Source organism: Castor canadensis, chromosome 14 (assembly GCF_047511655.1).
Source record: "Castor canadensis chromosome 14, mCasCan1.hap1v2, whole genome shotgun sequence".
In the NCBI taxonomy this organism is placed as follows: Eukaryota; Metazoa; Chordata; class Mammalia; order Rodentia; family Castoridae; genus Castor; species Castor canadensis.
Window position 1 is genome coordinate 31,327,946 of NC_133399.1, and position 144,179 is coordinate 31,472,124.

The following is a 144,179-nucleotide window of genomic DNA, read 5'->3' on the forward strand; positions in this document are numbered from 1 at the left end:
TTGTTGTGCTTTGATCCTACACAGATGGAATGCATGTCAATATTTTTTAATGTCTATCATTCTCTTCTATATTTCATCGTTCCTTAGTCTCTTCAAACAGGCCCACTATGAGAAACATCAGAACAAGGAAAAATATTGAAAACTCCAAGAGAGAAGAAGTCATAGACAAACCTAGAAACGTGTTAGAAAAAAATGCAGCATATTCAACAAATGATGCTGGGTGAACTGGATATCCATGATCAGAAGATTGAAACTATGCCTTGGCACTCTGAAAAACAAAGTAGTCAGACACCACTTTGATGCTGAGCTGACTGGAGGGCTGTCTCCAGAGGAGAGCAGCCCCAAATGTTCTTTGCTGTCATCTTTTCTTAAGCAAATTATTGGACTTTAACATCTCTTTGCAGAGCAGAAAGGCAAATTTAGTAACAAAGTGTTTTTCAGAAGTAAATACAGAAAAGATATTTGTAAGTACAAGAACATGTAGTTTCCTAAGAAACTTTCTATGTCATTTACTGGTAGACCACAGCTGGATAATAGTTCAGTGCCATTTATGGCATTGTGAGCAAAGTCTCAAGGGCAAGGAACTTGACTGACATTTCAGCTTTTCCTGTGAACCTTCCCCTGAGGCCTACAATTCCTCTAAACATACTCCAACATTTCCCTCCTTTTGTTGTGCTGAGTGGAAGCAGCAGGAAAGTATTCTTCACTGGAAAAATATGCAGCCATTGCCAACACTGCTTCAGACTGGTGAAAAAAAGAGAACAGAGAGACAATCAGTTTGACTATTAAGAGACAAAACACAACAACAATTATATCCATGCCAACCACTATCCAAGTTTGTACATTAAAGCCATTAAACCAATGTTGGGGCTGAAATAAATAATATTAGTGGTTTAATGTAGTTATGGTGGACTTTTTTTGTAATTTGTAAATTAGGCTCAGCAAGAACTGATGTAGGTGTTTAAGGGAAGACTATAAAGGTGTATTAAGCTTTTAAAATTGGACATGAATATCATTTCAGTTAATGCTACAATGATAGGGAAGGAATGTTACACAAAATGAGGAAAATCCAGCCTCACATGATAGTCTGGATCTAGTCCATAATGCTTGTTGATGTTCTCCTGACCAAAGAATAGCAGCCTCCAGGGCTTCCAGCCACGTTAGAATTTTTTGATCAATATGCACCTGTCCCTCCAATTCAAACGTAGTATTTTGCATGTATTGATTATTGTGATGTACCATTTATAAAGTTATAGATAATGAGGCCACAGCCATGGATGCAAGAGCAGTTACAGCAAGGATTGCAGCTGTGAGTAGTCCTATGAATCTTTTAGACTATTTATTCTGGTCTTCAAGAACAGTTACAAGTTGTTGCAACATTGATCCACCTTCCCATGGCCTACTCAGATTCACCAGAATACATGCTTGTGCACGTTGTCATGCCACAAACACAGGTGTCAAATTCTTTTCAGTTACATTTTGAGTGGTAAAGCAAGGGGTTAGCAAGTGACATTCTCCTGAAAAGTAAGGTTATGACTGTCAAGATTTGGGTGTTCTAATGTAAGTAAATATATATATATGAAAGAATGGTATAAATGACTATATCTTTGGTGAAATCTGTTAAATTTCAATTAAATCTTCCCCATGTGAAGGAGGCAGGTCCATGTCTGTAAATGCTCTTGATGAAGGGTAGCCCTCTTTTCCATGATGTTATTTTTATAGGAAAATATGCCCTGTTTCGTACTTAAGTCTTAGGAGAGAAAGCATCGGACCAGAGATATTGATAGGGTATAGATCAATTCCATGTTTTCCTTTCCCAGGTTTTATTGGCTCCCATAACCATAGCCCTAGAGCCCCCAGTTTTCTAGGTTAAGAGTGTGTGATAACCCAATGGTTGTATAATTGTGGATCTAAAAATGTCCCATGAAAAACCATCAAAGCCCCCTGTTTCCAACCAAGGTCAAGAACAAGCAGGTATGGCAGATTTTTGTTTCTTCAATCCTGCTTGCATCTCACCACCCACACCCACAGTCTGGATAAACATTTGATATTTAATGGCATCAACCCTAGAAACATTTTAGGAGTTTTCAGGACACTGTTCATGTACCATTATTTGTGTATGGGAATACAAGAGCTGCTGATTTTGGCTTTGGTATCAATGTCCTTATAAAAACAGAGAAATCCCTTTTAAAGGTAATGTTCAATTAATTTGTACCAAATGTGCAGGGTAAATGACACTTTGTTTCCTCAGGAGAAATAGGAATCTAGTGTCCTACATTAAAAGCTGTGTCATTAGAAGAGATGGGCAATCCAGAGTCCTCCAAAGAGACTAGGTCAAATATAAGGGGTCCAATAAATGGGCCCAATAATTATGTGCCTCACAGTTGCCTTGAATAAATAGAAAACACTACAAAAAATGATTAATACCTTTTAAGAATTTGCAGTTATACAAGATAAAAGTGCTATAAACATGTTTTCAGGAGTAACGGTATGCCCGTATTTTGGAGTACAGTCTCCACCTTAGAAGTAAGGCATTTAAAATCTCCCAGGATATATTATGTGCTGGGCATTACTTGCATGGCTCTTCTTAGCTGGTGGCAACCCTGTCAGCAAAGTCACTGCCATCTGGTGGAATGAGGTATCAGATTTTTCAGCCCCTCATGCCAACTCATGACAGGGTTTTGTCAGTCATGCAAGTATCCATAATGGACCTATTGAAGAAAGCACAGCAGTGCAGCCTCACCCACAAATTAGTAATGGAACAGGACCAACAGCCAAGTTGGATCTTATCCTGGGTCCTTTTACCATACCTTTGGTTTAGGAAAATAATCCTTTTGCAAAAATGCTTAATAAAAGCCAAAGAAACATTAGACTCTAATTGAAGATGATCCAAGGTGAATAATGCTTTATGTAATCTGTTCCTGGATGTGTCATTGTTCCCCCAACTTTTGTTTTAAAAGAGTTAATTTTAATAATCCATAGGCACATTCTACTATTGCTAGGCAGGAGAATTTTAAGGGATTCCTGTATAGTGTTTAATAACCCATTGTGAAAAGAATTCAGCAAGTGTACAAGATATATATGCAGCACATTATCTGTTTAATTTTTTTTGGTTTGTCCATTATGACAATGCATTATAATAAATGTTGAATAACATGGGAAGCCTTTTTATCATGTTATGCTGTTGCCCAAATAAAACCTGAGTAAGTATCCATGGTGATATAGATGCACTTGCCAAAGTCAATTGGAAGAAACCACTCTAGGGTTAACTCCTAGAGGATAATGATAGGGCGAGTGCTGCTGACAATAGAACAATATTTGGCCTGATTTATTAGAGTAATTGAAAACATTTTTGCCAAGGCCTTTGCACCCTAATGGGAAAGGGGTTGAGATTGTAAAGCAGAGGAAAAGGCTGATGCAATTAACAAGGAATCAGCATGATCATTTCTAGCTGTTAAAGGACCTGGGAGGCCAGAATGACTCCTCATGGAAGACAAAGAAAGGATCCTTTCAGTTATGTAATAAAGATTGAAGAGATAAAAACATATTAATTTTTTATGGGCTATTTTTCCACCCAAACTGGATATCCAGATATCCAATTAAGTTTGAGTGGGGGGATTTCAGCATCGGCCATTACCCTAAATTTGTTTGTATAGTAATATTTTATTGAGATAACAAGTCTCAGCCCCATAGGGACATGGGAAGATCAAGAACATATGGAACAATAAGTGCCACATATTTTTCCAAGTCACAGTCCCAGATAGGTCCCTTGCTTTAAAGAGAAAACCCTATATCACCTATTCCCATAACACCCTGTGTCTGCAATACCTTGTATTTTCTTTTAGTCAAGGGTTAATAGTTAAAGTGTGGGTATTATCTTGAATGGGCATGGCCCAAAAGGATGTTACCCTGGTACTATCAAAGCCTTTATCCCCCTCAAGGAATTTCCCCAGTTTTAGGTAACCAGCCTGGCAGCAGAAGCAGCTGAGCAAGATGAGTTCCAGCTGGAATAAGATAATTCATAGAAGTAACCATAATTTGAAGATTGCCTATATAATCTGAATCAATAATCCCTGGCAAGACAATAATACCTTGAGATATGAAACCTGATTGACCCAAGATGCGTCCTACCAAGCCAGAGGGCAAAGGCCCCACCACTGCCCTGGCAGGCGACCAAATTAAGCCCCACACTGCCATTGCTAACACTTAAGAGGTCTTGGATATGAAACTCTCATGGAATGGATTGTCTTTGAGTGAGGTATCCATTCCTCTGCATGGATGATCCATGTCTGAGGTTGACCCTTGGTTTTTATACTGGCATGAGGACCTATGCCCCTCTTCTTGTTTCCATGATTCTGGTTGCCCTATATGTCTACACTTGATCTTCACTGACTTAACGAATGAAATCCCCTTCTGCAGCAGGGGCATTTTTGTTTAGGTTTGGGCTGACTTTGGGTTTTGCATTCACTTTGAAAATGTCTTTCCTTACTACATTTAAAGCATTTTTGAGATTGAAAAGCAGTGGCGGATAGTATTGCTTTGTGAGATTAGGTCCCTAAGTTTTGACATGCGCTAATCATGTCAGCAATATTAGGGTTTTGATACTTAAGAGGGGCCATTTTACAATCTTCATTGGCATTTTCGTAAGTCAATTGAAGAGTAAGAACATTTTGTGCTTCCATGTTATCAATCTGTCTCATAACTGCATTCTGTAGTTTTTCAACAAATTGCATACAAGGTTCAGTGGCTCCCTACCTAATTGAAGCAAAGGTACCTTGAGGGGTCTGAGAATCTGGAATGCATGACCAGTCTCCCATTGCTGCCACAGCTTTGAGTAAAAGCTAGAGAATCCATAGTAATCAGTGCTTGAATTGTGAAATATGGGCCTTCCCCATAAGAATATCAATGCCAATTGGAACATTATTTCTAAGGCTTTCCATACTATAGTAGTGGCAATGTCTATATTTCTGTAGCCTCAAGGAATATTGAGCAGTAGATAGTACATTTTTAATAAGAGCTCTCCAGTTCCAATGAATCATATCACATTCTCCTTTACTGCCTTCAACAATGTCTTTTGTAAGGTACTACTAACTCCATTTTCTTTAATGCTTCAAGAACTTTGAATACAGAAAAAGAAAGAAGATCATGTGTTGGCAAATGAATGACCTTGTACTCTCATTAAAGGGAGCACAGCCATGACACCCTCTAATTCCTGTCCTTCTTTAACCATTACTTCTACCAGAGATAATGGCATTTCTTTGGGGAAGTCTATTGATATATTCTGGGCTTCAGGGTAAGAGGGCTTCACATAAGAGGGAGTCTTGAAGAAGGAAGTGTGGCAGATTAGCTGCTGGTGGCAGCCAGTATGTCCAGCCATTTTGGTGGGTTTTCCTATAAGGCTCAGATGGCCAAATGGCAGAGCTTTTAAATATGTAAATGATTAATCTTAAAGGTGCCTAAATCATTCCTCAGCTATCTATTTATATGTTCCCAATCCTTAATATCAAGGGATCCTTCTGCTGAGTACCATGGGCAGTGATGATACACTGTATTAAGAAAATCAATAAGCTCTCTTTCTGACACATTGCATCCAGCTGAACATAAAAGCATCCAAAATTGCTCTTTGTGTACTGTCTGAGTGATAATGTGAAGCACCCACAGTGAAAGGAAAAAAAACCAAAATAATGAAGCATCAGAGTGAAAGGGCAAAGCATTAGGATACTGAGAGTATGAGATTTCTTCCTTTAGTTCCTTTGCAGGAATCTATTACATGTACTTCTTAACTGGATGCGTGGATGTCCTTTCCCTTACCCAGGCTTGAGAAACTCTGGCATAGCTGACTGCTGTTGAAGCACCTCACACAGCGCACCATTTGCCTCTGTGTGCTGAAAAACAAAAGTACTCAGACACCAGTTTGATGCTGAGCAACCCGCAGGGCTGTCTCCAGAGGAGACCTGCTCAGAATCCTGGTTACAAATTATCTGACCTTAATATCTCTGCTTTCTATTTAAAAGGGCAGAAGGGCAAATGTAGTAACAATGGGTTTTTTAGAAGTAAATATACTGAAGATGTTTGTAAGTACAGTACAGGTAGTTTCTTGAGAAACTTCCAATGGTATTTACCAGTAGGCCATAGGGGAATAATACAGTGCCTTTTAGGACATTGTGTGACATTGTGTGTGAAGTCCCAAGGACAAGGAACTTGGCTGACTTTTCAGCTTTTCCTATGAAACTTCCCCTGAAGCTATACTTCCTCTAAACATATCCCAACAAAACTAGACCACTATTTTTCACCCTGTAAAAATGTATTCAAAATTAATGAAAGATTTCAGCATAAGACTGGAAACTTTGCAACTAATACTGGAAAACAATAAAAGATACAGGCAAAGTCAATCATTTTCTGAATAGCATTCCAATTGTTCAGGATAAAAGAGCAAAAATTGACTAATTGGATTATTTGAAACTAAAAATCTTCTGCACATACAAGGAAACAATTACCAGAATGAAGAGACATCCCACAAAAGGGAAGAAACTTTTTGCAAGCTATTCATCAGATTACTATCTCGAAAATACAAAGAGCTGAAAAAATTAAGTAACAAAAAAAACCCAATATTATTAAATGGGCAAATGAATTATATAGACAATTCTCAGAAGAAGTAATAAAAATGGCTAATAAATACAGAATGAAATTTTCAACATTCTTAGCTCCAAAGGAAATGAAAATCAAAATGACCCTGAGATCCCATCTCATCCCAGTTAGAATTGCTATCATCATAATAACAAACAACAACAAATGTTGGCTAGGATGTGAAGAAAGGGAATCCTCATATCCTGTTGTTGGGATTGCGAATTGGTGCAACCACTATGGAAATCAATATGGAAGTTCATTGCAATATTAAAAATAGACAAACATATTACCCTGTTATACCTATCTTGGGCATATATCTGAAGATGTGTAAGTCAACACACATGAGATACCTGCACATGCCTCTTTATTGTAGAACTATTCACTACACCCAAGTTATGGAATCAGTCTAGGTGCCCCAACAACTGATGAATGGAATATCAGAAGTTTTGTAAATGTCACAATGTACCCCCACCCAGCACAACAGAAATACCAAAAAAATGAAGGAAAAAGAGTGAAAATGTCATTTGCAGGAAAATAGATGAAACTGGAGATCATCATGTTGAGTGAGATAAACTTAAAACAAACCCAAAAAGTCCAAACAGGCAGGCACTTAATTGTGTGTATGTAATGAAGTAGATCTCATAGACAGAGAATAAAGTGATGACTATGAAAGACTGTGGAATGGAGTTTTACATAGATGTTGGACAAAAGGCACAAACTTTCAGTACTAAAATACCTATGAGAGATCTATTGTACATAATGATGCATAAAATTAATAACAATAAACCACTTACTTGAGAAAAAATGGAAGTACATCATACACAGTGGAAAAATATTTGCAAGTCACAAAGATGAAAAGGACCAATTGTCCAGACTATGTACAGAACTTTTACATGTCAAATAAAGTAAAATTGACTTACTTGGTAAAGGAACAAGGACGTGGTACATAATAATCTGGCAAGAAGCACCTGAAATTATGATATATATATATATATATATATATATATATATATATATATATATATATATATATATATATATATATATTTGATTACAAATATTCAAAAACTATATAAACCCATTTATCCTAGAAAAATTAAAGGACAAATTTGGTATAGATATAAGTATTCCATATTTCCCATGATAGAAAGAAGATTGGTATTATGAAGAGCAATTTATTCTGTGAACTTGTATAGGAGAGTATTCTCTGAATTAGGAAAACTTTAGCTGAGAATGGAAGGATGAGTTATTGCTAAATGAGGGGAAGTAAAGACAGCACCTGCTAGGATGAGAAAACAGAATGTATTGTTACCTTATCAGGTGATGAACTGGAGGATTTGGGACACCAATGGAATGGAAAACAGAGAATGAGGGGCAGGAGAGATAGTGTGTGAGGCCCATCATAGAGTTTCCTGTAATCACACCCTTTGTCCCTTTCACTTTGGTAAATCCACGTCCATTTACAGGCCTGAGGTTTTGATAGTTTTATCTTGTCATTTGTCCTTCCAGGGAAATACACGGTACTAGTCACATTGTAGTTATTAAACATATACAAATATTGGAAGTATAATAAATATCAAGACCAAAATGTTTACAAGAGAAAAATCATCCAACTTATCATGTTCATGTTTATATGCACAGAAATAAGTAGTGGATTTAAATTAAATGCATTCATAGCTATTTAAATCAATAACACATGATGAATAAGTAATGCCAATTCTAGGAATAGGACTCAGTTTAACTTAAAGATATTTCTTATCATATTTCCTCACAAAACCAGGTCAATAAGGAGAAATCATAGCCATAGATGCAATACATAAATTGCATTTGAGAAAAATTTAACAGCTGTTACCATTGTCACAGCCAGAGATGAGACTGTGGGTAAAAAAAGAAATGAAATACAATTTCCTAAGGCACTAAAGAATGATCGCTTCAAACCACATCAAGTAAGAAATGCTATATGAAAACACTAGAATATTTATCTTAAATACAAGCATATACCAAATCAATCTGCTTCAACTACAATCATTCACTACTTTTCTGCATTTAAAAAGGATTATAAATGTAGGAAAAAGAATTTGAACTAACTGTTGAATGTCGGAAATAAAAACATTATTTGGTAATGCTATTGTGAACATAAATGTGAAATTAAAACCACCCTGATACAGAAGTAACAAGGATTATGATAAATTGAAATTTGCCAATACAATTATTTAGTGAATATAGCAGAAAGATCCAGGGGAAAATGGACAATATGTTATGCATAATGGACCTTTAATGAGTAGTACATGAATAAATAAGTAAAAGTTTTAAAGGGTTGGGTATGTAGCTCAAGTGATAGATTACTTACCTAGTAAGCATGAGGACCTAGATTCAATCATCTATACCACATAAATAAATAAATAAATAAATACTTTCCTATTCTTTCTATTCTACATGAGGTAAAACCCAACACAGAAGCCCTATGTTCCCCTCCTCACTCCACCGGTCTTCATTGGAACACAACTCCTCTCTATGATCTGTTTTCATGGAGGATGAGATCAAACATGTAGAGTGAGGGGCACTAAAAGCATTACTAAATTTTCATCTGTGTCAAGGTTTAGATTGCCAGAGCTCTTCATTATTTAAATTGCTCTATTGTCTTTGCACTTTTCAAACAATTCACCTCTCTTGTGGTACAAATAAAAAAGCAAAGGGGAACGTTTTCAGATAATTTTCTGTTTATATAGGCCATAACCTGAGGAAATGGACTTATTTCCTTCAAGGAAAACCTTTTTTTCATGGTTTTATATTAAAAATAATAAGGTGTCCCCTGAGGAAAGGTTGATTTCAAGCAAAAAAACAACCCCAGGAAAAACTCCATTGTGACATGCCCCTTTTCACAAAATTTGGAGATTTTACAAACAATTTCAAATTTTGCGAAGTTATTTTGTTAAATAATTCATATTACTTTCCTTAATTTATTTATTGTTTAAATTTGTTTATGTATTTATTTAATTTGGCAGACAAAAGTGAATACTTCTTACATATAATAAGATTCTAAAGTACTTTACATTGTGTAATATTTATGGGAGCAATGTAAGTCTAATCTGAATTGTCACTATGAATCTCCCCCCAACATAATGAATCTATCCTAATAAAAACTTTATAACAATATTAACACATGTATCAACTAATGAGGTTTTTATTTCAGTACTTGGGATTAGATCCAGGACTTCTGACATACTAGGCAAGTGCTGTACTACTTGGTCTGTGCCCTCAACTCTTAATTTTTGAGAAAGTGTCTTACTACCTTTCTCCAAATTGATCTCTAACTATCCATCCTCATGCCTCCACCTGCCAAGTGGTTGGAATTATGGACATGAGCCACCATGCTTCATGAGGAGTTATTATTTTTTGGTGAGAATACTTGACATCAGCTCAAAATTTCTCAAGAAAACAATATATGGTCACTTAAAATAGTTACTATGTAATACGATCTCTTGAATTCATTCCTCCTTTCATACACTTAAATAAAGTTTTCTCCAACATCATCCTCCAAATGCCCCAGCAAAGGGAAACAACTTATCTGTCCTCAATTTCTTTAAACCAAGCTTTTTAAAATTTCTAAAATATCAATAAGATTGTGTGATAGTCATCTTATCATGCTTAGTTTATTTCAATTAATATAATGTTCTGCAGGTTCACGCAGATTATAAATGACAGAATTTCTTTTATAGATCCAAATAGAATTTCATTATATATGAATATACCACATTTTCTTTACCCACTTACATGTCTATGAACACATAGGTTGATGTTGTGTGTTGGTTATTGTAAAGACTAATTCAAAACAAAGGAGATGAGACAGATTTTCAATATCCTAATTTCACTTGAATATATGCCAGTAGTGGAATCACTAAGATTACATGGTAGTTTGATTTTTAAGTTTTAGAGGTATCAATATATTGTTTTATGACATTTTTCTCATGTACATTCTGATCACCATGTGAAAGTACTTCATTTTCTCCATATCCATCCAAACTGTTATCATTACCAGTGCATATTAATTGTACCCTTCCCAAGTAGTGATTCTTCATTCAGGTTATCTTTTTTAAAATTTACACATAAAGGAGAAAACATACAATGCATGGGTTTTTGTGCCTGTCTTATTTTTCTACACTTCTTTGTATAGCTTTTATTTCTTGTTTTTGCTTACTACTCTGCTAAGAGTTCAAGCACTATACTGCATAAGAGTGGAAAGAGGAGACACTCTTCTCTCATGCCCAACTTTAGAGGAAATCTGATTTTCCTTGTTAAATACAATGTTGGCAAAACTATTTTTCATACATACTTTTTATTATATTGAGATATGTTCCTTCTATTCCTAGTGTCTTTGAGAGTTTTATCAAAAGTGGATTATGAAGTTTTGTTAGTTATTATTTTTAGCATCTATTAAGGTAATTATGTCATTTTTGATTCTGATTCAATTTATGTGCTGTATTACACTTACTGATTTATCTATGATGGACCATCTTTGCATCCCTGGAATGAAATCAAATTGTTCATGTGATATTATCATTTTTAATGTTTTTGGAATTTTGCTTGGTAGTATTTTATTAAGAATTTTTTGCATCTAAGTTTATCAGGGATTTTGATTCATAGTTTCCTCTTTTTATTGTGTCACTATCCAATTTTCCATCAGGGTAATACTAGATTCATAGAATTGGTTTGGTAGCATTCTCTCCTTTTGTATTTTTTGGAAGAATTTGAAGAGCATTCGTTTTAGTTATTTAAAGGTCTGGTGCAATTAATCCATGAATCCTTCCAGTCTTTGGGTTTTCTTTGTTGGAAGATTCTATTATCAATTCCATCTCATGACTTGTTATACATTAGTTTAAGTGGCTCATTTACTGTAGGTTTGATTTTGGTAGGTCATATGCATCTAGAAATTTATGCATTTATTTTAGATTTTTCAATTTGTTGAAATATAAGTTTTCTTTTTTTTTTCTTATAATTTAAGTACTTTATTAATTTCTTAAAGTTACTGTTTTTCTTTTTTTTTCATTTTTCTTTTATTATTCATATGTGCATACAAGGATTGGTTCATTTCTCCCCACTGCCCCCACCCCCTCCTTACCACTCACTCCGCCCTCTCCCTCCCCCCCCAATACCCAGCAGAAACTAGAAATATAAGTTTTCAAAGTTATTCCTAGTGATTCTTAGATTTGACTGGTATCTATGATTATGTTACTTTTTCAACTCTAATTTTACTAATTTGGGTCTTGTATCATTCTTGCCTTTGAAACAAGTTTTGTCAGCCTTTTTTCTTTTAAAAGGAACCAATTCTTTGTTTCACTGGCTCTCTGTATTATTTTTGGTCCCATTTCATTAATAATCTCAGCCTGGTTATATTTATTTCCATCTACTAATTCTAGGCTTAGCTTGTTCTTGCTTTTTCAAGAACTTAGCGTGCATAATTAGGTTATATATTTGAAATTTCTCATTTTTAATGTAGGTACTCATAGCTACACACTTCCCTCTTACAACTGCCTTTGTAGAATCCCACAGGTTCTGGTATGTTCTACTTTTATTTTCATATGGTTCTACACTTTTTAAATTTTCTTCCTCAATTTCTTCTATAACCCACAGATTCTTCAATGTGTATTGTTGAATACTCCCATTTGTTTAATTTATGTAGTTTCTCTTGCTACTGATGTGTAATTTTATTACATATGTTATCACATGATTTAATAGTTTACTTAAATTTTTATATTTGGTTATGTTAGGGTCAGGGACAACAAATCAGAATGCTGCAAGAACACTCAACCAAAATGCTGGCTTCTAAAAACTAATTAGCATATGGATTGAGCAATGCCTTGTAGAGAATGGGTGAAAACCTCAGATCACCTCATTTCTCAGGCACTTTCTATTGTGACCCTTCCAACTTTGGGGGCTCTATTCTCCCACTTTATACTCTACTATTTCAATAAAATCTCCCACTTTACATTTTTAAAAATTGTGTTTGTTAAGGGTACTTTATAGCTTAAGATGTGATGTATTTTAGAGAGTTCCATTTGCTGCTGAGTAGAATGTTTACTTACTGTTGGTTGATGGAATATTGTATAGATGTCCATTTGATCTATGGTTCCAGTCAACTGATTCTCAAACAAAGCCAGAAAACCATAGATTTGGAATGGATTGCCTCTTCAACAAATAGTGACCTGAAGACTGGACTTCCACATGTAGAACATGTAAGCAAGATCACTGTTTCTCATCCTAAAACAATCAGCTGAATGTGGACCACATTTAAACCTAACCACTAATGCTCACTCTAAAATAACCAACTTAAAATGTACCAGTAACCATAATGTAGGACCTAAAACTGAAAGTACAAGAAGGAAGCCTACATAATCATTTGTATTAAGGAATTCATTCATAAATATTTCAGTATGACCCTTTGGAAGTATCACAAATATCTCATTTTTCCTATTGTGATATAATATCTTACCTCATATACAATGTTAAACTTCAAACAGATCTGGATGAAAATGTAGATAGATGTGCCAATATGGCAAAAAAAAATGATAGCTAGTCAATCATTCTAGGCCTAACACAGTCCTGACTGTGTTTTTGTACTTTGAACCAAAGGGGACCAGCTCAAAGTATGTAACTAGAGATGGGAAGGGAAGCTCGTGTTTCCATGTTGCTCTCTGTTCTGGGCTATTGGCCATCAACTTAAAGCATTGGCTTCTTCATTGGCTCATTTTAAATTTAGAACTCCTAGTTTTTCACAGATAAGAGAGTTTTTAAAAATTTGTCTTTGTTTTTTTTTCATTATATTGTTCACTTATGACTCTCAAACCTAGCTGCATTTGATTTTATTTCTTCTAAGAGGCACATGTGTAGATTTGAGCAGGCATCTCTTAACACTTAATCTAGTAAAGTCATTCTGGAGATGTGAATTTGTACTTCCCATAAAAGGTCCTTCCTGAGAAGCATTTAATCCAATCCCTCCATCTGTGCCTGTCACAATACTCCTATGGATTAGCTTTCTAGTTTTATTTTTAATGTTACTTCCACATGAAGCTTGTCCAATTTTCATATTAATGAGAATATTTACAAATGCATTCTCACTCAAATCTGCTAATGTTAATCTCATATTATCTTCTTTGAAAAATAAAATAATTTAGCTAATAAAAAATAAGAAAACCTAGGTTAAAAAATCTAATATATTGGCATAGAGGAAAGAAAAGCTAGAATTGAGAATCCAGGAAAGAAAAGCTAGAATTGAGAATTGAATTACATCAAATTTTAATGACTATCCACAGCATAGGAACCAATCAACATATTAAAGAATTAACTTACAGGATAGGACAAAATCTCTGTCAGTTCTTCATCTTACAAAGTACTAATTTCTGTAATATATAAAAAGTCAAAAGATAAGGATAATAAATAAAAATGGCAAATTATCTGAATAGATACTTCTCAAAAGATGATGCATACATCACAATGAAACCCATTTATAGTATTAATGTATGCTAATTCAAAAGCATAATGAAACTATTTTTAAAAAATGTAAGGAGTTATTCAGTGCCCATCACAGTTCCTGGAATGCATTCAGCAGTTAAAAATGTTTACTGAATAAAATCATATATTAAAAACAGATAATCTTATAAGTAAGAATTTTAGAAATATAATGAACATATTAAATAAATACAGCCAAAAAATTCCTACAAGCGTTTTCTATTTTCCATCTACTTTCCAGAGAAAATGACCAGTAAGAACCTTACGAGTGCCACATGAAACTTATTTATCATAAGGGATGAAGAGAGTATTTATGAAGGCCTTTCCTAAAAAAAGACCACTAAACTGAGAATTGAAGGACCATTAGTAGGACTCAGTCAACCATTTTCAGGCCTTTTTATTTCTCTATAAACCTAAATATCTTTCCCTGTAATGCCATTTACACAGACAGAATAAAAAAAACCTAGCACATTTCACTGACATGTGTCTTTTATTAATGGCCTGTTTCATAAAATCATCTAGTGAAATCTTTCAAAACACATTCAATATAAAGGAAAGTTGGACGCTGATCTATGTAACACATAATAATTAACTCAGTAATGTATGAATAGTGTGAATAGAACAGGCAAGATTATAAAATTCTTAGAAGAAAACTAAAATGTCTTCCTTACCTTAGGTTCTTTGAAATGATACCAAACACATAAGCAAGAAAATTAACAAATACATGTATTTTCTCAGGGTTTGAAAATCACAATTCCAACTTTCAGGATTAAGAAATTCACAATATTGGCCTTAGAGAGCACAGTGTCCATTTAGTTTTAACGTCAGTGATCCATGAAGGACAAGAGACTGCTCGGCTGAGGAGTTTTCCCAGGGCCCCCTTCACATCCTTGTTCCTTAGGCTGTAGATGAAGGGGTTCAGCATGGGGGTGACCACAGTGTACATCACTGAGGCAATTGTGTTTCTCTGGGAAGAATGGGTCACAGCAGAGCTGAGATAAACCCCAAATGCTGTTCCATAGAACAAGGAGACCACACTGAGGTGAGACCCACATGTGGAAAATGCTTTATACTTGCTCACAGTGGAGGACATCCTCAATAAGGAGGAGACAATTTGTGAGTAAGAGAAGAGGATTCCTGTGACAGAAAACACACCAAGCAGTGCAGTCACCACATTCAGAAATGCATTATTCAAAATGGAATCAGAGCTGGTCACTTTGAGAACCTGAGCCAATTCACAGAAGAAATGGGGGATTTCAGTGCCTATGGAGAAAATCAGTTGCTTTATCAGTAGAATATGAGTCAGGGAGATCCAAAACATTATGGTCAAAGGCACCAGAACTAAGAGGCCACAGACCCAGGAGTTCATGATGACTGTGTAGTTCAGGGGGTAACAGATGGCCACAAATCTGTCATAGGCCATCACAGTCAGTAGAAAATTATCCATTCCTAGAAAAACATTTAAAAAATATACCTGAGTAAGGCATTCTGTGTAGGAGATAACTTTGCTCTGTGCCAGAAGGTTCACCAACATCTTTGGAATTGTGGTAGAGGTTAAACAGATGTCAACAAATGACAGGTTACAGAGGAAGAAATACATGGCTGTGTGGAGGTGAGAGTCAGTGGTGGTGGCCAGGATGATAAGCAGGTTCCCAAGCACAGTGATCATATACATCGACAAGAACAGCACAAATAGAATGGGCTGCAATTCAGGATCATCTGAAAGACCCAGTAGAAGGAATTGTGATATTCTTGTTTGGTTCTCTATTTCCATATAGTTGGTGTATCTTCTAAGGGAAGGTAGTAAGAACAACATTCAATGACCAGTCCACCATATTCTTAGCTAGTTATCACTTTATGATGTCACCTGTGGCTGGATATCCTTCATCCTCTATTGATTCCTTTCAATGTTTCTCATTTACACATAGAAGTAGCAGTCCATTTCTCTTTCAAATACTAATTTTGACTTAATTTAATCACTAGAAATATCTCTCTTTTATCAACTGCCTAGCTTACATTCTCATTATTATTTTTTGAACATGTGCCATTTCTTTCTTTGAGTCACTCAAAATAATTCAAGGAAATTTATGTATTTTTCTCTTGTTATCAATACTTCCTTATGCTATACTTCGACAGTAGTAATTAAACATACATCTTTAATTGAAACCAACTTTATTATGTGACTTGAAACCTCATAGATATATGATAGATCTCTTTCAGTGAGGAAGCTACCTAAAGCTGTGGTATTTCTTACTACCTTATTTCTGAGTTTTAAAAATGCATTGCTGCTCAATAAGGATCTAAGTAAACATAGTATTCATTATTATTTAAAAACTCCTCCTTTATGATATTATAAATATATAATGTAAATATATACGATATATATAATTTAAATGGAAATTGTTATATTTATGATCCAGACTTTCCTGAGTAATGTTTTCTCCTACCCATACACCTTAATCTTTGTGACATTGGGAAAGTTATTTAAAGTCTCTTATCTGCAAGTATCTCACCTCTTCATCAGGAGCTTTAAGTATGCATTAAGACCAAATTTTATTTAGATAAAGTGATGTTCCTATTATTTCCTGTGACATATGTGGATTTCATAAATGTGAGATCTTTCTAAACAGCATCTTGCTACATAGTCCAGACTGGCCTCAAACTCACAATCCTCCTGCTTTAGCCTTCTGAGTGCTAGAATTATAGTTTGTCCCCAATGAACTCCTGTTCTTAACATCTCAACAAATCTGTTTGTCATTTGACAGTATCCCTCCCATAGTAGGGTGGCCAGCATGCTTGAAATTTTAACCACTGCAAAAACAACAGGTTGGTTTCCCAATTTGACCTCCATAGAGCATTTATAATTAATGACTATCCTGGTGGCTTCCTCTATCTGATAATGCCTGCTGAGTGAATACTTCCAAGAAGTTTAAAGAACATGTAAGGTAGAATAAGAGGAAACAAAAGCATACCACTATTTAAGTCAAATGGAAGGCATATATGATTGTTTGTGCTCATGTATCTCTGAAATATATTGTATTAAAACAACCAGATGGACTGCTTGTGCTTACCACAGACTGTGTTCTTACACTGACTGTATATAAAAAGGAGGCAAAGTACACCTACCCCATATGTACCTCAGCCCAGGCCCTATGCCTTGTCTGTATTGTGAATGGGGAGACATGGGTTGGGAGAAAAAAACAACCAGACTAAATTGTTAATATATGCAATTTATAGATTTGTGAAAAATACTCAAAATTAGGTAAATCTATTCATCCTAGAAAAAGAAAAGGGAAATGTAAGGTTGGAAAAATATCTACATTGCCCATTACAAAAAAGGTCAGTATTATGAATTCCTGGGGAAGGAAAATGAATTAAAGACAGAAAAATTCACTGAAGATTAATTTAGTCTGTGAAGGTGATTTGGAGAATATATTCTAAGAGAAATATTTGAGATCAGACATAAGATGGGTCATTGCTAATCACCCCCAAAGGTAAAGTAAACATTCTAGTATGACAGAACAAAATGTATAATTACCCTACTAGATAATGAGATGGTATTAATGAGGATTTTACAGGCCACTGTGATGCAGAACAAAGGACAAGAGACAGTAAGGACAAGTGTAAGGTTTACAGTAGAGCTTCCTTTATTCTTCCTTAATGTTCATTTTTCCACCAGGAAATTCATGTTTATTTATGGCTCTGAATGTGTGATTATTGTCTAATTACTTGTTTTTTAAGGGACTTAATACTGTACCTGTCATATTGTACTTTGCTTAATTAACAACATGAATGTTGGAAGGATAATAAATATTGAGACCCAAATATCCACTATAACACAAAAGAGAAATCTTCAAACTCACATGCGTTAATATAATTCAGAACTAAACATAGAAGTCAAATAAAATGCATTAATATGTATATAAAAATAATGAATGCTGTTCATCTACTAATAATTGTAGAAAAAGTATCTACTTTGAGACAGTATATATGCAAACATAATTCATCACAACATTAAGTCAATGAAGTAGACTCAGAAACATAAGCACTAGATATAAAATTCATTTGAAAAAATGTAACATCCAAAACTGTGGGTAACAGTCAGGAGTGAGATTTGTTAAATGAATAACACAAAGAGAAGACTAAGCCAATAAAATTGGTTGTTTAAAACCACACACAAGAGAAAATATTACATTAAACTGTTGCAGTATTTGTGTGAAATTAATGCACATGCAAATGTAGTCTCCTACAATTCAATCACTCAATATTTTCTGAATCTTTAAAGCCTTTGATAATATGAGAAAAGGAAATGGGGCCTATTATGAACATCAGAAAAGTAGTTTAATGATAAATGTATTGTTAAGATTAACATTAAATGATAACTACAACGACATAGAATTGTGAGAATTATCAGTAAATTAGAGTATAAAGCCAAGAGAATCAAAGTCAGCATACTTTAGAGATACTGGCAAACCCATGTTTATCACAGCACTGCTCACAATAGAATTAAGCAATCAGGTGAGGTGTGATCACTGGATAAGTACACAAAGAAAATGTGGTACAATGGAGTTTTACTCAGTCATTAATAATACTGAAACTATGGCATTTCCTGGATAATACATGGATCTGGAGATCATCTTAGTAAGTGAAATAAGACAGTCTCAAAAGAATCACATGTTTTTCTCTCACCTGTGGAAGCTAAGGGAAACCAAAGCAAAACAACCAAGGTTATGAAAGTAAATGTGGTCTCACCAGGAGATGGAAGTGAAAGAGAAAGAGGAGGAAGAAGGGGAGATAAGAAAGAGCAATAGAGGTGGTAAATGTGATCACTATACATTATATGCATTTGCAGAGGTATCATTATGAAACACTTTACCATGTACAGTTTAATATAAGCCATTAAAAAAGATGTCCAGACATAAAGCAAACAGAAATAATAATCAGTAAGTCAAATATGTCATTGAAAATAGGGAGTATAGCCAAATGATCCTATCAAATTTGGAACAAAAAACAGTTCCTTATGCATGGAATTTCAGTGATTGGTTATGAAAAAAATCTTCAGATTAAATAAACTTAACAGTGACCTCCAATTCATAGCTCAGAGTGCAGAAAAGTTGGAGATACTCCAATAACTTACTGGAAAAGAATTCAGATTTCCAAAGAGTTAGAGAAGGACTCAGAGAAATAGCTGAAAGAGACTGGACTGAAGGGAAAGTAAAGGGTCTTCAAAGCACAAGCACTATACCTACATAGACTAAATAAGTATAGAAACCTCCTTACACACTTTCTTTTCTCTTTTCCTTCTTAGTCCACCTGCCCTCACTGCAATACACCAACTCCTTAAAACATGTGTTAATGAATCCTGCTATTCTCCATGACCTGTCCCAGGAAGCCCACATGGGTTTTCTTAGAGTCTGAGAATAGAGAAGGATTTACCACATGTACTAGACACATTATTAAATGCTCTACCCTTTCTAGATTGCAACTCCCGAAGGTGCTCATTTGATATTCTAATTTTTCCACTTTTCATACAATCCAGCTCCCTTGGGGTACAAAGAAAATAGTAAAGTGGAAAATTTTATCTCAATTATATGTTACTGTAGGCAGTCATAGGGGAAATTGAGTTATTTCATCGAAGGAAAAACTTTTTTCTATGTTTGTTTTAAAAGTCAGGACAAGTCCCCTAAGGTAGAGTTAATTTCTACCATGAGCCAATCCCAGGAAACATCTCCTGTGATAACTCTCTTCTTAACAACCTTAAAATTACAGAAAGAGTTTTGAATTCACAATGTAATTGATGAAAAACTTCTTTCCTCTTAATTTTATTAATTTTTTTTCAGATTTACTTATCATTATATTAATATAAATTGACAGATTAAATCACAAATGTATTCTGTACACTATATCTAGAGTACATCACAGATGTATTCTGTACACTATATCTAGAATTGTTTAACATTGTGAATTGACTAATAAAATATTAACATGTACATTTCTTTATTAATTATCATTTCTGTGGTGAGAATATTTTCCATTAGGTCAACATTTTTCAGGAAAAACATATATCATCAATTATCATTAACTGTAGTTGCTGTACTGTAAAGTAGATCTCTTGAAAATATTTCTTTTTAAATAAGTTAAATTCTGAATGCTTTGACCAACATTTCCACCACACTTTCTCCCGGCTGTACCAGCCAGTAGTAACTACACTTTTCCTGTTTCTATGAGATCAGTTTTTCAACTCTACATATGTCAGATCATGTCATATTTATTTTAATCTACCTGGAACAGTTCAACTAATGAGATGTATTTCAGGTTCATCAATGTGATTGTAAATGACAGGAACTTTTTATGTGCCCTACTAGTATTTCATTGTATATATAACCTAGAATTCTTTACCCACTCATCTATTGATTGACACTTATTTTTGTTCCATAGCTTGGCTACTGTGAGTGCAGCTGTAAAATGTGGGAGAAAAGAATTCCTTTAAACATACTAATTTTATCTACCTGTTTACACACTAGTAGGATCAGAGGACCATATAATAATTCTACTTAACTTTTTAAGAAATCTTCATATTGTTTTCTATGTTGATTTTACTAATTTACATTCTTGCCACAAAGTGCAAGTGTTCCCTTTTCTTTATATTATTGTAAGAAATTATCCTTTATCATTTGATAACAATTATTCTAACAGATGTGAATTGTTATCTCATAGTATTTTTCATTTTAATTTACCTAATGACTAGGAATACACAGTAAATTTCATTTCAATTAAAGGACACAAACTAGCTGAATGTATTTTTTATAAACACAGGACCCAACAATGTGCTGTATACAAGAAACTCACCTCACTGGCAAGGACATACACAAACAGAAAACTAAAGGATAGAATGAAAGGTATTACACGCTGATGGAATCAGAAATCAAGCTAGAGTAGCTATACTAACATTCAATAATATAGACATCAAGACAAAATCAGAAAACACAAAATAAATATATAGATAGATCAAAAGGATTATAAAATCAAGAAGATATTAGAATTATCAATATATACACATTGAATATCAGATCAGGGAACACAAGAAAGCAATGCAATATGTCTCCTCTGAATGCTCACGGCTCTCAATCACTGAATGCAAACATGGCTGAAAGTGCCAGAAAGATTTCAAAATTCTACTTTGAAAAATTGTTAGTAAACCTTAAGAGCATTAATCAACAGATGAACAAAGTAAGTAACTCAATTAAGACCTGAATGAGAAAGTCAGCAGTAGATAGAAACTGAGCAAGGATATTGAGATTCAGAAAATAAACAAACAAATATTGGAAGTGAAAATCTCAATAAACTGAATAAAAGCACAGGAGAAGGCATCACCAATGCTACAATTGAGGGAAAAGAAATACTATCAGTAATATAAGGCAATGTTGAGGAAATATTGCATTCTGAGATCAATAATGAAAAAAAATAAACACAACTTTCAAGAACTCTGGGAAATGATAAAGACACCAAACATAAGAAACATGGCAGACATTTCAAGAAGTCAATTCAAATAATAAAGTTTAATTTACTTCCTTGGATTGAATTTCATACTTCAATAATCTAGGAAATATTCCATATTCTACAGAATATACACAATATCATGATAATAGGATTATGTCAAAATAGATTTTACAATATAAATACATATGAGCATAGTCAACATAACACCTTCATTGAGATATATGTTACTGTATTATATTTCACATTTTACATTATTATGTATCATATTTAATATGAAGACTTTTTGGAGTAATCACCAATCACACTGGTTATGACTACAGACTTCTACCTCTATCACAATTTATTCAATATTTCAGTTCTGCCACTCATAGAATTTCAAATGGAAAGTGAGCATGATTAATTATGTCTAATTGTCTATGCATGAGAAAGCTGCCTTGATCTGTGGAAATATCTTGATCTTTTGGCTTCTGTGGTAGGAGGCAGAAGGATAAAATATAATGGATCAGGGTTGAAAATAGAAAGTAAGTTGAAAACTGAGGAGCCAAAAAGATAATTTCCTACAATATTCCTTTATCTTCAGAATCACCAATATAAATGTTTTGTGATTGTTTGACTGAAGTTTGTCTCTCTCATTTGAGGTCTAAGTGGGCAATGACCCAGGCTATTTTGAATTATTATTGTACTCCTGTTGGCTATCAGAGTCTGGTAGGTAGCCAACCATAATTATTTTTAAATAAAAACATGAATGTTCTTCAAAAGTCCCTTGGTTCCCTTTAGAATAGGCTTAGTCTTTATCAAGACTAAGATACAAATCCAGGAAAGGAACTGGATACACAACAGGAACATTGACAAGAGGATGCAGGTAACAGTGATACAGACATCCACAGACAAAGTTGACCTTCAGATATTTATGAATGTGCATTGCAATGTATAGAAGTAAGATGGATACTTTGTTAGAAACTGTGAAGGCCTGCTGTGTTTCCCACTTGCACAGCTGTAGATCTTGCATATTTGATTATTACAGAAACAGACACCCAGGTGACTGGGAGAAAATGTTATTTAGTGATACAAGCAGACTTAACAGCCAGAGTAATGTCACAGTTTCCATATTCCACACTTGAATCTCACAGGAAACACAATCAAAACAATGGAATGTTCCTATATGTGTGGTGAGTTACATCCCACAGATGGATAAAAGGGAAAATTATTTTTCTCTTTTACCACAGGACTGTGACCATTGTCTCCTCTTCTTTTCAAAATAAGAGGAAACTTCTTTTGCTTAAAACAACAAAAATGATCTTGGACACTAATGTTACCATTTTAGCATAAAACATCTCTCCAAGAGAAGTCAAATCCCAACCTAAAGATGTCTCCAAATTCTGGATTCTTCCTTTTAGGCATCCAGAGGAGTTGCTCACCCAGTTTCCTTTTCACCTCAAGCTTAACTTAGAAAATGTCTTGGCACTAACCATTGGGATTTAGGGAGGTAAAATTTTTACTAGCCTTGTTATCAAAAGAATAAACTAATGACTAGAGATCAAATACTCATGTTACTTAAGATCTTTTTGAGTTCAGAGGACTATGGTACTGACTTGGTGGAACAACATGATCAGTGAGAGAGTGGTGTCCACAAGATTTCACGGATAATGCCTTGGCAGATTTGGCATCTTCTGTCTTGGGACATGTCTGACAGGCCAGCAGTATATCCAACAGCTACAGAAGGGAATTCCTGAAGAAAAGACATATGAGGAAGACCTTGGATCTTGGCAATATTGCTCCACAGAATAGCAGGGATCAAATCTCCAATGGGAACAACCATAGCTATGTAGGGCCTTAAAACACAAGGCCCTATTTTATCAAGAAGTAACAGCTGTAGAGTGAGGTTTCATAGGGGAATTTAGACTCTAAATGCTGAAAATGTGCTTGTTTGTTTCATTTCTAATATAATTGGATGCATGAATTTTTCAGTTAGGTTCCATCAGGCTAAACAGTCCACAGTGAGAAAAGTAACAACATAGGGGCCAACACACAGAGACCCTCTTTATTTCATCATATGACAAGAGTACATGTTTCTGGGAAAAGCAAAAGCAAGAATTATCTATATTTATTTCTTATAAGTGCCTGTATTTCTGGAAGCTCAAAGTCTTTACAAGAACATATAGACATCCAGGAAAGTTTTATTTCCTCACCATGGGATTATGCAAGGATTCTCTAATAGAACTTTCAGTTATGATTTTTGAACAATAGTATTTTTTTGGCAGCACTGGAGTTTGAACCAAGGGTCTCATGCTTTCTAGGCAGGGTCTACTGCTCAATCCACACCTCCAGCCTTACATAGGAGTCTTTAAAATGCTGTTTATTTTGTTGTTTGACCCAAAGATGCTTCTGTGCAAATTTTGTTTGACTTAAAATTTTCTCTGTATATAGACAACTGTAAACTAACTTGACTATAAACAGACTGCCACCTATTCTTGTACAAGTAGCTGAGTCTTAGCCAATCACAGTCAGCCAGTTGTTCAAACCACATTTGAGTAAGACAGAATCAAGCTGTACTCACTCATGTTGGCTCTGTATCTCAATTCCATTTTCTATAGTGAGGTATAGTCACCCACTTTCATCTAAATTACTGTCTGAGTCTAGAACCTCAAATAATGCGAGTAAAGAAAAGGCAAAACTAGATTTGTTGTAACTTTATATTTTAACAATCTGCATGGTCCAAGTTGTAAACATTAGACATGGAATTAATAAGCATTTGAAACAAGGTTATTATAAATGAGGATCTGAATTTTTAATTTGATTTTAATTTATAGAAAATAGTTACTTGCTCTTGGCTGCCATGTTGGATACCATGGAGGTTGACTCTGAGACAGTTTCAGTAATGATGAGAACAGCTGATTAAGAGACAACAGACCCAGACATGGTACACTAGCCAGCTGGTTTCACCTATAGCCTGTGGATCAGCTTCTGCCAGGTACTGATGAGACTCTTGCTGCTGCTGCTGCTGCTGCTGCTTGGGGTGTTTGTGGCTTGAGCCATTGCAGCTACCACCTCCTGGTTAGCTTGGGCCTAGTGGGGATCCATGGAAGATGACAGCTGAATCTCCCAAAGGAATTGAAGGCCTTCCTCACTCTGAACATTCCATTCTACCACAACCTGGTGATGAAACAGCTCCCTGAGGCAGACCCTGAGCTTGTGTTTTTGGGCCCATGCTAGCAAGTAGAGGGTCTACAGGGCATCCCACTCAGAGAAATGAGCCCTGAGGTCAATGAGCTGGTACACCAGCTCAGCTTCTACCACAAGGTGGCATGTGAAGCTTAGGTGTCTCAAGAGTACCTGTGTAGGCCCGCTAATCCTGGGCTTTGGATCATGTAGACATATAGACTGTTTGGGGGCTTCCTTCTACTCTCACATAAACTGTGATTGACACCTCCTTCTTCTCTATTTTCTTGCAGAGGACTTATGAGAATAACTATTATAGAAATTATGCAGAGAATCAAATACACATGCCAATATTATGACTTTTTCTTCTTTTCCATTTCCTTTTCTCTCACCCAAATATTTCCATGTGATTCTTCTCTCAGTACTCAATCCAAAAATACTCCACCATAACCAGTTGTGTTGTTCATTGGCTAAGAAGAAATTATTCCTTTATTTGAATTCTCTTCACAGAAACTCCACGCAGACTCTCCCCATTCAATGAGACACTGGAAGAGAAGAGCTCAGAGACAAGATGATATCATAGACAAAAATCAGAGAAGACATTTATTTTATCTACTTCTCTAAACAATTAAGTTTAGGGTCAAAGATGCAGTAAGACTAAGCAATGTGATGGACCTTTCTTGAATAATAATTTTCCTTTAATAAAAGTATTATAGTTTGAATTGGGTTTATATCCACCTACAGGTCCATTGTGATTGAGGGCTTGGTCTGAAGGTAATGGTATTGAGAAGTACTTTAAAAATCTTTGGGAGGTGAGGCCTATAGGGTCGTTATGATAATATCTTCCCAGGAACCCAGTTTCTCCAGTTTCTCTCTCTCTTTGACTTCTGGTGGTGCTTTTGGTTATACCTACCATCCAGACTGGAACCATCTTCAAAGACGGGCCCTTCATTTTTGGGAAGCTCTTAAACACACACACACACACACACACACACACACACATACATGCACACACAAACACACACACACACACTTCTCTGGCATGACATGCCATAGTTAAGAACTCAAGTGATGCCAGGAATGTGAACCTTCAAAACTATTAGCTGTCTCAGGTATTTTTATAGCAATGAAAAGATATTGGACAAAACAACCTGGTGATAGCCTTACCTCTCTTTGTCGTTACATATGTCTCCAGGTGCTGGCTTAACTATATGGTCTTGAGACTTTTGACTATTTGGTTGAGCTATTGATGTTAGACATAGAAGAGGAAACAAGACGCTGAACTAAGTGTCTTAATATTCCAGGAAGTATAAGGAATAGATAGAAGCAGGTCTTCCAAGAATATCTAGAAATCTTTGGAGAAAGTAAAGTAATAATTCACTGTCCTGGATATACATCTCTGGTTCTGGTTATGATTATCATGTCATAAAACAAATGCATTATACTCAAAGAAGTATGAGTTATGTCATTAATATAATTGAGTTTCATCATTTTAAAATCCTGTTAAGATTAAAATTTGAAAAATTAGGTCAATATTTCTAATAAATTCATTCAGACAATATAAGCTCTGTGATTACTACTAGTATTCTGCAAGTGGACAATGAAAATCTTAAGTTACTCATGGATGCAGTTCTACTATAGGAAAGGTTACTACTTCAAAGGAACATACCTACTATTAAGGATCTTATCTACTATTATTGACATAATAATAAATTATCTTTTAGGACTATGAGCCATATGTAAATCAGCATACATTTTGCTACGGGTTGAATATGTTCAGGTATTGCCAATGTGATAATAAGACATGTGGCATTTAAGAGATGAATAGGATATAAGGACTGCTGTTTCATGAATGAGATCAAGGCCTGTGTAAAAGAGGTTTGGTACAGTATTGGGTTCACTTTTCCTTATGCTTTTTGCCAAATGATGGCAAAACTTCCCTCATCCCCAGAGGATGCATCCCTCATGAAATCACCCAGTGCCTTAAACTTGGACTTCTCAGGCTCCAAAATAATAAAAAATAAATTTCTATTTTTATAAACTACTCACTCTCAAATATTTTGTTATACCAGCACTCATATGACAAAGACATATATATTTGTATGTATATATACATGCATGTACATATGTGAATTTGAATTACAGTACTCAAGAAACAATGGAAGGATCATCAATGAATAAGAAAGATCTCAGAATTACTTAGCATAATAGTAAAAAGCATTGCAGTAGATAAGCTTCCGACTTTGGATTTCAAGATATGTTAACAGCAAAGGTATTTACGTTATGTTACTTTAACAAAAAACACTAAGATGTTACAAACTTATTGAAACAAAACCTTCATTCTTCCCCATAAAAAGTGTCTTCCTATTAGGGAAACTGTATTTTGGAGTCCTCCATGTATTAGCTCAGCTTTCTAGACCATGTTAATCTTAGGATAGATCCATATCAATGCATACTTTCACAATGCCACAGGAAAAATAAACATTAAGAACATTGTGCCATCTCTTAAGTATTTTAGTCTAGAGGTTTCAAATCATGTCTACTCTTACTTTATTGCACTGATCAAAAGATTTTACTGCATTTAATTTTAAAAGAAAAAGGAAATACAATGATCTATGATGTCCAATTATAGAGGGTAACCAGAAATACTGTCAATATCCAGTAAAATTCACAACAGAGACATCCACATCAAAATTCATATTAAAGGCTGTTGAGTTTATTTGGTAAGAATATAAGCTCAAAAGTAAAGATCAGAGTTTGAATCCTGCTTTTTCCATTTGGTCCCAGTGTAACTTTTGAAACATGTTCTGTTTTGGGTTGTATGTGTGTGTGTGTGTGTGTGTGTGTGTGTGTGTGTGTGTGTGTGTGTATGTATGTTTCACATAGAGCCTCAATTTCCTCACCTCTGATGATAATAATTGCCACTTTGAAGTTGCATAATAATATAGTATACTAAAATATATAACATGGAGTAATTAGCATCTGATCAATACATAATACATACTAAAATGTCAATGATGTTTTAATATACATTTTAAGCATACTTTATGTAGTTTTTGAACACCATTAATGATATGCATACACATTTAAAGAACACAAACCCACTGGACATACATAGAAATAAATGAAATGAACAGTCCAGTTTAAGACGCCCCTGGCAACACCTGAGATAACAAGGCTATTGTAAATGCTTCAAGTCAAAGTTTAAATCTTACTAATGCTAATATAAGAAAGAGGATAAGAACATGATATTTGGACAGTTGATAAGGCAGAGATGCTATCAAAGAAATTAGTTGGAGATAAGTTTTTGAAAAGCGGAAAAAACTATGAGAGAAAAAAATCATAGTTCCTCCAGGATTAGGTAAAAGAATAAAATGGTTTGAGAGATTCAGAGGCAAGATTTTCAGAACGTTTTTCCATTGGAATACACAAACTAGTCCTAGGCCTAGTGGATACATCACAGACAAGAAGCCATTCTACTGAGGAGTCTTATCAAGGCCTCTTTCACATCCTTGTTCCTCATGCTGTAGATGAAGGGATTCAGCATGGGGGTGACAACAGTATACATGACAGAAGCTACAGAGACTTTCTGAGGTGAATGAGTGACTGCAGAAGTGAAGTGGACCCCAACACCAGTACCATAAAATAAGGAAACAACTGAGAGATGAGATCCACAGGTGGAAAATGCTTTTTGCTTTCCTCCCGATGAGGACATCTTCCTTATGGATGAGGCAATTCGTGAGTAAGAGAAAAGGATCCCAACAAGGGGAAAGACACCCAGCACACCAGTCATGACATAGATCAATGTGCTATTCAGGAAGGTATCAGAACAAGCCAAATTGAGAATCTGTGTCAGCTCGCAGAAAAAGTGTGGAATTTTAAGATCTTTACAGAAGGTCAGGTGCATCATCAGAGAAATATGGAGGAGAGATGTCATGACACCAATAAACCAGGTAATAAAAACCAGCAGGTCACAGACATGGGCATTCATGATGACCATGTAGTGCAAGGGGTGACAGATAGCCACAAACCGGTCATAGGCCATGACAGTTAGTAGTAGGGTGTCTAGGATAGGAAAAAGCATGGAAAAATATACCTGACTGAGGCAGTCCACATAGGAAATGGCTTTGTTCTCTTTCTGGATATTCACCAGCATCTTGGGGACAATAGTGGTGCTGAAACAAATGTCAACAAAGGACAGGTTGGAGAGGAAGAAGTACATGGGGGTGTGCAGGTGAGGGTCTGAGCTGATGGCCAGGATAATGAGCAGATTCCCAAGCATGGTAACTAGGTACATGGACAGGAATAAGCCAAAAAGGACAGGCTGCAATTCTGGGTCCTCTGACAGTCCAAGGAGGATGAATTCCAACACTCCTGTGTGATTTCCCACTTCCATGTACCTGATATGTAAACAAATGAAGAGATACAACAATCAGCATAAAACAAGCCTCTTACATGTAGTAGAAATGATCTCCATGCCTATCACTCAAGTTATGTTTGAAGTCAGTCATTTTGCCCAAAGTCAATCTCATTTCACTCAAAAATGGGATCCCAAAATATGGGGTCTCCTCATCCCAACTATTTGCTTATACATCAAATTTGTAATAGCCAAACCAAAGGGAATGCCAGAAAATTGATCTGATAATCCCGACTATATTAATCATGTACTTTTAAGAAACTTGTCAGATAGTCATCAGCCTTCAGTGCTGGGACAAATCAACAGCATGTTTTCTGATAGGATTCATGAAAAAGCCAAAAGATGCAGGACTTCAATCTAAAGTGAGTTGATTTTCATACAAATTAACAGATATTCCACATAATACATGACTTTTGTCCTTTAATGATGTCAATGCCATAAATATAAAGATATGCTAGAAGATTCTCCAGATGAAAAAAGGTTAAAAAAATATGTGAATCCAATGTAATGCACAACCTGGAGTTTCATTTGTAATGGATGACATTTTGGGGGATAGTAAAAAGGAGTTCGACAGAAAGGATAATCATATTATAATAATGCTAAATTCCTGATTATAATAATTGTACTGTCTTTAGATAAAACAATGTCTATATCTTGAATAACTTAAGACTTAGAAGCAAAATTGTAAAGCAACTTACACTCAAAGGGTTTTAAAAATAAGAAAGGGAGACAAAGGGAAGGAGGAGGAAGAAAAAGAGGGAGGAGGAGAAAGGTAAAAAGAGTTAATGAAAAAAGTGCATGCGGCAAAATGTTAACATTTGGTAAATGACATTTATACATATTTGTCTTGTAACTTTTCTGCAGATATTACAACAAAATAAGAAGTGAACAACATTTTCACTCAACGCTAAATAGTATAAGGTAGGGGGAAAACAAAGAAAAAAATTAATTCACAAGATATCAAAAAATCAAGTCATACCTTAATGAAAACATCCACCTAAGGACTATGGCAAACTGGGATTTCACATACATATTCATTCAAACCTCCATTCAGGAGAATTTGATATAAAATACTCTTGTATGAGTTGGGTTCTTGACCATAGGCAGAGGCAGCACTGAATATGCTTGGAAGGGGACTTCTTCTTAAGATTTTTTCACTTAATATTCATCAGGGAGATTGGTTTATGATTTTTTTCTTTGTATATACCTTTTCTAGGTTTGTGCAGTGGAAGCTTTATAAAATGAATTGGGGCTAGATGTTGGTGGTGACCCCTATAATCCTAGCTATTTGGGAGGCTAAGAGTGGGAAGATCTCAGTTTGAGGCCAGCCTGAGTAAATAGTGGGTGAGACCTCCATCCTCAAAACAATCAGAACAAAAATGTGACTCCAGTGATAGAGCACCTGCTTTACAAACACAAAGCCTTGAATTAGAAAAAAAAAAGAAGAAAAAACTGAGGAACTGAGGGATGGAAATATAGTTCACTACATATATACATATGAAAACAATGTAATGAAGCCTACCAAACACTGGAAAAGTGGGAAGGAGGCGAATGGAAATACAATGCAGGGGGTGAACTTGATCAATTTATACTACCTCTGTGTATAAAATTATCACAATGAAATCTTACATTATTAGTGTATGCAAATTCAAAAATAAAATAAAAACTTTGAAATTATTTGGGTGATAGATGAAGCCTTCCTCTCCCCAAACCATTTCTTGTGTTCATTCACCTTCTTCTGAGATACAGATGGGACCTCATTTGCCCCAATTATCCCAACCAGAGGAGGGGCTCCCTGTAAACTGAGAGTGGACTTATTGACAACAGGTACCTAGAATGAGGAGCTGTTTGATGTTGAAGAATAAATGCTCCCTCATTTCTCTTTCTCAGCCAAACCTGCTGGCATTTTCTTACTGAGCATGCCAAATTTCCTGGAGTTCACCAACAGGCAGCAGAGGAAACTGCTTTCTGCCAGCCCCTCTGGTGGAAGGTTGTTGCTTGGAAGGCCAGGGGCAATGGCCTCCTCCCACTTCCTGGCTTGTGCTGAACTGGTGGTGAGGTGAGCCTAGGCCATCTGGACTTGGCACAGCTGAGTGCCGCACCAGTTCCCTGTGTTCAAGATGTTGCAAAATGTTCCTCCCCAAGCTACCTGCGGAAGGAAATACAGCAGGGTCACTGGGGCTGGGACCAGAGGCTGCTGATCTAGGGAAAAGTATTTTAAAGCCTTCTCTGTTGTGTTGTAAGCAGTCTGGAAAACATCAGGATTCTCACAGAAATAATAAGCCTGTCATCAAAATAACAAAATGCAGCTGCAAAATGTGGTCCCCCAGATCAGGACCAGCTTACCAGAACCAGTAGAAATGTTCTGTTTGAAAAGGATGGGGACAGGGCAGATAGTCAGCTTCAGTAAGAAGTTGACTAGGTGCTAAGCAATCACAAATGTAGACTCAAGATAGACTAGTCAGACCTAAGACAGGTAGAGCCATGTATCATTCCTAGTTTGCAGCTATACTACCTCCTTTAGCTTTCTAAAGTCCCCTCCCACCTTAGGGAGCTTTTGCTGTCCTTTCAGTAAACTTTGCATTTGCTTTCTTCTTAACTCCTGGTCCAGCATTTTGACCATTCACTAGCACAGGGCACGAACTTGGAATCAAAAATCCAGGATCAATATGAGGGATTTGAGAGCTGCATGTGACTGAATTGCCACCTTTACAAGTGATCTCTACCAACATTCTGCCCCCAGGACAGTAACCAACCCTACAAAATCTGCAAGGTATTGATGAAGGCTCTCTGGAAATATCAGTTTGCATGGCCATTCTCACAGCTTGTTATGCTGTCAACCTGGGTCTACCAGAGTATCATAAGATAATTAAATAGTCTGGACATGGGTACCATTAAGAGGAGACGTGAAAACAATTACCATTGGCGTGCCTCAGAATGTTTGCAGGATTTTAACACTATGATCACCAACTGTTTTATATATAACAAGCCCACTGATAATCTTGTCTTAATCGCACAAACACTGAAAAAGATCTTCCTATAGAAAGTGGAAGCAATGCCACAAGAGGAGCAAGAAGTTGTGGTGACCATCCCTAAGTATAGCAATAAGAAGGAGACCACGTTGGCAGCACTCCAGGGCAGTATTACCAGTTTCCATCAGGTACCTTCTGTCCTTTCTGTGTCACACACAATTCTATATGCATCCTCACTGAGCTATCTACCACTGTCCTCAATATTCATCATCTGTCTCTCATTTCTTCTACCCTTCCCAAGTGCCTGAATTCCTTGCTGTCCTGCAGCAACCCCAGCTCAGCCCTTTGCCAAGAAAAAGGGCTTAAGCAAAAAGCAGATACTACCATCCCTATAACAATGGCCATCCTGGCTCCTAGTACCCTAGCTACACCTCCTGGAGGTCTTCAGCCAAAGGTAGCATGGCTCCAACCTGTTAGTAGAGTGTTTGCACAATCAAGATCCACTAAAGGACTTACCTGACTTTCATCAACAGCACCAAAGCTTGAAGAAAGGAAAGCTATAAAAACAGTTAAAACATTGCAATGATATTTTGAAGGAGTTACCGATGAAGAAGTGTCTGCCTATGTCTGGCCTGTCTAAACACCAGTTAATGCTTCTGCTCTTGGCCTGACAACTACAATGACCGCATTTACATCAGCATTTCAAGTAGAAAATGCAGAATTGAGATTATCAGGATACACAAGAGTTTGCTGCTGATATACAGCTTATGTTCTCCAAATTTTATTTTATTTATTTTATTTATTTTTATTTTTTATTTTATTTATTTATTTATTATTATTCATATGTGCATACAAGGCTTGGGTCATTTCTCCCCCCTGCCCCCACCACCTCCCTTACCAGCCACTCAGCCCCCTCCCTCTCCCCCCACCCCCTCAATACCCAGCAGAAACTATTTTGCCATTATTTCTAATTTTGTTGTAGAGAGAGTATAAGCAATAATAGGAAGGAACAAGGGTTTTTGCTGGTTGAGATAAAGATAGCTATACAGGGCATTGACTCACATTGATTTCCTGTGCATGTGTGTTACCTTCTAGGTTAATTCTTTTTGATCTAACCTTTTCTCTAGTTCCTGGTCCCCTTTTCCTATTGGTCTCAATTGCTTTTAAGGTATCTGCTTTAGTTTCTCTGCATTAAGGGCAACAAATGCTAGCTAGTTTTTTAGGTGTCTTACCTATCCTCACCCCTCCCTTGTGTGCTTTTGCTTTTATCATGTGCTCAAAGTCCAATCCCATTGTTGTGTTTGCCCTTGATCTAATGTCCACATATAAGGGAGAACATATGATTTTTGGTCTTTTGGGCCAGGCTAACCTCACTCAGAATGATGTTCTCCAATTCTATCCATTTACCAGCGAATGATAACATTTCGTTCTTCTTCACGGCTGCATAAAATTCCATTGTGTATAGATACCACATTTTCTTAATCCATTCGTCAGTGGTGGGGCATCTTGGCTGTTTCAATAACTTGGCTATTGTGAATAGTGTCACAATAAACATGGGTGTGCAGGTGCCTCTGGAGTAACCTGTGTCACAGTATTTTGGGTATATCCCCAAGAGTGGTATTGCTGGATCAAATGGTAGATCAATGTCTAGCTTTTTGAGTAGCCTCCAAATTTTTTTCCAGAGTGGTTGTACTAGTTTACATTCCCACCAACAGTGTAAGAGGATTCCTTTTTCCCAGCATCCTCGCCAACACCTGGTTTTGCTGATGATGGCTATTCTAACAGGGGTGAGGTGGAATCTTAGCGTGGTTTTGATTTGCATTTCCTTTATTGCTAGAGATGGTGAGCATTTTTTCATGTGTTTTTTGGCCATTTGAATTTCTTCTTTTGAGAAAGTTCTGTTTAGTTCACTTGCCTATTTCTTTATTGGTTCATTAGTTTTGGGAGAATTTAGTTTTTTAAGTTCCCTATATATTCTGGTTATCAGTCCTTTGTCTGATGTATAGCTGGCAAATATTTTCTCCCACTCTGTGGGTGTTCTCTTCATTTTAGAGACCATTTCTTTTGATGAATAGAAGCTTTTTGGTTTTATGAGGTCCCATTTATCTATGCTATCTCTTTCTCCCACTTTTATAAGTAAGACCATCCAGACCATAATGTTGTAGCTATAGCATGAAAGCTACAGGATGTCTTTGAGTTCTATTATGCCAACATGCCAGATAAACCACTGGAATCAAGGCCTTTACCAGTGTCCACTGCCTTGCCCCGTTGGCTGGCCAAATCATCTTCAGAGTCCTCTAGTGTGGAAAGTAGAGTGAGAGCTCCTCTGAGAAAGAGAGGAGGAAAATGGACATGATGATGAGGAAGAACAGAGTGAAAGTTCAGACTCAGAGGAAGAAAGTACTCATTGGTTGGCACAACTACAAAAACACATTTGGACAGTACATGAACAATTGGCTGCCCTGAACCAGGACCAAATATATAAGCTCAAATGGAAGACAGAGAAAAAATAAGAAATGGAAAGCAGAGATTGATTGAGAGCTACATTTGATGAAGATGAAAAGGGGCCTTAGCACCACACACAACTTAGCCCAAGAAGTCCAAGAAAGGAAGTGGCAGTGGGGGTCGTGGTGCTGTTACAATAGGCCCTGCTGGCTTTGGACCTTCTGGAGGAAGCCAACAAACTAGCCAAAAAGACCACAAAGATTATGGCAGCACTGTTCACAATAGCCAAACTGTAGAAACAACACAGATGCACTTCAACTGATGAATGGATTAAGAAACTGTGGCATACGTGTACAATAGAGTTTTACTTCGCCACAAGAAAGTATGAAATTACAAGGCTTGAAAGAAAATGAATGGGATTGTAAGACATCATTTTAAGTGAAGTAAGCCAAATTTAGAAAGACAAAGGCCACATATATTATCTCATACGTGGAATATAGATCCAAGAAAGAAACGTATACAGAAAAACAAACATAATCTTATAAACATCTGAAGGTAGAACATGTTGGCAATAGTGAAACTACACTATGGAACATGGGGGAGAGAGAGGGAAAATAAATGATAGTCAATAACACTGAAATACTTCACATCTGCACAGGTAGAGGTCATAACGCTATGCACTGAAAGCAGCCAAATGATGGGAGGTGGGAAGAAAGGGATAAGGGAGAGTAACAGAGGGGGTTGAACTGACCAAAGTAAAGAATATTCACAGTTGGAATGCCTTCAGAAACCAATTTTAATATTCACTTTTGAATTAGTAATGAAAGATAGGATAATAAAATAGGTGCAGTGGATTGTTATTTGTGGGAGGGGGAGGAGGGAAGAGATGGAGATGAAGGAATGTTTTTGATGGTCTTCATATACATAAAGGAATTAGAACAATAAACCTCTTATAATTACTTTAATTACAAGGGAGTAGGCAGTGAGGGGAGATGGAAGGGCTGATCTAAGCAAGGTACAGAGTAAGGCTACTCAGAATTGTCACAACCACACAACAAATCCACCCTGTACAATGAATATATATGCTAAATGAAATGAAAAAACGGGCCACAAAGTCAACTCTACCTTCCTTGTGATTCAGAGGAGGAAGAAGAGAATAGGTCTATCAGCTATTACGACAAGTTGCAGTTGATCCTGGATATTGATAACTCACCTGTGGAAAACTGGATCAAATTGTACAGATAATCCTAGTAGGGAACCCTCTTTATGTGACTCAAACCCAGAAGAAATTGAGATTGATTTTGAAACATACAAGCCATCCACATTTAGAGAGATTGAGCTCTCAGTCCTATACTGTCTACAAAAGGAACCCCCGAATCCCTAAACCAGTAAGAAACCTGTCAGGAAGACAAAAGAAAAATGTCAGGAAGACAAAGGAGGAACTCGCTTTGAACAAGAAGTATGGGAACCAGAAAATGCAGTTATAGGATGTCAGTTGTCAGGCCAATTCAACCAAAAAGTCCCCCAAGAAAGTAAGTGTGAAAACAGAGTCATCATCTGCACAGCAAGTACCCTCAGCACTTCCAGCTCCAGCTTAGATTTCAACTCCTCCTCTTCATCTTCCTCTTCTGCAGACATCAGCGATTTAGACTCAAGCTAAGGGGCTAGACCAGATGGGGTAGGAAAGCTCCACAGGACCAGATCCATATACACACTGGCTCATCCCTTCTATCCTTGCTGCTGTGACACTTTGTGTCACCCACTCTCCCCTTTCCCCACCCACTGAAGAAAAGCTGGCTCTGCAGAGGGGAAAAATGCAGAAGCATTTACTGAAGGAGGGATATGGACAAAATATGACTGAATTCCCAGCCCCATTGGGAATGACCACTTTGTCAAAGAGGACCAAATTAAGAATGATGGGGCTGGTGTACAGAGTAAAATGTGGGAGTGGACAAAGGTCCTGATACTAAGTTACTGGCAGCCATAGCTGCCTTGTTCACTTCTAAGGGCCCTGTTTTGAGGCTGGTGGTTTAATTTATTTAAGCTAAGTGAGGTTATGGATGGTTGGGCCATGGTCCCCTCACTCACCATGAGAAGGGAAGAATAAAGAGCTCTATTTCTTTAAATGTTGGCTTTTTTCCTACTGTTTTCCCTTTTTCCTTCCACTCACTCCATTTGGGGCCCTCAGAGTTTCAGTCATCTCCCTATTTGGTCCATGTGACTGTCATAGTCTCTGGATTCTAGCTTTTAAGTAGAGAAAATATTATTTTAAAATTTGGGGGGAAAACACGCCATGCTGGACCTGAAACTTATTTGTGAAAGGTTTTAAATTAGGGGTTTTTTTTTTAATTAATGTAAGGCTATTCAGATTTTCCATTTGATTTTGGGTTGGTTTTGGTAAATTGTATTGTTCTATAAACTTGTCCATTTCATACAAATTTGCAAATTTATTGGGATAAAGGTTGTCACGTGTTTGGTGATCTTTCAGAACATTTTGTGATTCCTTCACCAGTAGTTTACCAAATTTATTCATCTTTTAAGAATGACTTTTGTTTTTAAATTTCTTTGCAATTAATTTTATTTTCTAATTCTTTAATCTCTACTTTAAGCATGATCAGTTGCCTTCTGATTCTGTTTGAGTTAATTGACTCTCCTTTTTCTTAATTAATGAGATGGATGTTTAGTTTATTCATTTCCAAAACTCTCTTAATTTCTAAACTATGCATTTAAGGCTGACAAATTTCTTATCTATAATATTTTCTAAAGCTTTATCAAAAATTAAATAAATTGTTATTTTATTATAAAGCATACTTGAAGTATTTAAATAAATATTTTAGTCCATGGCAAAATATTAATATTTTCGATGTACACATAGTCCTAATAAGACATTAGATCAAGGGCAAACACAACAAGGGGATTGGACTATGAGCACATGATAAAAGCGAGAGCACACAAGGGAGGGGTGAGGATAGGTAAGACACCTAAAAAACTAGCTAGCATTTGTTGCCCTTAATGCAGAGAAACTAAAGCAGATACCTTAAAGCAACTGAGGCCAATAGGAAAAGGGGACCAGGAACTAGAGAAAAGGTTAGATCAAAAAGAATTAACCTAGAAGGTAACACCCACGCACAGGAAATCAATGTGAGTCAATGCCCTGTATAGCTATCCTTATCTCAACCAGCAAAAACCCTTGTCCTTTCCTGTTATTGCTTATACTCTCTCTACAACAAAATTAGAGATAAGGGCAAAAATAGTTTTTGCTGGGTATTGAGGGGGGGGAGCGGGAGGGGGTGGAGTGGGTGGTAAGGGAGGGGGTGGGGGCAGGGGGGAGAAATGAACCAAGCCTTGTATGCACATATGAATAATAAAAGAAAAATGAAAAAAAAAGACCAAAAATAAACAGTGACATCAATATAAAAGAGCAAAATAGTCTGAAGAGATTAAAAATGGTTAAATGACATGAGATAAGTTGATCCATAGGAACATTACTAATGATCATAGAAATTGAAACTGAATCAAAACAAATCTGCTTTTTTCAATAATTGAAATTCTATTTTAAAATATTACTATCTACTCATGGTGAGTGGCTTGCATTCAAGTGTTTGAACATTTTTTCTGGCATGTCCAAAGGTCTAAGTTTAATCCCAAGTAATGCTAAAAAGAAAAAAAATCTACGTTTGTGAGTGAGGATTGAAAAAAAATCTCATGTACTGTTACAGAAGATTCAATAACATAGGTATAGTGTAAATTATGTAAATCCCAAAGCAAAGTGTATTAAGCCATAACAACAAGAGCATATTTCTAAAATTAGGGAAAATAAAACATTTCTTCAGTTTTGATATAAAGAAGGAAGTGGGGAAAGAAGGAAGGACTGAAGAAGAAAAGATAATAGAAGAGGAATAGAAGGGGGAAAGGAGGAAGGAAGGAAGAGGAACACAGAAAGACAGTAACACACACTTGTAGAAATCAAACACTTGTAGAAAATGAGAGAAGAACCCTTATGACACATACAGGAAATTTTATAAATTAGCAGAAACTATTATCTACAAGCAGATGCTAAGATGCCAAACTCATAGGCACATTTTTCAAAGGAAGTATATCCTTCATTGTAGAGAACAGAATGTGCTCATAACTAGAAATTAACTTGGCAAAGAATTATCACTGGTGCTAACAATATCTCAAAAATTATACCCCTTTATAAAGACAAATCTATACTATAGGCATGAAGAAAACAATTAATGGTGACACACAAGAACCTGCAATGGTTGCTTCCTGCCAACTTGCTTGTCTCATCAAACTCCAAACTGGCCTTTTCTTCCTATTGTCCAACACTTTGACTTTTAGGAGTCCTAAACATGGTGTGTTTCTTCTCCAACCATGCCTATTCAAGTACAGTTTCCTTCCTGGGATTCTCCCCAAACACTTTATTTTCCTCTGTTAATTCCCATCCTTATATCTCACTTCTCCCAAGGAGCATTCTGCATCACCTGTTTACCAAATAAGTCCTCCCACTCCAAACCTCCATAGCCTATTCTATCTCTCTCTATTACATGAATCATATTTTTTTCATTTACTAAATTACTGTATCTTAGTAAAATACCTGCCCCTCATCCCTGAAACATAAACCATATAGGTTCACCCAGATTTTCTTTAAAAAGTGTTTGCTTTCTCTTTGATCCCCCATGTTTTATACTCAAACATCACATGAAGTTATATTAAGATTGAGAACAAAAAGAAATCACATTATATCACAAAAATAAGAAATGTACAAACTAATTTCACATTGATTATAGATGCAAAAATCTGAAAAGGTAGTAAAAGCTAGCTGTTTAATATCGCATTCCATGACTAATGTTTATCGTAAGAGCAAAACATACTAATTTTAGAAAGTTAGTTAATAAAACATATTCAAGGATAGACAAATGCACAAAAGTAGCAGTTTTAACATGAAATAAAATTCGTTTCATAAAATTTATAGGTAATTTGTGGGAAGAAACTAGAAAACACTTTAAGTTGTATAGAATAGAAGAATGCTGCTAAAAGGTGATTAAAAAAAGCTGTGTTGTTTTTATGATCTGTAGGCAGCATTGGATGGAACTGGACATTATCATATTGAACAAATAAGGAAGTTTGAGAAAGACTAATATCACATGTTTTCTCTCATATGCTGAATCTAGACAGAAACCCATACATCTGCATACATGAATGGGAGAGGGAAAGAGAATGAAAGGCTGAGTAGTAGAAAATGCATTATGTATATGTGTGAAGACAGCATAATGAAACCCATGAAAATCTGTTTAGAATAGGGGAGGAATGGGGAAAAGAAAGAGCCATGGAGGAGTTAATCTGATCAAAGGACACGGGACGTGTTTGTGGAAATTCCATGGTGAAACCCCTTTGTACAATTAACATACAATAATAAAAAAAGGTATGTTGGCACAAGAACTATCATAAAAACCTAAAAACAAAGCAAATAATAAAAGCAGAAAGGGAATGTAAGTTTGTTGTTATTATTATTATTGAATATCATGACTGATTATTCAAAAGAAATTCCATAAAGCAAGAAAAGCAAATGAGTTATAAGATAGAAATCAAAAACCACATTTAGCTGCTGGTATGATTATGATTTTTCCTGCTCAGAACACTAAAACAAAGTCAATTTAAACAAAATTAGACCTAATCAATGTCATCAGATTTCTTTGTTTTTTAAAGCCTGATATTAAACATTTATATCTTCTTACCTATTTCTAAATTTCAGAGTTCTCAGTCAAACTTGAAAACACTTTTAAACACGTCCTTGACAACCTCAATTATTATTGGTGACCTTGATGTACCTCTTGCCAATCTTGAGAAGGGCATATTTTTAAAAGTCACCTTTCATCAGATTTCTTATATATCTGCAAACAATCCTTAAAAAATGTAAGAGAAGAAAATGTTCATTCACAGTAACAATGACCATATACATAACTCATGGCACAAAGTGGGCATTCAGTAGATGTTTTTTGAATCAATAGGAGCATAAAATGTATAAAAACATTGATGATTGTGAATGGGATAGAAAAACAAGCACTTTGCTGGAACTGAGCTTTTCAACTTCAGCATGCATCAGAATTACTTACAAGGCTTAAGCCTGATTGACCCCATACTCATAGTTTATCACTCGGTCTTGGACTGAGCCTAATAGTTTGCATTTCTATGAAGGTGACACTATGCTGTTGCTATAGGAACTCCACTTTGAGAAGTACTATAATACGAGTGAAGAACAAGGAAGATGTTACCAGGTGGTTAGGGAGTGCCAATAACTGGTAGCATTGAGAAAAATCACTAATTTCCAAAATGAAGAGCCATTAGAGGGGAGGTGGTGACAGAAAATCGTTGTCATGGTACTTAAAAAGACATAAATAATCAGAGAAATAAACTCCAGACATGGGCAAAAACATATCATAGGAGATTATCAGTTACGCTAATTGCATGACTGTTTCTTCCCACAACACCTTTAAATCCTCCTTTTAGCATACAGTACTCACTAGAACAGTGTGATTACTACAGCTGGTATTTCATTAAATATATTTCTTAAGCCTCTTTCTGCTTTGTCAGATGACAAAGAAAAACTAACAGGGAACTGCAGAGAGACAGAGCCAATCATGAAGTTATCCTAACTCACATCTCCAAGAAGCACAAATGTGGTCTCCTTCTGGTCAGGCACCAATAAAGCACAAGCAAACAATATCTGAGAAATTTGTATGGTTTTGCAAGCCCTGGAGGGATGATTTCATACCATTCCTCATTAAATAAATTGTTTTTGTGATTAAGTACTCCCTAAGTCAGTTGTCTCCCTGGAGAGACAGAGCAAGTCACAGAAAGGAAATAATTTTGTTTTCAAGAAAGCAGTTTTGGAGCCAGAAGGTTTCCACCCACAAAGTGGCCCCTTCCTTCTTGGAAGAGTTTTGATAACTACTGGCTTGGCTTTGAGAGAAAAAAGATTCTCACTCAGGAAATCTGTTCCTGCTTCAAAAACCCATCTCCCTATAGCCACAGTACCTATCTCCAAATAACAAAGGAAAATAGAGATGCATCTCACAACATCTCTTGTGAGTGTACTGAAGACATGGTTGTAACAGGCTGTGAAGCCAGAGAAAGTCCTGTTTCAAAAGATGGAGTCAAGGATGCAAAATTATGATATACAGCAACAAAGAACAAAGAAGTTCTTGGGAAAGGAAGGGAGATTGGGTGAGATGATCTGTGGCTATCTGTAGGATAGGTATGTTCCACTCTAATGAAAATGATAGGGATCAGCACATAAATCACAGGATATAGCAGATTGCACAGGACCAAACTTTACTTACAAGTGGACATGATTGAAGCCTAGCCTCTTTTATCCTCTTGACTTACAATTTGGGGAAGCATCTATGTCCTCTATCTGTTTAATTTTAATTTTTATACAGCAAGAAAGTTCCAGTTGCTAACTCTTCATTCAAGCTAAGACTTGATAGTTCCCAATCAATTTTAAATACCTCCTTTTTATTGGCACACTCAAGAGCTTGTGATTTCTACACAGGCACCAACCGCTTCATCCATGCCTTTTTTGTGTTGATTATTTTTGAGATAGACTCTGCTTTTAGTCCTCAGGCCAGACTGGACAGTAATGCTCCTATTATTGCTTCCTTACATAGCTGGGATGGCAGGTGCATTCCACTGTGCCCAGCCATTGATTAAGGTCACTGTCTTGAAAACTTTTTCCATATACTGGCCTCAAACCACAAACCTCTTGATCTCAATCAACCTCCTGAGTATGTGGAATTACAGGATTGATCCATTGAGCCTGCAAAATACCTCAGTTTTGACACCAAATTAAATCATCACCCTACCTACCCAAGATCATGAAGGAGGAAGAACATAATAGAAATTCTGTACATAAGGACAGAATTTAGCACTGAATACCAGGGGTTCATGCCCATGATCCTAACTACTTGATAGACTGAGATCAGGGGGACTGTGATTTGAAGCCAGCCCAGGCAAATAGTTTTTGAGACCCCCATCTCCAAAATAATCAGAGCAAAATAAATTGGAGGAGTGGCTTAAGTCATGGTGTGCCTGCTTCACAAGTGTGATTCCATAAGATCAAACATCAATCCACAAAAAAGTAGGATTAATATTCCCCTTAACAAATATAAAAATAAAAAGTACAGAAGCAATAAATAACAAGAAAGCAAGATTATGAGTGCTTTTCTGTGGAAGGAAATAATACTTCTTTTGATGAGGAAACATAGATAATGAATAAGGAAAGTCAGAAGTATATACTGAATACTACACATAAACCTAGAGTTACTATGACCTAAGTGGTATCCTCAATAATATCGCTGATGAGAATGTAGCTCAATGGTTAATCATTTGCCTAGCATGTTCAAGGTCCTGGATTTGATCTCTAGGACTGTAAATTTCTTTAATATGATCAGAAGAATCCTGTAACTCCATTTAATCCATAATAAGAAAAACAATTCTATTAAAAATCAGACAGCCATATAGATAAATATAGACACATACACTGTGACTGCAAATTTAGAACTTCTTAATACCTAGGTTTTATTGCTAGGTATTAGCAATATTATAACCCATGAACCAAAGACAGCACAGGCAGGGGCATTAGGTAATCCATTTCACAATTTTCTGCAGGGTACCCTGTTCTTCAGGCTATAGATGAAAGGGTTCAGCATGGGAGTGATCATTGTGTAAATCAGTGAATTAGAGACAACACTCTCTCTGGATGAATTAGAGACAGAGTAATTTAAAGATAATCCAAGACCCATTCCATAAAATAAACAGACAGCACACAGGTGAGACCCACAGGTGGAGAAGGCTTTACATTTCCCACCTGATGAAGAGATTCTCAGAATGGAGGAAATTATTTTGTAGTAAGAGAAAAAGATCCCTGAGATAGGAAGAAAACCAGAGATGATGCCCACAAGAAATATGACTATATTATTAGTAGTGTCAGAACAGGCAAGTTTGAGAAGCTGAGGAACATCATGGAACAACTGAAGAATCTCAACTTCTGTGCAGAAATTAAGTTGTGATACTATTGAGCAGTACACACAGAGTCCAAAACACTAATGGAAAATGACACCAATACAGAGAAGACAAAAAGGTGGGTTTTCATGCTGACTGGGTAGTGTAAAGGGTGACAGATGGCTACCAACTGGGCATAGGCCATTACAGCCAGCAGTAGACCATACAAACATCCAAAACGGAAAAAGAATGACACCTGAGTTAAGCATCTAACATAGGAGATGGGTTGTTGTTTATCTGAATGTTCATCAGCATTTTGGGGATTGTACAACTGCTGAAGCCAATGTCAGTCAAGGAAAGGTTGGAAAGGTAGAAGTACATCAGGGTGTGGAGATGGAAGTCAGAAGTGACAGCAAGAATGATGAGCATATTTCCAAGCACTGTGACCAGCTACATGGTCAAGAACAATCTCAAAAGGATGGACTGCATTTCTGGATCATCTGGAAGTCCCATCAGGAAGAATTCCAGGGCACCTGTTAAATTTTGTGGGTCCATGTCGCTGAAACACATTTTGAAGAAGAGAAGATTGTCAGTATAAATGAAGCCATATTATTGCAATCAACTAAGAGTCTGTATGTTGAATTCAAGTAACTAGACAGCAACAGTCAACAACACACTTAAGAACTGCTGTAGTTTAGTTATGATTTACCAAAATGCTGTGTGTTGGGAACTTCATTTTCAGTTTGGTTATGTGGAATAATTAAGAAATGAAATGTAGAGGTGGGGCTTAGCTCAGTGGTAGAGCACAAACCTAACGTGTGTAAAGGCATGGGTTTAATCCCAAACTGAGAAAGAGAGAGAGAGAGAGAGAAAGAGAGAGAGAGAGAGAGAGAGAGAGAGAGAGAGAGAGAGAGAGAGAGAGAGAGACGGGGGAAAGGAAAGAGGGAGAGAAGAAAGAAGGGGAGAGAGAATCTAGTGGGAATTCTATAGGTCAATGAGGACGAACCCTATGAAGGATGTGGGACTCTAGCCCTTGAGTCTTTGTGTTCAAATTTATGATCAATTCCCCTTCATACACTTTCACTCCCGCCATTCACCATGGTAAACTAGCATGAGCCAATGCTAATTGTTTGGGTTTGTAGAATCCAAAATAGTGAGCTAAATTAACTTCTCTATAAAGTTGTCCTGCCTCAGGCATTCCATTACAGTGATAGAAGACAGACAATGCCAGGACTATGTTCCATTAGCAATGTTTCCCAGGTGAGGGAAACTCTTTAAACTCTTTCTTCATGGGTTTCTTGGTGATGTATTTGTTTCTATATGAATCCACGTTGGACACTCTAGTTTGAAGAACATTGGTGAAACAAAGACATTTTGAGATAATAAAGGTATAAATATAGTAAACCATCTGCACTCTACCTTTGATGGATGCATACTGAATAACAAACATGTTCTATCTCTTCTGAAGAAAAAAAGTAATCATTCTAGTTCAAAAACACCAAGAAGCAACAATATGTACTTTATCTTATCCAAAAACACTGGAAGAAAGTCTCTTGTATTATGTTGTGAGTACACACTCTAAAAGTGCTAAAACCACATTACCTGGATTCTGAATTTAAATCAAACATTGATAATCAAGTAGGATATGTATATTCCAAATTGTACATAGTTTTCATCATTTCTAGGTATAGAAATCGGTGTTTTCTCAAATGTGTGTATGTTAACTGATAAAGCCTGTACATACAATGTAACTGATAGCTATCACTATTTAACATTTGTAAGCTTGTGGTTTTGATAAATATGTAAATTTTATTAAACTTACAAAGTCATATGGTGCAGCTCTTCCTGAAGATAGTACTAATTTGCAAAGCACCAATGATTTTGCAACAATTACCTTTTAAATGTCACTCTATTGTTTTTTCCTTTTCCCAGTTATTTTTCCTTTTTTGTGGGTGAGGGGAATCATGCTGGAAATGGAACCCAGAGGCTGTTCATACTAGGCAAGTGCTCACATACTCAGTTAGGCAAGTGCTCAACCACTCAGCCCTATTCCACAGACTAGCAGAGAATGCCAGACAATCTCAAGGGAACATCTCATGTTCACATTCAGATTTTTCTGTTGTTGCTCTATGTTGTACATTGGTAAAAACTGCTTAAATATGTCTCTTACCCTAAATAAACATTTGTGAAGGGTGGATTTTTCATCAATCACAATCAAATGTGCCATTGAGGAATTTAAGACCATGGTGGTACCAAAGACATCTTGGGAAACTTTATTTGCCCTTCCTGTGATAGTATAAGATCTTTTCATCTCAATCCTTTCTCATTGCCTGAGTGCATTTCCCTAAGGTCAGCTACTAGAATTTAGACATTTTAGGTCTTCATTTTTTATGGCAGGTCAAAATATGGTTTCATACCACAGTAAAACCCAGTAATAGGTACTATTAATATGCATTAATAATAATTTTTAAATGATTAAGTTTGGGGAAGAATGGACAGAGAATAATACTACAAGCACATGAGTAGTTTGTTCATCTGTAAAGAGTATATTGATTGAACCTACTGATATTTAACAAAGTATATCACCCCAAAGTATGTCCATTTAGTAGAAGGATTTATGCTGAAGGCAATTAAGAAAAAGACATATAGCTAAAGACAATTAAGAAGAAACAGATATAAAAAGATGTTATCCTCCCTTTAATATTGAGTACAGAATCAAAAATGAGAGACAAGGCTGTAAAATAAGTACCATGTCAGGGGTGTACTATGCCAGGGGGTAGTGTGAATGGAGGGGATGAGGAAAAGTATGGTTGATGGGCTTCATATACATATAAGAACTTGAATAAGGAAACCTCTTGCAACTGCTTTAAGTGGGGTGAGGAGGGGATACTTGTAGGATATGGTGGGGGTAATCTAACCAATGTACAACATAAGCTTATTCAGAATTACCACAATAAACCCCCCTGTACAATGAATATATGCTAATAAAAATGAAAAAAAAACATTAATAAAAAGGTTATCCCTCTATTTTTCTAAAAGCAGGACATAAATCTGTAAAGTTTCCCTTTCCAGTTTCTACCAGGAAGGGCAGGAGGACTCAATAACTGAAGATAACTAGACAATTCTCAGCTAAGAGATACAGCAGAGGGATCCACAGAATTAACACACCTTGTTGAGACCCATTCTAAAAGACTCAGTCCCCCCATATATTCACTTCCCCCGAATTTGCTGTGGCTCATTGCTCAAAACCTTTTCAATTTTATATTTTGGTCTAGATTCTTTTCTAGTTTCATTTTTAAGATGTTATACAAACATAAGGCTTTTTTTCCTTAGTTTTTTGAGACAGGGTCTTGTTATGTAGCTGAGGCTTATTGTGAACTTGTGATCCTCCTGCCAAAGCATCTTGATTTCTGGGATTTTAGGTGTGCTACACCACAATTCACTCAGAATTCACACATATTGTAGATAAAACATGAAGAGTTTTTTTAATCCCTACATGATTTCCATTCCCTTGCACTTTATTTGATGCTAAACACTGTCATAATTTTAGCAATGGAGATTTCCTTCCAAAGTTTCCATAACACTAGAATTTATTTATGTCTGTGGGTAGTTTTATTTTCCATTACCAATATGCTATCATACCACATGTATTATTTTCTGAGAATCTCCTTTACACAATACTGCCTTTAAACCTTTCTGTGAATTACCTATGACTATTTCAAACACTTTAAATGATGCACATTATTACCTGATGAGTTAATTTTATTTTATACATCAATTTAGTATAGCACCACTCCCAAGAAAAGCTTCGTGCCTGTATATATTCATAAGTAAGGATCTCTATAAGGTATATTAATGAGACAAAGTGTGCCTTTTCAGTTGTAAACTTTGATACATTGCATTCTACTACTAATTTCTTGTATTTTTTTACCTAAGAGAAAAAACTCACATTTCCATGCACACAATATTATTATCAAGGTAAAGAATCAAAAATATCCTTGAAGGCTCTCAATCAGTGAACTTTCCATAGTAGACCTGCAGGGAAATACCCATCTTGCATACTAAATACAATACATAATGGGTTTTTTAATTACACACAGTGATTAGGAAATCCTACAATCAATAATATTCATAGGAATAACATTTATTGCACTTAATATAGGTTTGACACTAAATATTGTCATGTTACTTTCTTGGCAATATTGGGATTTGAACTCAGTACACTATGTATTCACTCTATCACTTGAGTCATGCCTCCAACCTTTTTTGCTTTATTTATTTTTCATATAGGGTCTTGTTTATGCCCAAGGATGGTTTTGGATCATGATCCTTCTACTCCTGTCTCCTCCATATTGGCGAATAGCAAGAAATGAAATTACTTATGTTAGGATGGTTTGTTGAGATAGGGTCTTGCTAACTTTTCATTAGGGGTAACCTTGAACTCTTATGCTGGTGACCTTTTCTGGCTATTCATTTTTGAGACATAATCTCACTATGTACCCTTGCTAGCCTGGAATGCACCAAGTAGCCCAGATTAGATTCAAACTTGTGATCTTCCTGCCTCAATCTACTGTGTGCCAGGATTATAGGTGTGTGCCACCAAATTTGGCATTTGCCATGTATTTAATGAGAATATGAATCACTCTTCTGTTTTGAAAATTAAGTCTCATTGAATTACCAAGTCTGGCCTTAGCTCCTGAACTAATGTAACTCTGCTGCTTCAGCTTACCACGTCTCTGAAACTAGAGGCATGTGTCATCTCACCTGGCCTGAATCTCTATAGAAGTTGTAGGCTTATTCATGACAGAATGGTATAATGATCTTGAATCACAAAGATTAGACAAATCATCATGTTCTAGGGTCCTTCTCATGGAGTGAGTGAAAATCATAAAATATGTGTAAGACCATTCATTCAACAAGATTCACTTTACTTTCTCTTTCTCAATCAATCTTTTAAAAATTTTATGACAATCTCCATATTTTTTATATCTGAATGTTGTAGGTTGCATTAAATGAACAAAGAAAAGTCTATGCCATAGGTATTAAGAACTTATAGGTGCAGAACTAGAAGGAATGAAATTACAAGTGGAAAAGCCCTTGGTGTGTAGATGCCATATTGCATGTCCTGTGGTCTTTGAAATAAAGAAAGAGATAATCAATATTTTGATTACCTATTTTTTCTATTTCCATTTTTTTAAAAACAGGGTTATAATACCTAAACATAGGCTGAACTGCAACTCACTAGGTTATTTAACCTGGTCTCAAACTTAAAATCCTCCTACCTTAGGTATCCAAATGCTCAGATAGCCAGCATACTCAACCACACTCAGCTTCTGCTCAATAACTCACAATGCTTTTCATTTTTAGCCTTCACTTAGCAAGTTAGGTACAGAATGTGGGAATCAGGAATAAATAAAAACTAATTATTTATCTTCAAGAATTAAGAAAATACATCTAGACTGAGTGTGATGATACATGTTAAAAATTACAGTACTTGGAAGGCCAAGGGAAGAGGATCTGTGTTCAAGGACAGCCTGGGCCACAAAATGATACCCTGCATCAAAAAAACCAGTGAACAAGTAAACAAACAAAAGACAACATAGGAATTTACTTCTCTAAGTACAAAAGTAATATGATCTGGGCTGAAAGTGTATCTCAGTGGTTGAACTCTTGCCTAGCATGCAAGCAGATATAGGTCAAATACCACATACTTCAAATAATACTTACAATCATGTTAATCATCACAAAAAAATTAGATGGACTTTCAGGAACCTAAAGTTTCAGATAACAAGATATTTTACTTAAAGGATATGTCACATAGCTTTGTTAATATTCTAATGTCAAAGTGCCTAAAATTTACTTTTCCCAAATACATAAAACTATCATGTGTTTCATCAGCTATTGTATACCACAATTTTCCATTCCTACTCAAATAGTTGTACCAATCAGATATATTGAAGAAGGCATTGATTCTAAGACATATTAAGTTTTTACAGTGTCACTCAGGTGTCACCAAAAATATATGATTCAAAATTAAATTTTTGCTTGAGAGGTCCAGGGAAAGAACTTGCTCACTACTTCTCTATGCTCCAGGGGGTTTACATACAAGGCTATAGGTAGATTCCAAATTTACTAAGGTATCCTTTATCTATTTCCTGTTTCCTGACTCAGAATGAAACCCAACACAATGACTTTATGTCTCTCTTAGACATAGACAGGGGATGAATTACAAGGGTAAAGGAGGCATTGGCAGCAGAGGCAAAATCAAGGAGCAAGGACAAGAAGCAGATGTTCCCTGAATTATCCCACATCAACACCTTCTGTGATTTCCACTCTTGTGATTCCAATCATTTTCCTCTAGGTGATGCAGCAAAACAAACCACTGCTCTCTACTGTGGTCCAGACAAACACAGAGAGAAAAGCACAGGAGTCACTACCTGGAGTAAAAGGGAAGAGAAAAGTGAGGTTGGGCTGGCAGGAAGGAAGACAGGTACCCTGGAGAGGACATTTCGATGACTATGTTAAAACCCAAACCCATCCCACAATACTCCAGGACATAAGAAAATTATTTTGCTCTTATCCTCAAGTAAAAATGATGGATGGTTTCCTTTTCTTTTTATACACAGGAGAGAGTGTAGTTATATAGATAAAACTAACAAACTGCATGCTCTAAGCCTAGAGCCTAGCATGTGGAATCCCTAGTTAAAGACTCTTGATATCATGGTTCTCTCATCATGATTATCATCATCACATCCATGATCATTTCAGGGGTTAGTGGATAGTTTACACTGACTTGCTTTCTGTTCTGGTGGGAGAGGTGCCTACATAACCTAGAACTAGTATAGGAAGAAAACTCATATTACATGAGAATTCTCATACCTGCACCATAGCTAGGAACATTATTTCATAGGTTTCTGAGATGAAATCTCATATACTGGTTTCCTCCCATTTGGTTTCCCCACAGCTACACTGCTGATGACAATGAAGAAGCATTGTTCCCCAGTCCCTCTTCATCCAGTGTCTCCCTTAACACTAACTGGGATGCACTGCATCTTTGCTGGGGCATGACCAAAGGAGACTGGACTACTGTTCCTTGTTTGCTTTTATATATGATGATGGTCCCAAGCTCTGTCCTCAGGACTGACAGAAGAACAGCATCAGATATGAGCTTCCTCATGTAGATGATGACTCTTGGAAGCAAAGATACAGGTAAAGATTCCACCATGCCAGACTGTCAAACCGTAAGTTTAGAAGGCAGTATGAGTATTTATAATTGTCTGACCTTGTAGCTCAATGCACAGAGCTGATAATTAGTCAAATTGCCCCATGTTATCTAAATCTCTATGGACTTGCTTATCATAAAGGAGAAAAGAAAAGAAGAGTAAATTACTAGGAAATGCCTTGCACTTCCTATCTCACGAGGAAGTCAAAATGTGGTCTTCTGACTTCCAAGTTGTAGACACTTATGTCAATTTCAATTAAAGAAAGCAATATGTTTCTGGAAGCATGGCTCAAGTGTAGAGGGCTTGTCTAACAAGTGCAAGGCCCTGAGTTCAAACCATCAAGTAAAAGCAATATGTGACTTGGATTTCTATAAGGCCACTGAATTTTTTATGTAATTTCTAGAGAATTAGGGCTTCTATGGGAAGAATCTGATACAGTTTCTTCTTTCTCAGTTATGATGTATGTCTCTAAGTAGAACTTCCGATTTTTCCTTCTTTAGCCCTGTTCTCAACTTTGTATTTCATGTACTGGAAATGAATGAGTTTCACTGTTTTAAAAAACATTGCAGGAAAAACAAGACACTGCAGGTTCTAGGTTTTCTGCCAAACTGATGTATGTTGGTTCAGTAGACAACTAATTGTTGTGACACCATTTTCTGAAAGTCGAGAGTTTCCTCAAATGTTTCAAGGGGATTTCACAGATACCTGCCTCCTAATGTACACCAGGTAGACTAGGTGATAGCTCAGTGTTAGAGTGCTTTCTTAGCATGTGGTAGGTCTCCAGTTCAATCCCCAGCATGGCAATAACACAAAAAATCTTCTTGTCTAAGAAAATGAAGACAAAGTTTGCAGTAGTCATCTCAATGAATCAGGGCAGGGGGAATGAAAGAGAGCAGTAGAGGGGCTCAATTCAAGTATGATATATGTGATTCGTTGTAAGAATCTTTGTAAATGCTATAATGTACCCCCACCAGCACAACAATAATAAAAATTTTAATTTTCATTCACTCATTCATTTGTACATTCATTCTAAGTATATATTAATTGTACAAAGAGGTATAAATGTGGTATTTTCATGCATACATATATGATATGTGATCAAATCACCACCTATTGTTCTTTCTTGCCTCCTCTGTACACTTTTTAAAGTAATTTTCATTGTGTAGTTTGTATCATGAATATCTCCCCAAAATTAATGTGTTCAAGACTTGATCTATGTCCTGTGACACTGTTATGAGGAGATGGAAACTAGAATGTGGGGCCTTGTTGAGGAATTTGTGTTGTATGTGGAGTGCTCTCAAGGTGAGGCAGGCTAACAATAGTTATTTGGGAGTCTGACCTGGCCAGCACCATTTAGCATGGCATTTCCCAACAAATTTCATGCTACGTTTTGCAGTTCCAATGCTATGTTTTGCAGTTATAACACTTTTTGCATTTATATACACTTGTATACATTGCTTGTACCATATTTACCCTCCTACCCTCATCCTCCCTACCACCAGTGTGAACACCCCCTCCCCAGGCAGAACATACTGCCCCCTCCTCTTCTCCAATTTTGTAGAAGAAAAAACATAAAAGATAATAAGAAAAACGTGGAGGTTATGCTACTTTGAGATAACGATAGCTACACAGGGAAATTCCTTGTATTGTTTCCCTGCATATATGTATTATAATCCCAATTGGTTCATCTCTACCAGTCCTCTGCACTTCTCCCTAACACCCTTCCCATTGTGGTCTTGGTAAGTTTAAGATTTCTATATTCATTCCTGTACAGTGAGCACATCAACCACATTCAAGATTTTTGTTTCCATACCTTGCTCTATCCCTCACATGTGTGGCCTCCCATCAGTGTGATCTGTATCCCATAATATTGCTGCATTTGTTTTAGGTCTATAATCTGCATATGAGGGAAACCATGCAACTTTTTGCCTTCTGAACCTGACTAACTTCACTTGAGATGATGTTCTCCAGTTACATCCATTTACCTGCGAATGAAAAAATTTCATTCTTTGTGACTGAGAAAAACCCCAATGTGTAAAAACACCACATTTTCTTAATCCATTCATCAGTAGTGAGGGATCTTCGCTGTTTCCACAGCTTAGCTCTTGTGCATAGTGCTGCACTAAACATGGATATTCAGGTTCCTTTGTATTAACCTGATGCACATTCCTTTGGCTATATCCTTGGGAGTGCTATTGCTGGATCATATGGTAGATGTATGTTTAGTTTTTTAAGGAGCCTCCATATTGTTTTCTTTAGAGGTGGTCCTAGCTTACATTCCCACCAACAGTGTATCAGGATTCCTTCTTCCCCACATCCTCTCCAACATTTATTGTAGGTGGTGAGCTTCACTATTCTAACTGGAGTGAGGTGGAATCTTAGTGTGGTTGTGATTTGCATTTCCTTTATGGCCACGGATGGTGAGCATTATTTCATGTGTTTTTTAGCCCATTTTATTAGGTCATTGAATTTTGGAGAGTTTAGTGTTTTGGGCTCTCTGTATATTCTGGTTATCAGTCCCTTGTCTGATATGTAGCTAGCAAAGATTTTTTCCCATTTTGTGGGTGGTTGCTTCAATTTAGAGACCATTTTTTTGTTGTGCAGAAACTTTTTAATTTCATGTAGTCCCTTTTGTCAATCTTATCTCTTAGTTGCTGAGCCGCTTGAGTTCTTCAGAGGAGATTCTTTCCTATGCCAATTGCTTCCAGTGTATTCCATGCTCTTTCCTGTACTAGCTTCAAGGTTTCAGGTCTTACATTAAGGTCCTTAATCCACTTTGAGTTGACACATGTACAGAGTGACAGGCACGGATATAGTTTGAGTTGTCTGCAGGCAGATATACAATTTTCCAAGTAGCATTTTTCAAAGAGTCTGTCTTTTCTACATCATATATTTTGGCATGTTTGTCAAAAATTCAGTAGGAGTAGCTGTGTGGATTCATATCCAGGCCCTCTATTCTGTTCCCTTGGTCTTCATATCAGATATTTTGCAAGCACCATGCTGTTTTTATTGCTATGGCTCTAGAGCATAGTTTGAAGTCAGGTATTATGATCCCTCCACATTATTCTTTTTTCTCAGTATTGCCTTGGCTATTTGCAATCTTTTGTGATTCCAAATGAACTTTAGGATTAATTTTTCAATCTCTATGATGAATCTCATTGGGCTTTGAGGGAAACTGCGTTGAACATGTAGATTGCTTTTGGTAGATTTGCTGTTTCTACTGTGTTTATTCTTCCCATCCATGAGCATGGGAGATTTTTCCACCTTCTGTAATCTTCTTCAAGTTCTTTCTTCAGTGGTTTACAGTTTTATTTGTAGAGGTCATTCACCTCCTTTGTCAAGTTTATTCCTAGGTATTTGATTATTTTAGGCTTTTATAAATGGAACTGTTTCCTATATAGTTTTTCAATCTGCTACTGATTTCTGTAAGTTGATTTTGTATTCTGCTACCTTGCAGAAGATGTTTATGTTGTCTAGAAGTCTTTGGGTGCAGTGTTTCAGGTCCTTTAGTTATAAGATCATGTGATCTGTGAATAGGAATATTTTGATTATTTCTTTACCTGTTTGTATTACTCCTATTTCTTCTTCCTGTCTTACTCCTCTGGCTAGGAATAGGAGTGGAGAGAGTAGGCATCCTTGTCTCGTTCCTGACATTAGGGGAAATTGTTTCAACTTTTTCCCATTTAAGCATGATGTTGGCTATAGGTTTGTCATATATAGCCTTTATTATATTTAAGTACATTTCTTCTGTTTCTAGTTTCATCAGAGCTTTTATCATTAAATTATATTAAATATTTGTGAAGGCTTTTTCTGCTTCTATTGAAATGATCAAGTGGTTTTTGCCTTTGCTTTTATTAATGTTCTGTATTACATTTAATGATTTGTGTATCTTGAACCATCCCTGCATGCTTGTGATGAAGCCAACATTGTGATGGTGCATAATCTTTTGATATATTGTTGGATTCTGTTTGCCATTATTTTACTGATTTTTGCATCAATGTTCATAACAGAGATTGGCCTATAGTTTTCATTTTTGGATTTGACATTGACCAGTTTTGGAATAAGTGTAACTCTGGCTTCATGAAATGAATTACACAGAGTTCCTTCTCTTTCTGTTTTTATTTCATATGTCTAAACTATAGCAGTGACAAATGGAACAATACTCAGATGTGATACATCAAAAAGAATAAAATCTATCGGAACTAAAAAATTAATGGGACCAAAGAGTCATGATTCCCATTATTGATTTTGTATTCTATTAGAGAGACCACAAAATGAGGCCCAGCTGCTGATATTAGGCTGTTTTGGAGAGGACCTTCCAAAACACCTTCTTGATCTCCTCATTCTTCAAACTATAGACAAAGGGGTTAAGCATGGATGTAACCATGGTGTACATCACTGAGGCTACCATAACATTCCTGTTGGCATGTGAGACAAGTTAACTGAAGTATGTCCCCAAGGCTGTTCCATAAAATATACACACAACTGACAAGTGAGGACCACAGGTAGAGAAGGCTTTGTATTTCCCACCTGATGATGGGAGTCTCAGAATAGAGGAAATGATTCTTATATAAGAATAAAGAATCCCTGAGACTGGAACTCCAGCAAAGATTGTACCAATAAGATAAATTAATATGTTATTTGTAGAGATATAATCACAGGCAACCTTAAGGAGTTGAGGTGGGTCACAATAGAAATTAGAAATTTCTGAGGGGGTAGGGGGGAGAGGGAGGGGGTGGAGTGGGTAGTAAGGGAGGGGGTGGGGGCAGGGGAGAGAAATGACCCAAGCCTTGTATGCACATATGAATAATAAAAAGAAAAAGAAAATCTTTATTAGAAAAAAAAAGTTCTGCACCCACAGAGTGGGAGAAAATATTTGCCAATTATACATCAGACAAAGGACTGATAACCAGAATATACAGGGAACTTAAAAAACTAAATTCTCCCAAAACTAATGAACCAATAAAGAAATGGGCATGTGAACTAAACAGAACTTTCTCAAAAGAAGAAATTCAAATGGCCAGAAAACACATGAAAAAATGCTCACCATCTCTAGCAATAAAGGAAATGCAAATTAAAACCACACTAAGATTCCACCTCACCCCTGTTAGAATAGCCATCATCAGCAACACCACCAACAACAGGTGTTGGCGAGGATGCGGGGAAAAAGGAACCCTCTTACACTGTTGGTGGGAATGTAGACTAGTACAACCACTCTGGAAAAAAATTTGGAGGCTACTTAAAAAGCTGGACATCGATCTACCATTTGATCCAGCAATACCACTCTTGGGGATATACCCAAAAGACTGTTACTCCAGAGGCACCTGCACATCCATGTTTATTGCGGCACTATTCACAATAGCCAAGTTATGGAAACAGCCAAGATGCCCCAGCACTGACGAATGGATTAAGAAAATGTGGTATCTATACACAATGGAATTTTATGCAGCCATGAAGAAGAACGAAATGTTATCATTCGCTGGTAAATGGATGGAATTGGAGAACATCATTCTGAGTGAGGTTAGCCTGGCCCAAAAGACCAAAAATCATATGTTCTCCCTCATATGTGGACATTAGATCAAGGGCAAACACAAGGGGATTGGACTATGAGCACATGATAAAAGCGAGAGCACACAAGGGAGGGGTGAGGATAGGTAAGACACCTAAAAAACTAGCTAGCATTTGTTGCCCTTAATGCAGAGAAACTAAAGCAGATACCTTAAAGCAACTGAGGCCAATAGGAAAAGGGGACCAGGAACTAGAGAAAAGGTTAGATCAAAAAGAATTAACCTAGAAGGTAACACCCACGCACAGGAAATCAATGTGAGTCAATGCCCTGTATAGCTATCCTTATCTCAACCAGCAAAACCCCTTGTTCCTTCCTATTATTGCTTATACTCTCTCTACAACAAAATTAGAGATAAGGGCAAAATAGTTTCTGCTGGGTATTGAGGGGGGGGAGTGGGAGGGGGTGGAGTGGGTGGTAAGGGAGGGGGTGGGGGTAGGGGGGAGAAATGAACCAAGCCTTGTATGCACATATGAATAATAAAAGAAAAAAGAAAAAAAAAGTTCTGTATCTGGGCAGAAGGTAAGTTGTGATACTATTAATCAATGCAGCTGGGAGTCCAAAAGGCTGATGGAAAATGAAACCAAGACCAACAAGCCACACAAGCGAGGGTTCATGATGACTGGGTAGTGTAATGGGTAACAAATGGCCACCAACCGGTCATAGGATGTTACAGAGAGCAGTAGACTGTCCAAACATCCAAAAAGGAAAAAAAAGAACACCTGAGTTAGGCAGCCTGCATAAGTGGTAGATTTCTTATGATTCTGGATATTCACCAGCATACTGGGGATTATACAACTGCTGAATCCAATGTCAGTCAAGGACATATTGAAAAGAAACAAGTACATGGGGTTGTGCAGGTGTAAGGCAGAACTAATAGCCAAGATCATGAGCAGATTGCCAAGCACTGTGACCACAACATAGACAAGAATAGTGCAAAGAAGGGTACTGCTGTTCTGGGTCATCAGAGAATCCCAAGAGTTGCAATTCTAAGATGTCTGTTAAATTTTGTGGTTCCATGTAGCTAGGACACCTTTTGGAAAAAGAAGAGAAATTTGAAATAAATGAAGCAGCCAGAGGCAACAAGCTATTTTGGATTTAAGCACCTCAAATAGGTTATCATACTTGAGCATTTCAATGGTTTGAATAGGGTTTAAATGTGTTCTGCAAAGGTTTATGTGTTGGGGGCTTTATCTTCTTTCTTATGATATAAATTATTTATGAAATGGAGTCTATGTCTGAGGTATAGCTCAGTGGAAGTTATCTTGTATAGCATGCCCGAGGCCCTGGGTTCTGTCCACAGGACTTTAAGAAGGAAGGGAGGTAACAAGGGTGGGAGGGAATGAGGGAGGGAGGGAGGGACAAGGAAGACTTTGACTGTCTCTCTAAATAGATCCCTCTGTGCTTCTGATAGCATCTTGTAGAACTTCAATGAAGGCAAACTCCTTTATACACGAGATAGTGGGGATATTATCAGCAGTCTGTGTGTGAGCCCCATCCACTACTAGCTCCATGCTGCCACAGGCCCCAGCATCATGATCCGGAACTTGGAGGGTGAGTTCACTGTAGATGAACTGAAGCAAGAAGTCAGTACTACCAGCAAGGCAGGGCCACCCCAAATGCACCTCTGTGGCTTGATGTGCTGATGACCAAACACTCTAGTTACACAGGTAACCTGGTGAGAATGTGTCAGCTGACCATTGGCACACACTAGAAATTTATGGCAGAGCTGTAGAAATTTTTTTTAAAAACTGACTTGCTGACAAAAATGAATTCTTATCAGACAAATGTTTCATGTCTTTTCATTATTTTGAACAGCAGCCTGTCTCTATAGAGATTAGTATCTACTAAAACACTTGGAAATCTGATGAATAGCATTTCAAATGTAACTAAAATATATATTGGACTTTCATGGGTTTCAGATTGGATAAATAAGTACAGTTTTGTTAAATGCAAAAAATCATAGAGTATCACTGATCCTGAAGGTAATTCTAATTTACCAGGCACCAATGTTTAAACAACAATTACTTGTAATGCTTCGTTCTTCCTACTTTTCATTTTTCTGACTGCTGTTTCTTTCTTCTTTTTTTTTTTTATCATGCTTGCGATAGAATCCAGGGCTTTTTGCAGGTTAACCAAGTGCTCATCCACTCACCTGCAACTCCAGGCCTGATGTGGTATTTTCTATCAATTCTACATTATCTCAAAAGAGCATCTGAGGTTGATACCACGTTTTGGTTTTTTGGTGTTGTTCTTTGTTGTTCATTGGTAAAACTATTTAAATATATCTTTAATCCTAAACATTTATGAACCATGGACTTTCCAGCAAATGCAAAGTCTTTTATGCACAGTTGATAAATTAAGGGCTAGGGTTGTTCAAAATCCTGCTGTGGAAGTTCTTTTCAACTCAATTTGTTCTCATTGCAGAATTGCATTTCCTTAAAGTCAGCTACTGGATTTTATGCACTTTCTGGTCATTATTTCTCTTGGAGGGTCAAAATATGATTTCATATGACAATGAAACCTATTCATAATGTACTATTAATAGTCAATAATAATTATAATTTTAAATTATTAAGTTTAGGGAAAAGTGCAAAGGGGAAAGGAAAGGGAAAAATAATACTGCAAACACATGAGTAATTTTCTCACATGCAAATAGATATTTTGAATAAATCTACCAAACAGTAACAAAATATGTCACATTTGGCATAAGGATTAATTGAACTAAGGGACATTGAGAAGAAACAGATGTAACAGAAATTTTCTGCCTTCAGTTTGTCTAAAAGCAGAATGTAAATTTGTAAAGGTTTCCCTCTTCTTGAGGGAAGGAGGACTCAAGAACTAAAGCAACTCTAGACATTTCTCAGACAAGTGATACACTCAAACCTTGTTCACAACAGCTCTAAAGCACTCTTAGTCTCCCACAACATTGCTGAAGATTCCACTGCTAGAAGCTTAAAGATGTTTACAATAGTACCTTTTTAAAATTACTCATTTTTAAATATTTTTTGTTTTTCATGGTATTTTTGAGAAAAGATCTCACTATGTAGTCCAGGCTGGCCTGAAACTCATAATCCTTCTGCCTCAGTCTTTCAAGTAATGGCATTACAAGTGGGAAACAGATGTGGGCTACAACCCAAAGTTTTCAGCACTTCTTTGACTTACTGGTTGCTGTACTGGGGCTTGAATTTAGGGCCACAGTGTTACAATGCAGCACTCTCTGACTTGAGCCATGACTGCAGCCCCAAAACGTACTAATGTGCTACTACTTTTTGTGTTGTGTACCTTCTTTTTGACATCTCCGTTGAATAACCTAAGAAACATGAAGGGATGTTGTTCCTTCAGTACACTACCATATAGAGGTGCTATAACAATGTGAGTTAAATAATAAAAGCAACAATCTTAGACAGTGGTTGTCAGTAGTAACTGGTCATTTTAATAATCTGTTGAACTCTTTAAATTTACTGAAGCATGATACATGATCTAGCCAGGGGGTGGTGGCTCATGTCTGTAATCCTAGCTATTCAGGAGGCAGAGATAAGGAAGATCATGGTTCAAAGCCAGCATAGACAAATACTTCATGAGACCCTTTCTTGAAAAAAGTCCCACACAAACCAGGATTGGCAGAGTGGCTCAAGTGGTACAGCACTGCCTAGCAAACATGAGGCCCTGATTTCAAACCTCAGTACCACCAAAATAATAAGAATTAAATAAATTTGCTGATGTATGGCACACAAACTCGACCAATTAAATCAGAATGTTTACATATAAGTTGATTTGACATACTAATATAGACCCAGGGCAGAGAAACATAATCAGGAATTTATTAAATGCTCCATGAATGTGACCTATTCTTATTACTATTTAATATCCACTACTGTATTAAAAATATCAATATTTAATGATACTATCTCCAGAAATTTTTCTTGAGACACTGTCTTGTGATGAAGCCTAGTCTTGCCTCAAAATAGTAAACTTCCTGTCTCAACCACCTGAGTGCTGGAATTACAGGTGAGTGTCATCAAACACATCTTAGAACTCCTATTTAATATAGATAAAACTTGAGAGCATTTTTGCTATCCTTGCATGAGACACTGTTTTTAGATTTAAAATTGACACATTATATTCTTCTATTAATTATAGCCATCTGTTTTCGCAACATAAAATTTTCACATAATCAATACATGATGATATTATCAAGGTAGAATCAAAAATATCCCTGAAGTCTGTCAAGAAGTGACAGATCCATGAGATCTACCTGGAAATTCCCACCTTGAAGAGAGAATACAGCAATATCTTACATATACAACCCAGTGATAAAAACATTCAGGGCAATAACAGGTATGGGGCAAATATTAAAAGTTTAATACTTACCAACTATGGTTTATATTTATATATTGTTTATGGCTATTGTAGTTCTAAGCAGTGTTTTGCCATGTAGTTCTGGCTGCCCTTGAACTTGTAATCCTGTCATGTTAGCTTCTTAAATGCTGAGATTAAAGGCATGTACTACAATACCTCGTATTTAGATGAATTTGAATCACTATTTTCTTGAGGTGAGATCTTGCTACATTGCAAAGTCTAGTCTCAAACTCTGGTTCTGTTGATCTTCCTGCTTAATCCTCCTGAGTTGCTGATGTGAGAGGCATGCGTCACTCCATTTGGCATGAATTACTATTGAAGTTACAAGTTTACTGATGAAATACAATCACAAGAATAGTTTAATGTACTTCTATATATTTGACTATCCTTGTCTTTTCCTTTCCCTCCTACCTCGAGTTCCATAGAGTAGTTCCGCTGTTTCAAACATGTTTATATATAAATGTGTACATGATTATGTTTGTTTTTGTATATATTTATCTTTGGAGAAAGCTCTTGCAATTGGTTTAAGTGGGGCAGAGAGGAGTTAAGGTGGGGAGATAATTGTGGTAACATAACCAATGTCCTTTGTAAGCCTATTTAGAATTGTCAAAATGAAGATCTCTGTACAATGAATAAAAATGTAAAAGAGAATGGCTTAATGATCTTTCATTCTATTACATCACAGAAAAAATAATAAAATCATCATGCCACAGGGACCTTCTTTGTGGAGCAGGTGAAAGTCATAAACTGTATGTATGACCATGTACCCCCACCCAGCACAAAAATAAATAAATAAAATGTCTGTGAAACCCTGCAATGAGATTCATTTCCGTTTCTCTTTGTCTCTCTCCTTCTTAATTTTTATGACTATCATCATGATTTTTATTCTTGAATGTTATAGATTCTATTAAGTGGAAAATGATGGGCCCCATGGACCATCTGTGTTATACATAGTAAGTAGTTCTAGGAACACAGCTATAAGGAATAAAAACAGGTAGGAAAGGCCCTGGCATATCAATACCATATTGCACATACTCTGTTTCTTCAAACCAAGGAAAGATCTACTCAATATTTTGCTTAATTTTTCATTTTCATTCTTTTTTGGTCAAAGTCCTAATCAGTAACCACATGCTGGATTGATGTGACCACATGCTTGACCAACCACATGTTGGTCAAGCTGCTCTCAAACTATCTGCCTCAGCTACCCAATTAATATAACAGGCATAACCCACCAAACTCAGTTTCTGCTCAGTAGCTCATAGATGTTGTATCTTGTAACTTCCAGTGATCCAAGCAAGACACAGGATCTGGGTAATTAAAAATTAAATAAACCAGTTATTTACCTGCAGGCATTGAGCAAATACATCTAAGCCGAGTGTGGAGGTGCAGACCAAATTCCAGACTTGGAAAGTTGTTTCAGGATTACTAGGTGTTCAAAGACAGCCTAGGCTGCATAGCAGAACTGCAATTAAACAAAAAAGACTACTTTTTGCCAGGTATTATAGTACATGAGTTGAATTCCAGCACTTAGGAAGATAAGGGAAGGTGATTGTGAGTTCAAGGCCACATGATGAGAATCTGTCACCAAAACAAACAAAAAAGCAAAGAAACTATCAACAACAAAAGAATCTAATTCAGTAAGGACAAAAATAATATGGTCTGAGCTGGGTATGCAGTTTGTGGTAGAGGTCTTGCCTAGAAATCAGGCAGATTTAAGTTTGATCTCCAACACTTCAAATAATAATAATCTTGATAATCATCACAATGAAATTAAATTGTCTTTCAGTAACCTGGGGGAATTGAATGCTTCAGATGACAAGATATTTTAGTTGAAGGATATGGTACTTAGCCTTGTCAATATCATAATGACAGTAATGCCTAAAATTTACTTTTTCCCCCTATAGAAATTTATCACCTGTTGAGTCACATATTCTATGCCATGATTTTCAGTTTACCTGCGATGCAGTTGTATCAACTGGAGAGAATTCAGGTGGCAACATGAGGCTCAGTCATACTAAAAACTTTCTCAGTGTCACAAAGGTAAATAACAATTCACAAGCATCAAAATTGGACCTTCAGTAACTAAGGTACAGGCAGGAACATATTTACTGCTTTCCCTCACTTCATAGGGCTTAAGGGGAATACTAGAGACTAATTTCAAATATCCTAAGGTATGTCTTTGACTATTTTTCTGTTCCTTGGATAGGAATAGAACTCAACACGATGCATTTATGTCTTCCTTAGATGTAGAGAAAGGATAAATTACAAGGATGGAGGTACTTACTTACTTTCTTAAACAATCGCCATGGGTCAACCACTTGTCTCTCCAACTTTTTTATTGTGTTTTTAAAAAAATATTTCAATTGCGTGCATGGCTATCCCATTTATTTATTTATTTATTTAAACAACTGCCATTGCTCAAGCAACTTTTTAAAAACTTGTGTGTGTGTGTGTGTGTGTGTGTGCTGTGAGTGGGCAGCAGAGGAAAATTCTGTAACATGGGCAAGAGTCAGATATGCCCTGAATTTTCATGTGTCAATACCTTCTATTACCCCTCCCATAAGTTCAACCATTTTGTTGCAGCTGATGCGGTAAGACCACCTACTGCTCTGTACTGTGGTCTAGCAGATACACAAAGAGAAGAGCACACTGATCAGGAGGCACTACTTGGGGTAAAATGGAAGAGAAATGTGAAGTTGGGTTGGCAGGAGAGAAGACAGCTGCCCTGTGGATAAGGCCTCACTGTCTATTTATCCCACTATATGTCCGGACATAGGAAAAATTACATTGAAATTCTCTCATCATTGTCATCATCATCATATATAAATATTCATGAATACTTAGGAGACAGGTTAAAAGCAACTATTTTCTGCTAGTATGGGAGAAATGCCTACATAATCTTGAGGAAGTCTGAGAAGAAAACTAACAGTGCAAAAACAGCCAAAAGTGTCATAAATCTCTGAGCTAAAACTTTGCATTCTTGTTTCCTCCTATATGACTTCCACTACTATCTTGCTCTTCATAGTGATGAAGAAGCTGTGCCCTCAAGTCCCTCCTGCATCCTGTGTCCCTCTAAGAACTTACTGGGTGCAGTGCATCTTTGCTGGGACATGATCAATAGAGATTGAGCTGCTGTCCTTCTCCTGCTTCGTAGATGATTCCCATGTTTTGTCCCCAGAACTGGCAGGAACACAGAAACAGAAAGGAGCCTCCTAATGCAAGTAATGAATCATGGAAACAGAGATACAGGTAAAATCCACCATGCTGGACCTGCAAACCATAACTCAAGAAGGCAAAATGGGTTTTTATTATTGTCTGACATTTTCACTCAATGCACAGAGCTGATAATTAATCAAATCGGTTCATAACAGAAAAAGAAAAGAAGAAAAGTAAATTACTAGTTCTCAGGAGAACTTTCAAATATAGTTTTCTGACTTCTAAGTTGGAATATCTTATGAAATGAAACACTTATTTTTTTTTCAATTAAAGAAAGCAATATGTCTTTGGAGACATGACCCAAGAAGTAGAGTGCTTGCCTAGCAAGAACAAGGCCTGGAGTTCAAACACCAGCACCACTAAAAAAAGAAAGCAATATGTCAATTGGATATCAATAACTCCAATGAATTTTTCATGTAATTTTTAGAGAACTGGTTCTTGTATTCAAAGAATCTGATACAATTTCCACTCTTTCAGTTATGATGTATGTCTCTAGGGAGAACTTCCAACTCTTCCTGCTTTAGCCCTGTCTTAGGGTTTGGGTTTTATGTTTTAGAGATGTATGACTTTCATTATTTTGAATGACGTTGCAGGTTCTAGTTTTTCTGTTATATTGATGTATGTTGCTTCAGTAAACAACTATTTTGTCATCTTTATCTTGAAGGTTGACAGTGTGCTTTAATACTTAAGGTAATCTCACAGATTTCTGACTCATAAATGCATATCAGGTGGGCTGCAGATGTAACTCAGTGAGAATGTTTTCCTAGCATGTGAAATGTTCTAGGTTAAGGTCTCAGAATGGCAAGTAGACAAAAAAGGGAATCTCATCTAACAAAATGTAGACAAAGACTGCAATATTTATCTCAAAACTTTCATATATGGGTATCTGATTCCAAACTATCCCACATTGTTGTCAAATGGATTCAGTTCCTTGAAGGAATAAGATTCCCTTGCTTACCTGCAAGATAAACTCTCCATCAGACTGCTGACAACATGACAGCTACCTACCACCACAGCTATCTGGCAAGTGGACCAGAGTGAGTAGACACAAGGAAAACTGAGTATTTCAGCCTATGAATCTTAAAGGAATATTTTAATAGCTTTTTGAATTATGCTCATTGGAAGCAAGTGACTAGGTTCAGTTGCATTCGGGGATATCGGAATATACCCAAACATGGAGACAGTGGGCAAGAATCATAGCATGATCCTTAAAATAGTTCATCACACAAGCTGAGCTCTCTCAAAGTCCATCAGGATCTTTTGCTTTAACAATGAATCATAAGAAATGTCCTAATGCTTTTCAGCACTCTAATCCCTTCACAGCACCATTGGATTACCAAACCTCTCTGGAGAGGAATTAGCACATGAAATAATTGGCTGTGTTTTTAGATCTTCTTAGGCTCCTGGCCTTCTCACCAGAAATTCCACTTGTTTCTCTTCTACCAGCACATTTCCTCCATCAGTGTCAGGGCAAGTCAAAATCATTCTATGCCACAATTCAACAAAATGTCCTTGGAGGCTTCTGAATCCTGCTCAGCCAGAAGAGTTCATCTGTCTTCAAGTGTACTTTTCTTAGAATTTTTTATTAGCTTATAATATTTATGCAGGTGATGCATTGTCATATTTACATATGTACTTAAAACATATCTTAATTAGGTTCACCCCTCCATCATTCTCGCTCTTTTCCATTTTCACCTTCTTTGAACAATTTCAAGTTTTATTATTCTATTTTTGTATATGAATACAAAATATATCTAGCATATTCACCTTCATTCACACTTTCTTTATTCCCACCCCTGTCCTACTGGTACTCAACCCAGAAAAAGACCTGTTTTACTGTTCTGTCCTTTATTTTTTTCAGTGTATATGGGTAGTCCAAGGAAGTTTTACCTTGGTATTTTAGACTAGTATATATTGTTCTTTAATAAGATTAAGTGCCCCCATCACTTACTCTTCCTCTATGGCCTTGCTCCCCTATATTCTTTAGAATCTTTATGTTAAAACTCAAGATTTTATAGCACATGCCTACAGATAATGGAGTGAAATAAAGTGGCTTCTATATAAATTCTGTATTATTTCATCTTTAGATCTTATTTTACAGCCCTTCTCCCTTGCAGTCATCTTAGGAGCACAGAGATTGATTCCTCATTCACTGCCATGAAGGAAACTTGGATAAAAATTGACTTAGACAAGAATGAAAGAACAATATTTTTCTGCAACATGCCAGAGAATTTTTGGTATATGAAAGACAGAAATATAGATAAAATTAAGAAAAGAAAACATGAGACTTGTGACATGTCAGAATGCTCAGGCAGTAGGGAAAATGTCATATTGAAAGGCATCCATTTGTATGGGGAAGAGGTATGAGATAGCAGGTCACTGACAAACTGAGTCTAGAGAATATGGCATAGCAAAACCTAAGATAGATACACTTGTGAGTGAGTTGTTTTTCACTTTCTCCAGGTTCGCCTCCCTTTGTGACCATACACTTGGTTGGAATTGGGGGTCGCAGCACTGGGGTTTAAACCCAAGGGAAAACACATGCAAGGCAGGTGATCTACTTCTTGAGCCATGTCTCCATCCCTTTCACTGTGGATATTTTAGACAAATAGTCTTCTTTTGGCCATGTTCAGCCTGGACCATGATAGATACACAATACCTTGCTCAGCTTTTTCTGTTCATACAAGTACTTGACAACCTTTTTATCCAAATTGGCCACAAGTTGGTACAATGCAGATCTTGGCTTCTCAAATAGCTAGGATTACAGGTGTGAGCCACAGGTGCCCAGATCTGTGGTGAGTATACTTGAAAAAGTCATAGAGATCATCAGATGATGCTTATTTCATCACTTATTAGATTATAAATTGTGAAATTTCTCATGATTTTATCTCCTAGATATCTATAGATTGTTTATGCACACCCATTTTCTGCAACTTTAAATTTTGCACAAACTATTAAGAAGACATAGGTTCATACTAATTAATATTCATTTTAATGGAAATAAACTACATAGTTTTCCTCTTAGGAGTTTTTAGGACATTCTATGGAAGGGCTAGTGGACAAAAAGTACTAGGAATATGGATTAAAACATTTGGTACATTTCTGGTACAGTAGTGAATAATTTATTCAATACCATTCAGAACAAAGAAGGGCTAAGTGTCTTTCATCCTGACTGTCCCCATATGTTACTGTTTCAATATATAATTATTCATCTTGATGACATTGCAGAGGAAATCTGTATTCATTATTTACAGTATTTTCAATTTTGCTATTTTCCCAGACTAGCAATATGTGCTACAAACCTCTCTTTAGATGCTGAGCAGTGGCAGTGGGGAGCAACTTCCAGTCATCCATATGGACACAGAGTAAATAATCAATATTCTATAGTGTATTAGTGTACTATGTTGCTAAGCCATGATCAGTAGGTTAAATGCATTGAATACATTTTGAGTAACAATATTCCCTGAGGTTGAGTTCACCATGACATAAGGCTATTGTAAGCCAACAATCATCTGAAAAACAATGATGTTAAGTTCCTTCTCTGAACTTGTTCAAGGTCTGATTTCCAAAGTTTAATTTGCAATGTCTTCCCTCAGACATGCAGTTTAATGCCAATGTTGAGTATTAAAGTTCATTGTTATGAAATTGGTAGTTTACCTTAAGTCATACAAGACCAAGTATATTAAAGTATTATTGGACATCTTTTCAGAGAGCCAAGTTTGCTTCCTCAGAACCTATGTGCACTATTCCTAAAGTACAGGTGGATGTGCTTTGTTACATGGGTTTCTATCACAATAAAAGAAACAATGATAATGAAAATGTACAGGAAATTATGGTTACACAATGAAATCCCAACTAGACTGTTCTTACTGAAAAGGAACAGGTTTCCTTACTGGAGGTTATGGTCCTTTGCTATCCTTGAGAAATTAAAAAGAAGGTATGTTAAATTTGTTCATACTAAATTGGGTAAGCTTATCTGTGGGCACAATTATAGCCACATAGTAACTAGAAGTAGGATACCACTAACATAAACCTCAATGGTACCTCAACCAAGAGGCACAGTACAACTTCCTTTGCTGCCTGAGCACACTTTAAATCTTTCTGTTGCAGAATCTAATGAAAAAACTTTATTTCTCATGTTACCACTCAGTGCATTATGAATCATGAGAAAAGAAAACAAACTGGTACAGTTTTAAAATATTTTAATTGAGGTAAATGGATAAGTAGATATTGAAAGATGAAAGGCATAACCAAAAAAACACAGTAGTGTAAAATTATAACTGCCAGAAGTAGCAACAACACCATTAATTTAGTGGCATAAGGAAAGTCAAACTTATTAGGGGATGGTGAGCTTCGATGTCCATGATTGAAAGAACTGAAAAAAAAGTGTAATGGAAAGATTCCTCTCTACTGCCTCAAAAGCACCAATCACTGTAGGGAAGGTTATTTGGAGAACAACAAGAATTATTTTAGCTCCATAAATGACCAGATATAAAGTGTGCAGGAAGAAGATGAGTGGAGAAGTACAGCTAGGAATACAGAGAAAAGTCACATTGGTATGTGCTGGAACCTATTGCTAGCTGTTTCACAAAATCTGCTTCATGAGCTCTGATCACACTAAGATCTTCAGCATCTAATTATGAGCAAAAAGAACTCAAGATGTAGTAGCCTTCTTTGAATGAAAGGTCTGACAAGAATCAATATTTCTCTTATGAGGCTTTGAGTTCAATCCTCAGTACGATTTTTTAAAAAGAATCAAAATTCACAATGATTGCATGTCAGACTCACCTAGAGAGCATTTAATAAATTCATGCTTCTGACAAATCCCTGATGAATTCACTCTGAAACTGTGGTACTGGGGTCTGGCATGGGGATTCTTAAAGCTCCTTGGATGCTTCCAACATGAGGCCATGTTGAAGGTCAATGACATTCAATGTCTTAACTTACTTGCATTGATACATTTGATCATTGCACAAACTTTATGGACTGTGAGACTTCAATGTATATGTCAAGGAGATGTGTGCATCTTCCCATCTGTCATCAATGACAGACACAGAAGAGATGGTAGGCATTGTAGGATTCAGTCATGGAGTGGTTTTGATAGATACAGGATTCCAGAATATCCCCATATCCTATAAAATCTTTTCCTCATTAGAAGTCCACAAATGTTAAAAAAAAAAAAACCTGAGATAATCAACTTATAAAGTGGAAAAGGTTTATTTCTATTAGTGGTGTTAGAAGTTTAAATCCATAGACACTTGGTCTAGTTATTTGGAGCCTGCATTAGCAGTGTATATCAATAGCAGAGTATGTGGCAAAGGAAGCCTGTGCACCTCATGATGGCTAGAGAACAAAGAAAGAGGGAGATACCTAGTTCTCACAATTCCCTTTCAGGGAACTCCACCAAAACCCAAAATCCTCCAACAGAGCCCCACTTTCTAAAGGATCCACTACTTGCTTATAGTATCACAGAACATAGGCCTTAAACACATAGGGTGTTGCAGTTATTGACAGTCCAAACTGCATAAAGACACATGTCAAAAATTGTTTTAAAACAAAGGAGAGGGAAAATAAACAGTAACAGAGGAAGTGAATTTGATCAAAATACATTATATCTTTGTATGTGTATATCACGATGACACATCTGTGTACAATTAATATATGCAAATAGTAAATGGTCTAAACTATACCAAATCTAAATGGAACAATATTCATATGTACAACATAAAAAGGAATAAAATATATGAGAGCTAATTAATTATATGTGCAAATAGGCATAATTTCAAATTTTAGATCTTTGGATTGGCAGTTTTACTGCAAGCACCAAAAGAAATATAGCCAAGGTAATGAAGTTAAGCTGTTCTGCTGAAAACCCTCCAAAGGATCCTCTTGATGTCCCTGATCCTCAAACTGTAGACAAAAAGGTTTAGCATGGGTGTGACCATGGTGTACATCACTGAGGCTACCATAACATTCCCATGGTCATGTGAGACAACTAAGCTGAAGTATGACCCCAAGGCTGTGCCATAAAATACACACACAACTGACAGGTGAGAGTCACAAGTGGAGAAGGCTTTGTATTTCCCACTAATCAATGGGACTCTGAAAATGGATGATATAATTCTTATATAAGAATAAAGGATCCCTGACACTGGAACACCACCAAAGACAGCTCCAAAAATATAGATTAACACCTTATTTGTAAAGATATAATCACAGGAAATCTTAAGCAGTTGAGGAGGATCACAAAAGAAGCTAGGGATTTGCATACCTCTGCAGAAACTAAGATGGGATATTATCATGCAGTATAGTTGGGAGTCCAAAAGGCTAATAGACAGTGACACAAGAACCAACAAGCTACACAGGTGGGGGTTCATGATGACTGAGTAGTGTAAAGGGTGAGAGGTGGCCACCAATCGGTCATAGGACATTACAGAGAGCATCAGACTGTCCAAACATCCAAAAAGGACAAAAAAAGTCACCTGGTTTAAGCAGCCTACATGAGTGATGGATTTGCTGTTTCTGAATGTTCACAAGCATTTTGGGGATTGTAGTGCTACTGAAGCCAATGTCAGCCAAGGACAGCTTGGAGAGAAAGAAGTACATGGGAGTGTGAAGGTGTGAGTCTGAGCTGACAGTCAGAACGATGAGCAGATTCCCAAACACTGTGACCACATACATGGTCAAGAATAGTCCAAAGAAGTGGGGCTGTAGTTCTGAATCATCTGAGAATCCCAGGAGTTGGTATTCCAGGATGCCTGTTAAATTCTGTGGCTTCATGTAACCAGGACACCCTTCAAAAGTGAAGAGTTTGTTGGAATAAATGAAACAGCATAGAAACAAAAAGCTATTTTTTCTATTATGGATTTATGCACCTCAAATAATGTTCGACACTTGACCATTGCAATTTGTGGATAAGTTTGAAATGTGTCTTCCAAAAATTCACATTTCAGCAGCTTCACACTTGCCTCAGAGGAAGATCATCTGTCTAGCATGCCAGAGTCCATATAAAATCCATATTCTAACCCCAAGTGTTTTAAGCAAGAAATAAAAGACAGGAGGGAATGATGGAGGAAAAAGGAATGAAGGAAAGAAGGAAGGAAGGAAGCAAGGAAGGAAGGAGGGAAGGAAATAAAGAAGGAAGGAGAGGAAGGAAGGTAATCAAAAGAAAGAAAAGAGTGGTATAAGTATTAATTTGAATTAAGGGCAATTGTAATAAATAGATATAAAAGAAGTTATTGGCCCTAATATACTTGTCTAAAAGCAGGACATAAATATTTAATGGTTCCCTTCTCCAATTTCTGCCAGCAAGGACAGGATGACTAAATCACTGAAAATAACTGTGGACATTTCGTGGACAAGAGATACACAGGAATATGTGCACAACAAACCTTGTTGAGACCAACTCCAAAAGACACTATTTTGCATGTACACTCACCTTCTATGAGTTTTCCATGTCTAGAATCTTACAGATTTAGCTATTATTCCTTTATAAAATATTTCATTCTTCTTTACTATAATGTCTATGTTTTTCTTGGTATTTTTGCTTAGACAGTGATTATCAATAGTAGATGGTGGTTAGAATAACCCATTAATCTTTGGAAATTTGTTGATGGCAATGCACCAGACCTAAATTAACTCAGAATCTTTATAAATACAGTCAGTATAGAGAAATATAATCAGGAATTTATGGAATGCTCCATGAATGTGACCTATTATTATTACCAATAACATCCACTGCTATTTAAAAAATTGAAGTATTTAACAATATGTGCTCCAGAGGATTTTATGAGACAGTGTCTTCTGATGTAACCAAGGCTCTTGGCAAACTTGTAAACCTCATGCCACATCCTCTTAAGTTCTGGAATTTCAGATGTGTGCTGCCACACCCAACTCAGAACAAGTATTTAATATTAGATAAAATTTGAGGGTCTTTAGGCTATCCCTGCACGATATTTAGGCTATTTTCCATGCACTTCAGTTGACAAAAGGCAAATATTCTCACGAATTTAGTGAGAGTCATTTTTCTTTCAATATTTCCATACTAAAAGAATTTACTTATATTTTAAATTAAAAATACAAAAACAAAATCATACTACAAATATGTGAGAAGTCTTATTCACAAGTATGTTTTACATCTTTCTGTGAAGTACCTATGACTCTTTTGAACACTTCAAATGATGCATACAATTACCTAAGGAATGACTTTTATTTTACTTTTTCAATTTATGGCAACTTCCCTGTGAAAAAATTCATGGCAATCAACTATTCAAAAGTAAGCATCTCTACAAGGTATATGCATGAGGCACTGTCTTCAGATTTTAATCTTGATACATTACATACTAATAATCATACAAAAATCAACAATATTCATGGGAATTAAAAGTATGGGACATAGTAGAGGTTTCACACTGACAAAGGTTTTCAAATATATTTTTAGACAGTGTCTTGCTATGTGTCACCATATGGACTTGAACTTGAAAATCTGACACTTCAGCCTCCAAAGAGGTAGGGATACAGGCATGCACCCACCACAACTAGCATTTTTATTTTTATGAGAATTTGATTCACTACATTTTTGTGATAGTTGTCCTTATGTTGCCACTTCTGACCTTGATTCCTGGGTTCAATTGGTCCACCTGCTTCAGCCTCCCAAATTGCTGACACTAGAGGCATGTGTCACCTCATCAGCCTTAATCACTATTGAATATGCAGATTTATTGATGAAATACAATTACAAGAATGCCCTGATAATCAATCATTCTACAGTATCATAGAGAGAAAGAAAATCAGCATGTTGCAGGACCCTTCATGTAATGAGTAAAAATCCCACACTGTATGTAAGACCATGTAATAAGAATTATTTCCTTTTCCCTTTTTGTCTATTTTTAAATTTTATGACTGTCAACCCAGTATTTATACGTGAACGTGTAGGTTCTAATAAATGGGTAATGATGGGTCCCATGGAACATCTGTAATGTACATAGCAAGTAGTTCTAGGTTCAGAACCAGAAGGAATGACAGCACAGGTGGGAAAGCCCCATTTTATATATATATATATATATATATATATATATATATATATATATATACACATATATATCATATGGTGTGCACTGTAGTTCCTCGAACTAAAGTAGGATCTAATCAATATTTTGTTTCATGATTTTTCTTTGCTTTTCACAATGTGTAATCATCACAAGTTGACCTGAAACTCATTATGTAGTCCAAGCTGGACTCCAAGTTGTGATCCTGACTCAGCTACAGAGTAATGGGGATAGCAGGCTCAGCTTCTGTTCAATATCCCACAGATGCTGTTGTTACAGCATTCACTGAGTCACACAAGGTATAGAATCTGGTGAATCAGAAATAAATGAAAACTAATTATTTCCCTCCATGCATGAAGAAAATACATCCAGACTGGATGTGAAAATACAAGCCTACACTCACAGCACTTGGAATTTTGAGGCGGGAAGATCATGTGTTTCAGGATAGTCTGGGTCACATACTAAGTTCCAGGCTAGCCTGGGCTATGTAGCAAGCCTTCTTGTCAAAAAAACAAAGGTCTACATATGGACAGGTGTTGTGTGTTATGACAATAATCCCAGAACTTAGGAGGCTGTGGAAAGAGGACTTTGAGTTCAAGGCCAGTCTTCCCTACAAAATAAGACTGCCTCAAAAATAAAAAACAAGCAAAGAAACGGTCAACAACACAGAATCTACTTTGGTAAGGACAACAAAATATAGTCTGAGCAGGAGGTGTAGCTCAATGGGAGAAGTATTGCCCAGCAGGCATGCAGATGTAGGATTGATCCATAATACTTCAAATAATGGTAACAAACATGATAATCATAGTAAAATTAAGTGTTTTTTCAGCAATTTGGTTAAACTTAGATACACACAACAGGATAGTTTAGTAGAAAGATATGGAAAATAACCTTGTTACTATACTAATGCAAGTAATGCCTAAAAATTACTTTCTCCTCTTACACAAATCTATTACCTATTTAGTCATATTCTGTACCATGATCTTCAATTAATCTTCAATACACTTGTATCAACCAGAAACAATTCAGATGACAAAATGAAGCTCAGTGCCACACAGGTAATAAAGAACACATAAGATTCAAAATTTAACTATTGATCTTTGAGGTCCTATCAGATAACTTGTTCGGTGTTTCCCTACTTCAGAAGGTTTAAGCACAGGACTAGAGGTCTATTTTAAATTTCCTAAGGTTTATCTTTGGCTGTTTTCTCTTCCCTTCCTAAGAATGGAACCTAAAAGCTTGACTGTATAAATCCATTAGACACAGTGAAGGGATAATTTACAAGAATGGTCAAGGCAGTAGGCAGCAGAGGCAAAATCAAGAAACAAGGGCAACAGGCAGATGTGACTTGAATTATCCCATGCCAACACCATCTGTGACTCTACCCTCTGATTTCAACCATTTTCCTGTAGCTGATGCAAAAGGAAACACCCATTGCTCTCTGCTGTGATTTAATGGAAACACAAAGGGAAGAGCAGAGTGATCAGGAAGCACTTCCTGGCGTAAAAGGGAATAGAAAATTGATATTGAGTTGGTGGGAGAGAACACAGTTAGATGCACTGTGAAAGGGATCTCACTGTCTAGACTGAAAACTGAATTCATCCTATATATGCCTGGACATAAGAAAACTTACAGTAAAATGCTGTGCTCTTAACCTCAAATGTAACATGATGACAATGCTTGCTGTTTTCTTTTTCTTTTTATGAAGAGGAGGGAGCATAGCTGTACAGGTAAAAAGTAAAAAGTACATGACAAGTCTAAATTCATACACTGGCATTTGGAAGCCTTAGTTAAAGGATTTTGATATTGTGGTTCTGTCCTCATTGTCATGATCATCACCTTCCTTGTCATTTCAATGCTTACTGGACAATTAAAGGCACTGTTTTCCTGCTCTAACAGGACAGATGTGTACGTAAACTAGAACCAGCACAGGATGAAATCTAATCAGCATGTGACTGTTCTCACACCTTCACCATAGCTAATAACATAAACTTTATTGGTCTCTGAGCCTAATCCTTAAAAACTGTTTCCCTCCCATTTGAGTTTCCCACTACACTGCTGCTCCTGATGATGAACCAATTATCCCCCAGTCTCTCCTGCAACCATGGCCTCTCTTAGCACTTACTGGGCTGCACTGTACTTTGCTGGGTCAAGACTGAACAGGACAGTGCCACTTTGTGTGTGATGAAGGCTTAGGGTCAGGCTTCAGGACTGGCAGGAAAGCTGAGTCAAACATGAACCTCCTCATGTAGCTGATGAACCTTTGAAGCAGAGATACAGTTTGAGAGTCCACTGTGCTGGAACTGGTGAAATGTAAGATTGGAAGGCAATAGAAATATTTATCATTGTCTGAACTTATGGCTCAATGCACAAAGCTGATAATTAGTTAAATTGGTGCAAGTTATCTGAATCTCTAAGGATGTTCTGGTCAGAATAGAGACCAGAAACAAATTGACTGAAGGGTCTGGAATGAGGAAAAACTGTACCCTCTGACTTCCTAATTTCAGGGATCATATGAAATCAGACCCTCATATTTTTAGTTAAAGAAAATAATGTCTTGAATATCTGTAAGTCCACTGAATGTTTCAAAATTTGTACAGAATTGGTTCTTTTATATGAAGTATAGGGTATAATTTTCTTTTCTCAGTTTAGATGTATCAAAAAGAGCTTCCAATTTTTCCTTCTTTTAGCTCACTGTTGGGGTTTGGATTTCATGTGCTGGAGATACGTGACTTTCATTATTTTGAGTGACATTCCTTAAATAATTCTGATATTCTCACAGCTATCTGCCTCCTTAATGTAGTTCACATGGTCTGTGAATGTAGATCAGTTCTACAGTGGGTTCCCAGCATGTTCAAGGCCCTTAGTTTGATCCCCAGAACAGCAAGAAATCAAGGAAAGAAACCTTCTCATTAGACAAAATGTAGGGGTTGTAGTTTTCATCTCCCAGTTTGACTAGCATGGTTCAAATTCCAATTTATCTCATGTGTTTGTTTATAGGATTCAGTTACTTAGGGCATAAGATTCCCTTGGTTTCTTGTGAAATAACCTCTCCATCAGACAACTGACAATCAAACAGCCATTTACAATTACAGTTATCTGGCCCTTGGACCAGAGTGGATAGGTAAGAAGGTTAGTGAATATTTTATCCTATCAGTGTTAGAGACACATTCTAATACCTGATTGAGTTCTTCTCCTTGGAAGGAAGTCACTATGTCTAGACCCCACTCATGGACATTGGAATACACCAGAACACAGACCCAGGAACAAGAATCATTGGAAGATGCTTGAAGCTGCTCATCACACACCCTGACATTTCTCAAACTCCATAATGGCATTTGGCTCTAAGACAAAAATATAAGATATTTCCTGCTTTTCAGCAGTCTCTTATCCTTCACAACCAATCCTCTCTAGAGAGAAAATGGCACCTGAAGGAATTTTATGTGTTTTGAAAACTTCTCAAACCACACATGCTGCTGGTGGTCTTTGCAACAGCAATCCCACTATGTTTCTCTTCCACCAGAATTTTTCTCCCATCAGTGTGAGAGTCATATGAAGCCATTCTATGCTGGGATTCAACAAAATGTCCTTGGAGGCTTCTGAATTCTGCTCAGACAGAAAGCTTCAATTGTCTTCAATTGTATTTTCTTTAAAATCTTTATGTTTGAATTCATGACACATGCTTTAGACTAATAAAGTTAAATAAAATGGGGTTATAAAGTTTCGATTGCATTTCATCTTTACACCTTGTTTTTCAGACTTTCTCTCTTGGAGTCTCTTAGGAGTTCACAGATTGAGCTCTCATTCACTGACATGAAGGAAACTTAGATACTGATTGACTTCAACATTGATAAAAGAATGGTGATAATATATGTGTGCAATATAACAAAGAATTTTCTGCATCTCAAACAACCAAATGACAGGAATGTACATAACAATTAGGAAAGAAATGGTAAGACTCGTGACATTTTAAATGCTTGGGTCTTAAAGAAAATGTAATATTGTGTCATTTGAATTAAGAAGAGTAGATCATACAGTATGTTACTGCCAAACTGAGTCTAGAGAACATGGCATGGAACACCAGAGATAGATATGTTACTGAGAAATTTGTTTCGTACTTTCTCCAATTTCTGTTCATGTGTAAATATTGTTTCCTTTTTTTTTTCATTACTAAGATTTGAAGTAGGCTTCACACTTGCAAGGCAAACTCCCTACCATGAGTCATTCCTCCAGCCCATTTTCTCTGTTTATTTTGAAGATGGGGTCTTGCTTTTCCCAGGACAACTTGGACCGTGATCCTTCTGTTTTACATTTCCTGAAGGAGGTAGGATGACAGTTATGCACCATGGTGAGCAGATACTGATAAATATGGGGTATGCATAAATTTGCCAGGGCTGTCTTCAAACTGTAATTCTCCCAATCACCTCCCAAGTAATTAGAATTACCATCATGTGTCAAGCACCCTGCAATATGGTTTGTATCTTTGAAGGAGTCAGAAAGAACAGCATCTGCTCATATTATTTTTTTAGGCTTCCAGTTGTGAAATTTTTATGCTTTTATCTACTTTATATTTGTAGAATTCACAAGCCCACTCATTATATCTAGGCTCTGTCTTACACTGTATGAGACTTTAAGTATACAAATGATCCCCAACTTTTGATGTTTTAAATTAAGATTTCAGCTTTATGATGGTGCAAGGGCAAAATGCAATCAGTACAAACCACTCTTTGAAATTTGATGCTTTCTCAGGATGGCATTATGATACAACACTCTCTTTAGCTGCTGAGCAGTGGCAGTGAGCAAGAGCAACCTGTCAGTCATGTGATCACAGGGTAGACAATTGATACTCTTTGGTGTACCATGTAGTTAAGTGATGATAATCAGTAGGTTAGGTACATTGCATGTATTTTTTAGAGAGGTAAATATAGTATAATTTCTGAGGGAAGGTAAACACTTTCAGTAGTCTAAAGGCAGGTTGTCTCTAGAGTAAGAACATGAATGATCTTATGTGCATTTTTGAATTACATTATTCTCAGTTTATGATGAATTCATCAGAACATAAACTTATGGTAAGTCAAGAAATATCCAAATAAAGAAGATGTTAAATCCCTGACCTTAAATCATTCAAAGTCTCATTTACAAAGATTAAGTTGTATTGATTTCCTCATGTGTATAGGATAAAGCAGACTTTGAATATTAAAGTTCATTCTCCAAAAACTGGTAGATATCTTGCCTTAGAAAAAGAAAGAGTAAATTAATCTATTTGTTGGACATCTTTTTAGAGAGCCATGGCTGCTACCTCAGAACCTATGTGCACCATTTCTAAAAGATTGGCAGATATGTGTTTGGGTACATAGGTGTGTATCACAAGAATGAAATGGCCAAAGAAAGATTCATCATGGCAAACAACAGGGAAGTGTGGTTACACAATAAAATCCTAAGGCGGCCGGTATGATCAAAAAGAAAAAAAAAACTTCCCTTATTGGAGGACATGGCCCTTTGCTGCTCTTGGAAAATGAAAAATAAGTCAAGGCTAAATTAGTTCAGAATGATTTAGGTGATTTTTTCTAAAGGCCCACTTACCACACAGTAGCAGGAAGGATTATCCCACCAGTAAAAACTTCAGTGGTCCCTCAACCAAGAAGTACCAGTACAACCTCCTTTATTGTGTAAGCAATCTAACAACAAGAAAATATTCTTCGTGTTACCATTTATCATAGTATGGGTCACAAAAAAAGAAAACACACTAGTCATGCTATAAATCTAGTAATTGGATAAGTTGCTATTGAAACACAAAAGTTGTAAAAAAATGTGGTAATGTAGAACCACAACTGCAGGAAGTAGCAACAACACCATTCATGAAGTAACATGAGAAAAATTACTGGCCGAGGCCACCGCACTTCCTCCTTCGTGTCGGGGAGTGACTTGAGGCACGCAGAGCTCTGAAGACCACTGCTGGCGCCGTGGTCCTCACTGCCCTCCTACGCCGCAATCGGATTCCCGGCCGGCAGTGGATAGGGAAGCACCGGCAGCCGTGGACAGTGTCTCTGCTGGCGAAGCAGAACATGGTGCGTCTCCTGCAGGTGGAGGCAGAGAACCACTACTAGCTGAGCATGTCCTGCATGACGGCCGAGCAGGAGTGCCGCCACTCCGGGGCCATCAAGGTGGCCATCACGTCCAAGTTTCCCCTCCACAGATACGCGGCCGACCAGCTCGGCCACCTCAACGTCACCCAGAAGTGGTCCTGAGGACAACGTGCCGCTCGGGGAGCTACACGCTCTAGTCCTTAAAAGTATTGTCGTTCACCTCTCGTGTCTCTGTTTTCTTTTTTTTTTTTTTAAGTACATAGTATTTATTAATGGGGTCATTTACAGAAAAGTCTTTTTTCTACTGTTAATTTAGGCATAAGAATAGTTGTTCATCTAATAGCTGTTAGAACTTTTATTTTAAAAAAAGAATCAAAAAACTGTATCTCAGAAGATATCAGTACCAATTTCTTAAAAATTGAGGAAGATTGAAGAGAGGATTTTGTTTTGTCCTTTAGTAACTCCGGCCAAACAAGGTGTAGAACTTGGCAGGGTTCTTGAAAGTGGTCGGAAATACCAAAGTTACTAGGTCACAGGTGGTAGAAGCCGCATTTTGAACGAACGTTGCCATGGAACTGCAAACTGTGACTTGGGGTGTGACATACTAATGTGGGTTTTGTGGTGTAACAGTGAGCATACTTACCCTCTGTCAAAAATAATGCTGGCGTTTAAATGGAAATAAGACTTTTCCGGTTGGACATACTCCCCCAAACAGCATTTTCTTCCGAGATTTGAGACTGGACATTTAAGTGTGGTGAAGGTATTTATCAGAACTGTTAACATGAAATTGATCTTTTTTTTTTTTTTTTTTTTTTTGGTGATGGCCTTGGAACGTAGCCTACAGGCGTGCACTACCACTACCTCCTTGAATGTGTATTTTTACTTTATTTTTTTGGCGGTACTGGGGTTTGAACTCAGGTCTTGGCACCTTCTGAGCTCTACCACTTCAACCACACCTCCAGCCCTTAAAAAGTGTAAAGCAGCTTTTTGGAAATACAATTTAATATACCATTCCATTCACCAGTTGAAGATTTTCTTTAAAATAACCTTCTGTGAATATAATAAAGACAATCAGGAATTTTATGTTACCAAATACAACTTCCTGTATAATTTGAACTATTTTATGTATGAAGAATTTATCCAGAGTTACCCCTTAGTAATGACAGGGACCTGGGCTTGAACTGCTCTTGAACAAAATCTTATTAACTGCTCTGCATATATTTAATAGAAAATTTGCAAAATACTTAAAAAATAATCCCATTACCCATTAATGAAAAAAGAAAAAAAATACTGGCTGTATTACAGTATGGTGACCTTCATTGCCATGATTAGAAGAACTGAGAAAATAAGCCCAATTGAAATATCAGAGCTGTGGTTTATAGATTCACTCTAACTTCTGCAAAGTCACCTATCATTGGACATATGGTTATTTTGGTCTTGAGCAATAATTAAATAAGCAGCATAAATGACCAGGTATTAGCTGTGAAAGGAGAAGGTGAGTAAAGAACTAAGCTAGGAATATTGGGGAAAGTCACATCGCAAAGTGTTGGTAACTATTGCTGCCTCTTTCACATAATCTCTCTTATGAGCTCTCATCACTCTAAGTCTTCAGCAACTGATCATATACAAACAGACCTCAAGACATACCAGTTTTCGAATGAAAGTTCTGATCAGAATCAATAGCTGTCATACACAGCTCTAAATTCAACCCAAGTAAGGCAAAAAGGAAAAAAATATCAATAGTTCACTATGACTGCACATCAACCCACCTGGTATATGTTAAAGTCTTTCATGATCTTACCAAGTCCCTGGAGAATTAGCAATTAATCTCTGGTTCTAGAGTTGGAATTTTAAAAGGATGTGTGCATGACTCAAGGATGCCAGGGTCATCAATGACAGACACAGAAGAGGTGGTAGGCATCATAGGATTCAGTCATGTAGTTGTTTTGATAGATATGGGATCCCAGAACTTCCCCATATTCTGTTAAAGCTGTGCCTGGTTATCTTTCCAGAAATGTGGAAAAATGCCTGCGATAACCAAATTTAAGGTAGAAAAAGTTTATTTCAATTAATGGTGTTAGAGGATTAATTCCACAGATACTTTGCCAAGTTATTTGTAGTCTATAGTGGTAGTGTACATCAGTGACCTGGAGAATGTGGCAGAGGAGGCCTGTAGCTGGAGTAGATAGAAAAAGGAAGATGTCTAACTCTGGTTATCACCTTAGAGGGCATTCCACCAATAACTTAATTTCTTCAAAAAATGCCCCATTTTATAAAGTTTCCAACTAATAGTGCCACAGGGCACACCAAGTGCTTGGGGCATTGGAGATATTCACTGTTCAAACTGTGTAAGAAAATATGTTGAAAATTGTTTTAAAATGAAGGAAACAGACAAGAAATACTAAGAGTGGAGGTGAATTTGATCAAAATACATTATATTCTTCCATGGATATATCACAATGACACATCTGATATGCAAATAATAGATGATCTAAACAATACCAGATCTAAATGAAGCAATATTCATATATACAACATAAAAAAGAATAAAATATATGAGAGACAATTAATTACCATACCAGATATAAATGGGGCAATATACATATATGCAACATTAAAATCAGTGGGAGGGGTAAGAAAGCATAACAGAGGAGGTAAATTTTATTAAAATACATTATATTATTGCTTGGAAATATCACAATGACACATGTTTACAATTAATATATGCTAATAATAAGTAAATGGTCCAAAAATATCAAATCTACATGGAATAATACATATAAAATATGAAAAGGAATAAAATCTATGATAGCTAATTAATTGTATGGGAACATGGGCATAATTTCAAATTCTAGATGTTTGGATATGCAGTTTTTATTGCAAACACTAAAAAAATAGTAAAGGTAATGACATCAGTATTTTTTGCTGAAAACCCTCCAAAGGGCCCTCTTGATGTCCCTGTTCCTCAAACTGTAGACAAAGGGGTTAGGCATGGGTGTGACCATGGTGTACATCACTGAGGCCACCATAACATTCCCAGGGGCATGTGAGACAATCTACCTGAAGTATGCTCCAAAGGCTGTGCCATAACATACACACACAACTGACAGGTGAGAGCCACAGGTGGAGAAGGCTTTGTATTTCCCACCAATTGATGGGACTTTCACAATAGAGGAAATAATTCTTACATAAGAATAAAGAATCCCTGACATTGGAATGCCACCAAAGATGGCAGCGATAAGATAAATTAATATCTTGTTTGTAAAGTTATTATCACAGGAAATCTTAAGAAGTTGAGGAGGATCACAGAAGAAGCTAGGAATTTCTATGTCCATGCAGAAATTAAATTGTGATACCATCATGCAGTGCATCTGGGATTCCAAAAGACTAATGGGAAGTGACACCAGGATCAACAAGCCACACAGGCATGGGTTCATGATGACTGTGTAGTATAAAGGGTGACAGATGGCGACCAACTGGTCATAGAACATTAAAGCCAACAGCAGACTGTCCAAACATCCAAAAAGGATAAAAAAAGACACCTGGGTTAAGCAACCTACATAAGTAATGAATTTGCTGTGCATCTGGATTTTACTAGCATTTTGGGGATTGTAGTGCTACTGAAGCCAATGTCAGCCAATGAAAGGTTGGAGGGAAAGAAGTCCATGCAGGTGTGAAGGTGTGAATCCTAGCTGACAGCCAGAATAATGAGCAGATTTCCAAACACTGTGATCACATACATTGTCAAGAATAGCCCAAAGAAGAGGGGCTGTAGTTCTGGATCATCTGAGAGTCCCAGGAGTTGGTATTCCAACATACCTGTTAAATTCTGTGGCTTCATGTAGCCAGGATACCTTTAAAAAAAGAGGAGTTTGTTGGAATAAATGAAGAGCATAGAGGCATCCACCTAAGTGTCTCTGTTTTGGATTCAAGGACCTCAAATAATATTTGACACTTTAGCACTGCAATTTTTGATAACTTTGAAATGTGTCCTCCAAAAATTCACATGTTGGGAGATTCGTTGTCAGTTCAATGGTATAGATTCTTACAAAAATGGAATGTGGGGATGAGGTGTAGCTCAGTGTAAGATTACCTGTGCAATATGCTGGTGTCCCTGGATTCTGCCCTGAGTAGTTCAAGCAAGATATAAAGGTTATGTCAGAGGTGAGAGAGAGGAAACAAAAAGGAAAGAAGGAAGAAAATAAGGAAGGCAAGCAAAAGAAAGTATTGACTGGCAAGTCAATGGGTCATTGAACTTAAGACTTGGATAGAATTGTGGGACCACAACCTCTATGGCTTTCTCTTCCAAAATTTTACTCTTTTCACCTGCCATCTAGCATTGGACCTTGATAAATCTTATGCTATTCTGCTTGAATTTGTAGATTTCAAAATTGTTGAGCCAAGTAACTCTTTTTTAAAATAAAGACTGTCTGTGACTGGTATTTCATTATAATTATACAAAACAGACTTATATAAGAACCATGCACCTTTAAAATATGCTCAGAAACAATAAGCTGTAGTCCAAGGAATATTACAGGAATAAGTACATGTTGAGATGGGAAATTCATGAACACACTGAATGTCAGCCCTCAACTTTTGAAGGAAGCATATAGAATAAGAAATATTTTTCTTCCTTCCTAAAGAGAATCATTCTAATGTAAGAAGAAGATTAAGGAAATTTTCTTGATTTTTATTGTGAGTACACACTCTAAAAAAGCTAAGTTTGTATTAGTTAGAGTCTAAATTCAAGTCGAATCTACATAAATCTTACATTCCAAATGTTTTATGATTTTTCATCATATTTTGTATAGCAGCCAATCTTCTATGGAGATTAATGTCTACTGAGAAGTGTGGGGAATCTGGTAAATGTCTTTTGAATGTAACTGAAACAGTTATTTGGTTTTCATGAGTTTCAAATTCAGATAACTATGTACATTTTAATGCAAAACTAAAATCATATAGTATTATTGATCTTGAAGATATTTCTAATGCACAAATAACCAATGATTAAGCAACAGTTAGCTTGAAATGATTCACTCTACTGATTTTGTGTTTTTCTATTTTTTTTCTTTTCCTGATTTGGTCATATATGAGATCTAATCCAAAGGACTTGTGCATGTGAGGCAAATGCTCAACTAATCAACTATATCGCCAGCACTAGAGTCTTATTTTCTATCAATTCTTCTACACAATCTCAAGGGAAACTTTTAGGCTGAGTTCATATTGTGCTATTTTATTGTTATTTGTGGTGGATGAAAATATATGAAATATATTGTTCATCCTAACAATTTGTGGAAGGTTCATTTTTCAGCAATTGCAGAGCTCCTATTTGATACTGATAAATTTGGAACCAGGGTGTCCCAAACCAGCTTTGGAAACTTCATTAGCCCTTTCTATGAAAGCTTAAGATTTTTTCAAGTCAGTATTTTCTCATTGTAGGATTTCATTTCCGTAAATTCAGCTACCAGAGTTAGGAAGTTGAGATCTTCATTTCTTTGGCAGGTCAAAAAATAATTTCACTTCACAGTGAAACCAACTGAAATGTATGACTCAATAATTTTAAAAATTGATTTGATTTGGGGGAAATGCAGAAGGGTAAAAGACATAGAATACTGCTATAAACCCATGAGTAGTTTGCTCATCTGTAAAGTGGGTATACTGATTGAATCTACTGAATTGTACCAGAAGACATCAGCCCAAAATATGTGCATTGACATGAGTATTAACTGACCTAAGGGCAGTTGCAAAGAAACAGATGTAAAAGAAGTGATCTCCTTGTCTATTTTCTAAAAGCAGAACACAAATATGTAGATTCCTTTCTCCCATTTCTGCCAGCAATGGCATGATGACTAAATCACTGAAGATAACTGGATGTTTCTCAGACGAGTGATACTCTGGAGGGAACAGCACAACAAACTTTGATGAAACCAATTCTAAAAGACTCAACATTTATGTAGACTCACCTTTCATTAGTTTGCCACTAGAATTTTATAGGTGCTTGCTATCATTCTTTTAAAATCTATTTCATTCTTTTGTATTAAAATGGTTTCTTTCTTGGTATTCTTTCTTAGGACCATGTTTATCAATAATAGGTGATGGCTATAATAACCAATTAATCTTTTTAACTTTGCTGATGCACCACACAGGACCTAAATCCAGTAAAATCAGAATCTTCACACAAAATTTGTTGGGACATACTAACATATAGTCACAATAGAGATACATAGACAGGAATTTATTGAATGCCCCATGAATGTTATCTGTTATTACTTCCATTAACATGCACTATATATTATATTATATATATTATTATATGTATATTATATTGGGTATATTAAAACCCAAAGTATATAAAAACCCATGCTCCAGAAAGATTTTTTGAGACAGTGTCCTCTGATGTAACCAAGATTCTCCTCAAACTTGCAAGCCTCGTGCCACACCCTCTAAAGTCCTGGGATTACAAGTGTGTACTGCCACAACCAATTCTAAACTCATATTTAATATTAGGTGAATTTTGATATCCCTGCATTATTCTCATTTCTCTATACTTTCGTTTCCCAGAGGCAAACACTCTGATGAATTTGATGGAGGCAATTTTCTCTCAGTCTTTCCATACAGTAATGATTTACTCATCTCCTTTAGGAATTTTATATTAAAATACAAATATACTATCATACTACTAATATTATGCCTGAGTAGGCTTATTCACTCAATATTATGTATAGCATCTATTTGTGAAGTACATATGACTATTTCAAACACTTTCTATGATGCATACTATTACTTAAGGGATGACTTTTACTTTACTGTTTCAATTTATGACAACACCCTTATGAAAATATTTGTGCCTTTCAACTATCCACAAAATAGAACTTGTATAAAGTATATTCATCAAACATGGTTTTTAGATTAAAAATTGATACATTACATTCTAACATTAATTATAGACATTTATTTTCCAACAGAAAATTCTTATATAATCAATACATGGTATTATTGTCAAGGTATAGAATCAGTAATATCTCTGAAGTCTGTGAAGCAGTGGGTTTTCCATAAGATCGACACAGAAATTCTCATCTTGCATATAGAATAAAGCAATATCCTAGTCATAGGATCAATAGCACAATAATCAGCAATATTCATGACAAGACAAATATGGGACATAGTAGAGGTTTCACACTCACCACATACTTCACTGGTTTTTTTAGATAGTGTCTTGTTATGTAATGCCACCTGACCTTGAACTTTGATACCTGCCATGTCAACCTCCAAAAAGCTGCAGTAACAGGCATGTGCTAACACCACAACTAGCATTTGTCGTTTTTTATGAGAATTTGAAACACTAATTTTTTTAGATAGTTTTCCTTATGTTGCCTTGCCTGGCCTTGAATCCTAGACTTAATTGCTCCTCTTGCTTCAGCCTCTTGAACTGCTGACAGTACAAGAAAGCACTAATAATCTTGCATTCCATAACATCACAGATAGTTAGAAAATCAACATGCTGCCATAGCCCTTCAGGTAGTAAGTGAAATTCTAAAATTTATGTAAGACAACATAATAAAAATTGCTTCCCTTTCATTTTTTGTTGCTCCACTTTTTAAATTTTATGACTGTCCCCAGGGTCTTTATATTTGAACGTTGTAGGTTCTAGTAATTGGGAAATGATGAGTCCCATGGAACATGTGTGTTATGGGTAGCAAGTAGCTCTAAGTACACAGCCAGAAGGATGGAACGTCCCTGGAACATACATAACATATTGTGCATGCTCAATTCCTTTGAACTAAAGAAGGATAAAATATTTTGTTTGATTTTTTTTTTCTTTTCTGTTTTTCTTTTTGAGGCTGTCACAATATGTAACCACCACAGGTTGACCTGAAACTCAGTATGTACTCCAAGCTTTTGACCCTATCTCAGCTACAGAGTAATGGGAATAGCAGGCTCAGTTTCTAGTCAGTATCTCACAGATGCTGTTGTTATAGCATTCACTGAGCCAAGCAAGTATAGGATCTGGTGAATCAGAAATAAATGAAAACCAATTATTTCCCTCCAGGCATTAAGAAAACACATCTAGGCTGGATGTAGATTATATGTTTATAGTAGCAGCATTTGTAAACTTGAGATGGGAGGATCGTGTGTTTGGGGACAGTGTGGACCACATACTGAGTTCCAGACTAGCCTGAAATATATAACAAGACCTTATCCCCAAAAATGGGTCTATATCAGGACAGGTACAAATACCTATATCAGGTGTGATATAAATGTCATCCTTGCACTTAGAAGGATGAGGAAAGAGAATTGTGAGTTAAAAGCCAAACTAGGTTATAAAATAAGACATTGCCTCAAAATACAAATCAAAAAAAACAAGCAAAGAGACAATCAACAACAAAGGATCTAACCTGGTATGGACAAAAAATAGGATCTGATCAGCGGGTGCAGCTCAATAGGAGAGGTATGCCTGTATGTACAAAATATTACATTAAAATGCTCTGCTCTTAACCACAAATGTAACATACTGATAATGCTTCCTGTTTTCTTTTTATTTTTATAGAGAGGAGGGAGTGTAGCTGTACAGATAAAAAGTAACAAAGAACATACATGACAAAACTAAGCTCAAACACTGGCAAGTGGAAGCCCTAATTAAAGGTTTTTGGTTTTGTGCTTCTGTCATAATTGTCATGATCACCAGCTTCTTTGTCATTCCAATGCTTAGTGGACAGTTTTGAGGTACCCCTTTCCTCCTCCAGTAGGACAGATGTGTATGTAAATTAGAACCAGCACAAGAAAAATCTAAACAGTGTGTAATAATGGCCTAGGGCCAGGCTTCAGCACTGACAGGAAGACTAAGTCAAATATGAACCTCCTCATGTAGGTGATGAGCCCTAGAAGCAAAGATGCAGGTTGAGAGTCCACTGTGCTGGAACTGGCATACTGTAAGATCAGAAGGCAATATGGGTATTTAACATTGTCTGACCTTGTGGCTCAATACACAAAACTGATAATTAGTCAAATTGGTGAATGATATCTGAATCTCTAAGGACTTTCTAAGAATATTCACATTAATAGAAACAAAATATATTTTTTCTTAGGCTTTTTAGGGCATTCTGTAGAAGATCTAGTGGTGCAAGAAGAAAAAACCTACTAGATGTCTGGATTAAATTTTTTCACATTTCTTGGAATGTGGTGAATAATTTATTCTCCATCACACAAAGTAAAGGTGTGTCTAGGCTCTGCCTTGCACTGTGCCAGATTTTAAATATAAAAATGGTCCCCAACTTTTGGTGTTTCAACTTAAGAATTTTCAATTTTATGATGGTGCAGAGGCAAAATACATTCAATACAAACTGCACTTTGTAATTTGATCTTTTCTCAGGATGGCAATATGATGTGCTACAATACTCTTTAGCTGCTGAGCCATGGAAGTGAGTAGGAGCTCCCAGTCAGCCATGTGACCACAAGGTAAACAACTGATCCTCTCTGGTGCACCATGTAGCTAAGCTATGATAATCAGTAGGTTAGGTGCCTTACGTGTATTTTTGTAGTGATAGAGACAGTAAAATTATTAGGAAAGGAGTACATTTTCAATAGTCTAACATCAGGTTTTATTTTGAGTAAGAACAAGAATGACCTTAAATGCATTTTTGAATTACGTTACTCTTGGCTAATGATGAGTTCATCAGAACATAAACCTATTGTAAGTCAAGGAATATCTGAATGAAGAAGATGTTAAATTCCTGCCCTCAAATTGTTCAAGGTCTCATTTACAAAGATTAAGTTGTAAAATCTTCCCTCAAGCATATAGGTAAAGCAGACTTTGAGTATTAAAGTTCATTCCCAAGAAATCGGTAGATATTTTACCTACTAAAAGTCAGAGTAAATAGATCCAGGTACTGGGCATCTTTTCACCGAGGCAAGACTATGCCTCAGAACCTACGTGAACCATTTCTAAAACACAGGCAGATTTGTGCGTGGGTACATAGTTATGTATCCCAAGACCGAAATGCCCAAAGAAAGACTGATCATGGTAAGCAACAGGGAAGAGAGGCTACACAATGAAATTCTAAAGTGGCTGGTATGATCAAAAAGAAAATAATTCTCTCGTTTGAGGACATGCCCTTTGTTGTTCTTGAAAAATGAAAAAGAAGATAATGCTGAATTAGTTCAGAATGATTTAGGTGACCTTATCTAAAGGCCAAGCTATACCACACAGTAACTATAAAGAAGATCTTATCAATATTAACATCAATAATATCACAATCAGAAAACCTCCTTTATTGTCTGAGCATACTTTGAAATCTTCTGGCTGCAAAATCTAACAACAACAAAAATTCTTCATGCTACCATTGTTCACAGTATGGATCTTGAAAAATGAAAACACACTAGTTATGTCATAAGTCTAGTTTAAAATAGTTATTTTAAAATGCATATGTTGTCACTGAAAGACAAAAGTTGAAATAAAAAATATGATAATATAGAATCATGACTGCAGGAAGCAACAGCACTACCATTGGAAAATATTGGTCTTTTTAGGGTATTTTGACCTTAACTGTCCATGATGGGAAAAACTGGTAAAAGAAACCCAATGGAAATATGAGAGCTATTATTTATAGATTGCATTCAACTTCCTCAATGTACTTATGGTTGTAGGACATAAGTAATAATTTAAAAAGCTGTATAAATGACCAAGTATAAACTGTAAAATGAGAGGATGAATGGAGAACTACAGGTAGGAATATTGAGAAAAGTTACATTGCCACCTGCTACTACCTTTGCTAGCTCTTTCACATAATTTCTTTTATGGGCCCTGATTGTTCCATGATTTTCAGCATCTGATCATATGTAAGGATCTCAAAACACACTAGTGTTTCAATGAAAGGTCTGACAAGAGTCTATAGTTCTCATGTAATACCTTGAGTTCCAACAAAGACAAAAAAGAAAAAGTAAAAAAGAATCAATAGTTTACTATGAAAGCACATTGACCCACTTGGAGTATGTTTAAAATTTTCGTGCCAAATCTCTGTGGAATTAGCTCAATGTCTAGTTCTGGGGACTAGTATGGGGATTATTAAAGCTCCCTGGATGCTTCCAGCATGAGGCCAATTTTGGAGGTCAGTGATATTCAATGTCTCACAACAAATGCATTAATATCATTGCACAAATTTATTAGAAAGTGCATATGGACCATGACAATTCTATGCATATTTTAAAGAGAGTTATGCATTTTTCCAGGGTTTCTGGGTCATCAATGATAGACCCAGAAGAGGTGGTAGGCACCATAGGACTCAGTTGTGGAGTAGTATTGGTAGATGTAGTATACCAGAATTTTCCCATATTCCATTAAACATGTGCCTGGTAAGCTTCTCATTGCTATAACAAAATTCCTGAAATAAACTATTTGTAAGAAGAAAAGTCTGTTTTGGGTAATCACATCATAGGTTTTAGTCCAAGTAACTTCACTCAATTGTTTTGGGCCTATCATGACAGTGAACACCGGGAGTATGCAGCATAGGAGGCCTGTGCACATCATGTTAGCTAGAAAACTAAGGGAGAACAAGGCAGATACCTAGTTCTAGTAATTCCCTTTTAGGGCACTCCAGTAAAAATCCAACTTCCTTCAACAAGGCTCCAACTACTTTTTAAATTTTTATTAGAATTTATTCATTGTACAGAGGGGATTCATTGTGACAATTCCAAATAGGTTTACATTGTACATTGGTTAGATTGCCCCCACCATCTTCCCCTCCCCCCAGCAACCCCTATTGTACCCCACTTAAAGCAATTTCAACAGCTTTCATCATTATATTTCCTATATATGTAATATTCAACCACCATATTCCCTCAATTTCATCTTTTCCATTCATCCCCCCTTCTCACAGTATCCCCAACACACATTATACCTATTTTACACTTCTTTTATTATTAATTCCAAAGTCAATTTTGAGAGGGGTTTCTCAATGTATCCTTGCTGATTAAGTATACTTTATCTTAAGGCCACACTTTCTAAGATTCCATTGACTTGTAATAGGGCCACAAGACACAGACTGATCATTGAACACATGGATATTAGGGATATTCAATGTCCAAATATGTAATGAAACATGTTAAAATGGTTTAAAACATGGACAGAGGGATAAAAAACAGTAACAGAGGGAATGAATTTGATCAAAATCCAATATATTCATGTATAGCAAACATAAAAATGATACTCTATTGCATAATTATGTATTAGCAATAAACAAGTGTTCGAAACCAGAGCAATATTCAGATATGAAATGTCAAGAGGAATAAAATATATGAGAGCAAAAAAACATTAAACTGGCCAAAGAGGCATGCTTTCTCATTCTAGGTACTTGGTTTTGTAGTTTTAGTAATCCATACCCCAAGTATGGCCTAGCATGTAATGTTAAACTGTTTTACTGAAAACCCTCCACAGGGCCCTCTTGAGGTCCCTGTTCCTCAAACTGTAGACAAAGGGGTTCAGCATGGGTGTGACCATGGTGTACATCACTGAGGCCACCATAACATTCCCAGGGTCATGTGAAACAACTGAACTGAAGTATGCTCCAAAGACTGTGCCATAAAATACACACACAAGTGAAAGGTGAGAGCCACAGATGGAGAAGGCTTTGTATTTCCCACTGATTGATGGGACTCTCACAATAGAGGAAATATTTCTTATATAAGAATAAAGAATCCCTGAGACTGGAGCACCTCCAAAGATAGCACCAATAACATAAATTAATATGTTATTTGTAGAGATATAATTACAGGAAACCTTAAGGAGTTGAGGAGGATCACAGAAGAAATTGTGGATTACTGTATCTGTACAGAAGGTAAGTTGTGACACCATCAAGCAGTGTACCAGGGAGTCCAGAACACTAATGGAAAATGATACCAGTATTAACAAGCCACACTTGCAAGGGATCATGATGATGGGGTAGTGTAAAGGCTGACAAATGGCCACCAGTCGGTCATAGGCCATTACAGACAACAGTAGAGAGTCCAAACATCCAAAAAAGGAAAAAAAAGGACACCTGAGTTAAGCAGCCTACGTAGGTGATGGATTTGCTGTGTGTCTGGATGTTCACCAGCATTTTGGGAATTGTAGTATTACTGAAGCCAATGTCAGCCAAAGACAGGTTAGAAAGAAAGAAGTACATGGGGGTGTGGAGGTGTGAGGCCAAGCTGACAGCCAAAATAATGAGCAGATTCCCAAATACTGTGACCACATACATTGTCAAAAATAGCACAAAGAAGAGAGGCTGTAGTTCTGAATCATCTGAGAGTCCCACAAGTTGGAATTCCATGATGCCTGTTAAATTCCGTGGCTTCATGTAGCTAGGACACCTTTTGAAAAGAAGAGTTTGTTGGAATAAATGAAACAGCACAGAAGCAAACAGCTACATGTTTCTATTTTGGACTCAGGCACCTCAAATAAAGTAGCAGACAAGCATTGCAATGGTTTGGATGAATTTTAAATATATTCTCCAAGATCCATGAGTAGGGGGCTTTACAGTCAATTCAAAGGAATAGTTAGTTTTAGAAATGGAGTCCTGGCTGAGGTGTAGCTCAATGAAAAACCACTAGATTCCTAACGACCTATGTTGTGTCCCCAGTACTTCAAGCAAGAAGTAAAAGACAAAGAGGGAGGCAGGGATTAGGAAGGAGGAAGGAAGGAAGGAAGGAGGGAAAGAAGAGAGGGAGAGCAGAAGGAAGAGAGAAGGAGAGAGGGAGAGAGGGAGAAAGAAAATTGTCTTGTGGCAAGTAAATAGGTCAGTGAAGGTGGGCCCTTTGAAAGGACTGTGGAACCACAATCTCTGTAGCTTACTCTTCCAAAATGTCATTTCTTCCCTACTGCCATCTACCATGTGTCCCTCATCAGAGCCAGTGATATACTGTTTAAATTTTGGACTCCAAAGTTGAAAGCTAAATAAACCTCATTTTAAATAAAAATTTTCTGCCCCTGACATTTCATTATAATAACATTAAACAAACTTTTGTGAGTATCATGTGCTTTCAATATATCTCAGTTGTGACAAACTTTTGTTACTATTTCTTCATGGGATTCTTTGCCATTTACCTGTTTCTGCATCAATCCATTCTAGAAACTGTAGGTTAAGAAACAAAGACATTTAGACATAGCAAATTCATGAAAACAGTAAAATATATGCTCTCTACCATTGAAGGAAGCATATGGAATTATAATTACTTATACTTAAGAAACAAATAATTATTCTAATTTAAGAACAAGAATCAAGAAATTTCTGGATTTGTATTGTGAATTCTAACCTTAAAAAAGATGCACTAGTTGGATTCTCAATTTATGTCAAATATTGATAATTGAATAGAATTCTTATATTCCAAATATTTCACATCTTTTTGCCATGTATTTCTATGAAGCTTAATGCCTACTAAAATGTGTGGGAAATCTAGTAAATGTCTTTTCAAGTGCAACTGAAACATACATTTGATTTTCATGGTTTTCAAATTTGGATAAATGTGTACATTTTAGTTAAATGCCAAAGAAATCATAGACTATCAATCATTGAGAAGGTAGCACTAACTTATAGGCATCAATGTTTAAACAACAATTAGCTTTAAATGGTTCACTCCACTCATTTTTCTTATTTTCCATTTTTTTCTTCTTTTGCTTTTTTGGTCATGCTGGAAAAGGAACCCTGGGACTTGGGAGCGCTAGGCAAGAGCTCAATCACTCAGCTCTATTCCCAGCCCTGCAGTGATATTTTCAATAGATGCTACACAATCTCAAGGGAACACTGGAGGTTGAGTTCATGTTTTGTTTTTCTACTGTTGTTGTCTGCAGTGAATGGTTAAAAAGTACCTAAATATATCACTTATCCTAAACATTTGTGCAGGGCTGGTTTTACATCAAGTGCAACCCTCCTATGTACACTTGAGTAATATAGAAGCAGTGTGGCTCCAAAGCCAGTGCCAGTTCTGCAACCTTCATTTGACCTTTCTACGAGACCTTCAGATCTTTTTGAAATAATCCTTTCTCATTGGAGAATTACATTACCAGGAATTCAATTATTTAGGCAGTTAAAATCACCATTTCTCTTGAAAAGTAAAATATGATGTATTACTTTTATTTTCACAATATATATTTTTGTTAATATATAATATTAATAATTATAAATTTAAAAATTGGTCTTGAGTTGGAGAATAATGCAAAAGGAAGAAACAGAGAATAATGATGCAAACACATGAGATGTTTGCTCATTTGTAAAATGGGTATGTTGACTGAAACTACTGAAGAGTAATAGAATATATCACCCAAAAATATGGCCATTTGACATAAGGAATAAAATTTCTTCCATCCGTCTATTTGTCTTAAAACAAGACACAAACTTGTAAAGGTTTTGTTCTCATATTTCTACCTGGAATAACAGGACTAAATGCCTGTAGATAAATCTTGACAAGTTTCAGTCAAATGATTCATCAGAGAGATCTATACTGTGAACCATGTTAAAATCACTCTTTAAGGACTCAGTCACCACATGGATTCATCCTCCCTGAATTTGCCACACTGCTAGAAGCCAAAAGATATTTGTTATAGTCATTTTTAATTTTTTCTCATTTTTTATTAAACTTTCTGCTTTTTCCTGGTATTTCTGAGAGAGGGTGTCACAGTGGAGTTGGCCTAAAACTCATAATCTCCTGCCCCAGTCTTCCACTTTTGGCAGTGCAAGTGTGAACCACCATACAGGTTACAATCCTAAGTTTCAATCATCTATTTGACTTAATGTTTGCTGGGTGTTTCTGTGAATATGTGTGAAGAAAAAGAATAGTTTTGCAATATTAGAATGTGAACTCAAGATCTCACAGTTTCCAAGTCACATAGTACCAAAATTAAATAATCTTCTATTACTTTTGTATATGCACCTTATTTTTGTCAATCTAATGTGCAGAGGTCCATCTGAAAAACCTAGATGGCTGAAGGGAAAAATTTTCCTTTGGTACATAATCATATAGTGGTGCTGTAACAAATTAAATGAAATAATAACAGCAAAGTGCTTACACAGTGGTTGTCAGTAGAGGCTTATCATTACAATCACCTGCTAATCTTTTAAAATTTGCTCATGTGCTGTGCACATCCTACAACCAATTAAGTTAGAATAACTACTCATACGTTGTAAAGACATACTAACATACAGTCAAGATAATAATACATGCTCCAAAACTTTTTTGAGACAGGGTCTTGCAATGTATCCCAAGCTGGCCTCAAACCTGTGATCCTCCTGACTTAGCCACCTGAATGCTTGGATTACAGATGTGTGCTGCCATGCCCACCTCAGAATTCATACTTAATATGTATAAACTTTTTGTGTCTTTTTGCTATCTCTACATGATCCTTTTTTCCCTGAACTTTAGACAAACACTCTAGAGAATTTAGTAGGAAGGGGAATTTTCTTTAATGTTTTCATACCATTAGAATCAATTTATATCCATGAAGAATTTTTATATTAAAATTACCAAAATATTTCTTACTGCAAATATTATTGCCTTATTTGTAGATATTGTATTCTACATCTTTCTGTGAAGTACATATGACTCTTTTAAATACTTTGAATGATGCATACTATTACATCAGGAATGACTTTTATTTTATTTTTTCAAGTTAAGGCAATGCTCCTAAGAAAATTTTCATTCCTCTCTACTATTCACAAGTAAGAATTTTTGTAAAATATATTCATGAGACACTGTTTTCAGATTTAAAAATTGATACATTACATTCTACTATTAATTATATACATCTATTTTCACAACAGAAAACACTTACAAAATCAAGATTTGAAGGTATTTTCAAAGTACAGAATCAATAATATCTCTGAGGTCTGTCAAACAATGGGCTTTCCATGAGTTCTACATGAAAATTACTACATATAGAGAATGGGAAATTCTCCATAGAGAGAATACACCAATATAATACTCATAGACAACCATATGATTGACAGTATTCATGGAAAGAATATCTATGGGACAGAGTAGAGGTTTCACACTTACCAAATATTTTCACGGGTGTTTTCAGACAATGTATTGCTATGTAGCTCAGGTTAGGCATGAATTTGGAATCCTGTCATATCAGCTTCCAAAGTACTGTGATCACAGACACAGACTGATACCATAACTAGTATTTTCCATTTTTTATGAAAAACTGAATCATTGGTTTTTTTATGATGAGGTCTTGCTATATTGCCAAATCTTGTCTTACTTCTTGGGCTCAATTGGTCTTCCAGCTTCAGTGTCTCCCAGGTTGCTAACAATAGAGAAATGTGTCAACTCACCCACCCTGATCACAGTAGAATTTATAGGTGTGTTGATGAAATACAATCACAAGAAAGGAACAATGATTTTTCCATTCAATTACATCACAGAGAGACAGAAAATCATCATGTTGCAGGATATTCTTTATATTAAGAGTAAAAATTCTAAAATGTCTGAAAGACCATGCAATAAGATTTATTCCCATTTACTTTCTGTGTCTCTCTTTTTTAAAATTTTATGATTATCACCACAGTTTTTATATACGAATATTGTAGGTTATATTAAAAGGACAATGGTTGGTTCCATGAGAAATCTGTGCTATAGGTGTCAATTGGTTTGAGCTACAGAGCTAGAAGAAATGAAAGCACAGTTGGGAAAGCCTCAGTATATTGACAGAATATTTCATATACTCTGTTTCCTTGAATCAAGAAAGTATCTAGTCAGTATTTTGGTTGACATTTGTCTTTTTTCTGAGATAATCACAATCTGTAACCACAATCTGTAAGCTGGCCTTAACACATTATGTACACTTTCTGGTCTCAAACTTGCCATCCTCCTGCTTCTTTTACCAAGTGCTGGGATAACAGGTTTACCCCACCACACTGGGCTCCTACCAAATATCTCCATGCTGATGTTCTTATAGCCTCAATTCAATCTAGCAAGGTGTAGGATCTGGGACATCAAAAATAAGTGAAAGCCATTTACCTTTAAGCATTAAGAAAATTCATCTATGCTGGACACCAATGGCTCATGCTGTAATCCAAGAAACTCAGGAGGCAGAGATCAAGAAGATAGCAGTTCAAAGCCAGCCCGAGCAAATAGTTAATGAGACCCTATCTTGAAAATATCCATCACACTGCTGGTGGAGTGGCTCGAGTTGAAGGCCCTGAGTTCAAGCTCCATTACCACAAAAAAGAAAATACATCTAGACTTGGCATGGTGGAGTATGCCTAAAATTCCAGCATTTCAAATGCCAAATAAGGGAGATCACATTTTCAAGGCCAGCCTGGGCTATATAGCAAGACATAGTCTCAAAAAAGAAAAACAAACAACCCTACTTCTGCTCAGGTGTGATGGTACATGAGCATAATCCTAGCACTAAGGAGGCTGAGGAAAAGGGTTGGGAGTTTAAGTCAGCCTCCACAGCATAATTAGGCTCTGCCTTAAAAAAACAAACAAGCAACTTCCATAACAACAAAACTAATAGAGTCAGTGGTAGAGCTCCTGCTTAGCATGTAGGCAAATGTAGGCTTGATGCCCAACACTTCAAATACTATTAAAAATCATGATAATCAAAATAATAAGATTAAATGACCTTTGTGTAATCTGGACAAATTTAAAGCTTCTGATGCAGAATATCTTAGTTGAAGGATATGGCACATAGCCTTGTTAATATACTAATGACAATAAATATCTAAAATTTACTTTCTCATCCAATATAAATCTACCACATTTTAAATCATATGTTCAATACAACAATATTCAATTCCTCCTCAATGCATCTGTATTAACCAAAGACAATCCAGATTCAGACTCTAACTTGCTAAGAGCTCTTGCAGCATCACACTTGTAGCACAGAATACAATTATTCAAATTTAAACTATTGGTCTTCAGGTTGAGGCAAAGAACTGAACTGTTTCCCTCTTCTTCAGAGGTTTAATAAAAGTACTAAGGGTTGATTTTAAATTTTTATATCATTGACTATTTTCTGTTCCCAGAGTAAGAACAGAACCCGACACCATAGCTTTTTGTCCACCTGAGTTACAGAGAGGGTATAAAGTAAAAAAATGAAAGAGGCAGTGGGACTTAGAATAGTGATCAGGAGACACTGTGAGGGTAAAACAGAAAAGTGAATTTGGGTTAGTAGGAAAGAACACAGTTAGGTTCACTAAGGATGGGATCTCACTATATAGATTCAAACCTGAATTCATCCCACTACATGCCAACACATAGGAAAAATTACACTAAATGCTCTACTTTTATTCACAAATGTAACATAATGGTAATGCAAGCCATTTTCTTTTTCTGCAGAGGAGTTTAGTTGTACAGACAAAAAATAACACTATGCATGAATAAAACTAAAGTTAGACACTGGCACTTGGAAACCCAAATTAAAGGCTCTAATTCCTGGTTCTATCATTGTTATTGTCATTACCACCTTCATGATCCTTTCAATTTTTAGGGAAAACTTTATAAGCACCTATATCCTGCGCTGGTAGGACAATATGTCTACATAATTTAAAAGCATTATAGGAAGAAAACTACCTAATTTTCTCCAGCTAATTCCAGAAGAATTCTGATACCTTCACCATAGCTAAAATCACAAACATTCAAAGACCTGAAGCTAAAACTTTGCATAGCAGGACTATCACTTCTAGCTTCCCTAAATATCCTACTACCACAGTTGATAAAGAAGTGATGTTCCCCCAGTCCCTCCTGCATCCAGCCTTTCCCTTTGCACTTACTGGGCTGCACTGCTTCTTTGCTAGGACATAACCAAAGGAAACTGGTCTGTTGTTCCTCCCTTGCTTCATGTGTGATGGTGGTCCAAACTTTACACCAGTACTGGCAGGACAACAGAGACAGACATGATCTACCTCATGCAGTTGATGAACCTTGGAAGAAGAGATACAGATAGAGGGTCCACTATGCTGTAATTGGCAAACTATATAGTAGGAAGATAAAGTATTCATCATTCTGACTTTGTACCTCAATACACAGAACTAATAATTAGTCAAGTTGGTTAGTGTTATCCAAATCCCTAAGGGATACTTAACCATAATTGAGAATGAAAATGAGGGAATATACTAGGAAATGTCTGATCCTTCCTATCTCAGGAGGAAGAGCAAATGTACTCTCCTGGCTTCCAAGATGTAGATATCTTATGAAACTAGACATTTGTTCTCAATTAAAGAGAGCAACAGGTGACATGCTTATATGTGAGTACACTGAATTTTTCTTGAAATTTATAGAGAATTGGACCTTCTATATGAAGAATCTGATATAATTTCCAAAAGCACCTGCCTTGCAATTGTGAGCCCCTGAATGCAAACCTAAGAACTGCTGAAAACTAATTTTGATGGGCAAAATATAGACCATGACTGCAGTGGTCTCAAGGCATGAGTAGTAAGCAATCCAATTACAAGATAACTCATATGAATAATGGAAGTAATCAGTTTCATATGAGTATAAGATTCACTCACTATGCTAGAGAGATGGCCTGTCCATCAGGCAACAGACAACATGACAGATTGCTTCCATCATAGCAATAAGGTAGAGAATAGGATAAGGCTGACAATAGGAAATCTGATCATATCAAATCATATCAGTGTTGGAAAAGACATTCCAATATCTAGAATTTTTCTAAGTTCTATTCATTGGAAGGAAGTCACCAGGTTCAACACACACAGCGAGATGGCAATATACCAAAAGGGCTGGCAAAGTCACTCAAAGTGAAGTCCCTGAGTTCAAACCCCAGAACTATAAACAAAATCTCAATAAAATAACTGCAAACAGAACTCAACAGCATATTTAAAAAGATCATGCACCATGACCAAGTTTGTTTCATCCCAGGGATGCACAGATGATTCAACACATATGAATAATTAACTGTAATACACCATAGTAACAGAAGGAAAGAGGAAAACCACTTGATCATCTCAACAGATGCAGAAAAAGCCTTCAATAACATTCAACTCCCTTTCATGACAAAATCTCTGAAGAAACTAGGAATAGAAGGAATGTACCTCAACATAATAAACCTTGAAACAAGTACAGGAAAGAACAGGGAATACCCTAGAAGCAACAGACATAGGCAAGGATTTACTCAGCATAACTCAATTGACTCAGCAACTAAGAGAAAGTATCAACAAATGGGACTACAAAACATTAAAAAGCTTCTACAAAATAAAATAAGTAGTTTCTAAATTGAGCAGGCACACAGAATGGGAGAAAATCTTTACCAGCTACATATCAGACAAGAGACTGATGTCAGAATGTACAGCGAACTCAAAAAACTAAACTCAGAAAAAAGCAATGACCAAGTGAAGAAATGAACAAATAAACTGAACAGAGCCTTTTCAAAAGAAGACACTCATGGAGAACATCATCTTAAGCGAAGTTAGCCAGGCTCAGAAAGCCAAAACCACACATTCTCCCTCATATGCAGATTAAAAACCTAAAACAAATACAGCACTATTGTGGGAGATGGGTCACAATAAGGAAAGGCTGTGCACAAGAAGGGTACAACAAGGGAAGCAAACCAAAACTTGAATGTGTTTGATGTGCTGAAGGTATAGGAGTAAATATAGAAATCTTAAACTGACCAGAGCCAGCATGGGAAGTGGACTAGGGAAAAGAGTAAAAGACTAGTAAAGATAAACAAATTGGGTCTATAATACATATATGCAAAGAAACAATACAAGGACACTACCTGCGTAGCCATGTTTCTTTTTTTATCTTTAATGTTTTTCTTCTACAAAATCAGAGAACAGGATGGTGGAACAATTTCTGCCTAGAAGCATGGGGGGTTTGCAACTGTGGGAGGAAAGAGTTGGTGTGGAATGTGGCAGGAGGATGAGTATGGTGTAAATAATATATACACATGTAAGCAAATGCAAAAATGATACCAGCTGAAACTTTTCCAGGAATGAGGGGAAAGGGGATGAAACAGGGCAATGGAGTTGGTAAATTCAAGTATGATATATTTGATACATTGTAAGAATTTTGTAAATTCTTCATTTTACCCCCCCAAGCACAACAATAAAAAATACATTAACAAAAAAAGGAAGAAGTTTAAATGACTATAAAACACATGAAAAAATGCTCACCATCCCTGGCCATAAAGGGAAGGCAAATCAAATCCACATTAAGATTGCTCTTCACCCATGTTAGAATAGGTACCAGCAAAAACACAACAACAAATTTTTGCAAGAATAGGGGAAAAAGGAGCCCTCGTACAATGCTGATGGGAATGTAAGCACATACAAACACTATGGAAAACAGTATGGAGGCTCCTTATAAAACTAGAAAAAGATCTGCCTTGCTACCCAGCAACATCACTCCTAGGGATATATCCAAAGGAATTCAAGTCAGGGTATAATAAAGGCACCTGCATATCCATGTTTATTGCAGCAGTATTTACAATAGTAAGCTATTGAAACAACCAAGATACCCCACTAGTTATGAATGGATTAAGAAAATGTGGCATTTATACACAATGGAATTTTACTCAGCTACAAAGAAGAATGAAATTTAGTCATTTGCAGGTAAATGGTTGGAACTATCATCTTAAGTGAAGTTATCCAGACTCAGAAGGCCAAAAGCCATATGTTCTCTCTTATATGTGGAATGTAGACCTAATCCAAATGCAGCAGTATTATGAAACACTGGTTATTCTAAGCGACAGTCATGCCTGGGGGGAGTTCGGTTAAAAGAAGTAAACTAAGAACTTGAATATGGATGATATATTCTATGTACAAGAATGAATATAGAAATCTTAAACTGGCTGAAAGCACCATAAGAAAGGGACTCCTCCCTTAGAGGAGATAGACTCTTAGAGGATAATTAGAGGAGATAGACCAATTGGGGGTGTAACACATATATGTATAGCAATATCACAAGCAAAATCTCTGTGTAGCTGTCTTTATTTCAAACTAGCAAAAATATCATGTTTTAAAAAATATTTTCTCTTTCTCTTGTACAAAATCAGAGAATTGGAGGGTGGAACCCGTCCTGCCATGGTGGATGGGTTTGAACCAGTGGGAGGGGGAAGGTTGTGGGGAAAGGAGATAGGAGAGTGAATACAGTGCAAAAAAGTGTACACATGTATGTAAATGCAAAAATGATACCTGTTGAAAATGTTCCCTGAATCAGGGGAGTGGGGATAAAGGGCAGAAGTGGAAGGAATGAATTAAACTATGACATACATGGTAAGAACCTTTGTAAATGCTACTATGTATTCCCACCCAGTACAATATAAAGGAAAAAAGAAAACAAATGATAACAAATGCTGGTAAGCATGTGTAGGCAAAGGAACACTTATATTCTGCTAGTAGGAGCATAAACTAGTCTAACAACTACAGAAATCAGTATGGAGATTCCTCAAAATTTAGAAATAGAACTACCACATGATTCAGACACATGATATTGGGGTATATACCCCAAACAACCAAAGTCAGCTTAATACAGAGACGCCTTTAAACCTATGCTTAAGTAGGAGAGAGGTATGGGGGCATGTCTCAAGTGGTAAAGTACCTGCATAGCAAATATGAGACACTGAGTTCAAACACCACTACTAAAAAAAGGAAAACAAGAAGAGCGATCAAAAATATATATATAAGGGCCTAAATCAACAAAATATAAAACAAAGAAACTCTACAAAGAATCAACAAACCAAGAAGTTGTTTCTTTGGAAAAATAAAAACATTTGATAAACCCTAAGTGGATCTGATAAAAGGAGAAGAGAAAAGCTCCAAACTAATAAAATTAAATTTAAAGAAGAAATAATACCAACATTCCTCAAACTTTTCCAAAAAATAGAAAGGGAAAGACACTACAACTATGAAACACTTTATACTCATTCCCAAATCAGACAAAGACACAAGAAAAAAAGAGAACAATAGGCCAATTGCTTCAATGAACACAAATGCAAATATTCCAATAAAATTCTGGCAAACAGAATTCAACAACATTCCAAAAAATCAAACATCATAACAAGTTGATTTCATTAGAGAGATATGGGAATAGTTCAACATATGAAAAGGAATAAATATAATCCAGCAAATATATAGAAAGAAAGGCAAAAATCACATGATAATTTCTAGAGATGCAGAAAAATCCTTTACAAAATTCCACATCACTTCTTGGTAAAAGTTCTGATTATTTTATTCTTTTATTCATTTATTCACATGTGCATATATTGTTCCAGTCATTTCTCCAACCTGCCCCTCTCCACTACCCTCTCCTCACTCCTCCCCTCAGTTCCAGGCAGGTCCTGTTCTGCCCTTATCACTAATTTTGTTGAAGAAGACATAAGCATAATAAGGAAGACAAAGCATTTTTGCTAGTTGAGTTAAGGATAGCTATACAGAAAGATTCCTAACATTGCTTTCGTGTTACAACCCATGTTGATTCAACTCCAATTAATCTTTACACTAGTTTGTGATCCCCTTCTCATGATAACCTCTGTCATTTTAAGGTTTCTGTATTAGTTCCTCTGCAGTGGGGACATCAAACGCTTTCATGTTTTGATTTTTCTACATATTCCTATATCTCCAGTATGTGTTCTCCCCTTGTCATGTGATCCAAGTCCAACCACATTGCTGCATTTGCCCTAGATCTAATGTCATAAAAATAAATAAATGAATAAATAAGTTCTGATTAAACTAGGAGTAGGAAAAAGTTACTTCAACATTATGAAGGCAAACCTATAGCCAACATCATCCTAAGTGGGGAAAAATTGAAAAAATTTTCTGTAAAATCAAGAATGAGACAAGGGTTTCCACTCTACTGATTCTTATTAAACATAACCTTTGAATTCCTAACCAGATTGATAAGACAATAAGAAAAATAAAAGAAATTCAAATATCAAATTATCATTACTTGCATATGACATGAGAGTATACCTGAAAAAAATCCACGAAAAAACTCCTAGACATGATAAGCAACTTCAACAACATTGAAGGATAGAAAATCAATATACAAACAATCAGTAACATTTCTACATACCAATAAATAACAGACTGAGAATGAATTTAGGAAAATAATTCCATTTACAATAGCCTCAAAAAATACCTAGGAATAAACTTAACAATGGAAGTGAAAGACATATATAATGAGAACTATTAACCATTAAAGAAAGAAACTGAAAAAGATATAAGAAAGTGGAAAGATTTCCCATGCTCATAGATCAGCAAAATTAACAGTGCAAAAATAGCTATATTGCCAAAAGCAATCTATATGCTCAATGCAATCCCCATCAAAATTCCTTTGATATTCATTACAGAATGAAAACATCAACCCTAAGATTCACATGGCAGCACAAAAGACCATGAATAGCCAAGCCAATGCTGAGTAAAAAAAACAATGCTGGAAATATCACAATACCTGACTTCAAATTATACTACAAAGGCATAGAAATAAAAATATTATCAGACTGGCACAAAACCAATGGAACAAAATACAAGGTCCTAACATAAATCTACACACCCACTGCCACCTGATTTTTGACTAAGGTATCAAAAACATATGATACAGAAGAATCCTCTTCAACAAATGTTGGGAAAACAGGATATCTACATGTAGAAGTCTGAGTCTAGACTCATGTCTTTCACTTTGCACAAATATAAATTAAATGTGGATCAAAGATCTTAATACAAAGCCCCAAACTTTGACACTAGTACAAGAAACAGTAGGGAGTACTCTGGAACTAATAGGCATAGGCAATAACTTCCTAAATAGAACTGCATAGATCAGCAATTAAGAGAAAAGATTTAGATGTGGGACTACATGAAACTAAAAAGCTTTTACACAGCAAAAGTAACAGTCATCAGACTGAGGTGGCAGCCCAGACAATGGAAGAAAATCATTTCCAGTTATGCATATGAGATGGGATTAATGGCCAAAATTTATAGGGAGCTCAAAAATGGATCTCACAGAGAATCAATGGCCCAACTAAGAAATGGAGATATGAACTAAAAAGAACTTTTTCAAAGGAAGAAGTACAAATGGCCAAATAAAAAAAACACAAGAAGAAGTGTTCTACTTCCCCAGCCATTGTAAGAATCTTTGTAAATGCCACAATATACCCCTCACCTAGCACAACAATAAAGGAAAAAATAACTAGAAGAAAAATGGAAATGTAAATTAAAACCACATTAAAATTCTACCTCTCTCTGGTTAGAAAGGCTTTCCATGAACAAAATTAACAGCAAATATTGGCAAGGATATGGGGACAATGGAACCCTTATACACTCATGGTGGAAAGGAAAATTAGTACAACACTATGGAAAGTAGTGTGGAGAGTCCTCAAAAACCAAAAAATAGAAATACCATATGATCCATCAATGCCACTTCTGGGCATGTATCTGAAGGAATATAAGTAAAGATGTAATAAACACTTACATTCCCATTGTTTATTGCAGCATTATTCACAATAGCCAAGCTCAGATATCCTACAACTGATGAGCAAAGAAAATGTCATATTTTATTCATCCATAAAGAAAAATGAAATTTTATTTTTTGCAGGTTTCTAAAAAGATATCCTATTTTCCATCTGTCTTTAGACCTTCACACCACCATTTTTAACCAATCTCCTCTGGAGAGCAACTCCCATATGGAACAATTTGCCCTGATTGGGTACTTTGTAGACACTTGCATGCTGCTCCTGACATGCCCTCAAAAGTCCCACTGGTTCCTCTTCCATGAGCAGATTTTCTCCAATAATGTCAGGAGAAGCCAAAGTCAACCCATTCCAGGATTCAACAAGTGTTCATGGAGGTTTCTGCTTGACCAAAGTGTTCATTTCTCTTAAAATATATTTTCTTTATAATCTTTATATATGAACTCCTCAAGTCCTTAAAAATGTGCTTTGGGCTCATATAGTTGACAAAATTGATGACATAGGAATTATATTCTATTGATTTTTCCCATTTTATTACAATATATTCATTGTGCAGGTGGGATTCATTGTGACAATTCTCAATTGTCATTGTACTATGTCATTACATAGTATATTGGTTAGACTGCTCCCACCATCTCCCTGACCACAAATCCCTTCTCATTTCACCTAAAGCAATTGAAAGAGGTTTCATCATTCCATTTCATATATATATGAAAGATATTTTCATATGTATATATGTGAAGCCAATCAACTATATTACCTCACATTCACATCTCCTCCATTCACTCTCCCCCTCTCACAAGAACCCTCACATACACTGTACCTATTTTACAGTGTCTTTCATTATTAACTCCAAAGTCAATTCTACATGTTACTTTTATAGCCCTACTGGCTTGAAGCTCTCCATAAAAGGTACTCACTAATTGATTTCTCATTCAATGACATGAAGAAAACATGGATTCCAATGGACATGGATATGGAAGAAAGAAAGAAAGGGATATGTATGAGCATAAATGGCAGAGAGAATTTTGGTAATGACAGATAAGTAGATGAAGATTAGAGAAGAAGAGGGGAAGGATTCAGATATTTGGCACATATATAGGAAAAATGAAATATTGAAACAAAGCCATTAGTATTGTGAAGAGAGTAACTGATACTGTATTACTTCCAAACCAAGTTTAGAGAACATGGCTTTTGAAAATCAGTTAGTTGTGTTTGTAAGCAATTTGTTTTGATAACCACCTTCTTATGTTCAGTTTTATATTATCAAATTGAGAAATTTTTTGAGATTTTTGACCCATTGTTTTACATAATTAATTAATTGTGATAATGAAGACTAAACATAAGACTTCAACTGCTCTACACTTGAGGCACATCCCAGTCCTTTCAGTTTGCATTTCTGATAGGGTCCCAGTGTAGCTTTGATTGGCTGATCTCAAAACATGATCCTCCAGTCTCAGCCTTCTGAGTAATTGGAATTACAGGCATGTGCCATTACATACAGTTTTTTGTCCCTTTGATATTTGAAGAATTTTTAACTCCACCTTCTATTTTGTGACCTTTTGCACATACCATTAAAGTGGCATAAATCCATTCTATTGGTCATTCAGGTTATCAGGAACAATCTATGTATTTCTCTTTTGTTTTACTTAAATCTATTGATTTTTAACAAAATAAAATTTTCATTATCACATTTTCATGCATGTACCCAATGAAGTTCTATCATATTTACCTCCATTGTACTTTCCTGTTCCCTGTTCCCCTTCCAATGATTTCTCACCCAATAGTCCACACATTGCTCATGTCTTTGTTTGATTTTTAGGTATAAATTCTACATGTGAGAGAAAACATATAATATTTGTTTTTGTGAACCTGGCTTAGTTTACTTAACATGATGACTTCTGATTGCACTCATTTTCATTCATATGACATAATTCCATTTTTATGGCTGAGTATTACTCCATTGTAAATGGCATAAATACCATAAATTCCTAATTCATTAATTCACTGTAGAGCATTTAGGCAGGTTCCATAACTTGGCTATTGTAAATTCTGCTACAAGAAACATGACTTCTACATTTATTCTGTTAGGAATTTCTAAAGAAGAAAAAAATACAAAGCACATGGAATAAAACTATTTCCACTTTCATGGTAAGGTGGTGAATAATTTATTCAATATTAAAGTACATAAAGTTTTGCCTAGGTTCTGCCCATACTGTGCTAAATTTTGTATATGCAAATAGTTCCAGATTTTTTATTTTTCTACTTAGAAATTTTCATCTCTATGGTGGTATAGAGACAATATGCATTCAGCACAAATTGTATATTAAATTTTGAAGTTTGATCTTTTCCAAGGATAGAAATATGTTGTATAAAACTTTTTTAGTTATTGAAGAGGGGAAGTGTCCAGCAAGTCCTAGTCAGCCATGTGAACACAGTGTAAACAACCCATACTCTATTATGTACTATATTCACTAGTTATGTGTAATAAATATATTTTTTAAATTTCAATATTTTCCACATAGAATGAGTTCATTGGGACATATCCCTGTTGCAAGTCAAGTACATGTTAAGGGTAAAGACGTGAAGTTCCCTTAAATTGTTTAAGGACTCCTTTACAAAGATTAATGTGAATGATCCTTAAGCATACAGGTTAAAGCACACTTTGATTATTAAAATTCGTTGACTGTTCAATTGGCAAGAGATTTACTTTAACTGGTAAAATAACAAATGAATTATAGTTATTGATATCTGTTAAGCGAGTCAAGACTACTGTCTCAGACCTGATGTGGAGCATCTCTAAAATAGGTGTGGGTATGTGGGTTTCAACTACATGAAAGACTGATCATGGCAATTGACAGGGAAATGGGGTTATACAGTGAAATTCTAATGGGTTGTTATGATTGAAAATAAAGAGCTGCTATTATAGAAGGACATAGCCTTTTGTTGTCCTTGAGAAATGAAAAAGACAATAATGCTTAATTCCTCATAATTAATTGACTTAATCATCCACAGGGATATCATAGCCACATAGTAATTAAAATTAGAATAACACCAGCTTCAATTATATACTCTCAACCAAGAGATACTATTATAACCTCTTGTTGGCTGAGCATATTTTGCAATCATCCAGTTTTAGAATCTTACAAAGTACCTTTATTCCTCACGTTACCACTTATGGTCAGAGTATTGATCAAGAATAGAAAAAGCATACTAGCCACATTAGTAAGCATAGTTTATTAAGGATAATTGGATAAGTAGTTATTGAAAGGTAGAAGGCATGACCAAAAATTAAATTAAAACAGAATCATAACTCCAAACAGTAGCAAACACACCTTTGATGAACAGGTAGAAGGAAACCATTGGACTCATGAGGGCATGGTAACTTTTATTGCCCCTATTGGAAAAATGTCAAAAAGAGCCAAAAGGCCAAATCAGAATTGTGGCTTCCCCTCCCACTACCTGCCCATTAAAAATTAATGTACTGTTCCTTCAGATTTCACCTAGGGGTGTGAAGCAGGATATAGGGATGAAGAGATATATTTATTATTTTTAACACTTATTATTTTTAACAAATATTAAAAGGGCTAGACTCAAACACTGGAAGAGGAAGTAAAAACTGAAAAGCCTTAGCAGCTATTCCTCCTCCCATCTCCTTTTAGATGTTAAATTATAAAAACAGGAGACATTAAGAGGCTATCTGCATCTGCTTTACCCTTTGAGATCTTAAGAAGCTGCAAAGCTTCCTGCATGTTAGAGAGACAGGAAAATGAAAGGCAGGTCTAACAATAGGAAGTCCTAAAATTCACCTATTGTCACCTATCTTTCCAGTTTGGGGTAGGTCAAATCACATCTCCATGTTTTAGCATACATCTTGGGCACCAACTACCTCCTTGTGGTTGTAAATCAAAAGGGTAAAGAGGAAGAAACCACATCCTCACAATGCCTTTTGAGGGCACTCCACCAATGACCCAAACTCCTATAAGAAAGTCCCACTATTTAACAGTTCCACCATCACCCAATAGTGGTAAAGACTGTAGACTTTGAGGAATATTAAAGATTTAAGCTGTAGCAAGACTAAATGTACCAATATTCAGATATGAAGCATGAAGAGTTATAAAAACAGTTAAGAGCTACAAAAATTATGTGGCCAAAAAGAATGCCTTATAATCCCAGATATTTGGTTTTGCAGTTTTAAAATTGACAGATCAAAACATGGCCTAGGTACTGATGTTAAGTTTTTTGCTAAGAAGCCTCCCAAGGGCCTTCTTGATATCCCTGTTCCTCAAACTGTAGACAAAGGGGTTCAGCATGAGTGTGACCATAGTATACATCACTGAAGCTATCAAAATCTCCCTGGGGGCATGTAAAATGGCAGAACTAAAGTATGCCCCCAGGCCAGTTCCATAAAATAAGTACACAACTGAGAGGTGAGAGCCACAGGTAGAGAAGGCTTTGTATTTCCCACTGATCAATGGGACTCTCAAAACAGAGGAAATAATTCTTATATAAGAGTAAAGAATCCCTGATACTGGTACACCACAAAAGACAGCACCAATAACATATATTAATATGTTATTTGTTGAGTTATAATCACAGGAAATCTTAAGGAGTTAAGGAGGATAACAGAAGAAATTAGGAATTTCTACATATGTACAGAAAGAAAGTTGTGATACCATCAAGCAGTGTACCAGGGAGTCCAAAACACTAATGGAAAATGATACCAGTATTAACAAACCACATGTGCATGGGGCTCATGATGATAGGGTAGTTTAAACATTGACAAATGGCTACTAAATGGTCATAGGCCATTATAGACAACAGTAGAGTCCAAACATCCAAAAAAGAAAAAAAAAGAACACCTGAGTTAAGCATCCCACATAGGTGATGGATTTGCTGTTTGTCTGGACATTAACCAACATTTTGGGGACTGTAGTGCTACGAAAGCCAATGTCAGCCAATGAAAGGTTGGAGAGAAAGAAGAACATGGGGTTGTGGAGGTGTGAGTCTGAGTGGACAGCCAGAATGATGAGCAGATTCCCTGGCACTGTGACCACATACATTGTCAAGAATAGCCCAAAAAAGAGAAGCTGCTGTTCGTAATCATCAGAGTATCCCAGGAGTTGGTGCTTTAACAAGGTGCTTGTTAAATTTGCTGGCTTCATGTAGCTATGACACCTTCTGAAAAAGAAGTTTGTAGGAATATATGAAACAGCATAGAAACTAACAACTACATGTTTTTATTTTGGACTCAGGCACCTCAAATAAAGTAGCAGACTTGAGCATTGCAATGATTTGGATGAAGTTTAAATATGTTCTCCAAGATCCATGAGTAGGGAGCTTTATAGTCAATTCAAAGGAATGGATAGTTTTAGAAATGGAGTCATGGCTGAGGTGTAGCTCAGTGGAAAACCACTAGATACCCATCACCCTGTGTTCTGTCCTCAGTACTTCAAGCAAGAAACAAAAGGCAAAGATGAAAGCAGGGATTAGGAAGGAAGGAAGAGAGGGGGGGGAGAAAGAAAATTGTCTAGTGGAAAGTCAGTGAAGGTAGACCCTTTGAAAGGATTGTGGAACCACAACCTCTATGGCTTCCTCTTCCAAGATGTCATTTCTTCCCTACTGCCATCTACCATGTGGCCCTAGTCAGATCCAGTGATATACTGTTACAATTTGAGGACTCCAATGTTGAGAGCTAAGTAAACCTCTTCTGTAAATAAATTTTTTCTGCCTCTGGTATTTCATTAAAGTAACATTAAGCAGACTTTTGTGATGATCATGTGCTTTTTCTATATATCTCATTTGTTGCAAACTCTTGTTACTCTTTCTTCATGGGATACTGTGCCATTTACTTATTTCTGCATTCATCCATTCTAGAAACTGTAGGTCAAAAAATATTAGAGAAACAAAGACATTTTGAGATAAAAAAATTCTTAAACACAGTAAAATATATGCTCTCTACCATTGAAGGAAATATATAACCACTTTTCATCTCTTCTGAAGAAAAAAATAATTGTTCCAATTTAAGAATAAGAATCAAGAAATTTCCTGGATTTTTATTGTGAATTCCTTCCTTAAAAGTTCTGCACTAGGACATTCCAAGATGGCAGCTAGAGGGAGGAAGCAGAAAGTGAGCCTCCTATAGTGAAATCTTGGAGAGACTCTGGAGACACACTTTGCAGGCATAATCACTGAGAAAAGGCATAACTTTGACCCCTCCACACCTCCTGCCAGTGCAGAGAATCTCCACTTTATGTTAAATGGAGAAACAAGGAGGGCCCCTGGGCCGCCAGTCACCAGAGCCCAGACGGATTGGGAAGTCGCAGACCAGGTGAGCTTTGCAGTACCGCGGTATTCCCACAGACAAGCCTGGGCCAGAGCAGCATAGCCCCCTGGACAGACTAACCTCCACCCCAGGAAAAAAAAGAAACTGAGTAATAAGCAATAAGAACAAATAAGACACACAGGAAAGAGGGTGGGGCACCCTGAGCGCCAAAGATTGGGGGAAAGGAATCCTTCCCGGGACAGTTAATAAACAAGCCAGGCAGGCTGGAGAGCCTCTGGCGGGAGTGGAGGCACGTGCCCAGCAACCAGGAGCAGGAAAGCTGGTGAGAGTGGTGGAGGGAGGAAAACTCCACAGGAGAGGAGGGAAGACCCACATCCCACGTGAGCTGTAAACAAACATGGCAGCTGGCAGGAACAGCAGCACCACCCAGTAACCAGGAGCGGGAAAGCTTGTGAAAGTGGCGGTGGGAGGAGAACTGCACAGGAGAGGGGGAAAAACCCACCTCCCACATGAACTGTAAATAAACATGCAGGCCTGAGAACGCGGGTGCAGTGTCACCTTTCCCAGTGCTTGGAAAGGGGAAAGCTTGTAGCACAGGCTCACGCACAGGAGAAATCTGAGCAACAAAGCCTGAGGGTCCAGGTGAGTGCTAAGCTTACCCCAGAGATCTACATAAATAATGCCTCTAGCAACAGCAGGCTGACAGCAGTGGGCAGGCAAGCCACAGTTGCAGAAACCATTCTCAGAACTGTCTCCAGACTCTTTTTTTTTCTTTGTCTCCCTACCTTTGATGAGAGAACAACCAAATTACACCTGCAAGCTGAAAAACTTACTGAAACTGTATTGCATTTGAACTTGGGACACTTGGTGGGGTTATTTTTGTGCATGTGTGTGTAGTTTTGTTCTTCTTTATGCGTCCCCTTTGATGAGACAACTACAGGACAACATCTGAGGCACCATCTCCAGGATTGGAGACTGTGACTTCACTGCATTTAAACTTGGAGGTTTTTTGGTTTTTTGGTTTTTTTTTTAAGTTTCTATTTTTTCATTTCATTTTAATACATTTTTATAAATAGATTTTTCTTTCATTTATTTATTTTTTATTTTTATTCTTACCATTGTTTTTTTATTTTTGATTTTCAATCCTCTCTCTGTCTCTCTAATGTCTGTTCAGCTTACTGTCGATTAGTACACTAAAGCTCCCTGTTTATACCTTTGAAATCTTCTTGTCTGACACCTTGTTCTGTTTCCTCCCTCCAGTCTGTGTATTTGTTTTTCCCATTTCTTTAACTTCTTGCTTTCCATCTGAGCTCACCCTTCCATTCTAAATATTACCATTGTTATTAATACAAGCCAGAAAATACTTTATTGCACACAGTACAGGGACAGTAACAACATCAAAGACAATGACGGGAAGACAGAAAAAACAGGGAAACCAGTTTCCCCACAGCAAAAAATTAGTACAGGAACCAGAGGGGAATGAAGAAAACAGGTACTCAGATCCAGACCCCAACAAAATGAAGATAAACTATGCCAAAGGACCCAATGAAGCCCACAAGAATAATTTACAAGAAGACATACTACTGGTACTCAATGAGAATTTTATAGAGATGATACTGGATAGGGTCAACCAAAATGTACAGGAGACACTCAAGAAATTCAAATACAACAAAAATAGAGAATTTGAAAAAACAAAAGAAGAAATAAAGGAAACCATAGAAGCACTGTATGAACACCAAAGTGAAAGAGAGAACACGATGAAAAAACAGATAAATGAACTCAGGACAAAAATAGACAACATTAAAGAGGAAACGACCCAGGATATGGAAAACCTCAGAAAAAAGAACGATACAGAACTGCAAAACAAAACGGAAGGCCAATCCAGCAGAATAGAACAAACAGAAGACAGAATCTCAGAACTTGAAGATGAAATGGTAATTAAAGGAAAAACTGAAGAACTATTAATTAAACAACTCAAGACCTGTGAAAAGAAAATGCAAGAACTCACCAACTCCATCAAAAGACCAAACTTGAGAATCATGGGCATCGAAGAAGGAGAAGAGGTGCAAGCAAAGGGAATGAATAATATAGTCAACAAAATAATAATGGAAAATTTCCCAAATCTACAGAAAGATAGTCCCATACAGATGCAAGAGGCCTCCAGGACACCAAACACACCAGATCAAAATAGAACTACCCCACGACATATCAACATTAAAACAAGTTCAGAAACTAAGGAAAGAATATTGAAGGCTGTAAGAGAGAAAAAACAAGTAACATACAAAGGTAAACCCATCAAAATCACAGCAGACTTCTCAACAGAAACACTAAAAGCAAGAAGAGCGTGGGGTGAGATCTTCTGGGCACTGAATGAAGATAACTTCAACCCCAGGATACTCTACCCAGCAAAACTATCATTCAAAATAGATGGAGCAATAAAAGTCTTCCGTGATAAACAGAAACTAAAACAATAGGTGACCATAAAGCCACCACTACAAAAGATTCTGCAAGGGATTCTGCACAAAGAAAGTGAAACCCAACTTAACCATGAAAAGACAGGCAGCACCAAAGCACAGGAAAAGAAAAAGCAAGACAGTAGAGAGTAACATCAACTTAGGTACACACAATCAAACCTTCAAACAACTAAGACAACTAAATGACAGGAATCACCACATACCTATCAGTACTAATGCTTAATGGTAACGGACTTAATTCACCCATCAAAAGGCACTGCTTGAAGAAATGGATTAAAAAAGAAGATCCAACAATTTGTTGCTTACAGGAGACCCATCTCACTGACAGAAATAAGCATAGGCTTAGGATGAAAGGCTGGAAGAAGATTTACCAAGCCAATGGCCCCCAAAAACAGGCAGGAGTAGCAATACTTATCTCTGACAAAGTAGACTTCAAACCTACATTGATCAAACGAGATAAAGAAGGACATTTCATACTAATAAAAAGGGAAATAGACCAAAAGGAAATAATAATTATCAACCTGTATGCACCCAATGTCAATGCACCCAATTTCATCAAACATACCCTGAAAGACCTAAAAGCATATATAAATGCCAACACAGTGGTTGTGGGAGACTTTAACACCACATTGTCATCAATAGATAGGTCATCCAAACAAAAAATCAATAAAGAAATCCAAGGTCTAAAATATTCAATAGATCAAATGGACCAAGTAGATGTCTACAGAACATTTCATGCAACTTCTACACAATGTACATTCTTCTCAGCAGCCCATGGAACCTTCTCCAAAATAGATCATATCCTAGGGCACAAAGCAAGTCTCAGCAAATAAAAGAAAAAAGAAATTATACCGTGCATACTATCTGATCACAATGCAGTAAAAGTAGAACTCAGCAACAAAAGTAAAAACAAAAACCATGCAAACAGCTGGAAACTAAATAACTCATTACTTAATGAAGAATGGATCATCAATGAAATAAAAGAGAAAATTAAAAAGTTCCTGGAAGTCAATGAAAATGAAAACACAACCTACCGGAACCTATGGGACACAGCTAAGGCAGCCCTGAGAGGAAAGTTTATAGCCATGAGTGCATATATTAAAAAGACTGAAAGATCCCATATCAATGACCTAATGATACATCTCAAACTCCTAGAAAAACAAGAACAAGCAAATCCCAAAACAAATAGAAGGAGAGAAATAATAAAAATAAGAGCTGAAATCAACGAAATAGAAACCAAAAAAACCATACAAAGAATTAATGAAACAAAAGGTTGGTTCTTTGAAAAAATAAACAAGATCGATAGACCCCTGGCAAACCTGACTAAAATGAGGAGAGAAAAAACCCAAATTAGTCAAATCAGGAATGCAAAAGGGGAGATAACAACAAACACCATGGAAGTTCAGGAAATCATCAGAGATAACTTTGAGAACCTATATTCAAATAAATTTGAAAATTTTAATGAAATGAACCGATTTCTAGATACATATGATCATGCAAAACTGAACCAAGAGGAAATTAGTCACCTGAATAGATCTATAACACAAAATGAAATTGAAGCAGCAATCAAGAGTCTCCCCAAAAAGAAAACTCCAGGACCTCATGGATTCTCTGCTAAATTCTATCAGACCTTTAAAGAAGAACTGATACCAACCCTCCTTAAACTGTTCCATGAAATAGAAAGGTAAGGAAAACTGCCAAACACATTTTATGAAGCCAGTATTACACTTATCCCAAAACCAGGCAAAGACACCTCCAAAAAGGAGAACTATAGGCCAATCTCCTTAATGAACATCGACACAAAAATCTTCAACAAAATAATGGCAAACCGAATTCAACAACACATCAAAAAGATTATTCAACATGACCAAGTAGGCTTCATCCCAGGGATGCAGGGGTGGTTCAACATACGAAAATCAATAAACATAATAAACCACATTAACAGAAGCAAAGACAAAAAACCACTTGATCATCTCAATAGATGCAGAAAAAGCCTTTGATAAGATCCAACATCATTTCATGATAAAAGCTCTAAGAAAACTAGGAATAGAAGGAAAGTACCTCAACATTATAAAAGCTATATATGACAAATCTACAGCCAGCATTATACTTAACAGAGAAAAACTGAAACCATTCCCTCTAAAATCAGGAACCAGACAAGGATGCCCACTATCTCCACTCCTATTGAACATAGTACTGGAATTCATAGCCAGAGCAATTAGGCAAGAAGAAGGAATAAAAGGAATACAAATAGGTAAAGAAACTGTCAAAATATCCCTATTTGCAGATGACATGATCCTCTACCTTAAAGACCCAAAACACTCTACTCAGAAGCTTCTAGACATCACCAATAGCTATAGCAAGGTAGCAGGATATAAAATCAACATAGAAAAATCATTAGCATTTCTATACACTAATAATGAGCAAACTGAAAAAGAATACACGAAAATAATTCCATTTACAATAGCCTCAAAAAAAATCAAATACCTAGGTGTAAACCTAACAAAAGATGTGAAAGACCTCTACAAGGAAAACTATACACTTCTGAAGAAAGAGATTGAGGAAGACTATAGAAAGTGGAGAGATCTCCCACGCTCATGGATTGGTAGAATCAACATAGTAAAAATGTCTATACTCCCTAAAATAATCTACATGTTTAATGCAATTCCCATCAAAATTCCAATGACATTCATTAAAGAGATCGAAAAATCTACCGTGAAATTTATATGGAAACACAAGAGGCCACGAATAGCCAAGGCAATACTCAGTCAAAAGAACAATGGAGGAGGTATCACAATACCTGACTTCAAACTATATTACAAAGCAGTAGCAATAAAAACAACATGGTACTGGCACAAAAACAGACATGAAGACCAGTGGAACAGAATAGAGGACCCAGATATGAAGCCACAAAACTATAACCAACTTGTCTTTGACAAGGGAGCTAAAAATATACGATGGAGAAATAGCAGCCTCTTCAACAAAAACTGCTGGGAAAACTGGTTAGCAGTCTGCAAAAAACTGAAACTAGATCCATGTATATCACCCTATACCAATATTAACTCAAAATGGATCAAGGATCTTAATATCAGACCACAAACTCTAAAGTTGACACAGGAGAGTAGGAAATACTCTGGAATTAGTAGGTATAGGGAAGAACTTTCTCAAAGAAATCCCAGCAGCACAGCAACTAAGAGATAGCATAGATAAATGGGACCTCATAAAACTAAAAAGCTTCTGTTCATCAAAAGAAATGGTCTCTAAACCGAAGAGAACACCCACAGAGTGGGAGAAAATATTTGCCAGCTACACATCAGACAAAGGACTGATAACCAGAATATATAGGGAACCTAAAAAACTAAATTCTCACAAAACTAATGAACCAATAAAGAAATGGGCAAGTGACCTAAACAGAACTTTCTCAAAAGAAGGAATTCAAATGGCCAAAAGACACATGAAAAAATGCTCACCATCTCTAGCAATAAAGGAAATGCAAATTAAAACCACGCTAAGATTCCACCTCACCCCTGTTAGAATACCCATCATCAGCAACACCACCAACAACAGGTGTTGGCGAGGATGCAGGGAAAAAGGAACCCTCTTACACTGCTGTTGGGAATGTAAACTAGTACAACCACTCTGGAAAAAAATTTGGAGGCTACTCAAAAAGCTAGACATTGATCTACCATTTGATCCACCAATACCACTCTTGAGGATATACCCAAAAGACTGTGACACAGGTTACTCCAGAGGCACCTGCACACCCATGTTTATTGCGGCACTATTCACAATAGCCAAGTGATCTAAACAGCCAAGATGCCCCACCACTGACGAATGGATTAAGAAAATGTGGTATCTATAAACAATGGAATTTTATGCAGCCGTGAAGAAGAACGAAATGTTATCATTCACTGGTAAATGGATGGAATTGGAGAACATCATTCTGAGTGAGGTTAGCCTGGGTCAAAAGACCAAAAATCATATGTTCTCCCTCATATGTGGACATTAGATCAAGGGCAAACACAACAATGGGATTGGACTTTGAGCACATGATAAAAGCAAGAGCACACAAGGGAGGGGTGAGGATAGGTAAGACACCTAAAAAACTTGCTAGCATTTGTTGCCCTTAATGTAGAGAAACTAAAGCAGATACCTTAAAAGCAACTGAGGCCAATAGGAAAAGGGGACCAGGAACTAGAGAAAAGGTTAGATCAAAAAGAATTAACCTAGAAGGTAACACACACGCACAGGAAATCAATGTGAGTCAATGCCCTGTATAGCTATCCTTATCTCAACCAGCAAAAACCCTTGTCCTTTCCTATTATTGCTTATACTCTCTCTACAACAAAATTAGAAATAATGGCAAAATAGTTTCTGCTGGGTATTGATGGGTTTGGGGGGAGAGGGAGGGGGTAGAGTGGGTGGTAAGGGAGGGGGTGGGAGCGGGGGGAGAAATGACCCAAGCCTTGCATGCGCATATGAATAATAAAATTTTTTTTAAAGTTCTGCACTAGTTGGATTATGAATTTATGTCAAATATTGATAATCAAATAGAATTCTTATGTTCCAAATATTTCACAGCTTTTTGTCATGTATTGTATAGCAGGTCAACTTCTATGAAACTTAGTGCCTACTAATATTTACTAAATCTAGTAAATGTCTTTTCAAGTGCAACTGAAACATATATTTGATTTTCACGGGTTTCAAATTTGGATAAATGTGTACAGTTTAGTTAAATACTAAAGAAATCATAGAATATCTCTTAACTTGAAGATAGTACTAACTTACAGGCATCAATGTTTAAGCAACAATTAGCTTTAAATGGTTCACTCCACTTATTTTTCTTTTTTTCCACTTTTTTATTCTTTTGCATTTTGGTCATGCTGGAAGTGGAACCCTGGGACTTGGGAGCACTAAGGAAGTGTTCAATCACTCAGCTCTGTCCCCAACCCTGCAGTGATATTTTGGATAGATGCTAAACAATCTCAAGGGAACATTGGAGGTTGAGTTCATGTTTTGTTTTTCTACTATTGTTCTTTGCAGTGAATGGTAAAAACTACCTAAATGTATCACATATCCTAAACATTTATGGAGGGTTGGTTTTACATCAAGTGCAACCCTCTTGTGTACATTTGAGTAATGTAGAATTAATGTGGCCCCAAAGTCAGTGCCAGTTCTGCAAACTTCATTTGACCTTTCTATGAGAGTTTCAGATCTTTTCAATGCAAATCTTTCTCATTGGAGTGTTACATTTCCAGGAAGTCAGTTATTTAGGCACTTCAAATCACCATTTCTCTTCAAAAGAAAATATGATGTCATATTTTTATTTTCACTAATATATATTTTTCATTGATATGTAAAATTAATAATTACAATTTTAAATGTTGGCTTGAGTTGGAATGCAAATGGAAGAAACAGAGAATAATGCTAAAAACATAAGAAATTTGCTCATTTGTAAATGTTGATTGATACTACTGAAGAGTAACAGAATATGTCATGCAAAATTATGTGCATTTGACATTAGGAATAATTGAACTAAGTGTAGTTAAGGAGAAATGGATATAAAAATTTTTCTACCATCCCTCTATTTGTCTAAAACCAAGACACAAACTTTAAAGATTTTGTTCTCATATTTCTATCTGGAATATCAAGAGGACTAAATGTCTGTAGATAAATCTGGGCATTTTCAGTCAAATGATTCAATAGCATGATCTACACTGTCAACTGTGCTAAGACCAGTTTTTAAGGACTCAGTCTCCACATAGATTGTTCTTCCCTGAATTTGCCACCATGCTAGAAGCATAAAGATATTTGGTGCAGCCATTTTTAATTGTATTCATTTTAATTAAAACTTTTTGTTTGTTTTTCCCTGGTATTTTTAAGAGACGGTGTCACAGTGGAGCTGGCCTAAAACTCATAATCTTCCTGCCAAGTGATGGCATTATAAGTATGAACCACCATGTTAGTTCCAATCCTAAATTTCAATCATCTATTTGACTAAATGGTTCCTGAGTGTCTCTGTGAATATGTGTGAAAAAAAAGAATATTTTGCAGTATTAGTGTGTGAACTCAGCATCTCACAGTTTCCAAATCCCATAACACCAAAATTAAATGATCTTCTATTACTTTTGTATATGCATCCTATTTTTGTCAACCTACTTTGCAGAGCCCCATCTGAAAAACCTAGGTGGTTGAAGGCAAAAAATTTTCCTTTGGTACATAATAATATAGGGGTGCTGTAACAAATTAAATAAAATAAGAGGATCCAAGATGGCAACTGGAACACAGCCACAGGCCTTCTGACCTCTGTGATTGAGGGACTTTGATAAGAAGCTAGAGACATGCTTGATTGAGGTAAAGCACAAAGAAGAGCTGAAACATCAGCACTCTGAACCCCTAGCTCGTGGAAGGCTTCTCCATGCCACCATATACTAAAAGAATAGCATGTGCTGCATGCTAAGCCCCACCATAGGCCCACAGACCTGCTGCTCCACACGTTGTGGGATCTCTGATCCTCCGGCCCTGCTCTTTGCCCCACCAGGGCTGTGCTACCCCAAACTCCCACCCCTCAGAACAGCAGGTTCTCCGTGGAAAGAGCCCTTAAGGCCAGAGATCCACAGACATTTATTATCTCCATCAGGCCATGCCCCACCCAGGCCTGCACAGCCCTGCATGATCTCTGTTCTGCTGGGCCACAACCCCAAGGCCTGCACAGCCCTGCAGGAGCTCCATTTTGCTAAGCCATGCCCCCCAGCCCTGCACAATCTCTGCTTTTCTGGCCATTCCCCCAAGGCCTACACAGCCCTACAAGATCTCTGCTCTGCTGGGCCATGCCTCCAAGACCTGCAGCACTGGGGATACAAACATGCATGATCTCCATTCTGCTGGACCATGCCCCCAAGGCTTGCACAGCCCTGTACAATCTCTGCTCTGCTGGGCCACACCCCTAAGGCCTGCCGCTTGGAGATACAAACAGGCATGCTCTCCATTCCACTTGGCCATGCCTCCAAGGCCTGCACAGCCCTGCACAATATTCACTCCGCAAGCCTGTGCCCTTAAGGCCTGCCAAGCCGGGGACCCACACACACATGATAGCTTTTCTGCTGGACCATGCCCCCCAAGCCTGTCAAGCTGGGGATCCACAGACATCAGGCTTTCCACTCCACTGGCCTGCACCCTTCAGGCATGCCAAGCCCATGCTCCAAAGGCCCACTACTTCACCTCAGCTAAAGTCCTTCACCCGTAGGCCTGTGGGACCCCACCCACCAGCCACTTACCACAGAAAGGCTCCAAACCTACCTAAGAGATGCACACAGACAGGTCTGAATGCTAAAAAGTGAGCATCAGAACAAGTAAGACTGCAATTCTACTGTTCCAGAAGTGGTGATTTTTTTTTTTCCTTCTTTAAGGGATTTGCTGCCTAGTTTGCTGTTTGATCATCCATCATTTCTACCATCTTTTTTCTCTTTTCCTCTCTACTCTATTTCTTTTATCTTTCCATCTCTCTTTTTTCTCCTTCTTTCTTGGTTTTGTTAGTATTAATATTGTTACCCAGCTAATAGTAAATTACACATAATCCAGGGATAGAAATGTTACCTAGTGAAAATACGGGAAGAAGAAAAAGGGAAGGAAACCATTCTCCCCCCCAAAATAAAGTACTACAGGATTTAGAGCAAAATGAAGAAAATGGATACCCAGATCCAGACTCCAACAAAACAAAGATAAACTATACCAAGGAACCCAAGGAAGTCCACAAGAACAATCTGAAAGAAGAAATCCTATAAGTAATTAATGAGAATTTCATAGATATGTTACTAGACATGGTCAACCAAAACATATAGGAGGCACTCAAGAAATTCCAAGAGAACAAAAATAAAGAATATGAGAAAACACAAAAACAAATAAATGAAACCATTGAAGTGTTAAATAAATGACAAACTGAAACTGAGATTACCATAAACAGAGAGATAAACAAATTAAGGTCAAAAATTGACAATATTAAAGAGGAAGTAACACATGATACAGAAAACCTCAGAAAAAGAAAGAAACAGAAAACAAAACAAAATGGAAGGCCTTTCCAGCAGAATAGAACAAACAGAAGACAGAATCTCAGAACTTGAAGATGAAATGGGAATTAAAGGAAAACCTGAAGAACTATTAGTTAAACAACTCAAGACCTGTAAAAATATGCAAAAACTCACTGACTCCATCAAAAGACCAAACCTGAGAATCATGGGCATTGAAGAAGAAGAAGAGGTGCAAGCAAAAGGAATGCATAATATAGTCAATAAAATAATAACAGAAAACTTTCCAAATCTAGAGAAAACTATGCCCATTCAGGTAAAGGACGTCTCCAGAACACCAAAAAGACCTGAACAAAACAGGACTACCCCATGACATATTACCATTAAAACAACAAGAACAGAGAGTAGAGAAAGAATATTGAAGGCTGAAAGAAAGAAAAAAACAAATAACATACAAAGGCAAACCCATCAAAATCACAGCAGACTTCTCAACAGAAACATTATAAGCAAGAAGAGCATGGAGTGAGGTCTTCCAAGCACTGATTGAAAATAACTTCAACCTTAGGATACTCTACCCAGCAAAACTATCATTCAAAATAGATGGAACAATAAAAGTCTTCCATGATAAGCAGAAACGAAAACAATATATGACAACCAAGCCACCACAACAAAGATTCTCCAAAGAATTCTGCACACAGAAAATGAAAGCAAACAAAACCATGAAAGGCAAGAAAGTAAAGTGACACTGATTTAGCTACACACAATGAAACCATTAATCAACAAAGAAAACTACATGACAGGGATCGCCACATGTTTATCAATACTAATACTGAAGGTTAATAAACAAAATTCCCCCATCAAAAGACACCAATTGGCAAACTGGATTAAAAAGGAAGATCCAACAATCTGCTGCCTACAGGAGCCCTACCTCATTGACAGAAATAAGCACTGGCTGAGACTGAAAGGCTGGAGGAAGATTTACCAAGCCAAAGGTCCCCCAAAACAACCAGGGGTAGCAATACTTATCTCAGACAAAGTAGACTTCAAACCTACTTTGATCTAATGAGATAAAGAAGGACACTCCATACTAATAAAAGGAGAAATACACCAAAAGAAAATAACAATTATCAACCTATATGCACCCAACATCAATGCACCCAACTTTATCAAACATACTCTGAAGGACCTAAAAATATATATAAACTCCAACACAGTCAGAGTGGGAGACTTTAATACTCCCCTATCACCAATAGATAGGTCATCCAAACAAAAAAATCCTTGAACTAATAGATCAAATGGACCTAGCTGATGTCTACAGAATATTTCATCCAACTTCTGCACAATATACATTTGTCTCAGCAGCCCATGGAACCGTCTCAAAAATTGATCATATCTTAGGGCACAAAGCAAGCCTCAGCAAATATAAAAAATAGAAATAATTGCATGCATTCTGTCTGAACACAGTGCACTAAAACTAGAAATTAACAACAAAAACAGCAGCAAAAAACATGCAAACAATTGGAAGCTAAACAATACATTACTCAATGATGAATGGGTCACTGATGAAATAAAAGAGGAAATTAAAAGATTCCTGGAAGTTAATGAAAATTAAAACATGACCTACTGGAACCTATGGGACACAGCAAAGGCAGTCCTAAGAGGAAAGTTTATAGCCATGAAAGCTTATATCCAAAGTACAGAAAGATCTCAAATCAATGACCTAACACTACAGCTGAAACTCCTAGAAAAACAAGAACAAGTAAATCCCCAAACAGGCAAGAAGGAAAGAAATAATTAAGATAAGGGCTGAAATCAATAAAATAGAAAAAAAAAACATACAAAGAATCAATGAAACAAAAAGCTGGTTCTTTGAAAAAATAAATAAGATTGACAGACCCCTGGCAAACCTGACTAAAATGAGGGGGAAAAAAACCCCAATCAGTAAAATCAGAAATTCAGAAGGAGAGATAACAACAAACACCACAGAAATGCAGGAAATCATCAGAGACTACTTTGAGAGCTTATACTCTAATAACTTTGAAAATCTTGAAGAAATGGACAGATTTCTAGAAGCTAACAACAACCCAAAACTGAATCAAGAGGATAGTAATCACCTGAATAGATCTATAAGACAAAAAAAAATTGAAGCCTCAATAAAGAGTCTCCCAAAAAAGAAAAGTCCAGGACCTCACAGATTCACTGCTGAATTCTATCAGACATTTAAAGAATTACTAATCCCAACTCTCCTTAAACTGTTCCACGAAATAGAAAGGAAGGAACACTGCCTAATTCATTTTATGAAGCCAATATTACTCTCATCACAACACCAGACAAAGACACCTCCAAAAATGAGAACTATAGGCCAATTTCCCTAATGAACATCAATGCAAAAATCCTTAATAAAATAATAGCAAACCAAATCCCACAATACGTCAGAAAGATCATTCACCACAACCAAGTTGCCTTCATCCCAGGAATGCAGGAGTGGTAGAACATATGCAAATCTATAAACGTAATACAGCAAATCAAAAGAAGCAAAGACAAAAACCCCTTGATCATCTCAATAGATGCAGAAAAAGCCTTCGACAAGATCCAACACCACTTCATGATAAAAGCTCTAAGAAAACTAGGACTAGAAGGAATGTATCTCAACATTGTAAAGGCTATATATGACAAACCTACAGCCAACATCATACTTAAGGGAGAAAAACTGAAACCATACCCTTTAAAATCAGGAGCAAAACAAGGTGCCCACTATCCCCACTCCTATTCAACATAGTACTGGAATTTCTAGCCAGAGCAATTAGGCAAGAAGAAGAAATAAAAGGAATACAAATTAGGTAAAGAAACTGTCAAAATATCCTTATTTGCAGATGATAAAATCCTATACCTTAAATACCAAAAAAACTCTACCAAAAAACTCTTAGACAGCATAAACAGCTATAGTAAGGTGGCAGGAAACAAAATCAACCTACCAAAATCATTAGCTTTTCTATACACCAACAATGAACAACTGAGAAGGAATACATGAAAACAATTCCATTGACAATAGTCTCAAAAAAATCAAATACCTAGGAGTAAATTTAACAAAGGATTGAATGACCTCTACAAGGAGAATTACAAACTCCTGAAGAAAGAGATCAAGGAAGACTACAGAAGATGGAAAAATCTGTGCTCATGGATTGGTAGAAACAACATAGTAAAAATGGCTATACTATTGAAAGCAATCTACATGTTTAATGCAATTCCCATCAAAATCCCAATGACATTCATCACAGAGATTGAGAAATCTACCCTAAAAGTCATTCGGAAACACAAGAGACCATGAATAGCCAAAGCAATACTCAGCAAAAAGAGCAATGCTGGAGATATCACAATACCTGACTTCAAACTATATTACAAAGCAATAGCAATAAAAACAGCATGGTACTGGCACAAAAATAGACATGAAGACCAGTGGAACAGAATAGAGGACCCAGATGTGAATCCACACAACTACACCTACCTCATTTTCGACAAAGGTGCCAAATACATACAATGGAGAAAAAAAACAGCCTCTTCAACAAATGTTGCTGGGAAAAGTGGTTACCTGTCTGCAAGAAAGTGAACCTAGATCAATGTCTATCACCCTGTGCTAGTATCAACTCAAAATGGATCAAGGACCTAAATATCAGGCCTGAAACTCTGAAGTTACTACAGGAAGGAGCAGGAAACACCCTGGAACTAATAGGTATAGGCAAAGATTTCCTCAACAGGACCCCAGCAGACAAGCAACTAAGAGAAAGGATGAATAAATGGGACTTCATAAAATTAAAAAGCTTCTGCACAACAAAAGAAATGGTCTCTAAACTGAAAAGACCACCCACAGAGTGGGAGAAAATATTTTCCTGCTATACGTCAGACAAAGGACTGATAACCAGAATATACAAGGAACTTAAGAAACTAAACTGTGAGCCACTGTCACCTGGCTTCAAAAACATTTTTAAGCACCACATGCTAGGCCTGTGCTTGTACTAGAAATGCAAAGAGAGGGACAGGTTCAAGAGAACTTTGATTACCAGGCAGCCACTACATACAGATATGCCTGAGGACTTGAGAGACAACCCTGTTCTTCCTTGTCATCATCATCTTTTACATTTTCTCCTAAACTAAAGGAGAACAAAGTAGAGAAACGTCAAGACATCATGAGCCATTGCACTAGTAAACCATCAATTTTCCTAAAACTTCACTCAACCACAAATCCCACTGAAATGAAGAAAATCAAGAAATTAAATATTCTTATATCCTTGTGAGATGAAAAAATTTCCCTAAATTATTAAACACCTCACATACTATATTATTACATCTAAATTATTAGATAACTGATGAACTGAATAAAGACCAGTCATGGATCATTAAAAAAAAAAAGAAACTAAACTCTCCTAAAATCAATGAACCAATTAAGAAATGGGCAACTGAACTAAACAGAACTTTTTCAAAAGAAGAAATTCACATGGCCAAAAAACACATGAAAAAGTGCTCACCATCTCTGGCCATAAAGGAAATACAAATCAAAACTACACTAAGATTCCACCTCACCCCTCTTAGAATAGCCATCATCCAAAACAAACAAGTGTTGGTGAGGATGTGGGAAAAAAGGAACCCTCATACACTGCTGGTGGGAATGAAAGCAACCACTCTGGAAAAAAACTTGGAGACTTCTTAAAAATCTAAACATGGACCTGCCATATGATCCAGCAATCCCACTCTGGGGATATACCCAAAGGAATGCAACACAGGTTACTACAGAGGCACCTGCACGATCATGTTTATTGCAGCACTATTCACAATAACCAAGTTATGGAAACAACCAAGATGCCCCACTACTAATGAATGGATCAAGAAAATGTGGTACTTGTACACAATGGAATTTTACTCAGCCATGAAAGAAATGAAATCTTGTCATTTGCAGGTAAATGGATGGAACTGGAGAACATCATTCTGTGCGAGGTCAGCCAGGCTCAGAAGAACAAAAATCGTATGTTCTCCCTCATATGCGGAATTTAGATCTAGGGCAAATGCAGCAACGTGGTTGGACTTGGATCACAAGAAAAGGGGAGAGCACATACAGGAGATGTAGGAATAGATAGAAAACCCAAAACATGAAAGCATTTGATGTCCCCACTCCAGAGGAACTAATACAGAAACCTTAAAACAACAGGTTATCATGAGAAGGGGATCAGGAACCAATGTAAAGATCAGTTAGAGTTGAATTAACATGGGTCGTAACACATGGGTACACAAAAGCAATAGTAGGAATCTTTCTGTATAGCTACCCTTAACTCAACTAGCAAAAAGGCTTTGTCTTTCTTATTATGCATATGTCTTTTCTTTAACAAAATCAGTGATAAGGGCAGAACGGGACCTGCCTGAAACTGGGGGGGGGGGAGGTGTGGAAGGGGGGAATGGTGGTGAAGTGACCCAAACGATGTATGCACATGTGAATAAATGAACAAAAAAATGAAATAATAATGGCAAAGTGCTTACGCAGTTGTAGTCAACAGTAGCTTATCATTAAAATCACCTGTTACTCCTTTTAGATTTGCTGATGTACTGTATACATCCACAAACAAGTAAGTTAGAATCATTACTCATAAGTTCTAAAGACGTATTAACATATGGTGAGGGTAGAGAAACAGACTCAAGAATTTATTGAATGCTCCATGAATGTGATCTGTGATTATTAACATTAATATCCACTACTATATGAAATGTATAATTATTTAATATGTGCTCCAGAACTTTTTGAGACACTGTCTTGCAATGTATCCCAAGCTGGCCTCAAACTTGTGATCCTTTTGACTTAGCCACCTGAGTGCCTAGATTACAGGTATGTGCTGCCATGCCCCCCTCAGAATTCATACTTAATATGTATAAACTTTTTGTGTTTTTTGGCTATCTCTACATGACCCTTTTTCCCTGAACTTTAGCTTCCCAAAGACAAACACTCTCATGAATTTGTCTCAAGAATTTAGAGGGAGGGGGAATTTTCTTTAATGTTTTCATACCATTAAAATCAATTTATGTCTATGAAGAATTTTTATATTGAAATTACCAAAATATTCCTTACTGCAAATATTTTTGCCTGAGAAGCCTTATTTGCACATATTGCATTCTACAACTTTTTTTGAAGTACATATGACTCTTTTAAACACTTTGAATAATGCATACTATTACCTAAGGAATGACTTTTATTTCATTTTTTCAATTTATGGCAATGCTCCTAAGAAAATTTTTGTTCCTCTCTACTATTCACAAGTAAGAATCCCTATAAGGTATATTAATAAGACAATGTTTTCAGATTTAAAACTGAAACATTACTTTCTACTATTAATTATATACATCTATTTTCCCAACAGAAAACCCTTAAATAATCAAAGAGCTTTCAAAGTATAGAATCAATAATATCTCTGGTCTGCCAAACAATGGGCTTTCCATAAAGTTTATGTGAAAATTCCCACCTATAGAGAATAGGAAACTCCCCCACATAAGAACGCAGCAATATCATACACATAGACAACAATATTATTGACAATATTCATGGAAAGAATATGCATGGGACATAGTAGAGGTTTCACACTTACCAAATATTTTCACAAACGTTTTTAGACAGTGTCTCACTATGTAGCACAGGTTACCTGTGAACTTGGAATCCTGTCACATCAGCTTTCCAAGTACTATGATCACAGGCATGGACAACTACTATTTGCCATATTTTATGAAAAACTGAATCACTGGGTTTTTTTTATTATGAGGTCTTGCTATGCTGCCAAATCTGGCCTTACTTCTTGGGCTCAATTGGTCTCCCTGCTTCAGTCTCTCTGGGGTCACTGACAATAAAGAAATATGTCAACTCAGCTACCCTGATCACAGTAGAATTTACATGTGTTGATGAACTACAATCACAAGAAAGGTACAATAATCTTTCATTCTATTACATTACAGAGAGATAGAAAATCATCACGTTGCAGGGACCTTCTTTATATCAAGAGTAAAAGTCCTAAATGTGTGAAAGATCATGCAATAAGATTTATTCCCTTTTACTTTCTGTCTCTCTCTTTTTTAAAAATTTTATGATTACCATCACAATTTTTATACATGAATATTGTAGGTTATATTAAAAGGACAATGGCGGGTTCCATGAGAAATCTGTGCTATAGGTATTAATTGGTTCAAGTTACAGAGCTAGAAGGAGCGAAATCACAGTTGGGAAACCATCAGTATACGTATGCCATATTTCATACAATCTGTTTCTTTAATCAAGAAAGTATCCAGTCAATAATTTTGGTTCATGTTTGTTCTTTTTTCCTTTTCTTCTAAGATAATCACAATCTGTAACCACAATCTGTAAGCTGGCCTTAACTCATTATGTACCCATGGTGGTTTCAATCTTGTTATCCTCCTGTCTTAGCTATCAAGTGCTGGGGTAACACTATACCCCAAAACACTGGGTTCCTACTAAATATCTCATAGATACTGATGTTCTTATAGCCTCCATTCAACCAAGCAAGGTATAGGATCTGGGACATCAGAAATAAATGGAAGCCAATTATTTATGACCAGGCATTAAGAAAACACATCTATATCGAGCTCCAAAACTCACACCTGTAATCCTATTCAGGAGGCAGAGATCAGGAGGATCATGGTTCAAAGCCAGCCCATCCAAATAGTTCTAGACACTTTCTCAAAAATTCCCATCACAAAAAGAGCTGGAAGAGTGGCTCATGGTGAAGGCCCTGAGTACAAGCTCCAGCATCACAGAAAAGACTTGGTAGAGTGGGGTATGCCTACAATTCCAGCATTTTCAATGCCCAATAAGGAGGATAATATTTTCTTGGCCAGTCTGGGCTATAGAGCAAGACATAGTTTCAAAGAAAATGAAAAAGAAAACTCTACTTCTGCCCAGATATGGTAGTACATGAGTATAATTCTAGCACTTGGGAGGCTGGGGAAAGGGGAGTAGTTCAGTGGTAGAGCTCTTGCCTAGCATGCTAGCAAATGTAGGTTTTAAATACTAATAAAAATCATGATAATAAAAATAATAAAAATTAAATGGCCTTTGTGAAATCTGATGCAGAATATTTTAGTTGAAGGATATGGCACATAACCTTGTTAATGTACTAATGACAATAACACCTAAAATTTACCTTCTCATCCAATATAAATCTACCACATGTTAAATCATATGTTCAACACAGCAATATTCAATTCTTCCTCAATGCAGCTGTATCAACCAGAGACAATTCAGATTCAGAGTCTAACATGCGAAGAGCTCTTGCAGCATCACACTTGTAGCACAGAACACAATTATTCAAAGGTAAACTATTGGTCTTCAGGCCCAGGCAAAGAACTAAGCACTAAGGGTTGATTTAAAATTTCTGAATGTGTATCTTTGACTGTTTTCTGTTCCCAGAGTAAGAACAGAACCCATCAGCATAGCTTTTTGTCCACCACCTGAGTTACAGAGAGCGTATAAAGTAAAAGAATGAAAGAGGCAGTGGGCAGCAGAAGCAACACCAAGGATTTTTATTCCTCCTGTAATTTCAACTATTTCTCCTGTAGCTGATACAATAGGAGCACCTAACTACACTCTGATGTGTTCTAGCAGAAATGTAAAGGGAAGAGGACAGTGATCAGTAGACACTATGTGGGGGAAAATAGAAAAGTGAGGTTGGGTTGGTAGAAGAGAACACAGGTAAGTTTGATAAGGATGGGATCTCACTGTATAGATTCAAACCTGAATTCATTCCACTGCATACCAATACATAGGAAAAATTACACTAAATGCTCTGCTTTATCCTCAAATGTAACATGATAGTAATGCATGCCATTTTCTTTTTCCTTTTGTGCAGAGAAGAGAGTTTGGTTGATCAGATGAAATATAACACATTGCATGAAAAAAACTAAGGTTAAAGACTGGCACTTGGAAGCCCAAATTAAAGGCTCTAATTCCTGGTTCAATCATTGTTATTGTCATCACCACCTTCATGATCCTTTCAATATTTAGGGAAAATTTTAGAGGCACCTATTTCCTGATCTGGTAGAAGAAATATCTACATAACTTAAACGAATTATGGGAAGAAAATTAGCTAATTTTCTCCTGCTAATTCTAGGAGAATTCTCATACCTTCACCATAGCTAACATCATAAACATTCATAGGCCTCTGAGTTAAAATTTGCTACCAATACTCTCACTTCTAGCTTCCCCAAATATCCTACTACTACAGTTGAAACAGAAGTAATGTTCCCCTAATCCCTCCTGCATATAGCCTCTCCCTTTGCACTTGTTGGGCTGCACTGCTTCTTTGCTGGGACATAACTGAAGGGAACTGAGTTTTTGGTTCCTCCCCCACTATGTGTGTGATGGTGGTACCAGCTCTACCCCAGGACTGGCAGCATGACAGAGACATGCATGAGCTACCTTATGCAGTTGATGAACCTTGGAAGAAGAGATACAGGTAGATGGTCCACTATGCTGGAATTGGTAAACTATATAGTTGGGAGACAGAGTATTTATCACTCTGACCTTGTATCTCACTACATAAAGCTAATAATTAGTCAAATTGGTTAGTGTTATCCAGATCTCTAAGGGATTATTAATCATAATTGAAAAAGAAAATGAACAAAATGAATGGACTAGGAAAGGCTTGAACCTTCCTATCTCAGGAGGAGGTTCAACTGTACTCTTCTTACTTTAGTTGTAGAGATCTTATAACATCAGATGATTTTTTCCATTATAGAGAGCAACATGTGACATATGTATATGTGACTGCACTGAAATTTTCATGAAATTTATAGAGAGTTGGTCTTCTATATGAAGAATCTGATACAATTTCCAAGAGCCCCTGCCATACAATTGTGAGCCCCTGAGTTCAAACCTAAGAACTGCTGAAATCTAATTTTGATGGGCAAAATATAGACCAGGACTGTAGTGGTCTCAAGGCATGAGTAGTAAGTGATCCGATTACAAGCTAATTCATATGAATAATGGAAGTAATCAGTTCCATAGGAGTATAAGACTCTCTCACTGTGCTAGAGAGATGGCATCTCCATCAGGCTACTGACAATGTGACAGATGGCTTCCATCATAGCAATAAGGTAGAAAACAGGAGAGGACCGACAATAGGAAATCTGAGTATTCTACCATATCAGTGTTGGAAAAAACATTCCAATATCTGGAATTTTTCTAAATTCTATTCATTGGAAGGACATCACTCTGTTCAACACACACAGTGACATGGGAATATACCAGACATGAAAACAAGAGGTAAGAATTATTGAAGGATCTTTGAAGTTGCTCAGCATGCTGCTCAACTCTTGAACTCCATCAGAACATTTGGGTCTAATAAAAACAAGATTACGAGTTTTCCTTCTTGGAATAGCAAGCTATGAAAAAGAAACAAAAGGAATAAAATAGGAAAGGATTTCAAACTAGCCCTGTCTGTAGATGGTATTATTCTATAACTGAAAAATGCTAAAGAGTCTTAGATCGGATATACACTTTCAACAAAGAAGAAAAATACCAAATGAACATATGAAATTCAATACATTTTCTAGATACCAACAAATTTACTGAAAAAGAAGTCAGGGCCAGGCCCCAGTGACTCATGCCTGTAATTCTAGTTACTTGGGAGGCTGAGGTCAGGAGGAGTAGGCAAATAGTTCATGAGACTCCCATGTCCAATATAACCAGAGCAAAAGTACAGGAGGCATGGCTCCAGTGGTAGAGTGCCTGTTTTGCAAGTGCTAAGACCTGATTTCAAACCCCAGTCAAACCAAAACCTAAATTCAGGAAAGCAATCCCATTCATAATGCCCTCAAAAATAGCTAGGTATAAATCTAGTCAACGATGTTAAAGATATTCACAATGAAAACTATAAAACACAAGAAAGAAATTGTACAAGATATTAGAAGATGGAAAGACCTCCCATTTTCATGGATTGGTGGAATAAATTTATTTAAATGGCCATATTATCAAAATCCATTTAAAAAAATCAATAATCTCCTTCAAAATTTCAATGACTATTTTCCCAGATATAGAAATATCAATCCTTATGTGGAATCATATTTCTGGCCCTCCAGCACCATCTTTTTAATTACCTAAGTATCTAAATCTACCCAAACAAACATTACTCCCCAGTTCCCACTGTTTTTAGATGATATCACCAAGGGGTTCTCTATATATTATGTAAGTGGTCTGGTATTAAATCTGTAAATTTGATATTGTAAATTTAATATCCAGGTCAGGAACAGAAATAGCTCACCAACCTAGCTAGCAACTAAGCCAGTCACAGCACAGTAACTAAATCAAGAGAAAGATAGCAGGTTATTAGAATGTTTACCATCAAAAATACAAGGAACCAAAAATGTTGGTTAGGTTGTGAGGGAAAAGAAACATTGTTGGTAGGAATGTAAATTTGTGTAAAAACTATGGAAAAATGTGTGGAAGTACCTCAAAATAAAAACCCTAAAAATAGCTGGGCACAGGTGACTCACATCTGTAATCCTAGCCTCTCAGGAGGCAGAGATCAGGAGGATTGAGGTTCAAAGCCAACCTGGGCAAATAATTCTCAAGATCCTATCTCAAAAATACTAATCACAAAATGGGCTAGGTGTACCTCAAGTGATAGAGCACTCTGGCTAGCAAGTAAGAAGCCCTGAGGTCAAATACTAATACTGCCAAGAAAAAAAACCTAAAAATAGAACAACCATACAATCTAGCAATACTTCTCCTAGGACTGAAAATTACTATATATATATATATATATATATATATATATATATATATGCACATTGGAATATTATTGAGAAGATTAAAAATTGTTGTTCACAGGTAAATACGTAGAACTGAGAACCTCATGTTAATTGGAGTAAGCCAGGTTCAGAAAGACAAATATCATGTTTGCTCTCATAAGTGAAAGATAGATCCAAATATGAATATAAGCATTATCATGTATACATATATATGTATACACCTATACATAAACATACACACAAAAAACATGTTTCCAAAAGTGGGACTCTTAGAGAAGACTAAGGAAGAAGGAAAAGAAGAAATGAGTGATAATAAGTGAATAACATCACAACTATGTAGGAATAAAACACGTTGAAATTCACTGAAAACTACTGAACAATAGAGGGGTAGGGGAATAGGATAAGGAAGAGCAAGAAAGTGTTGGACTTATTAAAGTTCAATATATTTACATACACTATATTAAGGCAAAATCCCAGTGAACAATGAACAGACCCTAAAGTATTGAAGGATGGGAAGGTAAAAGCAGGTAATGTTGTGGCAAAGGTAACAGTGGGAGGAAGAGGGTGAAAGAAGAGTGTAAAGGAGGGTGAATGTGATTGAGGTACTTTGTATGCATGCTGAATATGGAACATGGAAACCTGTTAAAGTCAGTTCAAGAAGAGGATTAGTAAAGTGGGAGATTAAAGGTGGGGATCAATAAAACTGTGGTACCATATGTGTGTTTATATGTATATGGCCATGTCACAAAGAAACCACTGTATAATGATCATATACTAAAAAAAGTTTTATTTTGGAACCAATCTACATGCCCTTCAATGATAAATGGCTATAGATAATGTGGTCAATATACACAGTGAAGTTTTATTTAACCACAAATAAGAATGAAATTATACCATTTGCTAGAAACTGGTGAAGTGGTGATCATCATGGTAAATTAAATAAGTCACTCCCACATAGAAAAATATCACTTGGTTTCTTTCATTTCTGGAAGAATAAACAAAGTCGTAAAAGTAAAAGTGACTACTGGGGAGGTATAAGAAAAAGCAAAAAGGGGGAAGGTGAAAGGAAATAAGAATGAGTAGTAAATGGTGTGAAGTTAATCAAAGTACATTTTATGCACGTGTGGAAATATCATAAGGAAACCCCTTACTTTGCTTAATTAACATTCCATATGTTAATTTAAAAAGTGAAGGAGATGTCCCACTGTTTTCTGAGAAAATACCTATGCATAAATAGCAGAGAGAAATTTAGGAATAGGAAACAACCAAATGACAGTAATATAGAAAAACATCAGAAAGGGTGAGGTGAGATTTGTAACTTCTTTAAATGATTGGGAAATGTAATCAAACCATTCATGATGAGAAGAGGGGATCAGATAGCATGTTACTGCCAGACTGAGACTAGACAAGATGGCATAGGAAAACCCAAAATAGATATGTTTGTGAATGATTTGTTTTTATTGTCTCCAATTCATGTTCCCATCATGAGTATTCCTGGAATGTCAGAAAGATAAATATCTTTTGCTATTTTTTTAGATGTTCTGTTGTGAAACTTCTTATGTTTTTATAGTTTTCACATTTGTAAAATTTATAACACCACCCATTATTCTGTGACTTTTAACTTTGCACATTCTATTAAGGGGATACAAATCCATTTTATAGAACAATCACAATAACAGAAGCAAACTAAATTTCTTCTCTTATGAATTTTTAGGACATTCTTTACAAGGTCTAGGGGTCCAAGAAGAAAGAGAAATAAATCTTGGGTGTCAGGGTTCTTGTCTGTAATCCTACTTATTTGGGAGGCTGAGATCAGGAGGATTGCTGTTTGAGGCCAGCCTGGGCAAACAGGTTGTGAGACCCCCATCCCCAAAACAACCAGATCAAAATGGACTGGAGATGTGGCTCAAGTGGTAAAGTGACTGGTTTGCAAGTGCTAAGCCCTGAGTTCAAACCTCATTTCCACCAAGAAAAGAAAAAAAAGATAGAAGAAATAAAGAGAAATAATGGGAATATGGATTTTAATTTTTCACATTTCTAGTAAAGTGGTGAATAATATATTCAACATTACACAAAAATAAAGGTGTGCCTATGCTCTGCATTTCCTTGTGCTAGATGTTAAGTATACAGATGGTTCCCAACTCTTGACGTTTCAACCTAAGAACTGTTGACTTGAATAATTTACAGATGTCATATGCATTCAGCAGAAATTACACTGTGAATTGTATTCTTTTTCTGAGCTAGCAATATTCATACAACCATGCTGAGCAGGGTCTGTGAGCAGCGGCTCCCAGTCAGCCATCTGATCACAGGGTAAACAATCAATACTGAGCTGTGAGGCTCAGTAGGTTAGGTGTATTAATTGCAACATTAGTATCAACTTATGTTGATATTTTTATTAGAATATATATCTTGTATGGGGGGATTCATTGTGACAATTCCGAATAGGCTTCCATTCTACATTGGTTAGATACTCTCCATAATCTCTCTCCTCTACCTCCCTCACACTGCACTTAAGGCAATTGCAAGAGATTTCATTATTATATTTTGTTTAAGTATATTAAAACCATAAACCTTATTCCCTCACACTAATCATCTTTCTTCACCCCCCCCACAAGTACCCACACACACACTGTACCTATTTTACAGTTGTGTTTTTTGTTGATTTTGTCAGGATATAACCCTATTGCCAATCAAGAAACTTTTGAATAGGTAAAGATATTAAATCCTTGTCCTTAAATTGGTAAAGGATTCATTTATTAAGATCACTAATATTTTCCAGTTGTCTCTAATTCTTGTCAGCAACATTTTTATGGTCAAGATCACCTACCCTAGTAAGTTCAATCATTTCCTGACACACCTTACTCAGTGGTGTGCTTAGGTATGAAGTTGAAGCAGAATTAAGTACTAAATTTCATTGTCAGTGAAATTGTAGGTCATTTGGCAAAGTTGGTAACTAACTAAATTGCAGTAGTTATAGGGTATATTTTCAGAGAGCCAAAACTGGCACCACTGACACCTCAGCACCTATGTGGAACACCTCCAAAGGACAGGTGTAAATGTGCTTAGGTATATGTATTTCTATTATAAAAAAAGCAAGAGCCCCAATAAAGATTGAATGTGACAAGAGACAAGGGAGTGTGGGTAAGCAATGTGGTGGCACATGTCTATAATTCCAGATATGTGGGATATAGAAGTATGAGTATCTTGGGTTAAGGTCAGTCCTAGGCAAAAGTAAGACCCTATTTGGTAAACAATGAAATCCTGATGGGGTTTTTAAACAGAGCTGGCTACAGTGGCTCTTGCCTGCAATCCCCCCAGTTTGGGAGGCAGAGATAGCAGGACTGCAGTTTGAGGACCAGGAAAAAAAGTTGACAATCTCAATGAACAAGCCAGGTGTTGTGGACTTGGATAAGGTGAAAAGAAAGGGATATGTATGAGCACAAATGGCAAAGAGAAATTTGGGAATGACAGACAAGTGGATGAAGATTAGAGAAAAAGAGGGGAAGGATTCAGATATCTGCCAATAGGAAAAATGGAATATTGAAACAAAGCCATGTATGTTGTGAAGAGAGTAACTGATACTGTTTTACTGCCAAACCATGTCAGAGAAAATGGCTTTTGAAAATCAAAGTTAGTTGTACTTGTGAGTAATTTGTTTTGTGCTTTTTTCCAATTACCTCTCTCATAGTGATCATCACAAACTTGCATTCTACTTTCTGATATTAAATTGAGAAACTTCTTGAGATTTTTGCCCCCTTCTTTTACTTACTTACTTGCTTAATCAATTAATTGTGATAATGAGGACTGAACATAGAACTTCAACTGCTCTACACTTGAGGAACATCTCCAGTCCTTTCAGTTTGTTTTTCTGATAGGGTCTCAGTCTAACTTTGACTGGCTGACCTCAAAACATGATCCTCCTGACTCAGCCTTCTGAGCAATTGGAATTACAAGCATGTGCCATTACATACAACTTCTTTTGTCCCTTTGTTATTTGAAGAATTTTTAAGCCCATCTTCTATTCTGTGACCTTTTGCCCTTCCATTAATGTGACACAAATCCATCCTATTGATAATTCATGTTAGCAGAAACAATCTATGTATTTCTTTTTTGTACTTAAATCTTTTGATTTTTTAACAAAATAAAATTTTCATTATCACATTTTCATACATGTACCCAATGTAGTTGTATCATATTTACCTCCATTGTACTTTCCTGTTCCCTGTTCCCCTTCCGATGATTCCTCTTCCAATAGTCCACACATTGCTCACGTTTGATATTTAGGTCTAGATTCTACATGTGAGAGAAAACATGTGATATTTATTTTTCTGAGCCTGGCTTATTTTGCTAAACATTATGACTTCTGATTGCACCCATTTTCATGCAAATGACATAATTCCATTCTTCTTTATGGCTGAATATTACTCCATTGTATATGGTATAAATATCATGATTTCCTAATTCATAAATTCATTGTAGAGCATTTAGGCAGATTCCATAACTTAGCTATTGTAAATTCTGCTACAAGAAACATGACTTCTACATTTATTCTGTTAGGAGTTTCCAATGAAGAAAGAAATGCAAAGTACATGGAGTAAAACTGTTTCCACTTCTGTGGTAAGGTGGTGAATAATTTATGCAATATTACAGTACATAAAGTTTTGCCTAGATTCTACCCATACTGTGCTAAATTTTGGATATGCAAATAGTTCTAGATTTTTAATGTTTCAACTTACAATTTTTCATCTCTATGGTGGTACAGAGGCAATATGCAGTCAGCACAAATTGTATATTAAATTTTGAAGTTTGATCTTTTCCAAGGATAGAAATATGTTGCATAAAACTTTTTAAGATGTTGAATAGTGGCAGTGTGCAGCAAGTCCTAGTCAACCATGCGATCACAGGATAAACAACCCATACTCTATCATGTACTATGTTTAGTAGATATGTGTAATAAATGTATTTTTAAAATTTCAGTATTGTCAACTTAGAATGAGTTTATTGGGACATATCCCTTTTGCAAGTCAACTACGTGTTAAGGGTAAAGAAGTCCCCTTAAATTGTTTAAGGACTCATTGACAAAGATTAATTTGAATGATCCTTGAGCATACAGGGTAAAGCACACTTTGATTATTAAAAGTCATTGACTATTGAGTTGGCAAGTGATTTAGCTTAACTGGTAAAATAACAAATGAATTATAGTTATTGACACCTCTTCAGAGAGTCAAGACTGCTGTCTCAGACCCAATGTTTAGCATCTCTAAAATAAGCGTGGGTATGTGTGTTTCTACTACATGAATAACTGATCATGACAAATGACAGGGAAGTGGGGTTACACAATGAAATTCTAATGAGGCTGTTATAATTGCAAAGAAAGAGCTACCTTTACAGAAGGACATAGCCTTTTTTAGTCCTTGAGAAATGAAAAAGACAATAACACTTAATTCTTCATAATTAATTGACTTAATCATCCACAGGCATATCACAGGCACATAGTAATTAAAATTATTTATTTTTATTTATTTATTTATTTATTTATTTATTATTATTCATATGTGCATACAATGCTTGGGTCATTTCTCCCCCCTGCCCCACCTCCTCCCTTACCACCCACACTGCCCCCTTCCTTCCCCCCCAACAACCTCGATACCCAGCAGAAACTATTTTGCCCTTATCTCTAATTTTGTTGAAGAGAGAGTATAAACAATAATAGGAAGGAACAAGGGTTTTTTCTAGTTGAGATAAGGATAGCTATATAGGGAGTTAACTCACATTAATTTCCTGTGCATATGTGTTACCTTCTAGGTTAATTCTTTTTGATCTAAACTTTTCTCTAGTTTCTGGTCCCCTTATCTTATCGCCTTCAGTTGCTTTTAAGGTATCTGCTTTAGTTTCTCTGCGTTGAGGGCAACAAATACTAACTAATTTTTTAGGTGTCTTACCTATCCTCATATCTCCGTTGTGTGCTCTCGCTTTTATCCTGTAATCAAAGTTCAATCACCTTGTTGTGTTTGCCCTTGATCTAACGTCTGCATATGAGGAAGAACATACGATTTTTGGTCTTTTGAGCCAGGCTAACCTCACTTAGAATGATGTTCTCCAATTCCATCCGTTTACCAGCGAATGATTACATTTCATTCTTCTTCATGGCTGCATAAAATTCTATTTTGTATAGATACCACATTTTCTTAATCCATTCGTCAATAGTGGGGCATCTTGGCTGTTTCCATAACTTGGCTATTGTGAATAGTGCTGCAATAAACATGGGTGTGCAGGTGCCTCTGGAGTAATCTGTGTCACAGTCTTTTGGGTATATCCCCCAGAGTGGTATTGCTAGATGAAATGGTAGATCAATGTTTAGCTTTTTAAGTAACTTCCAAATTTTATTCCAGAGTGGTTGTACTAGTTAACATTCCCAAGTGTAATTAAAATTAGAATAACACCAACTTCAATTATACATCCTCAACTGAGAGGTACCATTATAACCTGTTGTTGGCTGAGCATACTTTGTGATAAGAACTGCCCCTTGCCACCATTCTGCAGCCTGAGCTGCAGCTGGTCTCATCCCTTGCAGAACAAAGCCCACTATCCCTTATCTCCCACCATCTCCCTTTGCCCACCCCTAGCCCTTGCTTCAGCAGCTGGTCTCTTCCCTTGCAGAACAAAGCCCCACTGTCCCTTATCTCCTGACACCTCCCTTTGCCTGTCCCTAGCCCTTGCTTTCTTCCAAATGCTACTTAAGGCCAGACCCACCAAGAGAAGCTGCTGCACCATTTTTTCTTGGCCAGCCAGCCTACTTATTAAACTTTTGGACATGAGCTACCTCTTGAAAGCCTCCTTTGTATGCATTGTGTGGCTTTTTCCTAACATTTTGGTGCCAAAACCTGGACCAGGTGAGCTTCTGGCATCAATCTTGCTCTCCCAATCAGTAAATTCAGGCCCTCTGGATATAAGCTGTGCTCCCAAGCCTACTTTGGCCACAAGGCAGACATCCCCTATTAGGGGTGCCTGGCTGGGGGATTATACCAGCTTGCCAAAGCCACATAAGTGGGAACTGCCATCCTTAAGACTGGATAAACTTATTGGGATTTGAGCTGCTTTGCCAGGACCTCTGACCCCAGACTAGGGCTGCCATCACCACTCTCACTCACAGGGAACCACCTCAAGGCCAGTGCACTCCCATTACTCACCCACCACTAGTTGATTTCCTTGGTCCTCCCTTAGTGAGCTCCCTCGTGCTGTTGTGCTGTGAGTTGTGGTTGTCTCTCTCTCTCTCTCTCTCTCTCTCTCAGTTGGTCAAAATCCTAGTACTAGGTCCTGGCTCACTCACCCCAGGAACCGAGTTCCTGGGGCATGGGTGATCCGCTCAGTGAAGATGTTCCCTTGAGGTCCTCCACTCCTCTGTTTTGTCCAGGAAAGCAATATCTTGGGGATGCCCACCATATTCTTCCTTGGAATGGATCTCACCATGGGGACTGGACCCTCCAAAATTCCCTCAGACACTCCTTGAGCCCTTATGGCTCTCATCTGATTTCAAAGCCCAAAAACTCATTTTTCTTTCCAATCAGGCTTGGCCACAATACCAATTGGAAAATGACTCAAAATGGCAGCTTAATGGCATGCTTGACCCTAACATTCTCAGGGATCTCTATAACTTCTGCAAATGCACTGGAAAGTGGAAGAAGATTCCCTTTGTCCAGGCCTTCTCTTATCTCCACTCTAAACCTTCTCTCTGTACCCCTTGCTCCCCTGCCTAGGTGCTTCTGGCTACAAAGACCCCTGACCTCCCTGACTCCAATGTTTTCCCTTCTATTGATCCCGCTGATGAGCCTCCATCCTATCAGACATGGGCTGACATTGTTCAACCATTGGCCCCCCACCACTCCTTCTGCCACTCCTTCTGCCCCTCCTTCTGCCACTCCTTCTGCCGCTTCCCTCACCCCTCCTCCCACCAGTTCCTCCACTCCTCCCTCTGCTTCCTCTTTCCCCCACCAACTAAAAACCACCAGATCCCCTGAGTCCCCGAAACACTCGCTGTCATGGATCCCCCAACCAGCTAGCTGGTTTCCCTCTACCCCCTCTGAGAGGTGGCTCTTGCTGAGGGTATCATGCAAGTTCATGTTCCCTTTTCTCTCACAACCTGTCTCAAATTGAAAAATGCCTCAGTTTCTTTACCACTAACCCTGACTCTTATATTAAAGAATTTCAATATTTGACCCAATCTTATAGCCTCACTTGGCATGATATTTATACCATCCTCTCCTCAACCCTCTTCTCGGAGAAGAGATGAAGGGTCTGGGATGTGGCTGAGGCACATGCAGATGAGATTCACCACACCACCCCTGCCCACCCTGTGGGAATGTTGGTGGTTCCAGAGACAGAACCCCATTGGGACTATCAAACTAATGACACAACTTCCAGAGACCAGATGGTCACCTGCCTAGTGGCAGGGTTAAAGAAGTCTGCCCAAAAGTTTGTTAATTTTGATAAACTCAGGGAAATTCAACAAGAGGAAAAAGAAAATCCAGGCAGTTTTTGTCCTGACTCACAGAGGCACTACGACGCCATACCATTGATCCTGAAACACAAGATGGGACAATTATTCTTATGACCCATTTTATCTCCCATCAGCCCCAGATATAAGAAAAAAGTTAAAACGACTAGAAAATGGTCCTCAGACCACAAAGGCTGAAATTCTAAATGTGGCTTTTAAGGTTTGTAATTACCATGAGGAACAGAAAAGGGCTGATAAGGAGAGGAGAGATAAGAACAAATTCCAGATGTTGGCCCAAGCCCTTTGGCAAAACCCCTCAGTTTCCAACTCACAAGGCCAGGGAAAATCCTGAACAACTCCTGGCCCATGTTTTCAGTGTGGCCTTGAGGGACACTGGGCCCGTGCCTGTCCTAAGATACACCACCCACCAGAACCATGTCCTTAGTGCAAACAGGAGGGCCACTGGGCAAGGGACTGCTCCTCCACCTCTCAAGGCAGGGGGTCTAGACCCCCTCAACGTTCCTCCTCCCTAACTGATTTTCTAGGACTAGCAACCACAGCAGAAGACTGACAGAGCCCAGGACTACCAGGCCCAATGACCATAACTTCACAGGCGCCCAGGGTAATGGCCATCATTGATGGTAGGCCTATATCTCTCCTCATAGACACCAGCACCACTTTCTCTGCCTTGCCGGAGTTCTGGGGACCTACCAAGCCTTCTTCAACCTCCATAGGTTGAAGGGGTGGAGGGAACTCCTACCCAGCCCTTAATGACCTTTCCCTTAAATTGCATACTAGGAGATACCCTCTTTACCCATTCCTTCCTAGTGCTACCTAATTGTCTCACTCCACTCTTAGGTAGAGACATTTTAACAAAATTTCAGGCCACCCTCACCTTACATCCATCCTCACAAAAGCTGCAACCCATCAAATCCTTGTCTCTACCCTCACAGTCCCTACTCACTGTCATAGGTGCCTTGCTTCCACAAGCTTCTCCCAACTCCTTGGCCTTACCGGCAACATTGGTGGACCCCATTGTATGGGATCTCAAAAACCCCTCTGTTGCCTCACATCATGAGCCAGTTGTCATTACTCTCAAAGATCCTTTTACTTTCCCAAACCAATTTCAATATCACATATCTCTTACCCAACTACAGGGTCTAAAGCCTATTATCTCAGAGCTTCTCACTAAGGGCCTGCTTTGCCCAACCAACTTCCCCTATAACACTCCTATTCTGCCTGTAAAAAAAGCCCAATGGGTCTTACCAGCTGGTGCAGGACCTCCACCTAATCAATGCGGCAGTGGCTCCAATACACCCGATGGTACCAACCCCTACACTCTCCTGTCCCTCATCCTCGGTACCACCACCCATTTCATAGTCCTGGACCTAAAAGATGCTTTCTTCACTATCCCTGTCCACCCATGGTCCCAAAACCTCTTTGCCTTCACCTGGACTGATACAAATTCTCATACTTGCCAACAATTGACCTGGACTGTTCTGACTCAGGGGTTCTGGGACAGTCCCCACCTCTTTAGCCAAGCTCTAGCTAGGTGCCTCCTTACCCTCC

At 36.8% G+C, this 144,179-nt stretch overlaps 2 protein-coding genes, 1 non-coding gene and 7 pseudogenes across 3 annotated transcripts; 3 read left to right on the forward strand and 7 right to left on the reverse strand.

Annotated features, from left to right (window-relative positions):
- Window positions 1–14,911: 14,911 nt before the first annotated feature.
- LOC109676568 (olfactory receptor 7D4-like) lies at window positions 14,912–15,907 on the reverse strand. The gene has a single exon (XM_020152926.1). The coding sequence runs from the start codon at window positions 15,905–15,907 to the stop codon at window positions 14,912–14,914; it is 996 nt and encodes a 331-aa protein (XP_020008515.1).
- Window positions 15,908–17,187: 1,280 nt separating this feature from the next.
- On the forward strand, window positions 17,188–17,319 carry LOC141417104 (small nucleolar RNA SNORA51). Its single transcript, XR_012441723.1, has one exon. It is a non-coding gene; the product is annotated as a small nucleolar RNA SNORA51 (small nucleolar RNA).
- Window positions 17,320–28,249: 10,930 nt separating this feature from the next.
- Window positions 28,250–29,188, reverse strand: LOC109683218 (olfactory receptor 7D2). Its single transcript, XM_020152924.1, has one exon. It carries the CDS (start codon window positions 29,186–29,188, stop codon window positions 28,250–28,252), a length of 939 nt encoding a protein of 312 aa, XP_020008513.1.
- Window positions 29,189–31,329: 2,141 nt separating this feature from the next.
- Window positions 31,330–36,286, forward strand: LOC109676569 (bromodomain-containing protein 2-like; annotated as a pseudogene).
- Window positions 36,287–43,283: 6,997 nt separating this feature from the next.
- LOC109676570 (olfactory receptor 7E178-like) lies at window positions 43,284–44,061 on the reverse strand (annotated as a pseudogene).
- An 11,088-nt stretch (window positions 44,062–55,149) lies between these two features.
- On the reverse strand, window positions 55,150–57,441 carry LOC109676572 (olfactory receptor 7E178-like; annotated as a pseudogene).
- Window positions 57,442–69,851: 12,410 nt separating this feature from the next.
- Window positions 69,852–70,779, reverse strand: LOC109701492 (olfactory receptor 7E24-like; annotated as a pseudogene).
- A 6,635-nt stretch (window positions 70,780–77,414) lies between these two features.
- On the forward strand, window positions 77,415–79,294 carry LOC109701491 (large ribosomal subunit protein mL63-like; annotated as a pseudogene).
- A 1,406-nt stretch (window positions 79,295–80,700) lies between these two features.
- LOC109701485 (olfactory receptor 7E178-like) lies at window positions 80,701–82,973 on the reverse strand (annotated as a pseudogene).
- An 8,559-nt stretch (window positions 82,974–91,532) lies between these two features.
- On the reverse strand, window positions 91,533–92,497 carry LOC109683224 (olfactory receptor 7E24-like; annotated as a pseudogene).
- Window positions 92,498–144,179: the final 51,682 nt, after the last annotated feature.

Coding starts and splice junctions, on each gene's coding strand:
- LOC109676568 (XM_020152926.1), bottom strand. CDS start 15,907: ATGGAAATAGAGAACCAAACAAGAATATCACAATTCCTTCTACTGGGT.
- LOC109683218 (XM_020152924.1), bottom strand. CDS start 29,188: ATGGAAGTGGGAAATCACACAGGAGTGTTGGAATTCATCCTCCTTGGA.